This window comes from Chelonia mydas, chromosome 9 (assembly GCF_015237465.2).
Source record: "Chelonia mydas isolate rCheMyd1 chromosome 9, rCheMyd1.pri.v2, whole genome shotgun sequence".
Lineage (NCBI taxonomy): Eukaryota > Metazoa > Chordata > Testudines > Cheloniidae > Chelonia > Chelonia mydas.
In genome coordinates this window covers 63755913-63882980 of record NC_057855.1, presented here as the reverse complement: position 1 = coordinate 63882980, position 127068 = coordinate 63755913, and the positions used below count along the sequence as shown (strand labels likewise).

General features: G+C 49.6%; 6 protein-coding genes and 1 long non-coding RNA gene across 9 annotated transcripts; 2 read left to right on the top strand and 5 right to left on the bottom strand.

Moving 5' to 3' along the window:
• Nucleotides 1-6846: 6846 nt before the first annotated feature.
• DRP2 (dystrophin related protein 2) lies at nucleotides 6847-56404 on the top strand. Of its 3 annotated transcripts, XM_007063920.3 has the most exons (24): nucleotides 11435-11821; nucleotides 24746-24899; nucleotides 34048-34181; nucleotides 35243-35399; nucleotides 36497-36617; nucleotides 40399-40667; nucleotides 41276-41422; nucleotides 41946-42024; nucleotides 43613-43673; nucleotides 44604-44665; nucleotides 45102-45176; nucleotides 45795-45996; nucleotides 46338-46423; nucleotides 46873-47030; nucleotides 47349-47515; nucleotides 48616-48727; nucleotides 49274-49410; nucleotides 49814-49879; nucleotides 50981-51046; nucleotides 51338-51481; nucleotides 52397-52634; nucleotides 52866-52986; nucleotides 53441-53527; nucleotides 54407-56404. In XM_007063920.3, the coding sequence occupies exons 2-24, from the start codon at nucleotides 24792-24794 to the stop codon at nucleotides 54424-54426; spliced, it is 2817 nt and encodes a 938-aa protein (XP_007063982.2). In that variant the 5' UTR covers nucleotides 11435-11821; nucleotides 24746-24791; the 3' UTR covers nucleotides 54427-56404. The 3 variants fall into 3 exon arrangements, with proteins under 3 accessions (XP_043378146.1, XP_007063982.2, XP_037764637.1); XM_043522211.1 differs by lacking the exons at nucleotides 11435-11821; nucleotides 54407-56404 and adding an exon at nucleotides 6847-6970 and having other exon boundaries at nucleotides 53441-53577; XM_037908709.2 differs by lacking the exon at nucleotides 54407-56404 and having other exon boundaries at nucleotides 53441-53577.
• Nucleotides 56373-59035, bottom strand: LOC122461632. Its single transcript, XR_006283651.1, has 3 exons — nucleotides 58844-59035; nucleotides 58002-58189; nucleotides 56373-57828 (listed from the first exon to the last, which is right to left on the bottom strand). It is a non-coding gene; the product is annotated as an uncharacterized LOC122461632 (long non-coding RNA).
• Nucleotides 59036-63664: 4629 nt separating this feature from the next.
• LOC102936669 lies at nucleotides 63665-70087 on the bottom strand. The gene is given in 7 exon segments (XM_037909773.2): nucleotides 63665-63830; nucleotides 63833-65115; nucleotides 66184-66325; nucleotides 67039-67215; nucleotides 67454-67642; nucleotides 68228-68407; nucleotides 69379-70087. Coding segments are annotated over 7 exon segments (2088 nt in total). The 5' UTR covers nucleotides 69475-70087; the 3' UTR covers nucleotides 63665-63809.
• Nucleotides 70088-70222: 135 nt separating this feature from the next.
• On the bottom strand, nucleotides 70223-81916 carry TAF7L (TATA-box binding protein associated factor 7 like). The gene is given in 16 exon segments (XM_037909777.2): nucleotides 70223-70990; nucleotides 71981-72040; nucleotides 72425-72496; nucleotides 72498-72537; nucleotides 72649-72746; nucleotides 72749-72870; nucleotides 74113-74229; nucleotides 74716-74766; nucleotides 74769-74787; nucleotides 75987-76045; nucleotides 76337-76463; nucleotides 76869-77002; nucleotides 77880-77958; nucleotides 78913-78986; nucleotides 81145-81195; nucleotides 81781-81916. Coding segments are annotated over 15 exon segments (1110 nt in total). The 5' UTR covers nucleotides 81158-81195; nucleotides 81781-81916; the 3' UTR covers nucleotides 70223-70945.
• Nucleotides 81914-95885, top strand: LOC102944976 (magnesium transporter NIPA2). Its single transcript, XM_037909774.2, has 6 exons — nucleotides 81914-82070; nucleotides 90787-90934; nucleotides 91950-92006; nucleotides 92757-92847; nucleotides 92985-93145; nucleotides 94725-95885. The coding sequence occupies exons 2-6, from the start codon at nucleotides 90796-90798 to the stop codon at nucleotides 95351-95353; spliced, it is 1077 nt and encodes a 358-aa protein (XP_037765702.1). The 5' UTR covers nucleotides 81914-82070; nucleotides 90787-90795; the 3' UTR covers nucleotides 95354-95885.
• A 1745-nt stretch (nucleotides 95886-97630) lies between these two features.
• Nucleotides 97631-100631, bottom strand: TIMM8A (translocase of inner mitochondrial membrane 8A). The gene is given in 3 exon segments (XM_007072807.4): nucleotides 97631-98603; nucleotides 100300-100464; nucleotides 100467-100631. Coding segments are annotated over 3 exon segments (459 nt in total). The 5' UTR covers nucleotides 100599-100631; the 3' UTR covers nucleotides 97631-98441.
• Nucleotides 100632-101877: 1246 nt separating this feature from the next.
• On the bottom strand, nucleotides 101878-125711 carry BTK (Bruton tyrosine kinase). The gene is given in 22 exon segments (XM_037908950.2): nucleotides 101878-102370; nucleotides 102733-102890; nucleotides 103043-103161; nucleotides 103549-103613; nucleotides 105746-105962; nucleotides 106311-106482; nucleotides 106774-106851; nucleotides 108059-108186; nucleotides 108358-108440; nucleotides 109327-109381; nucleotides 110179-110241; nucleotides 110833-111014; nucleotides 111719-111783; nucleotides 111951-112079; nucleotides 115030-115111; nucleotides 116384-116452; nucleotides 117408-117457; nucleotides 117460-117499; nucleotides 118151-118161; nucleotides 118362-118548; nucleotides 125175-125239; nucleotides 125637-125711. Coding segments are annotated over 22 exon segments (2109 nt in total). The 5' UTR covers nucleotides 125656-125711; the 3' UTR covers nucleotides 101878-102298.
• Between the last annotated feature and the right edge of the window lie 1357 nt (nucleotides 125712-127068).

Genomic DNA, 127068 nt, shown 5'->3' with positions numbered 1-127068 from the left:
TTAACACCAATTATCATTTTTGGAGAGTTGGACTATCTGTCACTAAAGAGCTTGGAGTTGTCTATAAGCTCCTCTAAGAGTCCACCAGGCAACAATAATAGCTAACCATCCCCGCATACAGAGTCACACAGTATTCTCCCACTTGATGGTAGCTAGATTCCTTAAAAGTCTCTTATGTACTTCCCTCCGCTCCTCCACACCCAGATAGGGAGCAGCGTTCCTCTACTAGAGCGTCCTTTAACAATTAGATTCGGTATTGCCAAAGGAACTGAGGGACAGTTGGCCTGGATTTGCTTTTTATGCCCTTTGGTGGGGGCCCATGAGGGCGAGGGCACAGGCACAGCCCCAAGAGATACCGCTGGCCAAAAGAATCTGAGCCCAAGTGTATGGGATGCATGCACACCAGGAGTGGAATCCATACAGACAACACATCTCTCAGAACCACAGTTACTGTGAAGTAAGTAAGTGAGTCTTTGAACTCTGCCTGGAGGTCAGGTCTGGAAACCATGGGGAAGAGGAAACAGTGCAAGATGAGAGTAGAAAAAGACTTGCTTGTCTGATTAATGCCATAGACAGGATTATCTTCAAAGATCACTGGCAATATCCAGCCTCCATGTAACCTTCCTGTTAGATGGGTAGAGCTAAACAAGCCTAGAAGAGGCGTTCTTTCATCCACTACAGGTGTGTGTGTGCTCTCATCCATGAAGGGAATGTGTACAGGTTCTAGCACAATAATGCATTTATCCTGGTACATGCTGACTACTCTAGCAATATTAGAGTTAACGGTTCCTGAGTACACGTGCGCCAGTATTTCCTTGGAGCACACCACCTAAGTGTTTAGTTTGGAAACTGAAGTTTCATCTCATCATGCCTTGAAACAGGACTATTTCCACCTTGCTAATCCTTAATTCTGTCCCCATGTGCATATGTGTTATGGTAGTATTTAAACACAAGAGCACACACTCTTTTCTCACTCAGTGCACAGGTTGGATGCCCAAAGGGCCAGAATGAATGTTGCATGGACAAATAACTTTGTTTCTTTGTCTAGGGATCTTTCACACTGTTCAGTGAGGTGCCCTGTATTGTATTGAGTAGCATGCTCATGAGTATTGAGTAGTAGCCCATTTGTGCAAAGCCATCCACAATGTCATGCACGTGGCCCAGAGTCACAGTCTTTCAGAGCAGGATGCGATTAATGGACCTGCACACTCCTGTCAACACAAGTCCAATGGTCGACTTTCCCACTCCGAACTGGTTAGCAACTGATCGGTAGCAGTCTGGAGTAGTCAGCTTCCACAGTGCAATTGCCGTGCGCTTGTCCAATGGCAGGGCAGCTCGCATTCTCGTGTCCTTGTGCCACAGGGCTGGGGTGAGCTCATCACACAGTCCCATGAATGTGGCTTTCCTCATCTGAAAGTTCTGCAGCTACTGCTCATCCCAGATGTGCATCACAATGTGATCCAACCACTCAGTGCTTGTTTCCCGAGCCCAAAAGTGGCGCTCCACTGTGGTCAGCACGTCTCTGAAGGCCACAAGCAATCTCGTGTTGTAGCTAGTACATGTGGCAAGATCAATGTTACATTCCTCTTGCCTTTGTAGTTTAAGGAATAACTCCACTGCCACTTGCGACATGTTGGTCAGAGCGAGCAGCATACTGGTTAACAGTTCGGGATCTGTTTCTGTAGACCGAAGACGCAGGGCATGCAGTACACAAACCACTGAAAGCCAAATGCAGACGGAAGCACAGAGATTACTGGGATGCAAAGCAATGCATCATGGGGCATTGGAACAGGACCCAGGATGCCCCACAACACCTCCATCTTCCCACAACTCTTAGTGGCAGAAGAGGAAGAAATGCTCTGTGGGATAGCTCCCCAGAGTGCAACGCTCCAAATACTCCTGCAAGTGCGAACATGCTATTGTGCAGGCAGCTGACAATGTGAACACACAACAGTGGTTTCCCTTCAGTGCTCTCTGAACGGTGCTGTAACTCTGCCAGTGTAGACATGCCCTCAGTCTTGGACTTTTTGCCTTAAGGCCTTCTATACAGTTTATCTTAGTAGTTAGTGTTAAGTACCTGTTAATAGTTTAGTTGTTAGTACTTAAGGTCCCTGTCTCTGGGTTTCAAGTCCTGCGAAGACTGTAGCAGGCCTATGCCTGTTAGTGACCCTCACAGCAGTTGTCTCAAGTACTTGGGAGAGGCACCCGTCAAAGATAAGTGCCGTATCTGTAAGAATTTTTGGCCCTGCATGCAAAAATAGTGCGATATTTGACTCCGGGCTCTCCTCATGGAGTGCGCCCTCTGTCCAGCATCCGAGCCATCTCGGCACAAGTCACTGAGCATCTCCACATTGGTAAAAAGTGCAACCCCAGCACTGGGCTCTGCACAGCACTGCTCCCCGTCACCGGTACCAAAAAAGAAGGCTTGAAAGCATAGCTCCCCGGTACCAGTGAAGAAAAGCCAGGTGGCAATGGGCAAAGGATCTACCTTGGGCTGTCCACTTACCCCAGAGCCCTGTAGTCAGCCTTCTCCAGTTGGGGCCATTAGCTCAATAAAAAGTCGTCCTCCGATTCCTGCAAGCGGTATTCGACCGACTTCCTTGCCAGCACCAATGCCAACACATGCTTCTCAGGTGTCAAAGGAGCACAGGCTGCCGCTAGCGCTGAAGGTGCCGCAATCTTCGGAGAAGCCTCCCCAAGAGGGAAAGCCAGCCGATAAGGCTCCCCAGGGAGCAGTGGAGCACCACAGATCCCCTGAGGCGAAGACATGCTCTCCACCGATGCACAGACGGAAGCCGGAACCTCCGTCCAGGTTGGCAGATGTTCACCATTGGTCACCAGCACCGCAGTCATGGTTACCATCGTTCTGACTCGGTTTTCTGAGAGGGAAGGCGCTGATCCCCTACTACTGGCACCAATCGCCGTCCCACAGGTCGTCGTCTTGTCACCGATCCCAGTTGCTGACGCCGTGGCAGTGTTCTCCTTCCCGCCTTCGGTCCCCCTGGCACCAACTTCAGTCTGCACACCGTAGGTACTTGTCCCCCCATGCAGGGTACCGGTCACTGTTATCGGTGGTCTCAAGGCAGACTCAGGTGTCTACAGCCCCTCCATGGGGGATCCGCCGGATCCGAGGGTTGCTTCAGCCCATTGCCTACAACCCAGCAGCGAGAATGGGCTATTGAGCTGGCAGTAGCAGCAGCAGCCGGGCAGTGGCCTTGTTGGAATGCATGGGGGGTTCCAGTCATGGCTATGCCCCCTTTGCTCCACTCGTCGGCCACTGTCTCAGAGCACCAGCTACCGGCACTGAGCCCGGTACCAGATAGGGATGTAAATATCTGTTTAAAAAGTTAACCGGTTAAATTATTAAAATTATATTGTTTAACCGGTTAACCATTAATGGAGGTCCCTCCAGCTGGCCTGGCGTGGGCTGGGACTGGGGTTCCTCCAGCAGCCCCGCCGGGGCTGGGGTCCCATCAGCCCAGCGTGGCCAGGGCTGCGGCTGCTCCGGTCTGGCGCAGTCGAGGTTGGGGTTGCTCCAGCTGGTATGCCTTTCCACCGGTGCCGTTAATCCACAGGGTCCTGGTGAAAGTCAAGCATGACCGAGCGAGCGTTATCCTCGTGGCCCCTGAATGGCCCCGTCAGCACTGGTTTGGCATGCTGTTGGACCTTTTGGCAGCTGCCTCTCTTCCCCCACCTCTTCATGCAGACTTGCTGTCACAGAACCATGGCAACCTGCTACATCTGAACCTGGCGGTGCTGCATCTGACGGCTTGGCTCCTGCATGGATGAGTGTGGAAGAACAGGTGTGCTCGGCCTGTGTTCAACAGGTTTTGCTGGGCAGCAGACAACCCTCAACCAGGGCAACCTACCTAGCAGAGTGGAGACGGTTCACATGTTGGGCTTCGGAGTGTTGCCTGCAGGCCTTGCTGCAAGATGTCTTGGATTACTTGCTGCATCTCGAGCCCCAAGGGTTGTCTTTCTCTTCCCTCAAGGTCCACCTGGCAGCCATCTCATCGTTGAATCCCCTGCTCCAGGGCAGGTCTCTCTTCGCCCATCCTATGACGGTAAGGTTTTTAAAGGGTCCGGACATCCAGGACCCTGTCCCTCCTTGGGACTTGAGCCTCGTGCTGTCCAGGCTCATGGGTTCTCCCTTTGAGCCTTTGGCTACCTGCTCCCTCCTGCTGCTGTCCTGGAAGGTCTCTTTCCTGGTCGCTATAACCTCGTCCCAGAGGCTGTCTGAAATCAGGGCGTTCACTTCGGATCTGCCCTATACGGTATTCTTCAAGGACAAGGTCCAGCTGCGCCCTCACCCGGCGTTTCTGCTCAAGGTCGTCTCCCAGTTTCATAGTGGCCAGGAAATAAACTTACCAGTCTTCTGTCCAAAGCCTCATGGGATGGATGAGGAGTGAAGACTTCACACTTGGACGTCAGGAGAGTGCTGGCATTCTACATAGAACAAAGGCATTCCACAAATCGACGCAGTTGTTCATGGCAGTGGCAGACAGGATGAAAGGTCGAGCAGTATCTGTTCAGAGAATCTCGTCTTGGATCACGAGCCTGCATTCGTTACTGCTATGAGCTGGCAAAGGTGCCCCCGCCGGCGATTGTGACAGATTACATAACTACGGTGCACAGGCGTCATCATCAGCCTTCCTGGTGTAGGTGCCGATCCAGGAAATCTGTCTGGCTGCAACCTGGTCGTCAGTCCACATGTTCGCATCACACTACACACTGACCCAGCAAGCTCAAGACAATGCTGCCTTTGGCAGAGCAGTGCTCCAAACTGCAAGACGGTAAAGTCCAATGGAATTGATGTGAGCAAACACTCGAAGAAGAAGAAGAAGAAGAAGAAGAAGAAGAAACTGTTACCCACCGTTTCATAACTGTTCTTCTAGATGTGTTGCTCATGTCCATTCCATTATCCGCCCTCCCACCTCTCTGAACTGAGTGGGCGTAGGGCCAGCAGTGCCTGATATATCAGAACATGAGCATGGCACTCAAAGGGGCACCACAGCTGGCCCTATGGATACCGCTAAGGCAAAAATCTCCAATGGCCGCGGACACCTACAATGGAATGGACATGAGCAACACATCTTGAAGAACAACAGATACGAAAAGTTGGGTAACCGTTTTTTCCCTCCTTCATTTCTTCTGCTGATTATGATTTGCCCACCAGTCCCATAATTTTGATGTGTTATTTCTCTGACTCCACTCCAGCTATACCCCACACGGCACTTCAGAAGGGGCGTACTTGGCTAACGTTGCCATTGCCAGAGTCATACAGGTGTGATGTTCTTCTGTCGCTGTTCTACAAAGACTCCGAATTGTGGGAGGCTTCTCCTTATTTTCAGTTTCATGTTCATGCTCCTGGTCAGTTCCCCCTGACTATTTTAAGTTCAGGTCAACTCAGCAACTGCTCCTTGAGGGAACTGCATACACCCTGCTTAATTTTAAAAGTGTAGATTTTTGGCTACAAAATACTTTGGGAAACTAAATTTGAGATTTAGTTTGTTCTTGAACCTCATCTTTTGCACAGCTTTCATTCACCAGCAAAGCATGTACTTTTCTCATGCTACTTGAGTTCCCCTGCTCAGGATAATGTGTGCGTATGCAGTGCGGTGCCAGCCCAGCAGATTACCCGAAGTTTGGAGAGTGTACACTGCCATCTGATCCAGTGCAGACTGCTTTATCTCCCCACTCTCTCCCCCATGAATACATACCAACATCATGCTCCAGAATGTAAGAAGTATACAGATGCCATTACCATTGCTTTCCCTTCAAAGAAGGAGGTCCTCCTTGTGTTTAATGTGAGAAGTTCATTATGTCACAAGCAGGATAGATCAGCAGCTGTTTAGCTCTATACTGCATTCTGCTGCTTTCTAGTTAACCAGTTTTGAAACTTCCAAAGAGTGAAGCCTTTCACTTTAAGGAAACCACTATGTAGATCTTCTTAGTGTATATGCAACATGGCTCAGGTGGCACTAAACCAGGATTCGTCACCGAATTTAGTCCACTGGTTGAATCATTAGCTTGCCCAGGCCAAGTACTGATGGGGAGTGTGACATGAAGGCTGATCCATCCCCCCACTATGAAGGTATTGGACTGGATTTCAAGTTACAAGGTCAGATCTTCAGCTGATATTTATTGCCATAGCTCTACTGACTTCAATGGAGTTATACTGATTTATACCAGCTGAGCATCTGGTCCACAATTTGAAGGCCAAGAGCCACTAAGCCCTCCAATGCCAGGCATATTGACCCGAACATAATGCATCTGGAAATGTAGATGCCTAAGGGTATCAGGCTGAACTGTTTTCTGAAGCCATTTTTCTGCAAATTAAAATTTTCTTTTGTGGGGAGAAGCTTCTATTTGTGCATTGTCTTAATTCAGTGGGGTCTCATTCCTTAGCCAGTGCTGTCCTCTCAGATCCACTTGGCCTGTTCTGAAAGAGTTCACAGCTTCAACCCATTTTCTGCTGGAATGAAGAAACCGGTTCCTCTGTGTTCCTGCTTTCTATTCTCTTGTTGGCCTACTTCCGTGTGCTTGCATTTTGCATTCCTAATGCTATGAATAAATGAGGACCCAAGGATTTAGAAGGTGGTACAGCTGTAGCCACTCAGAAAATTGAACCTCTGAGGGTTGGATAGCAGCTCTAACAACTGCCAATGTGTATGCTCGTGAAGTCTTCTAATGGCATGTAACTGGTACCAAAGGACAACGATTAATGCTTACTTCAGTACCCCTATCAATTGAGTTTAACCCCTAGCACTTACTTTAACCACCATCTCCTGCTGCCTTTGTCTGAGTTAATGCTCCATTATAAACCCCAGTGCTAGGCAATAACCTCCTGGGCACTGTGACAAAATGATTTATTGCTAATCTTGGGCCCACAGAACAGAAGAAATGAAGATGGTTAATTATGGGCTCGGGCCAGCTGATCAAGTGTCCACACAAAAACCTTGCTACCCAGGTGAGCTGCTTATTTCTGTGGTGAGGCAGTTCCTGAGCAGGAGGAGTAAGGTGGGTTCTATCTGCTTTTCAGCCATGGGAGGCACCTGGTCTGTAAAGAACAAAGAGCAGCAGTAAGTTTGCTCTTTATGATGGTTATTCTGAAAGGTAGACCAGAGTCCTGGTGCATTTTTTCTGTCCAGAAAAGCTCGGCTCAGAGCCTGCAACACCTAGTTCTCTTTTAATGCAGTGATTTTTACTCTGTAGTTTCTAGCTGGGTAGGCTGATGGGGAAGGAAAGTGGTTTGTCTTCAGTCACGCGATCAGCAGCTGGTTTACGGAAGATTAGAACCCAGGTTCTTCCCAGTGGTTTACTCCATGCCCTAGACATTGTGGCTTCTTAATATCTGGCTGTCTGAAACCATTTACTTATATACTAAAATCGGCGAAGTTCTCGAGACACTTACTGGTCACTGGTGCTGGTTTGTGCTACCAGACTTTATTTTAGAGAATCGTAAAGGGAATGGTGGTGTGGTTCCAGCTAAGGATTATCCAGGAACTCTACAGACAGTTATGTTACACAATTTCTGAGTAACAGCCCAATCCTGCAATCAGTTATACATGTGGGTAATTCCATTGACTTCAGTGCGACCACTGTGAAAAAGTTAAGCACATGCATAAGCAATGACAGGATTTTGCTCAAGGTACTGGACTGGGCCTTGAGAGACTTGGGTCTGGTTCCTTACTCTGTGACAGACTTCCTAATCTGTGACCTTGGACAAGTGGTTTAATTTCTCTGTGCCTCAGTTTCCCCAACTGTAAAGTGGGGGTGGTACTTTCCTGCCTCATAGGGGTATTGTGAGTAATAGGGATGTCTATGCTGCATTTTAAAACCCATGGCAGAGAGTCTTGGAGCCCAGGTTCTACAGGTTTGGGCTCCTGCTACAGCGCTAAAGACAGCTGCTTTGAAGCCAACCTCCTTCCCTGGGCTTAGACCAAGCTCCAGCCCGAGCAACAATGTCTGTGCTGCTGTTTTTAGCACCATAGCACAAGCCCCACTAGCCTGAGTCTGTAGACCTGTGCTCTCAGATTCACTGCCGCGGATTTTCAAAGGCAGTGTAGATGTACCCTTAGTGGCTCAGGGTAAAATTTCCAAAGGTGCCTAAGTACCATTTTCAGAAGTGACTCAGGAGCCTAAGTCTCACTGACGGTCAATGGATCTTAAGCTCCTAAGTCACTGAAGTGCTTTTTGCCAATTTTACCCTCGAGGTCTAATACACTTGAGATCCTCGCCTAGAAGGTGCTATATATGTGTAGAGTTAGAATTTTCCTTATTTTTTTTTTCATGTGTAAGTTGCGCTGTCACTCAGTTCAACCTACTTCTCCCCACCAGCTAGACTTGTAGCAGGCCCTGGATATGATCTCACCAGGAAGAGGCTGATCTCTAGAGAGGGGGCCGGGAGAAAGCCTCAAGACTTTCTGGGGCTGCAATGTGGTACATTGTGCATGCATCACTAAGCAGTTTCCTTTCTCTTAGGGCACCTCTGTTCTGTGTCTAACTGAATTTCCAGCAGCTCCTGTGTGATGGCTCTCCTCCTCCTGTGTACAAAACCCAGTAAATAGGGAGGGAGATGGAAAGGCACAGCATAAACATATTGACAGCCTTTGAAGAACAAAAAAGAGCCATGAAAGCTGTCTGTGCTCCATTCCCTCCACCCTGCTACCATTGTCTCCTCTCTCAATCCCTGATTTTTTCTTTTTCTATTTCTCTTTGCCCCCTCCTTTTCCTGTTGCACTCCTTCTCTCTCCCCCTCCGCACCCCACTCTGCAGTCTTGGATGCTATATGCCCTGAAGGGATTTTTCCTCCTCCTCTGTAATCTTTCTCATTTCCGCTTATTCAGTAAGGACCCTTTGAGTTGTTACGCAGGGGCAATCATAAAGGGAGCCAGTCTGATTTCTGAGCATGTGTAATCTGTCTGTCTGTATTTGTTCCGCCCAAGCAGAATGCCACTAGAAAGAACTCCACTGTTTTTTTTCCCCCCAAACAACTTAATGCAAAATGTTGTCAGGATAAAATCAGTGCTGAGGTATTCTCCTTATGGTTATTCGTGCTGGGGATGGAGGGAGAGGAATTTACTTGATATCAGTTATTTAAACAAAGTAGCAACAATCTAGTGGGCAACAAGTCTTCGATTCTCTTTAGTTCAAAGTCAGAACCGCCAGTTCTATTTTCATTCCTTGCCCTGGAACAAGGGACTTTTTGTCCTCTCCTACTTGCAAAGAAGACGTGTTTGATACTGTACTGGAACATCACGCAGGTTCCGATCCTTAGATGTGAAAAGTACACCATTCTCCGCTATCCCTCTGCATTGTGCTGAGCTACTCTGTGCCCAGTTACTCATGCTGTGGTGAATGCTTGGAGAGGAGCACCTCCTGCATCAAAATAGTATGCAAATTTCTCGATGCCAAATAGGGATGATGTTGACACAATGTTTTTACATGCATCCTGCATCAAAAATCACTCAGACCCAATTTCAGGCACATGAATATGTTCCATTGGGAACAGCCCTCTGCACTTCTTCTGCCATTGACCCATATTGTGTTCCTTGGATCCTTCATGTTCCCTGAATTCTCCTTTTTCAGGGTACCAGTTAGTAGCAATTATGATGTGCACACTTTGTTCACTGGGAACTGTGCTAAGACCTATCAAATTTGTTTCACAGAATATTGTAATAGTTCTGCCACCCTCAACCTGGACCAGATTTAAACTGGTGATTTAAAGGCGAAAGGCTTCATATCCCGTTACCATCCCCATTTCCTCCACACAGTGGGACTAAGGGCTTGTCTACACTTAATGCTACAGCGGCACAACAGTGTACACACAATCTACCTCCCTGAAACATGGCAGCTAGGTTGACAGAAGAATTCTTCCATCAACCTAATGCTGTCCACCCGGGGACTTAGGTCAGGTTAACAATGCTGCTAGAGATATGGATTTTTCATACCTCTGACTGATGTAGCTAAACCGACCTAATTTTGTTGTGTAAACCAGGCCTAAAAGGCAACTAGTTCTATTCCTGGGGTCCTAAAGGTGTTGAGGCACCAGCTTGACCTCCCCTCCCCTTAACTCCTGCAAACCCCTCTGTAAACACCACATGGACCTGGTGTTGAGTGGATTAGGGGCATAGCTGCTTTATGAAACAGTGTCCCCTGGCAAACAGACAGGAAAAATTCCTTGTTGTAGCTGTGTTGATCCCAGATATGAGCGAGACAAGGTGGGTGAGGTCATATCTCTTACTGGACTAATTTCTGTTGGTGAATGAGACAAGCTTTCAAGCTATTCAAGGCTCTTTTTCAGGTCTGGGAAAGGTATTCAGAGTGTCACAGCTAAATACAAAACTGTACAGGTTATTTAACGTACGGATTGTTGCAGACCATTTAAGATGAAGTGGACACTTAACATCTCTGCAGTCATAGGACAAAGGAGAGTAAGTGGGTTTCACAGATTGTTGTAATGAGTCATATAAAATCAGTATCTCTGCTGAGATCATGATTTTTAGAGTCTTGGCAGAGTTATGAATTTAAGCTCCCAAGCTTTCCTTTTGAATGTGTCATGTAGGCTTCCTTTGAGGATGAGGACAGGTCAGATATGGAGTGATCACTTTGTGAAAAGTGTTTGCCTACAGGTCTCTTATAATTTTTCTGAGAGTTCATTCGAGAGCATAGTGATTGTCTGTCTGGTTTCACCCTTGTAGTTATTGGTGGGGCATTTGATGCACTGGCTGAGGTACACCACATGTTGTGCTTGGCATGTGTAGGACCCCTGAATCTCAAAAGGTGTGTTGTGGGGAGCACTGATCATCGTAGCAGTGGAGATAAAAATTATTAAATAATAGTATAGTGCTTTGAGATCCTTGAGTGGAAAGTGGCAAAAAAATGCAAAGTGTAACTATAGCTATTTATTTGTTACATATGGGCACAAATCCAAATCCCAGGTCTGAATGTGGTTTCAAAGCCAAGTTAGTGCTCAAGCCCTCTGTTTCTAAGGGGCTGAATCCAAACACTGCCAAACGTGGCAAAGTCTGGGTTGGGATTTCATACCCCAAGTTGGGATTGCTGGACTCATCTAGTTATTTTCCTTTTGCAAGAGAAACAGAAAGTGGGCCTAAAACACAATGATTTTTCCCCTTTGACTTTAAAATAACCACATTTTTACTGAAATTATTAAATTTGTGTAAGAGTAAAGAATGCCTGGGTTTTTATTTAAGCTGCTTTATTTCTTAACTGAGAACTTGTCTAGCAATTTCCAGCACACACATGGACATATGTATCCTAAAACAAGAGCTGCCACACCACCCCAGAAATGCTGTTGATAGACATCAGCAGGCTGCATGGGGTGTGTGTGTGAATCCAGCAGACTGTCAGGTCTCCAGAAGTCAGGCTGTACTGCCTTTGTGTGTCTGTATTTCTCTCTCTCTACCTCTGTGTGTATTTTGTCTCCTCCTCCTTCCGTGTGCGTCTCTCTTCCTTTGTATCTCCCCGCTTCTATTCCTTCTTTTGATCTCTAGCCAAGGAACCTCCAAAATTCCAGGCACTTCACAGAACTGCCCTTGGTGCGTTCCTGCATTGCCCAGTCAAGGATATCTCTGCCTGAGGTTGGAGAGATGCTGTTACTCCTGGTGATCTGATTGCATAGCAACACAGAAGCCCAGGGTGGTGGAGGAGGAGAGACAGAGAGCATGCACACAGCAGCACTGAGCCTCAGCATGCATCCCAGTCACAGGGACTTCTTTGCTGATTCACAGAGGCAGCCCCAGCCCCTGCCACTGAAGCCCGGCTGCTGCCTTCATTTCAGACCTGACGGAATCGGAAGGTAGGCCGCAGATAAATGGTTTTCTACCCAGCTCCTGGCTCTGCACGGAGAGGGAAATTACCATTGTACTCTATGGTTAGCCTCAGCATTGTGCTGTGCGTGTGCGCGTCCATCTGACCATGCACAGTATACTGTGTATGTATGTCTGGGGAAACTTGCATGGAAAGATAGGGGGTGGGGGAGAGATGGGCAGCCAGGACTTTGTTCCACAGGAAAGAGCTCAGGGAATGGTAAGTAGATGCAGATTCTTGAGAAAAACAGCAATAGCAAGCTTTGCAATTATCTCCAGCTTTGATTCTTTTTAAATCAGAGGTTTATTTACACCGAAAGATGCTTTATGCCAAGCTGAAGGGCTGCTCGGATCAGGGCCTGGTAGCCTTCCAGCATTCTCCTTAAAAGACTAGCCTGCAGGGCAAAGCCGAGCCTAAAGCTCTTTTCAAGTAGTGAGCTGGGATCAGATGAGAAGCAATAGGGACTATGGTCCCAGCTCTGGCCTTTCATTCACTTCCTTGTTCGGTCTTGCCGCTGCTTTTATATTATTCCCTCTCCCCCCCTGCTCTTATAACCCTTCCCACTTTTTCTCCTGCTCCCCTCTTCTCCCACTGAGGACCCATATTACAACTACCATTCTTCTGCTTGAGGAGAGCTAGCCAGGATTACTTCCAGAAACCATCAGTTCTACTCCATAATAGTCTAGAGAGGACATGGGCCACTTCCTGCTCTCCAAAGCTGAGCACTCTGCTTCTACCTCCTTCCCAGTCTCAGCAGCCAAGACCTGGGTATTGCATAGCACTGCAACATATTTACTAGTGCCCCAACCCAGCCCTGTTTCCAGTTACCTCCTGTTTCTTCTCACCTACTCCCTTGGTATGGCAAGCATGTAGTACTGGCAGTGGGTTTACTAACAGGGCTCTGGCAGGCCTCCTTGCCAAGAAGCATGCGTGGCATTGCTAGAGTGGTGGAGAGCTGTTGAATTGCCCTTGGGTTTTTAAATGTTGTGTTGGAAGTTGGGGAAAGCCACTTTTGACAATTTGTGGTTTGGTTTTTTTTAATTTAAAAAACAAATGAAACCTTTAGAAAGTCTGTGTCCTCCCTGTGTCCCAAGACTGGGTCCTTCACATCTTGGTTCCTTCCTCCTCCACTAGCTAATCTCTCTTGAGCAGCTAGAATTTGCTCTTCAGTTAGTCTTTGTGTTACCCCACTGGGAGGATCCTTTCCCTGAATATACAGTTCAAAGCCTTGGGGGTCCTGATCCCCCAAGGGGATTCATTCCCTGGCAGACCTGTTCTGTGCGTTCACCCCTAATGCCTTGGGGATCTCATTTCGCACTGGTGCATGGCAACACCTGACATTTCCAGGTGGTGAGTGTTCCTTTTCCTGGTAGTGCATGTTACACCACACAAGTCCCTGGTGATGCACCCGTGTGCAGTGCCCAGACAGGAAAGGGCTGTGTTATAAAGCCATGCAATTTTGAACTGCCTCTTATCCAGTGACCTGTGCTCACTGACACTTAAAGGTGTTGTGTGTTGAGTAATAGAAGGCTTTGTCCTGGTTTTATTTAACCAGAAAAAGATGAGGATAGTCTCTTTCCAGGTCACAACCTGGGACATATAAATCACACATATAATTAAACACTGTGTAAAGTAGAGATGATTAAATATAACCAGGGACACAGCTGATCAGAGGGCAGGACAAGAGGCAATGGGTTCAAACTACAGCATAGCGGATTTAGATTAAATCTCAAGAAAAACTTCCTAGCTGTAAGAATAGTAGGACAAGGGAACAGACATCTCAGGAGGTTGTAGAAGCTCCTTCACTGGAGGTTTTCAAAAGGAGGCTGGATAGCCATCTGTCTTAGATGGTTTAGACCCAACAAATCCTGCATTTTGGCAGGGGGTTAGACTAGATGACCCTTGCGGTCCCTTCTAACCCTATGGCTCTATGATTCTGTGATCAGACTGGAATACGTCTTTAAAATTATATTTGACCATCAAGCAAGGCTAGGCAAAATGTGATGCTTAAGGAGTTAAGTGGGTTCCAGTAAAACAAAAGGTCCAAGTTCTCTAAATTGCCAGTGAATTTCAGACTATAATGATATTTTAAAGAATACTGCATACAAGGCCTCTGTTTCAGGCTCGGTGGCTAATGCTAAAAGCACATAGATGCTATTGTAAATCTTGTGTAACAAGACATACCTAGTAAAACGAATCCACTCCTCAAATGGCCGGATTGGAGTGCTTAAGAGTAGACTGTAAATTGCTCAGAGCCCCCTTTCTTTCCATGTCCTATAAAACAAGAACAAGATAGCACTTATACATTCGGGGGAGGGGGAATTACTTCAGACAGCATACACTCCACCTACAAAATTCACAGCCTCCCGAGGCTGGAGAACTACATGCTGTGGTTGGATGTCTGAGAGAGCTTGGGTGATTGTGGGCCAGCAATAGTCAATGCACAAAAATGTGTATTAATGCAACATTGAGAATGAGAGATCAAGCACCAGGAAGTTAACTTGGCTACATGGCACGCCTGGCAAATTCTCTGTATTATTACTAACCATTTATATAGCACAATAAATGGATGGTGCATATTTCAGAACCGAGTGTAAGATTCATTCCTCCCCTTAAAGAGCAGGGAAAGAAGAGTACAGAGTGTCTGAAAGACAAAGAAAAGATTCAGGACAGTAGTTTATTTAGGGAGAAGCAGCATGGTTCCATGGCTAGAGATGTGTACTGGGACTCTACAGATCAGAGTTCAATTCTTGATGCTACCACAGACTTCTTTGGTGACTTAACCTCTGCTTCACTTCCCCCATCTGTAAAATTGAGATAATGCTTCCTTTTCCTGTCCTATCTACCTAGAGTGTGAGTTCTTCGGGGCAGGGACTTTCTCTGTCTAGCACAATGGGGCCACATGATCACAGTTGGGTCTGCTAAGTGCTACTGTAATAAATATAATTACTATGAAATAGAGGAGGGTGAGAAGAGATTGGTGAGGAGAATGAAGTAGGAAAGATAAGCTTAGTCAAAATGGGCTTTAATGAGGGAGCAGTTTGGCAAACTATTTCAAGCATAGGGGGAGGCATACGAAAGAAGTAGCATTTAACCTCCTCCTAAATAATATGCTATGGGTTTCATGTAGCCAGACAAAGAGGCTACATGGTGAGTGTATGTGTGTGCAGCATGGCCTAGTTAACGTTGCTGTAGAACACTAACTTCAGCATTCCTTGACTTTTGTATGTGCAATTTCTCAGCTTGAGTGCTGTATTAACAGAACAGATCGTATTTTTTTCCACGTTGAGGGGAGAGAGATTCTGCTTCTTAAGGAGGACCCTCTCCTTAGCGTTTTCCATATACACACCTAGATCCACCACACTGGCCCCCTTCCCTGGCCTGTGGCCTCAGGGCCTGATCTTGCAAGGTGCCGAGTGCTGTGAGTTACACTGATGTCAGGCCCTTTATTTCCCCATGGGATCAGGGTCCAAGTTTCATTCGTTAGATGACCCAGCACATCTAATGTGGCACTGGGGTGATACCAGTTGCGTTAGAGGTTTCATTTTACTTTAATGGGGGTAGGTGTGGCCTTTACACATTAAATGTTTCAGTACATTTAATGCAGGGGACCTAGATGCTTAGTTCAGTGCGGGGAAAAGGAGTTTTCTCCTGCCTAAAGAGGGAGAGAAAGGAGCTACAAGTTCCTAACAGCTAATTGTCCCAGGACATGCCTGGTGCTAGGCCTGGCCACATCCCATGTTTAATCATTGGCAGCACCTCTTCTTTTTTTCCCCATGGGTTGAGGTTCCTGTATAGGGTGTTGTCTCTGGTCTTTTCTTTCCTCCCGAGGAACAAGCAGAGGTGTGCCTGTGACATGGGGCACACAGGGTGGTTCTAGAGAGAAGACCAAAGACACCCACTCCAGGAAGGAGCTCTTCCTTACTTGCAGACCAGTTCCTAGGCAGCGGTATCTCCTCTTCTTCTGCCATCAGTCCCTGACTCCGATGTCTCAGGAAGGAGTCCTGGTTCCCAGGAACAAGCACTTACTCCATGTCCAGTAGACAACTTTTTATTCTGGAACAATACGGATTAGTGCAGTATTGCGAGTCCAGCTGTCTCAGCTCGTTCAGGATCCTGTTAAGGTGTAACTAAAACTGCAATGAAAGCTTCTCTGCTACTTATGCATAAACATATCATTTGAACTTTGAAATATCCTAAACCGTCCTTCCTTCCCCTTCTGAGTACTCAGTTATTCTTCCACTGTGCAGTAAATTAGCCAACAAAAAAGTCATTAACCATTCTAGCAATGGAGAAAGTATGTATTTGTATTTCCATTGCTACAACTAGATAATAGCTAAGAAACCTTAGCTCAAACATTCACCAGATAAATGGTTCCCTTTAAGCCAAGACCCCAAATTGAAAGTTTGAGTCTCAAAGGAACATTTTTGACGAAGTTAGTGATTGGAAATGGGGGGTTGTGATAGGAAAAATTTTTTAGCCTTTCCTGCAAGCTACGCTGTGAAGATATTGTGTGTTCAGTACATGAAACAACTCACATAGAGTCTGAAGTCCAAAGTTTGGATCCAGTCCAAACTTCCCCAAAGGTTGAAGGTTGCTTAATCTAGTTGGCTATAGAGCTAGGAACCAGCTACACAATTTGTCTTGAGATGAGAACTTCTCTGAAATTTGAGGGGGTTCGGCTTAGGCTCATTTCTAAAAATAAGGGCAATCAAATTGTATGCTTCTGGGGTCAGGTGTGTGGTTTGTAGATGAATGGTCATCTTTGTCTCAGACATGAGGTGGGATTGTTGCCGGAGGCAGGATGCCAAAAGAGATGGAGCAAAGGTCTGACTTCATTCAGCAAATCTACCTAAATGCTGCCACTTGAGCAAATCAACAAATGCTGCTGAAATGGGCTTCTGAATAGAAGCAATTCTGTCGACTAGATTCCCCAGTGAAGCAATAATCCATATTCTAGAGTTTGAAGCAGAACTGGTTTAGCAATGGCTGTTAGTTTCTTTTGTCAGACTGCTTTTCAGCCAGTACAATAGGCCAATCTTGCCTTTACTGATTTTGAAACAGGTGCAGCTTGATCAGCAAGAGGAAAAATCTGTGGGGGGTATGTGTGTGTGTGTGTGTGTGTGTTTTTAAACAACCACCCAGTTTATCTTGAAACCACCTTAACGCTGCATCATTCTGGCATTTAAAAGTAATGCCAAGACCTGCATGTTATTTATTTCTCAGCAAAGTGATTATTGTGATCTGAAATATGACTGATCGCTGAAGGTGTAATAACGCTTTGAAGTCCTGGTGCAGCTTCATGAAATGCGTAACACTATTGTCTGCACATAGTTTATACTTACTGTACTGCAAACTGGGGAAAGATTGGCCAGTTTCTGCTGGGGCACTCATTACTAGGGAAACGACCATCAGTGTTATGGGGGAGGCCTGCACCATTGGAGAAAAGTCCAGCCTATGTTACGTGGGGGTGAGTGCCCCAGGAAAAGGGCCAGTTGTCATTTCAGGGTTTGTACTACTGGGGAAAGGCTTTCACAGACATGAGTGCAAGGCAGTTCTTACCAGCCCCTGTTCACACAGGCTTCAGCATATTTCCCTTCCTCTTCAGAAAGGCACACAGGGGAACCCACTCATCTCACACCCAGATGGGTTCAACGGTGCAGCTGTCAGGCCTGTGTGCCACTGCAGATCCAGAGGGAATGCTTCATGGACAGGGTCTGATTAGGAGGTGGAGGCTGGAGATGTATGGGAAACCCTAGTCATACACCCACAGTGTGTCTCCTCGTCCTCCACCTATCACCAGTAGCATAGGCTGCTTCCTCACTCTGCGCCCCTCTGGTGGGGGGCAGAGCCCACAGAATGATTGATTAGTGCTGCTCCGAATAGCATTAATATGGGTCGTTTTTACATAGTGCCCCAGAAATAATCGGGGCGGGGGGGGGGGGGGGGTAAACCAAAGGCCTAGATGTCTTAGCACTCCCCAGTGCGTGCACACCTGCACAAACACAATGGGGTCAGCCATTCTGCACTCAGTAATGTGCCTGCAGGTCCAGGGTCCTGACCTCTGCTTCATCTCCAAGGATGTGCCGTTAATCACTTCACTGCACACAGAGGGCCAGTGTAGATTCCCTGGGGTGAGATAAACAGCTGCTGATGGGTAAGTATTTATCTCTCTCTTCCACCCATGGGGGTGTAGCTCTAAGAAGCACTCTCCCCACAGGACTATGCCATGGAGAAAAGAAGGTTTCAGAGTAGCAGCCGTGTTAGTCTGTATTCGCAAAAAGAAAAGGAGTACTAGTGGCACCTTAGAGACTAACCAATTTATTTGAGCATAAGCTTTCGTGAGCTACAGCCCACTTCATCGGATGCATTTATATTTAAAATATAAGATATATAAAATATAAATCTCCTCATTCTATTTTCCACTGAATGCATCCGATGAAGTGAGCTGTAGCTCACGAAAGCTTATGCTCAAATAAATTGGTTAGTCTCTAAGGTGCCACTAGTACTCCTTTTCTTTTTGGAGAAAAGAAGGATTCCCAGCTGATGCAAGGCTGCAGCATTTCACAGCATGGGAGTGTTCCCTATAGTAGATTAGCTGATCTGTCTAGTCTAGTTTAAATATCCTGAGTGATGGGCCTTCCACCCTTCCCTTGGGACCCTATTCTACAGCTTCTGAGAGCTCACTGTCAACCTGATAGTCAGCCTAAATTTTGCTTCTTCATTTCACTTCCAGTGATTCCCCTCCTTGATGTTAACAGCCTTTGAATATCTGAAACTGCTCTATCCTTGTGGAGTGGCCACTTAGCCAGGCTGTTATAATGGTCATCCTTTAAAACACTTCAGTAACAGGTTCCCAAAGTCCATGGAGCTCTTGCTGGTGGGCAGTGGAGAGCTTGTTGGTCAGATGGTGCCACCTGTCCACCCCCAGGACTCTCTTGGCATTCTCATCACTCCCACAGAGTATCTGTTTCTTTGTCCCTAGCTGGATGTCGAGTGGCTATTTGCTACATGCTAGAATTCCATGCTAGGCTTTGTTGCTGACATGTCACAGGGATTGTGAGTTGTAGAATTCTTGTTTTGTTTTAAGGTCTCTGTGGGGAGAGTGATGCAGAATCTACCTGTCTCTCGCCGGGCATGCTATTAGTGGTGGCAAAGGCATCCAACTAGCAGGGCTGTTGCTTGTATTTCCAGTCCTGTCTGATCTGTGCCTACTGAGTTGGAAAGGCTTTGTTCCATTATGGTGTTGCATAGGGCGTTGTGAGGCTCTCTGTTTGACCCATGTCACTCGTGAGGGATCTCCACACAGCACTCCCCTTTTTTGCATCAGAAATCCAGCTTCTGTAGAGAGTGGGCTGGCCTCCTGCCATTCTCTCTCAGTACAGCTGCTAGGGAACATGGAATCCATGCATGTCCTACAGCCCCAGAATTATCCCCTGACCTCTCTTCAAAGGAGTGGCTGTCCTGTGCAGAAAGGCTGATCCAAAAGCAAGGTGTGGGAGCTGATGGCAGGCATGGGAAGCCATGGTGCACTGCATACTCCACAGAGGGTTGGAGAGGAGTGTGCAGCCCCTAAAACTATAGCCACATTGCACCCCACAGGAGCAGCTACTTAAGCAGTGGTCCAAGGTGGGCGGACTGGCCAGAACATAACGCTGTAACTGTATTGTACTGTGTAGTAGAGACTAATTAAGGAAAAGAGAGCCAGACCCCTGGTACTACAGCCAGACTGAATGCATTATGGACTCTTTCATCAGTGGTATGACCCTGATTTTCCAGTCATATCATTGTGTGCACCACTGATTAATCTGTTTGTACATGAAGAGGATATCCAGGGCCTCAGACTTTCAGCCCCATTTTCAGCTGTGGTGCCTGGCCCGGCCCATCGAGAGATGAATTAGGGGGCCCAGGAGAAGACCATTCCCTTTTAGGAGTTTGTGGGGAGTGTGTACAGGGAGATGTGGAAGAATCTGATCTTAGCAATTCTGATACATAAGGCAGAAGTCATCCATTGTTTCACTGGAGTTACACCAGGGGGTAATTTGGCCCATGGGGCTCAGGGAACTCAGGATCCTGGAACTCTAGCCATAAATGCATCAAATTAATAATTTCCTCCAGGGCTGAGGAGGGGAGTCACTGCAATGTGCAATATCTGACATTCATGCAGACGGGAAGGGAAGGTTAGGGGGCAGGATCGGGGGATTATCAGCATACTGAAGAGCTCAGTACAGGCTGCTCTGTGGGAGATGGAGCCAGAAACTGCTAAAGGGTTAAAATAAATCATAATAGGATGAGCTGTTCTCTTAGTGTGTGTGACTGGGGAGGGGAGAGAGTGCGAGAGCACGAGCAAACGGAATAGAGACCTGCAACCAGAGAGACAGACACAGCTGTGGCCGGGGGACTTGCTCCTCGCCTGCCTGCCCAGTGCTATCAGAGGCTTTGCAGAATGTACTGCCTGCTTCTGTCTGACGAGAACCCATCAGAAAATTTCTCCATGGCTCAGAGTGGGGCCATGTGTGACAGCCACCCACCCCAAGGGAGGCAGCCAGGCTTTCTTCCAGCTGCCTCACTTCTCCTTTCTCACAGACCCCTTTTGAAACAGCCCTTTTTATGGCTTTAAAGTGAAGGCTGGTGGCTGGAGCTGTATTAGAATTCCCTGGGGAAACCCAGCTTTTAGGTGGTAGACCTGGGAGAGGGGCAGAATCCCTCAACACTGCAGCGGGCATATGCAATACTAAGCCACCCTTCCCCGCTTGTCCGTACATTTCACCTTTTGGCGTGCCCCACATGACGTTCAGATTTGTTGTATGTTTAGCCCCAAGACCAATCCCCTCTGTTTGTGCTCAACTGGTCTGTTCCTCTCATGACACTGGTGCTGTTTTGAGGTTAGAGTTGTGATTTTTGTGTGCTTTGCCTAGAGATTTCCATGGGAAAATCATTTAATTTCAGAATATGAACGAGAGGCTGCTAGACAACTCTCTGACACCACATTCTACAGGCCATTACCCACTGAGGGTTACCAAAAGAAACGACACCATCTGCTCAAGAAACTCCCTAAAGAAGCACAGGAACAAATCTACACTGACACACCCCTAGAGCCCCGACCAGGGGTATTCTATCTGCTACCCAAAATCCATAAACCTGGACGCCCCATCATCTCAGGCATTGGCACCTTGACAGCAGGATTATCTGGCTATGTAGACTCTCTCCTCAGGCCCTACGCTACCAGCACTCCCAGCTATCTTTGAGACACCAATGACTTCCTGAGAAAACTACAATCCTTTGGCGATCTTCCAGAAAACCCCATCCTGGCCGCTATGGATGTAGAAGCCCTCTACACGAACAGTCCACACAAAGCTGGACTACAAGCCATCAGGAATAGCATCCCCGATACTTTCACGGCAAACCTGGTGGCTGAACTTTGTGACTTTGTCCTCACCCACAACTATTTCAGATTTGGGGACAATTTATACCTTCAAGTCAGCGGGACTGCTATGGGTACCTGCATGGCCCCACAGTATGCCAACGTTTTTATGGCTGACTTAGAACAACGCCTCCTCAGCTCTCGTCCCCTACCGCCCCTACTCTACTTGCGCTATATTGATGACATCCTCATCATCTGGACCCATGGGAGGAGGCCTGTCATAACCATAGGGGTAGCCTAAATTCCTTCTTCCCTGTAAGGGGTTAAGAAGCTCAAGTAACCTGATTGGCACCTGACCAAAGGAACCAATGGGGACAAAAGATACTTTCAAATCTGGTGTGGGGGAGAGGTTTTGTTTTGGGTTATTTGTTTCTGTGGCCATTCGCTCTTGGGACTAAGAGGGACCGGACATCAATCCATGTTCTCCAAATCTTTCTCAACAAGTCTCTCATATTTCAAACTTGTAAGTAACAGCCAGGCAAGGTGTACTAGTTTACCTTTGTTTTCTCAACTTGTGAATTTTCCCTTTGCTAGAGGGAGGTTTATCCCTGTTTTGTTGTAACTTAGAAACTAAGGCTAGAGGTGGTTCCTCTGTGCTCTTTGAATTTTCTGCTACTCTGTAAGGTTAACTACCAGCCTAAGTTTACAGAGGTGATTCTTTTACCTTTTTCTCTTTAAATAAAATCCTTCTTTTTAAGAATCTGACTGAGTTTTCCACTGTTCTAAGACCCAGGGGTCTGGGTCTGTAGTCCCTTTGTAACCAATTGGTGAGGATACATGCTCAAATCTTCCCCAGGAAAGGGGGTGTAGGCTTAGGGGAATAGGACTCCAAGTGGTCCTTTCCCTGATTGTTTGTTAAATCACTTGGTGGTGGCAGCAATCCCAAGGCAAGAAAGGAATCTGTGCCTTGGGGAAGTTTTAACCTAAGCTGGTAAGAATAAGCTTAGGGGGTCTTTCATGCGGGTCCCCACATCTGTACCCCAGAGTTCAGAGTGGGGAAGGAACCCTGACAAGGCCCTTGAGGAATTCCACCAGGATTTCAACAATTTCCACCCCACCATCAACCTCAGCCTGGACCAGTCCACACAAGAGGTCCACTTCCTAGACACTACAGTGCTAATAAGTGATGGTCACATGAACACCACCCTATACTGGAAACCTACTGGCAGCTATACTTACCTACATGCCTCCAGCTTTCATTCAGACCACATCACACAATCCATTGTCTACAGCCACGCTCTAAGATACAACCGCATTTGCTCCAATCCCTCAGACAGAGACAAACACCTACAGGATCTCTATCAAGCGTTCTTAAAACTACAATACCCACCTGGTGAAGTGAAGAAACAGATTGACAGATCCAGAAGGGTGCCAAGAAGTCACCTACTACAAGACAGGCCCAACAAAGAAAGTAACAGAACGCCACTAGCCGTCACCTACAGCCCCCAACTAAAACCTCTCCAACGCATCATCAAGGATCTACAACCTATCCTGAAGGACAATCCCTCACTCTCACAGACCTTGGGAAACAGACCAGTCCTTGCTTACAGACAGCCCCCCAACCTGAAGCAAATACTCACCAGCAACTACACACCACACAACAGAACCACTAACCCAGGAACCTATCCTTGCAACAAAGCCCGTTGCCAACTGTGTCCACATATCTATTCGGGGACACCATCATAGGGCCTAATAACATCAGCCATAATATCAGAGGCTCGTTCACCTGCACATCTACCAATATGATCTATGCCATCATGTGCCAGCAATGCCCCTCTGCCATGTACATTAGCCAAACCGGACAGTCTCTACGTAAAAGAATAAATGGATACAAATCTGACATCAGGAATTATAACATTCAAAAACCAGTCGGAGAACACTTCAATCTCCCTGGTCACTCAATAACAGATCTAAAAGTGGCAATTCTTCAACAAAAAAATTTCAAAAACAGACTTCGACGTGAAACTGCAGAACTGGAATTAATTTGCAAACTGGACACCATCACATTAGGCCTGAATAGAGACTGGGAGTCTGAATAAAGACTGGTTGGGTCTTTACAAAACCTAAACCTAATTTCCCCCATCCTAATTTCCTCCTACTGTTACTCATACCTTCTTGTCAACTGTTTGAAATGGGCCATTCTCATTAACACTACAAAAGTTATTTTTCCTCCCTTGGTATGCTGCTGTTAATTGAATTGTCTCATTAGATTCACCTCACACTTGGTAAGGCAACTCCCATCTTTTCATGTATTTATACCTGCTCCTGTATTTTCCACTCCATGCATCTGATGAAGTGGGTTCTAGCCCACGAAAGCTTATGCCCAAATAAATTTGTTAGTCTCTAAGGTGCCACAAGGACTCCTCGTTGTTTTTGCTGATACAGACTAACATGGCTACCACTTTGAAATCATTTAATTTTGGTGTCTCTTAGCATCCCCGTAAAACTGGGCAAATTAGTGTTGTGAGCATTGATTTATGTTTGTAAAGCATGTTGAACTCCTCATAGAAAAAGTGCCATGGAAGGGCAAATGCTGATGATACAACCTGTGGGCTTTTCAAATTGTCTGCCTTGATCTATTCCCCCTTAGTAATGGCCCCAAACCCTGTGGTATCACAAATATAAGCTGTAGTATTTTGGACCTGACTGTAGAATGTTGTTCTCCCTAAAATAAGGGCTCCTAGTTTCACAGCTGCTTTGCTGCCTAAACTGAAATGCAGAAGCAGCACAATGGCCAGAAGAAAAGAGTGAGGTTAGTGGAATATGTGAGAGACCAGAGTTAACCATTACGAATGCCTTTTTCTTGGAGCAGTAATGACCCCATGATGGGTTATATATATTGTCTGTCTGTCTCTGTGTCTAGAGCTCTAGACGTATGGCTTTACAATCAATTTTCCTTCCAAACACAGGATGTATTTATTATTCCTGTCCCTCTGAAATCTTTGAGGGTAAATGGCAACAGTGCTTAGTGCCCATGACAGTTCTGGTTCCTCCCCCTTTCCCGCTAAGCTCTATAGCTCTCTGTCTCACTTGTCATAGTCCAAAGAAAAGACATTTTTGCATGCTGTAGTATAATCTGTGGAATTCACAGCCACAGGGTTTTGTTAAGGCAAATTGCTTACAAAAAGGATTTGATGTTTATATGAGCAAGAAAATAGCATCTTCAGTGACACTAACTCTATGATAAAAATGACAAGGCCTTTCAGTCTTCATGCTTAAGGGCAGAAACTGATCTGGCAGGTGGGGTCAGGAAGAATTTTCCCTCCATGGTTCAGTATTGTACAGTGAGTGCATTGTGGAGGATATATGCCTTCCTGAGAAGCATCTAGGACTGGCCACTGTTGGACACAGATTTCTGGGCTAGGTAGACCTTTGGTTTGTCCTCTTATGGCAAGGCCTGTGTGTCTAGTTTTCTCCCTGCAGCTCAGCCAGCTCTCCTGAACAGTGAGACCTGAGAGCTGATCCAGTGGATTTCACACTGTGTTTCAGGTGCCTTTGCCCAGAGAAGTCTCCATCCCCATGAGCCTTCGTTCTGATGCAGCCAATGGTCATGCAGGGATGCTCCTACACCCTCCCACGATGTCATGAGTGGCATATAGCAGACCAGTCACATCATAGCAGCACCACCCACTCACAATCTCAGGTAAGCCCTGAGGTAAGTGAGGACATGAGATACCGGGAGGAAGCACGAGCAGAAGAACGCGAGAGGAGAGGGCTCGTGCCTCATACTGGGAAAGAGGGACGATCAGCGAGTTATCTTAAGTGCCTATACACGAATGCAAGAAGCCTGGGAAACAAGCAGGGAGAGGAATTGGGGAGGAATAGCTCAGTGGTTTGAGCTTTGGCCTGCTAAACCCAGGGTTGTGAGTTTAATCCTTGAGGGGGCCATTTGGGATCTGGGGCAAAAATTGGGGATTCGTCCTGCTTTGAGCAGGGGGTTGGACTAGATGACCTCCTGAGGTCCCTTCCAACCCTGATATTCTATGATTCTATGAACTGGAAGTCCTGGCACCGTCAAGTAATTATAATGTGATTGGAATAACAGAGACTTGGTGGGATAACTCACATGACTGGAGTACTGTCATGGATGGATATAAACTGTTCAGGAAGGACAGGCAGGGCAGAAAAGGTGCGGGAGTTGCATTGTATGTAAGGGAGCAGTATGACTGCTCAGAGCTCCGGTATGAAACTGCAGGAAAAACCTGAGAGTCTCTGGATTAAGTTTAGAAGTGTGAGCAACAAGGGTGATGTCGTGGTGGGAGTCTACTATAGACCACCAGACCAGGGGGATGAGGTGGACGAGGCTTTCTTCCAGCAACTAATGGAAGTTACTAGATCGCAGGCCCTGGTTCTCTTGGGAGACTTCAATCACCCTGATATCTGCTGGGAGAGCAATACAGAGGTGCACAGACAATCCAGGAAGTTTTTGGAAAGTGTAGGGGACAATTTCCTGGTTCCTCCAGGAGGAGCCAAGTAGCGGCAGAGCTCTTCTTGACCTGCTGCTCACAAACTGGGAAGAATTAGTAGGGGAAGGAAAAGTGGATGGGAACCTGGGAAGCAGTGACCATGAGATGGTTGAGTTCAGGATCCTGACATAAGGAAGAAAGGAGAGCAGCAGAATACAGATCCTGGACTTCAGAAAAGCAGACTTTGACTCCCTCAGGGAACTGATGGGCAGGATCTCCTGGGAGAATAATATGAGCGGCAAAGGAGTCCAAGAGAGCTGGCTGTATTTTAAAGAATCATTATTGAGGTTACAGGGACAAACCATCCCAATGTGTAGAAAGAAATAAACATGGCAGGCAACCAGCTTGGCTTAACAGTGAAATCCTTGCTGATCTTAAACACAAAAAAGAAGCATACAAGAAGTGGAAGATTGGACAAATGACCAGGGAAGAGTATAAAAATATTGCTCAGGCATGCAGGAGTGAAATCAGGAAGGCCAAATCACACTTGGAGTTGCAGCTAGCAAGAGATGTTAAGAGTAACAAGAAGGGTTTCCTCAGGTATGTTAGCAACAAGAAGAAAGTCAAGGAAAGTGTGGGTCCCTTACTGAATAAGGGAGGCAACCTAGTGACAGAGGATGTGGAAAAAGCTAATGTAGTCAACGCTTTTTTTTCCTCTGTCTTCACGAACAAGGTCAGCTCCCAGACTGCTGCACTGGGCAGCACAGCATGGGGAGGAGGTGACCAGCCCTCTGTGGAGAAAGAAGTGGTTTGGGACTATTTAGAAAAGCTGGACGAGCACAAGTCCCTGGGGCCAGATGCGTTGCATCCGAGAGTGCTAAAGGAGTTGGCGGATGTGATTGCAGAGCCATTGGCCATTATCTTTGAAAACTCATGGCGATCGGGGGAAGTACCGGACGACTGGAAAAAGGCTAATGTAGTGCCCATCTTTAAAAAAGGGAAGAAGGAGGATCCTGGGAACTACAGACCAGTCAGCCTCACCTCAGTCCCTGGAAAAATCATGGAGCAGGTCCTCAAGGAATCAATTCTGAAGCACTTAGATGAGAGGAAAGTGATTAGGAACAGTCAGCATGGATTCACCGAGGGCAAGTCATGCCTGACTAATTTAATTGCCTTCTATGACGAGATAATTGGCTCTGTGGATGAGGGGAAAGCAGTAGACGTGTTATTCCTTGACTTTAGCAAAGCTTTTGACACGGTCTCCCACAGTATTCTTGCCAGCAAGTTAAAGAAATATGGGCTGGATGAAAGGACTATAAGGTGGATAGAAAGCTGGCTAGATTGTTGGGCTCAACGGGTAGTGATCAATGGCTCCATGTCTAGTTGGCAGCTGGTATCAAGTGGAGTGCCCCAAGGGTCGGTCCAGGGGCCGGTTTTGTTCAATATCTTCATTAATGATCTGGAGGATGGCATGGATTGCACCCTCAGCAAGTTTGCAGATGACACTAAACTGGGAGGAGAGGTAGATATGCTGGAGGGTAGGGATAGGATACAGAGGTCCCTAGACAAATTAGAGGACTGAGCCAAAAGAAATCTGATCAGGTTCAACAAGGACAAGTGCAGAGTCCTGCACTTAGGACGGAAGAATTCCATGCACCGCTACAGACTGGGGACCAAATGGCTAAGCAGCAGTTCTGTAGAAAAGGACCTAGGGGTTACAGTGGACGAGAAGTTGGATATGAGTCAACAGTGTGCCCTTGTTGCCAAGAAGGCCAATGGCATTTTGGGATGTATAAGTAGGGGCATTGCCAGCAGATTGAGGGACTTGATCGTTTCCCTCTATTCGACATTGGTGAGGCCTCATCTGGAGTACTGTGTCCAGTTTTGGGCCCCACACTACAAGAAGGATGTGAAAAAATTGGAAAACGTCCAGCAGAGGGGCAACAAAAATGATTAGGGGACTGCAACACATGACTTATGAGGAGAGGCTGAGGGAACTGGGATTGTTTAGTCTGCGGAAGAGAAGAATGAAGGGGGATTTGATAGCCGCTTTCAGCTACCTGAAAGGGGGTTCCAAACAGGATGGCTCTAGACTGTTCTCGGTAGTAGCAGATGACAGAACAAGGAGTAATGGTCTCAAGTTGCAGTGGGGGAGGTTTATGTTGGATATTAGGAAAAACTTTTTCACTAGGAGGGTGAAGCACTGGAATGTGTTACCTAGGGAGGTGGTGGAATCTCCTTCCTTGGAGGTTTTTAAGGTCAGGCTTGACAAAGCCCTGGCTGGGATGATTTAGTTGGGCATTGGTCCTGCTTTGAGCAGGGGGTTGGACTAGATGACCTCCTAAGGTCCCTTCCAACCCTGATATTCTATGATTCTAAGAGTGCCAGGGCTCATTAACGATCACACTTTTTCTCTTTCAATTCAGAGTTTTGGTGACAGTTGCCAAACTTCTATATTTATAGCAAAGTGTCACCTCCTACATTCCTGTTAGTGGTGGGGATGTTATTTCCTCCATCTCCCCCAGCTTCTACTTAGCATGTTCTACTCATATAGCACTTTCCAGATGCACAGTGCTTCACAAACAAGAGATGGGCTTGAGTGACAATGTGCAGTGTTGGGATCAGTTCTGGGTTTCAAACCTCCACCACCAAAAATCGTGTGTGGAGATGTGTGGGTGGGTGGGGCTGAGGGGGTCTCTGTTGTCATCTCTCGTGATCTGATGGTTAGTCTCGCAATATTTGTTTTTCTTGAAGTCCCAGCTCCTGGATGCATGTGACTTGAGGGGCAGGAGGAATTCAGCTATCATTTTTTAAAAAAGGAAGTTTCTGCAGAGAAGAGGTGGAAAATGTGACCCTGGTGCTAAAGGCTCAGAAGGCAAAGAAAAAAAATCCAACTGTTTTTAAGTCTCATGATTTTTAAGCTGATCTCATGATTCTTTGGGGCCTGCCTTATGATTTTTGAACACTTGGGGCTGGCAATATTGGTGGGATTGCAGAATCTATTTCCCTTCGGCCCTTTTGGAAATCCCAGGTCTTTGGTTAGGAGCAGGCCTGTGCTATTCTTGGCTGGATGGGCTGGGGCCAGTAGCCATCCTAAGGGGGTTTCTGACCTGCATGGCCTGCGTGTCCCTCAGATACTGCGTCAGTGCTCACTGGATGTGTGTTTGCCTGGCACTTCTTGTGCTGAATGTAGCCAAGGCTGGCAGTTTGTCCTGCCTGCAAAAGGGGAACGAGCCAGTTAATCCAAGACCCCAGCCGATGGCGGAGAAGGCACAGAAGAGCCTGCATTGCTTGTCTGATCTGGAGGTTCAGCAGAGGCTCTTCAGGGCTCTTTCCCTTCCGCCCTTCACTGCCCCTTTCCATTCCCTCTCCCTCTGGCTGAAGAGTGCTGGACCAGCTCCCTGTGGAAACAGCAGTGCTGATCTGAGGGAAGCAAGCCCCCTTTGGCCTCAGCACTCCTCTTCTACAGCAGAGGTTCTTAAACATTTTCTTTCTGAGGCTGCCCCCCAACATGATATAAAAACTCCACAGCCCACTTGTGCCACCATAACTGGTTTTCTGCCTATAAAAGCCAGGGCTGGCATTAGGGGGTAGCAAGCAGGGCAATTGCCTGGGGCCCCATGCCAGAGGGGCTCCCACGAAGTTACATTGCTCAGGCTTCAGCCCCAGCTGACGAGGCTCAGGGACCTGGGCTTCAGCCCCACGCAGTGGGCCTTCGGCTTTCTGCCCTGGGCCCCAGCGAGTCTAATGCTGGCCCTGCTTGCAGGCCCCCCTGAAACCTGCTCGAGGCCCCCTAGAGGGCCCTGGACCCCTGGTTGAGAACTACTGTTCTACAGCACACCCAGGTGTTTTTTGCTGGCTCCAAGGAGTTCAGGATGGCTGAGTCTGGGGCTGGATCCCAGCACCGTGTGTTGCCGTTGCACTGGCTGCCCCAGCATGGAGATCTGCAGCTCAGGGGAGAGAAGCTGGGGGAAGTGTGAGAAACCGGCATCTGTCTGTCTGAGCCAGTTCCCAGGCTGGAAGCGGGGCTCACAGATGAGCCCGTGACTTTTCCCTGCTGGTTCTGAGTCAGTGTTTATGGGGAGGGGGTGGCTGTTATGTAGCTATTACCAGGAGTGTGTAAGGGGGTTAATAAACGACCCAGCAGATTCAACAAGGAGCAGAGGGTTGGAGGGAGAGCAGAGTGAGCTGAGCAGCAACCTCCACTGCCTCCTGCCTGCCATGAACATGCTGAGGAGCTATCCGTGGGTCGGGCTGACTCTCCGTGGGGGTACAGGAGTGGAAGAGGGAATAAGCAGGGAAACAGACAGAGGCAAGGGCAACCTCAGGGACACTTGCAGCAATCAGCAGCTGCACTGGAGAGAGGGTGTGTGAGGGGCACTCATTGCTCTGGGCTTATAATCACCCACCCAAAGCCTCTCCTGACTTCTGTGCTGCACAGGGCTAGAGTATTTAACTCCACATGCAGGCAGAGTGCCAAGCCACTGGCTTGCTCTGCTTGCAGGGCAGCGATCTTAATAGCAGCTCTGCCTTCCACCCTCCAAATACCGTGCACTGTCTGCCCCCTTCCTGGGACGGGCCTTACTCAGGGTTGCTGGCGTCGCTATTGTCTTGGCTTCAGAGTCCAGGGATCCCACTGTGTTGGTGAAAACTGAAGAGCGTGTTGGTGTGAGAGCCCCCTGATTGCAAAGGGCAGCCCAGCACAGAGGGAGGGAGGAGGGGACAAATGGGTAGAGATGGCAGGCATGCAGAGAGAGAGAGAGAGAGAATGAGAGAGACCAATGGGAAGAGGGAGAGATACAGGGAGCTTTTTCATAGTGTTCCTGTAGGTGGAACTGAGCATGGAAACAATGCCGAGCTGCAGAAACTCCAGAGAACTCTGTGGGAGACAGATGGGAACGGGGACGAAATCCTTTTGGCAAAAACAAGATGTTTTCCCTTGGTGCAGATGGGTGTGAGCCAAGCCCAGGAATGTTGATGTTGACATGTGAGGGAGTCCGGCCCAGGGAGTCCCAGCTGTGAAGGAGGGGAGCGCTGAATCTGCAGAGGGGCTTCCCCTTCTCACCCCTTCTGTCCCTAAGGCAGGCCCTGGCCATCACTGTGATGCACACCTCTGCTGGGGCTCACCCAGGTGAGCTCATGGCTTGTCCAGGAGGTGTGGGCCAGGGCAGATGCTTCTCCACTGAGGCTCTTGACAGGGTTTCTGGTAGCAATAGGGAACCCCTGTGGCTCTTTCAGTGTAACCTCCCGCCCTCCTTCTCGTATAATGGAGTTTGAGGAGTTTCTGTTTCCACCTCCCATGCTCCCCCCGCACCCTGTCCTCTCCCACCATAATGGGACTCAGACAGAGCCCCCAGGTGCGCCCCGGGTCTGTCTAGGGGACTAAAAGCTTGCATTGACTATTCCTTCAGGAATTTGTCTATTGACGAACAAACACTGAGACCCCAGCACTCCATTTGCAGTAACCAGAGGACCTGAGGGCTGCTGCACCATTGCCTTTGCTATTACCCAGGGGCCTCGGCCCCGGCCCTGTACAGTGCCACCTTTGCTATTACCCGGGGTGGCCCTGCCCAGCGCTGTGTTCTCTTATATGTGCAGTGATTTCTTTGAACGTGGCTAGCTGTGGTACCTTCTCCCCCATCAGTGCCTGTCACACACACGTGTGCACAGGGTGACTCCTGGTGACACCCTGCCCTCCCTCACACACAGACAGCTGCCGTGGTACCCGTGGGGGTTAAGGCAGGTTGGAGGGAGCTGGAATTCCACCCGGACAAAGCTGTGATTCACTGGCAGAGCGGCTGCTGCCGCCGCCTCCCTCCAGATTCCTGGGGGGTCAGTAAACAGGGCAGCAGCTCCTCTCAGCCCCCCCATCCTGCTCCTTGCCCGCCCTCTGGTCCCTTCCACCCTTCTTCTCTTCCCTGTGGTGCTGCTTGCCTTTCTCCTGCTGCTGTCTGCCTGGTGCTGGGTGATGGCACTGGGAAGAGAGGGGGACAATGTTCTCTCCTGTGCAGCTGGTGAGCAGCCACACCATGGATCCCTGGCTCTGCACAGGTAGGGGACGCGCTCCACAGCCTCTGTGTGTGTGTGCCTGCACACACATCTAAAAATACAGCTGTTCACATGCATCTGACGTCTGGAGGGAGAAGGATCCAACCGGCCTGCCACCTCGGCAGCTGCAGCCAGTGGAACTGGTCCTCGATGTGGAAGCGCTGCTTTCCCCCACTCACCTGCAGGGGTTTTGTTCTGGGGGAGCAGGCGTTGCACACCTGGCCAGTGCATGGCTGCTTTCCCTCTGGCTCATCTACAGGACATAATCGGTGAGTGGCAGGCATCATGGACTTTTACCCTTTTCCTAAACTAGGCTGGAGAGGATCACGCTTCCCGTGGAGTTATATCCACGCAGTTCCGTTTACCCCTCAGAGGGAGAAAGGCCATTGGCCCTGATCCTTTTGCAATCTCCCTGGGGACAGAGGAGGTGGCTATGGCCACGCAGGGCTAACCTACTTTGGCAGCGTGAGTATTTGCACAAGAAATGTATTGACTTTCAGTATACAGGCAGCGTTAGTGTGAATGATTTATGATATTCATGTCTAGGATTCCTCTGTACTCTGTGTTTGATGATTTTCGGGATGCTCTCTGGAATGACATGGCAGATCAGGGGCACAAAATTAAACGTGCTTTGGGTGAAACATAAAACATGCTTCTGCCCCCACTGTGATCATTAAGTACCTCCCAGTTCTTTTCTGGGGAGTAGAGAAGTGATAGCCCTAGTGACCTGGCAAAACCCCCTTTGGATAGATTATAAAGCCAGAAGGGACCATTGTGATCATGACCTACTGTGTCACTGCCCTGAATTAATTTCTTGTCTGTTCTGCCTGGTCCTGTCTTTCCTTCTGTGCCATTAGCATATGGTCCCCTCCTCGCTCAAAACTGTTACAGGGTAGCTGTGCTCTTTCAAACAACTGCCACTCCCCTCAGAGATGGCTGCACTCCAGTTGAGTGAAGTGATTCCTGTACTGATCATTTGGAAAGCACTTTGGGTGGAAAGGTACTAATGCATGTTAATTGTTATCACTTCTGAGCCCTGTCAACAAATTAGAACTGGAGGGAAAGGTTGTGATTTCCCAAGCAAAACACAGCAACTTCCCACCTGTGAAATTGGTAAATGTTTGTGTGTTTTGACAACAGGCAGCAAGCTGCCATTGTGGTCACACACCAGCCCTCCACCCATGCACCCCAAACACACAATGGTGAGAGTGTTTGTGTTTGTGTTGCACTTAGATCATGCCTCCCTCTGATTGTTTGTTGGTGTGTCTGGCAAGTAGGATAGTCTTTGCTGTTGTCACGGGACGGAGCAGTCTAGCGATCAGAACTCTGGAGTGGGAGCCAGGAGACTAGGTTCATCTCATAACTCTGCAACTGACTCACTGTGCAGATCATTTCCCTGCCATGGCCCACTTTCCCCCCAGTCTGTGTCGATAATGCTTCCCTTCCTCCCAAGGGATTGAGGCTACATTCCTCATTGTAAAGCGCTTTGAGATCCTTGGATTTAAAGCACGCTGAATGCAAAGACATATAGTGTGATCTCCTTTCTTCAGATGACTGGAATTCTGAGTCTCTCCCTAATTTTCACACGCATGCGCTCTCTTCCTTCTGGAGTGGGTGCAGAGAAGCTGCAGAGTCTCTGGAAGTTGGGCCCCTGGACTGCCAGAGAATGTTCTCACCTGCAATCTTCTACAGGTGAAGCAGGTGGGAGCTTATAGTCTGTTTTTTGTGGTAGCTCAGGCTGCACAACCAGGGCCATTAATATTGTAACAAATCCGTGATCACCTACACCTTCCTGGTTGTCACTGTGCTGCACACTGGGGCTGCTCAGAACTTAATGGCAGCAGCAGGAACAGAATTTGAAGCCTGTACCTCTTTGGTGCTCCAAAAGCACAAATTCTAGCCACTTAAGATGAAGGGGAATATCCATGTAGAGTGGTGTGGAGTCTATACCACACAGCTGAGCAACTCTGACTCAATCCAGCAAAAAAAAAAAAAAACCAAAAACAACACACACACACACACACAGAGCACAAGAGTAAAAACCCTGCATCCCCTTGCAGTGTTGTAGATGCTGATCATTGTATAATATGTCACACTGATAGAACATCCTTCAAGTGTTTTAAATCCTTAACAAAATCTCAAGATCTTTTGTGATGCAGGCCAGCATTTCAATCCCTTTGTACAGATGGAGAAGCTGGTACATTAATGTTAAGGGTTGTGCCCAAGAACACACAGTGAGTCAGTGGCAGAGGTGAGAGCAGCAGTCAGTCATGTGCTCTAGCCACTAGACATCCTGTGTCTGGACACAGTGTGTCAGGTGTTTGTGTTTCCACCTAGGTTAAAGCAGCAGAAGATGGTGAAGGAGCGCCCTGTGTAACCCAGCAAGCTTCCAGCAGTGCCTTCAGGCCCCAGGCACCTCTGGAGATGAATCTTTGTTGGAATGAAATCAAAAAGAAATCCCACAGCCTTCGGTAGGACTCCCCATGTGAAGTGAGCTTGCTGGTCTTTGCCCCGGGATTGCCTGCTGGAGATCTTGTTCAGTTCATTTGCCACCCAAGTTCACCGTGACCTTGGAGCAGTTTTCCCTCTTGGCCTCTAAAGCAGAGACAAATCTCTGAGTCACTGACTCTTTTTTCCTCTGCTTGAAATGTGTTTTCATTTGCCCTTGCTTGTGCTCTCACTCCTTCTTTCCCCTTATTTCCTCCTGTCCCTTTATCTCTTCTTCCCCATCCATTCCTGCTTTCTCTCTGCCCCTCTCTCCAGTCCTCAAGCAGGGGTGTGTGTGTGTGTTCTTATTGTCCAAGATAAGGACTCAGGAACCCATTCCCTTCACATCACCTTCCTCTGTGGCCTGCCCCTTCCCTCCAGACCCCTCTAGGAGCATGTGCCTTTCTGCAGCCTTCTGTAGTTGCAGATCCACCGCGAGCATCACTGAGAGTTCAGTTGGGGCATATTAATTGTGCTTTGCCTTAACACACACATCCTGTAAATGGTCCAGGTGGCTACAATGTATAGCCAAGTCTCTGCCAATATAGGCATAGCTGGAGTTCAGGCTGTTTATACACACAAGTCCAGGCAGGTTCTTCTGCTCTCCCCCACTACACAGTTGGAGATCAGAAACAGCTTAAGGGAGTCCTCTCACCTGCCCCTGCTAACACCAGCAAATACTTCTAATGCTGAGCCTCTGGAAATCTCCCATGGAGGGGATCCTCTACTGCGTGTGAGGCCAGGGCATCATCCATGTGCATGCTCACCTGGGACAGGCTGAGGGAGCTCCTCCCTCCTGACACCAGTGCAGGATATAGCCATTCTTTAGTCACTGGACAGGGAAAGTTTTCCCTTAGCCTGGCTGCCTCTCCTCAGGGCAGAAGGCACACACTGTGTGAGATTGGGCTGTGCCCTCTGAGCCGCAGGCTGCAGGGGCCCAGTGCACTGTCCACTCTTCCCTTTTTGAAAAGTGGTGAATTCCCATTGGGCCTCATCCTTTTTGTCTGCTCTCTATAACTGTTGTGTTCCCATCCATCTGGTGCAGGGCTCGTCTGGAGGCCTTTTCAGACCACAGTGGGAAGCTGCAGCTCCCCCTCCAGGAGATCATAGACTGGCTGGGTCAGAAGGATGAAGAGCTGTCTGCACAGCTGCCGCTCCGGGGAGATGTACTCTTGGTACAGCAGGAAAAAGAGACGCACGCGGTATGTTTCCAGATACACACTCCCTAGAGCCCTATCCTCACTCACCAGCTAGGATGAGCTCCCGCCCCAGGTTCCTTGGCATGGAACCTGGATACCTGACCTGGCCTCTCTGCCCACAACTGTACCTGCAGGTTCCCCTGTGACTTATGTTTGGGGCCAGTATGCTGGCTGTCACTTGCACCTTTCCCCTTCCCTTATGAGGTGGATCCAACGTTCTGAAAAGCTCCGGCTTGTATTTTCCCCAGTGAATAATAGATAGGATCAGTCCAGTTTAGAAAGTGAAGAGGCATTTAGTGTAAATGACAGAAAGTAAATCTGCATTACAGATTTAAAGTTAAATCTATGAAGAGATCACAGAACTGGATGCTGAGCCTCAGGCACTGATTATTTCCTGTTTCCCAACTGGCTGCAATATCCGAGCTCTCAAACAGACAGATGCCTTTCTTTTGCCACACTCATGGGGATCCTGACGCTTGCTTGCTGGGATCCGAGAGACCAGTTTGGGTCATCTGTCTGACTTAGCTCTCTAGCTGACACAATGACGGGGATGTGAGAATCCTTGTTGTGTTACAGCACATAGCAGTTCTGATTAACCAATGTCATCCCGTCTGATTCAGGAGAATCATAGAACTGAAAGGGACCTCGAGAAGTCATCTAGTCCCGGCCCCTGCACTTGTGACAGGACTAAGTATTTAAAATATTTACAAAGGACCGTTTCCTTCTCCCTGGACCTACGATGCAAACTGGCCATGATCAGAATGCCTCTCCTTTAATAATTCATGGCCCAGAACGCCCCAGTAGTTCCCTATTTCAGAGACACTGTTGATCTACAGATCTCACCAAATCTCTCTCCTCCTTCCGTGTGGTGGGATCTTCCTTCAATCCCAGGGCTGTTTATCCATTAACTTTCCTTTGTATGCTAAAGATGTTCATGTACCATCTTCTGAGGCGGAGCTTCTTTAACATGTCAGGTACGTGCTGGTAGTTCGCTTGTGCACTGGAGCGACTAATTCACTGCACAGTTCTTGGTTGAGGAAGGAGCCTTTCAATTCTCTAACTCAGCCTTTGTTTTGTCATGCTGTGCCTCCCCACTGCAGGCTTTCATGGAAGAGGTGAAGTCTCGGGGCCCATATATTTATTCCGTCCTGGAGTCGGCGCAGGCCTTCCTTTCCCAGCACCCGTTCGAGGAATTAGAGGAACCCAATTCTGAAAGTAAAGGTTTGTGGAGCCTCTCACTCTCATCCCCCTCCTTGTCGTCATGTCAGCATGGCCTAGCTCTCAGATCCTGCATGCTATCGTTCTGAGAGAGGAGATGGGCAGGGGGCAATGTGGCATTGTGTACCGCAGTGCAGCATGAATGAACTGAACGGGCAGTCCTATAGCACAGTGTTACCTGGCACTGGCACTCCATGTGTCACCATAGGTATGCCTGCACTGCCATCGTAGGGGTGATCGCAGCACCTGTCCACATACTTGCTTTGATCTCCCTAGCTTGGGTAGCAATAGCAGCAAAGCTGCAGCAGCGCGAACTTTGGCGTAGGCTCTATGAGCCCGCCTGGGACCTTAGATCATTACTGGGCTGGCTAGCCTGCACTGAAGCACATCACTGCTATGGATACTGAAGTTAGCTCAAATAAAGCTAGCCTTGGGTATGTCTGCATGTGCTGCCATCACATCTCCGAGGACAGCGTGGACATATCCTATGTCATGCTACTTTGTGGCGGGGTGAGGCACACAGCAAGCACGGGGTGTGATGGAGCACAGTGTGTGGCTCGTCCTAGAGAGATGCAACATGGTACACGAGGGCATTGAACAGTGATTTAATTAGCATGCCTGCAAAATGAACTCTTGTCCCAGCCCTTCAACTGAGCCACACCCCTTATGTGAAGCCATGGCCTCTTCCCTCCAGAGGTGGTGGAGAGCTCTCCCTTTTCTTGGTGACTCTGAGGGGTTTCCTCTCTTCCTCCAGCCCCACCCACAATGGCTGGGAAGGAAGAAGCGCTCTGCCAATCGCTGCTCCTCTCTTGGCCGGGGGACAGGGTACAAATCCACTCCCAGCATTTGTGTGGGGTCCTGGCAGCTCCTGTGCTTTCCCCGCTGATAGGGAGGAGGAGTGAAGTGATCTGGCCTGGCCAATAATAGGGCCCCTTTGCTGAGCGCTGGGCTCCCTACACTGATTGGCACTCAGCTCTGCCCCTGACCTGCTTTGTGACCTTGGGTAAATCATTTAATCTCTCTCTGCGCCAGTTTCCCCATCTGTGTAACAGGGATAACGCTCCGCTCACATTAATGGGCCCAGGCAAAGCTGCCTGTAACTTGAGGGGCTGTCTCTGCCTGGGGAAGGAATTCAGGAGTTGTGCTTTAAAGGCAATAGGGCCATCTTGACTCCTTCAGCGGAGTACTCACCTTGGTACCACAGGTGAAGCTACTGGTGGGCGCAGTCCTTCAAAGGTCCTTTGTCAGACCGGCAGCTCCTGGCTGGGATGTAGCAGCGCTGGCTGCGGGGTCACTGTGTCCAATGGAATGTGCATGCTGTACCCTGATACTCTGTTAGGCAAGCTCCTTGGAAAATAGCTTAGCCTCATGGGCCAAAGCCATCACTTGTGAGTGCCGGCCATGATCAGACGGATGTTGGTAAGCAGGAAGCTTGTGATGGCAGCGGGAGAGGCTGAGCTGTATTGCTGAAAGAGGAATGAATCTGAGGAGGGAAGGCAACCTGGGTGAAAGTGATCTGAATGATAGATTTCATGATTCTAAGGAAAGCCAGGAGTGAGAGCACCAGAATAAGGATGATGGATTTAAAAAAAGCAGAACCCAGAGACGTGGTAGGTAAAGTCCCTTGGGAAGAAAATCTAAGGGATAAAGAAGTTCAGGAGAGCTGCCTGGCAGTTTCTCAAGGAGATAATATTAAAAGCACAACTGCAAACAATCCTGATAGGAAGAAAGTTAGGAAGAATAGTAAGAGACTAATATGGCTCCATCAGAAGCTCTTTAATGACCTGAACATCAAAAAAGAATCCTACAAAAAGTGGAAACAAGGACAAATTGTAAGGATGAATACAAAATAATAGCACAAGTGTATAGGGACAAAATCAGCAAGGCTAAGGCACAAAGTGAGTTACAACTAGGAAGGAACATAAAAGACAACAAGAACAGGTTCTTTAAATACACTAGTAGCAAGAGAAAGATGAAGGAAAGTGGAGGTCCTCTACTTAGCCGGGAAGGAGAACTAGTAACTGACATCAAGGAAGATGAGGTGTTTAATGCCTATTTTGCTTCAATCTTCACTAAAAAGGTTAATGGTGACTAGATAGTCAACATAACTAATATTAACAACAAGTAGAAAAGAACACAACCCAAAATGGAGAAAGAACAGATTATAGAATATTTAGATGAATGCATCTAGTTTAAGTCACCAGAGCCTGATGAAATCCATCCTAGGGTGCTGAAGCAATCTCAGAACTGTTAACAATTATTGCGGAGAATTCATGGAGGACAGGAGAGGTCCCAGAGGATTGGAGAAGGGCAAACATAGTACCTATCTTTAAAAACAAACAAACGAACAAAGAGGACCTGGCAAATTACTGACCAGTCAGTCTAACTTTGATACAGGGAAAAGGTACTGGAACAAATTATTAAACAATCATATTGTAAGTACCTAGAGTAGGATAAGATTATAAGGAATAGCTAGATTAATTTGTCAGGAACAAATCATGCCAAACCAATTTAATTTCCTTCTTTGACAGGGTTATTTTTACCTAGGGGATGCGGGGAAGCAGTAGATGTGATATATCTTGATTTTAGTAAGGGTTTTGAAACGGTCCCACATGACATTCTCATAAGCAAACTAGGAAAATGTGGGCTACATGAAAATACTATAAGGTGTGTGCACAAGTGGTTGAAACACCGTATGCACAGAATAGTTATCAATGATTCACTCTCAATCTGGGAGGGGTGTATCTAGTGGGGTATTGCAGGGGTCAGTCCTGGTCTAGTACTAGACAATACTTTCATGACTTGGATAATGGAATGGAGAATATGCTTATAAAATTTGTGGATGACACCAAGCTGGGAGGGGTCACAAGCACTTTGGAGAACAGGATTAGAATTCAAAACTATCTTGACAAATTGAAAAATTGGTCTGAAATCAACAAGATGAAATTCAAAAAAGACCAGGGTAAGGTACTGCATTTAGGAAGGAAAAATCAAATGCCCAGCTACAAAATGGGAGATAACTGGCTAGATGGTAGTACTGCTGAATATGAATCAGCAAGGTGATGTAGTTGCTAAAAAGGCTAACGGGGTGTATTAACAGGAGTGTCGTACTGGGAGGTAATTGTCCTGCTCTATGCGGGACTGGTGAGGCCTCAGCTGGATACTGTGTCCAGTTCTGGGAAATTGGAGGAAAGGTTAATAAAACTGGGCATGTTTAGTCTTTGGATAAGAAGACTGAGGGGGGACCTGATGGCAGTTTCCAAATATGTTAAGGGCTATTCTAAAGAGGATGGTGATCAATTGTTCTGCATGTCCATTGAAGGTACAACAAAAAGTAATGGGCTTAATCCGAAGCAAGGGAGGTTTAGGTTAGATATTAGGAAAAGCTTTTGAACTCCAAGGGTGGTTAAGCTCTGGAATAGGCTTCCAGGGGAAGTTGTGGAATCCCCATCACTGGGGGCTTTTGGGAAGGAGGTTGGACAAACATCTGTCAGGGCTGGTCTAGGTTTACTTGGCCCTGCCTTAGCGCTGGGGGCTGGACTTGATGATCTGTCGAGGTCCCTTCTAGCCCTGCATTTCTATGATTCTATGACATGTACTGAAATTGTCCTCTTTTTCCTCTCTCCCTTCTCTCTGTCCTTTGTTCTTCCTCTTCCCAATTCTCCCTGGCTTCTCCTCTCTTTCTCATCTTTCTTCCTCTTGTCACCCCACCCTTGCACTGGCTGTCCCTGCTGTGGCTGGGATCTCCTGGTTGTTCACTGTGGCCCTTCTGCTTTTCTCATAGATGTCTCTCCAAGGCAGAGGATCCAGAACATCAGCCGTTTTGTCTGGAAGCAGGCGAATGTGGCCAGTGAGCTGTGGGAGAAGCTCACTGCCCGCTGTGTTGACCAGCACCGTCACATTGAACGGACACTGGAGCAGTTGCTGGAGGTCAAGGGAGCCATGGAGGAGCTTAGCACAACACTGGACCAGGCCGAGAGTGTGCGAGAAACCTGGGAGCCCATTGGGGACCTCTTTATCGATGCCTTACCAGAGCACATCCAGGCAACCAAGGTACATCTCACCCTTTCTCTGTCCCTAAGGGAGACCAGTTGTGTCTCTCCAGGATCTCCTCCAGTAAGACAGCATCATGCAGTCTGATACAGTCACTATCCAAATAGGACTGTGCCAAAATCCTGTCTGGACACCGATAAAACCAGAGGGACCAGTTCATCGCTAGTGGTGACTCCACTGACTGATAGGGCAAATTTGGCTTGTGATGTCTGGAGGGATAGATAATCCTGAGGTCTTCTCCAGTGGAGCATATTCCCCTCACTGTACCCTGCTCAAACCAGGCACTCTCTGGATAGGACTCTTCTTCTTGTTGGCTACTAGTTGGGATCTGATTAGTATCCCAAGCAAGGGGACTCAATTCCATCGTAGTGCTAGTGTGTGCATCTTCAGTCTGGCTTGCTGGGTTCCTTCTGCTGCTCTAGCTGTCTCAGAAAAGGAGGGTTAAGCAATGATTCCCACCCACCCACACTCTCCCAGGCAATGCCAGCTGCTGGTGTACCCAGGCCAGCATCAGAGCATTGCTAGTGATGTTACAATGAAAGAGTAAGGTGAGTGGCTTTTCTCTCTGTCCCACTTTGTGTCTCTTCTCTTTGGGATGGGGGCTCTAGCTGTTTAAAGAGGAGCTCTCCCCCATGAAGGACGGGGTGAAGCTAGTTAATGACCTCGCACACCAGCTTGCTATCTCAGATGTGCATCTGTCCATGGAGAACTCCCGGGCTCTGGAGCAGATCAACACCCGATGGAAACAACTGCAGGTAGGAAGGGGCAATGTGGGGGCAAAGTAGGGAAGTTGGGTGCCTTGTGAACAGTAGTTTGACATTATGCGGAAGGGGCTGTCAGAGTGCAACAAGGGTAACAGAGATCTGGGGTCATAGGTCTGAATGAGCCTTTTCTGAGAGAGACGGAGATAGCAGGCCATTGGGACAGGGAGGTGGTGAGTCTGCAGTGGGATTCTGGAGAACAGAAGCAACATGAGGGACAAGGCACAACGGAGGCTCATAGGGGCAGGTTCTCCGCTGGCGTAAATGGGTGCAGCTCAGGTGACTTCAGTGGAGCCATAGTGCAGATCTGGCCTGTGGGGACTGAGAATTAGCTAGGCGAAGGAGTGGGCAGGAGGGTTTGGTTGTTGGGGGATAGGAATCCAGGAAGGTGGTGGATGTGCGGGAGGGGTGGTGCATTGCAGTGCCATGTTAGTACATGTGCAATGCCTCCTGGCCTGTCTAAAAGCTGAAGTCCTGGGGAAGTTCACTTTTAAGTTCCAGTTTCCCCTTCTCCCAGGCCTCGGTTAATGAACGCCTGAAGCAGCTCCAGGATGCCCATCGGGACTTTGGACCAGGTTCCCAGCACTTCCTCTCCAGTACGTGAGCAGATCCTCCCAGTGTCCTCACCATCAGATACTCCCCGGGCTGGAGAAGCTCAGCACTGTGTCTATTGCTTTGTACAGATTCACACCTGCCTGCCTTTCTTACTGCCTTGGCCACACAAGATTTCCCCCAGAGACATATTCCCCTTGGCCTAGCTCTGCCAGGGCAACCTCAATAACCAGCTTGAAAGAGGCACTATCGAGTGGCAGTTCCTAAGTGACACATGGCATTACTCAAGGTTGATAGCACCATGACACCGACGGGGTACAGGATTTAGGTGCTTGTCTATATGGGGACACTCAGGAAAAATACGACAAATCCAGTAAAGTGTGAAGTCATTTGGCTTCAGTGAGAGTGCTTTAAACCCATGTGGATGCTCCTGTTTGGAAGTAAAGTGGTCTTTGTTCCCTGAATCTTAACCCTCTCTGGAGACAAGCCCTTATGCAGGAGACAGCTCTCCAGGCTATTATGATCCGTATTTGCTAACCACGTGTGCCAGTCAGGTGGAGTGGTGCCCCATTCAATGACACAGACATGGTGACATGAGCCTGAAGCAGCTCCCAGTTGGCACTTGGGGCTGTGCCAAACTCAGTAATCCTGTGACTCCACAGGGCTCGATGACAGATGGCAGCAAAAAGTCAGCTCCCATAGTCCACAGTGGTGGGTAGGGCGGTGAGAATGCGCCTGTTATTTTCCATTGTAAAGCAGGATGCTATTCTCACGTCACTGAGCTGGCTCTGTCAGGAGGCTGTCTTGGCACCATGGCGAACCCTGCAGTGGAAAGCACTTAGGACAACATTTCCAAACCTGGGTATCTGATGTTAGGCTCCTACATAAAAATGGCTTGATTCTCTGCGGTGTTGAGCACCCAGAGCTCCCAATGACATCACTGGGGTTAGTGGGTGCTCGGCTCCTCTGCAGAGCAGGTCACTTGGCCTGGGTGCCTGCACATGGATTTAGGAGCCAGGTTTAGAAGCACTGACCTTGGTAGTGTACTTATAAAGTGCCCGTGTGGAGGTGAGCTGTTTGGTGGTGGTGCTGGAGGTGAAAGGGTTTCCTTTCCCCGGACAATGACTGGTGCTGCAGGCAACCAATGCAGTTATGGTAGGGCTCCTGTCCATTCTGATCTTTCTGCTCCAGAAAAACAGGCCTCTCCTGAACTGACGGAGATCTCTAATGAGAGTCAGAGAAGCAGGTGTCTCTCACACTGTGGCCCAGCCATTAGAGGGTAGCAACACACCCTCCAGCACCCAAATCCAGTGCAGTACACCCACCCACACTGATGCAAATTAGGGTCTCAAGGATGGACCTTGTGAGGAAGGATTTCACTGACCAGGGACCACTGCCTGGGGCAATGGCAGTGTCCCAGTGGCAGGGTCCTGTCCATAGCCAACTGTGAGGAGTGGGGCGAGGCTGGGGGCACAGAGATGGTTACTCCATTTCTGCATTCACAGTACAAGGAGTGCTGCGTCCCTAGCCTCACCTCATCTCTGCTCTCAAGAACAGCACTCGGTAGGCTGCGATCTCTCATCAGAGAGGAGTTTGACTGAGAGGCACGTCTGTATCTGTCTCTTTTTGCAGCCTCTGTCCAGGTTCCCTGGGAACGAGCAATTTCACCCAATAAAGTGCCGTACTACATCAAGTAAGTGTACAGTCAGAGGCTGGAAGAGTGGCTGGTCTCTCTGTCTCACTTTCCGGGGCGCTCTGTCTGTCTTCCATCCCCTGTGTGACTTTCCCATTCACCTACGTGGTCTTGATGGGGCAAAACACAAATTCTGTCCATTCCAGGATCTCATGCGGTGAGCTCACCGCCTTCCAATCACACCAGACACAGCCCAAGTGGTCCTTTCTCCCCTGGACAGAGATCCTCCCTGGGCAGTCTCTGGTGTAAGTAGGAACCTAGGTGGGTCCCCACATTCAGCTGTGGTTGGGGCAAGAGATGTGTTCCCTTGCAGGATTCCCAGCTCTGGGGACTCTCATTAGGTTTTGCAGAGGGGACATTTGCAGATATTAGAGGGGGGTGTTAGTGTGTGTGGGGGGGGGGCGTAGTTTGGCAAGTGCTGTTTTTAGGCACCCCCTAATGGCTGTTAGCAGGCGTTGGGGCACTGGAGAGTAGTGGGTGCATGTTGTAGGAGGAAGGACCCTAGCAGTCAGCCCATAAGAGGTGGGGCTGGAGGCGAAATTAACAGTGATGTTAGAACAAACTCATCACACCTGATTCCACCGGGGTGGACCCCCTGCCACCAAAATGCACCCCTGCCTGTGTGCACTGGGAATCCCCTTGGTATTATCACTGCCCCTTCCTCCGCCCCCCGGAAGAGAGCATGTGGGATCTCTGTGCACCATTATGCTGAGATGGGAGGACGGGACCGTCAGGTGATGGGCAGAGGCCTGCAGGCATCTGCTGCCTGGTTTGGGACCAGAGGGAGCTCCGATCTGGGAAGTGCAGCACAGACTTTGGGGACCCTTTGCAATAAAAAGGGGGTAATGGCTGGCTGCAGCCGTCTGCCTGTTCACATGTCTGCCCGTTAATTTACAGGTTTAGTGATTTGGTTACCTTCTTTTTTTTCAGCCACCAGGCTCAGACGACATGCTGGGACCACCCCAAGATGACCGAGTTATACCAAGCGCTAGGTAAGAACCACTCTAGGCACCTCCCTTGGGGACCCCACTGCATGAGCCCATGGAGAGCACTGATTCACACAGCCTCTCCTTTCCATGCCCTTTATACGACAGGACTCAGAGCAATCCCCCAGTGCACCCTGACAAGTGGCAGAACTCCCCCTGCTTAGCTCCCCTCAATATAATGGATCCAGAGTCTCGCAGAGACCTGGTGTGATTCTGTGCTGTCTTCTGTCACGCTCGCTCCTCCTCACCTTCTGTCCCTGACGGAGGATTGATCCTTTTGTTTGTTAGAATTGGCACAACATCCTTTGGCTTGGGTTCTGTGCTAATTCAAAGGACACTTTCCCCTGCAAAGTCTGTGACTGGTGAGTGCTCCTTTCCCTGCCGCTGAGAATGAAGATGCACAGGCCACAGTTATATTCAATTCTTTCATGTTGTTTTGCAGCCGATTTGAACAACATCAAATTCTCTGCATATCGGACAGCCATGAAGCTGCGCCGTGTCCAGAAAGCTCTGCGGTGTGAGTACCAGACACCGTCCTTGCCTCTCCTGCCCTCCTGCTCTGGGGAGCCTTTCAGTGCTTACAAGGAGAGGTTGGAGTGCAGCAACTGATTGGGTTTGGGGTTGGTTCGATGAGACTGTCAACTCTCTCTGATCAAGTTCGACAATTATGTTAATGGTAGGGTCAGTCCTACCCTCATGTCAGAGCCCCTGTGATTCTTTTGGCTTTTCAGTCCCATTTTCCTCTGCTTTCACATCGTTTTCTCTGCTATGTTGCTGTGGAAGGCCAACACAAAGAGGGGAAACTGACTCGCTGGGCAGTGAGACGCTACACAAAGTGCTCTCCAATGGCCAGAGTAAACACATGGAAAAAAATAGTGAGACACTGCTTCCCTGTAATCTTTCAGTGACTGGGATCTTAGCTGTTACCTGTAACCACAGTAGGGGAAAGAATGCCAGACAGAAAGGTGGCTTTTAAATAGATGGTGGCTCTTTGATGATGTATTTTTGTAGTGTTGGGGACTGATGTCTTCAGAGAAGGTGTCCATACCTCTCCTCTTCATTCTGATCTGTAATGTTTCCTTTCCCTGTTCCCTGCTCCTCCAATCCCTCACTTCTCTGCCCCTGGCCTGCTCAGTGGACCTGGTGACTCTGGACACAGCCTTGGAAATCTTTAATGAGCACGAGCTACAGCCCAGCGATCGCGTGATGGACGTGGTGGAGGTCATCCACTGCCTGACTGCCCTCTATGAGCGGCTGGAGGAGGAGAGGGGCATTCTGGTCAACGTGCCGCTCTGCGTGGACATGAGTCTCAACTGGCTGCTCAACGTTTTCGATAGGTACCTGCTCCCAGCTTCCCTGACCCCTTTCAAAGCCATAAAGCTGGCGCTGCTGGAGCCGGCGCACTGCCTGGGCACTGCGTGGAGGGGAACCTCACTTCTGGAGCTTGGGTGGGTGCAGCCAGGCCAGTGCTGCAAGGAAGCTCACGCTGCCATGGGCTGGGGCCCCGCTGGCATAGGCAGGGCACTCCTGGGAAGAAGTTGGCATTGCAGTGGGCCAGCTGGCATTGCTGGGAGGAAGCTCATGCTGTTGAACTCCCAGCAGGCACTGACTGGGCTCTGTTAAGAAAACGACCTTCGCAGAACAGAGGGGCTCAGCGTTGTGCCTCTCTGTTTTTCAGCGGTCGCAGCGGGAAGATGCGAGTGCTGTCCTTCAAGACTGGCATGGCGTGTCTGTGTGGCACAGAGGTGAAGGAGAAATTCCAGTGTGAGTCACCACCCAGGGTCCGTGGAATAACTAGGTCAGAGCAGGAGTGGGAGGCTTCTGGGCTTAGTGAAGTTTCTGAGCAAGGAGGCCTGCCTGATGGGAGCCTCCTACCATGATTAATCTCTGCATTACGACTCCCCCTCTTTCTCTGAATCCCATACGTCCTAGATTAGTAGGCTGGGACTGCAATGCTGCAGTGCAAATATAGACACACTCGGGTGAACTCCTCAGCTCAGCTGTGGCAAAGGGTCAGTCTCGGGATCAAAGCTCCAAGCCTTGCTTCATCTCCGTCCTCTCGCTTCCCTTCCTCTTGCCCAAATAAAGCTGCATCCCCAGCCGTGGGGTGGGGGGTAGGCACGCACCTGTACAACTGTAGTGGGAGTGTCTTTGCTGTTGGTCTCTCACCCTTGTTCTCTTGATTGCTGTGGTGCTGGGCCATCTCCCGGCAGATCTCTTTGGCCAGGTGGCGAATCCCGGCGGTCTGTGCGACCAGCGGCACCTCAGTATCCTGCTGCATGAGGCCATTCAGGTTCCGCGCCAGTTGGGAGAGGTGGCGGCGTTTGGGGGCAGCAATGTGGAGCCCAGTGTCCGCAGCTGCTTCCGCTTCGTAAGTAACGTCAGTGGCGATGCATCCTTCTGCCTTTTCCCTTCCTGTGAGGGGTCCATCCAGTGGGCAGGGAGGCAGTGGCAGCAGCTCTGGGAACGGCTCCGGGGGAGATCAGTGTCGGAGCTACCTCCTGTGACGTACATGCCTTTTCTGAAGTGGGTATGGTACCAGCTCAGCAGGGAGAGGGACAGAGATGCGGGGATGGAACAGGAGCCACCCCGGGTATTGGCTAGCAGAGATCTCTGCCTCGCTCCGTGCTTGGAGCCATGATGGTGTTTCACAGCGTGATCTGCTCCTATCTCTCTCCTCTTTCCTTAGAGTAATGGGAAGCCTGTGATCGAGGTCGTCCAGTTCCTGGAATGGGCCAACCTGGAGCCACAGTCCATGGTGTGGCTGGCTGTCCTGCACAGAGTGACCATTGCTGAGCAGGTGAAGCACCAAACCAAGTGCTCTGTCTGCAAACAGTGTCCCATCAAAGGCTTCAGGTATGAAGAGCAACTGTGTGTGCAGTCCCTGCAGCCAGTTTAGGAGCAAGGGGAACTCTGCAGGAGCCAGTGATAGTGGGGTTACACTGGGATGAATCTTACCCAAGTGCTAGACAAACCCACTCCTGGCAGAGACCTCATCTCCCAGCCTCAGGGGAGAGTGGGTGAGGGTGGGGACCCTGCGTGGAATGGGACCTCAGCCCGGTCTCCTGGAGGCGGTCTGCTGGACCCTGGCTCAGGGTGGGTGTGACAGAAAGCTGACCCAGCTGTCAAGTTCGTGACCTCTGTGAAATGACTTGATAGACGTTTATCCCCTGGACGGAGACCATCACAAAGCACCAACTGCAGGTACTTATGGGACCCTTAGCTGGCTACCTCAGCAGGGAGACTGAGCTGCTTTCCCATGCCAGTAGGGCAGAGGCCTGTCAGCAGATCCGAGGGAAGCTTGCGCTGCCCAGGCCATGCCTGATGTGCGGATAGCAGCCGCCAACCCAGGGCCACAGTTACACCAAACATGTTAAAATAAAAAGGGTGTGCTGGGGCCATGGGGCTGGGGTGGGGTCCCCACCCTCACCCACTCTCCTCTGAGGCTGGGAGATGAGGTCTCTGCCAGGAGCGGGTTTGTCTAGCACTTGGGCAGGCTGTGGCCATTCTGGAGGCGTTACTGGTGGGCCCCCACCAGCAGGGGCAGGTCAACAGCTGGGCCCTGTGCTGAAAAGGCCATTTGCCCTAGACTTGCAGTAGGTTTTAGATGTGACCTCTGACCTCCATGTCAATAATTTGGGCATTCATATCAGCAGTGCCTCAGACAGGTACTGCCACAAATATCAAATGGAGAGACCCTCTGTCCCTGCAGGAAGAGAGGGAGGGAGCTGGCTGGCTTCTGGGGACAGTGAATGGGTCAGCGCCTCTGAGCCGTGCTTTAGGTTCAGTGATGTACAAGAAAAACCAGAGCTGCCGTAATCTGTGAGGAGCACACGGTGTGAGCCAGACACGCTACCGCAGAGCGGTCCCCTGCTGAGAGCCCCTGGGGGCGGGAGGCTTGGAGACAAAGCATCAAAGATTGGTGCCGTCTCCCTAACTGCACTTCATCTTCCCAGGTACCGCAGCCTGAAGCAGTTCAACGTGGATATCTGTCAGACCTGCTTCCTGACCGGACGAGCCAGCAAAGGGAACAAGCTCCACTATCCCATCATGGAGTACTATACCCCGGTACGGAGCTGGGGTGCCCGCTGTCGTGCTGGGAGAGCTGAGCACTCGCTGTCTCACGTGGCTAGGGAGCCAAGGGCAGCCAGCATAGGGTATTGCAGGAAACTCTTCATTCAGTGCTGTACCCCCCTCCTGCTGCGGGTAGCCTTGTGCAGTGCCAGAAATGGCTTAGCCGATGTTTTGTTCAGCTCTGCCTGTGCGTGACGGAAGCTGCCTACACAAGTGCATTTTGCTGATTACAAAGCTGTCACGGTAAACACAGGCTCTACCCCTCCAGCCCGTTCATGCAAAGTGCAGAGACAGTCCCCGATACTGTGCATGTTGGCATGGCCTTGCACTGTGATATGACAAGCCACACTCCTGATTCCATGTGCAGCTGTTTGCTCGTGCTCTTCCCTGCTCGTTGCACAATTCTTGCATGCATCTTTGGCCTGTGCTCTGGAAACTCTCCCCCTCTGCCCTGTTTGAGGCTGGGCTTGAGGGATTTCTTTCCTCTGGATGCCCCCACCCCTTACTCACTAAAGCCTCGGTGTGTCTGTTTCTCTGCAGACCACCTCTAGTGAGAACATGAGGGACTTTGCTACGACTCTAAAAAACAAGTTCCGGTCCAAGCAGTACTTCAGCAAGCATCCACAGAGAGGCTACCTGCCCGTCCAGTCTGTGCTGGAAGCTGACTTCAGTGAGACGTGAGTGCTACTGTCGCACCAACCAGCCCTGTCTGATACTCCTCCCCCGCCCCCCCAGATACACACAGATGGGGACCTGCCAGTTGCAGGGGAGGGGGGCAGAAATTCAAATGGAAATGATCCCACTGCAGGGATCAGAGGGTGAAGGTGGCTCAGGTTTCACTCTAGAGGCTGGATTGGTGTCTAGGCCTTGGAAGAAGACCTGGAATTCCCATCGCTCTCCCTTGATGGAGGGTTTGGTGGAGATGCTGCTTCCAGCCTCCTGTTTAACCTCACGGGAGTGATGCTTCTCCAAACTGTCCCTGGCACTTCTAGACCCAAATGGGACCGGGGTAGCTTCTCATAGTCAGAGGTCAGAGTAAGGAACCACAGAGCCTCACTGACCTGTGTGTGTCTCTTCCAGACCAGCCTCCTCCCCGATGTTACCACATGCCGATACCCACTCCCGGATCGAACACTTCGCCAGCAGGTACCACATGCTGGTGCAGGCTGCCCAATGAGGTCTCCTATCCGCCTTGTGTGCAGCCTTCACTCTGCAATTTGCAGGGTGAAGTAACCCCAACAATCCAAGTCTCCCTACCTCCTCCACACACGCCTCTGCTGGGGCTTTCCAGGCGACACTGACTAAAATCACTTCACAGGCAGGGATCGTGGCTAAAATTGGCTCAGGTTAGTTCCAAAACATGGAGCCCTGGTCCTGGGAGGGGAAGAAGGGTAGTGACGCAGCTGCAGGGCCCCCCTTTGGAGTGGGATGCCCAGATGGGCTAATCTGGGCTGGGATGCGACCATTCTGTTTCTACGGAACCTTTATTTTCATTCATGAATTTTGTATTTAAAGAAGAGGCCTACTGAGCTGCCATGCTTCCCCTAAGAGACAAGCCAGACCACTGTCCAAGCCAGTTACACCCTCACCAACCCCCTTGTGGTTTTTGTTCCCAGCCACCTGCCTCAGGTCATCCCATGAGACTTCATGGGCCCCACTGCTGTAGCTTCCCAATCCATAAAGCATTGTTCCACCCAACACCCCTGTGAGACAGGGCAGTGCTATTGTCCCCATTACCCAGGTGTGGAACTGAGCACAGAGATGAGGGCCCTGATCCACACAGGTATTTAGTCTTCAGTTGCACTTAAATCAGTGATTTAGAAGCATAAACACCTGTGTGGATCTGGGCCTAAGTGCCTAGGGCAAGGCCACACCGGGGCTCTGTGATGAAGCTGGGAATTGACCCTGGGTCTCCCAGACCAGTGCCCTAATACTGCCCCACCCTCCAGGTAGGATTGAAGTCCATATGCTACATGGAACAGCAGCTTGGTTGTGATGAGCCCTGGGTGGCCTCCACATGGAGGGCTCATCTCTCTCAGGACAATCTACCCATGTTTACAGTTTTTTTCTATGAAGGACAAAAATGTTTAGAACAAAAAAAAGTGACAGGGACACTGGGGGCAGAACAGCTGAGAAGACGTCCAGTCTAGTCGTCTGCAGGAGACCCCGGGAACTGTGGTGTATAGAACATACAGACACATCCACTGGTTCTCCTGGGCACGTATGAACACAGTTTTGTTTCCCCAGGCTCGCGGAGATGGAAAGCCAGAACTGTTCCTTGTTTAATGACAGCTTGTCCCCAGACGATAGCCTGTGAGTTGATGCATCTCTCTATATTTTGAGTGTATTTCTCTGCAAAGCTTGCATGGGGAGATATACTGAGGCTGGCTGTCTGGGGCATGTGAGAAGCTCCTCCTCTATTATCTGTCCTGCCCTATCTGTGGTGCATAGTCACCCTCTGTACCCAGGAGTTCGATTCCCCTGCTCTAAGCAATACAGAACCAGCCTCTCTTGTACAAAAACCCCTCCGTACAGCTGTTCCTTCCACTCGCGCTCCCATCGCTCAAGTTCCCTCACCGATCTCCTCCTGGTGTTTTGTGACAGGGATGAGGATCAGTACCTGTTGCGTCACTCCAGCCCAATCACAGACAGAGAGCTGGTGTGCAGCCCAAAGGTCGAGGACAGCCTAAACACAGAGGATAAGGGGGAGCTGGAGAGAATCCTGGCCCACTTAGAGGATGAGAACAGGTATGTGTGTGGCCAAAAGCCATGGCTAGAAGGTGAGACTGGGGTTGGTTCAAAGGGGAAAGGAGCCAGAGAAACACTGTCTTAGCCGGCTCACCAAGGGCTGGACGAGCAGGCAGGAGTTCAGAGAGGAGCGATGGAAACAATTGCAGGGGCTGGGGGGAATGACTGATGGAAGGGGATGGATACAGCACAATATGTCTAGCTTGACTGAGATGTGAGAACTGTCTGCAGGTGTTGGGAGGGGACGGGACACATCACAGAGCTGCATTGTTTAGCTCCAGTAAGTATAACTTGGAGTAATGGGGTGAAGTGGAGGAAGGGGACATGTAGGCTCACTAGTAATCAAACTTCTGGAGAGCAAGTGGTATTAAAGTGGCACAGTCTCCCGTGGGAAGTGGCAGGAGCCCTGTTATCTGAGACATGTAAAGCAAGACTGGAAAATATTCTGCAGGGAGCAGCTTTGTTCTGACCTAGGTACTAGCTGAACAAGCCATTGTAGGTCTCTTCTGTCTCCCATTTCTTTGATTTATCACCATTGCTGGGCAGCTATGGCCCAAGTACTGAGGAGCCATCTGCCAGGCGCAGAGCTAGGTTCAGAGGGAGGCTTATTTCCCAGAGCTGAGCTGTTTGTTTCCCACAAGTTTAGTTCATTGCTGACGTGTTTAAGAAACTGTTGGGAACTGGTACAGAACGAGGGGCAGGTATCGACTTGGTGCCAGGCAGAGAATTCAGGGGATGCTGAATCCTGAGCCCTCAGACAAACGTGGTGGTAAGGAATCAGCCCAGTGGGGCTTTCTTGGTGGCGGGTTGTCCATCCTGTGCCCACAGTTGCTGCTGGGGGCCAGTTCAGGGATTCCAGTCTTCTCCCCAGAGCTGGTGGAGTCACTGCTTGGATTCTGACTGTCCCTTCTGCAGGATCCTCCAAAGAGAGCTGAGACGTCTGAAATGGCAGCACGATGAAGCAGTGGAGTCCCCCACTGTGGCAGAAGGGTCTCCGGAATCAGCCCAAGAGCCACACAATGATGAGCTCCTGGCTGAAGCAAGGATCCTTCGGCAACACAAGAGCCGCCTGGAGACCCGAATGCAGATCCTGGAGGACCATAACAAGCAGCTGGAATCCCAGCTGCATCGCCTCAGAGAGTTGCTACTGCAGGTACCTCACAGGGATCAGATGGAGAGCATGGTGCAGAGTCCAGTATCTGAGAAGGCTTTGGTATGATGGGGCTGGGAGAGGAGCTGCAATACTGCGGGCAGGGAGGCTGATGTGGGCGGCAGGTTCTGGTAATGGATGTGCAGAAGGTTGCAGGCCAACGACAAGGAAGGAGGAACGTGGAACCAGGGAGCATCAGAAAACTTTTTTATGATGTCTCCTTTCTCTTTCCAGCCACCGACTGATTTGGACGTCAATGGCTCTGTGGCCTCTTCCTTGGCTTCCTCGCCCCATCCGTCGGAGGGAAGTCAGCCCAGGGAGAAGGAGCACAACACTCCTGAAACCGAAGCTGCAGGTGAGGCTCTGGAGTTGGATGTTAGATCTCTTGTGCCCCTTGCCAGCCCCGGTCACCTGCCTGGGGCCTCATCCCCATTCCCTGTGACATGCCAAGATATGGGTGGGTCATTGTGCTACAAGAAAGGCCCATTCATCTGCTGATCAAAGTGGAGAGCTGGAGTGTCCAGTGCACTCAGTCGCTCTGCTGTCACCAGCCCGTCACCTTCCTGGTCTGCCCTGCTATGAAACACAGATCTTTGCTTTCTAGGTTCTCCAGCCCTCTGTGTTATGAGCCGCCATGCACTGCCTAGCCCCATGAACAGGGCATCTGTCTGCAGTGCTGCCAGTCCCTGCCCTGTCTCCTGATCACACTGTCCTGCCTTGTGGATCTAGCCTACCTGGTATCCGTAAGGAGTTAAATCTCTGAAAAATGCCTATAATCACAGCTTTGCTTTTTCTCTACCCCTCCCCAGATGAGGTGGAGACGAGGGCACGGGATGTCAGTCTGTGTTTGGAGGACATCATGGAGAAACTGAGGAGTGCCTTCCCCAACTCCCAAGGTACTGGAGTGAAATCCCCTTCACTGGTTTCTTACTCCTCTCTAAAATGAGTGTCTTGCTTGGCTCAAAGGAAGCCCTAGCCCTCGTTCAGCCAATCCTGCAACAATTGGGTCCCAGCAGTCACGCACTGCCAAAGAGCTGCTTGGACTTGTGGTGGCATAGATTTCAGGGAGGAGGAGAAGGAATTCCCCCTAACTGTGGAAAAGCTCTGCAACTGCTAAGAACTGCAGCCTTTGGCCCAGGAGAGTGCAACCAGACATAGGGGCAGCCTTCTGCCCTGGAGAGAGACATCAGTCACGGGAGCCCTGTGCTCCAGATGGTTTCCACTGCTGCTGAAAAGGAACATACCTGACTCCATCAGGTTCCTGGTATCGCTAAATCTGATCACCTTGAACCAACTCCCCTCTCTCCATCCCAGCCTGGAGCCACTACCCATCACCATAATGAGGCGGCAAAGACCAGACCCCTTCACATATCTGAAGAAATCACTCATGTCCTCCTAGATACTCAGAAAAAGCCGATTCTCAGCTGGGAATGTTTAGTAGCTGGTGTTACTCTGAATGGCCCACTCTCTTCTCACAACACCGGCATGGTCTTTGGATAGGGCTTGGGATTTAGCACCTCTAACACTGGGCTATTGCTTGAGCAATGCCTCTTTAATAGCTACTGGACATGGCTGCTCTTTTAATCTCGTGTTATAGCTCCATAATCCTTCATGTGAACCTCCTTTCCTGCTCCAGTACAACAGACCAGGGGTTCCTGTGTGTGTGCTGGGGAGAACTTTCTGGCGAATCTCCCTCCACTCAGTTTATTGATGTGATAGTTCTAACCAAGGTGGCTTCCAAATTCCATCTCATGACCTCTTGACTTTTTTTTCAGGTGTGACCTCCCGTATCTAACACCTCCTGCGGGTAAGAGGCTTTGTCTAACCAGCTTCTTGGTTGCTTTCCTCCCACACCTCTCACCCTCTCACTCCTCCTGGGATGGGCTTCCCTCAGACCCCCTTGGGGGCACTCCAGTGGAGTGGCCTCCATGAAGTCCACCAACGTCACAAGATCTCAGGGGAACGGCTACTGGCCACGTGGGAATGTGACTGCAGGATCTGTGGAGTGCTGGCTGGAGCCATCCTGAATGAGGACCAGCCAGTTCCGACCCAAGTGTTCTGGGGTCTGGTTTTAAGGAACTCTATAAAGCATTCAAAAGAAACCCAGGAACTGAAACCCTGAGATGGTATTGAACATGAAACACAGGCAGAGACTTCCCCCTCCCTCGCTGGTCACAAACTGTCGCCCTCCTTGTAAGGAAAGGTAAGGTAAGGAAATCGCCTACAGGGGATGGCAGAGCCCAGCCCAGCCTTGACTCACTTCAGCTGTGTGGGCTGCTTCTGCTCCCAGACAGCCTCCTGCTGGGTGCCAGGCAGCCTAATGCTCCCGCAGCAACTGGACAGTAAACAGCCTCCGAGTATCTATTTTAATACCTTTTTTGTTAACTGCCAAAGGCTGCGAGTCTGACTAACTGAACTCTGTCAATTGCCTGGTACCCCGGGATCTCCAGGTCCAGGCTGGGGGTGCTTGCCTAGTGGGAACAGTGCAGGGAGGGCGAAGCGGGGAAGGGAGGAGTTAATAATACAGCTTCAGCCCAGCTAGTAGCCTTATCTGGAGAGGAGCTTTATAACAGAGAGCCTTAGCGTTTAATTTACCATATATATATATATATATATATATATATATATATATATATATATATATATATATATATATAAAAATGTACTTAAATACTATCATGGACTCACTCACGCATTAAATTCTAATACCTTGTTCAGTGATAATTTCCGCCTCACTCATTGGGTCTATTCTAGCATCTGCTTTTGAGAGGACAGTACCTTCTGTGCTATCATTTACTCTTACAACTCCCCATCAGAGGCATGGTTTGTGCTGCCCCTGGCCTAGAAACTCCCCCTAGGTGATCTCAGTGCAGTGGGATTGACTAGTGGCACTAGGATGCGAATCCAGGGTTCATTTCCCTTCCGAGCTGTCTGTCACTGTAACACCGGGGTCAGGGCTGGAACAACCTCCCCTCCCATAGTTATAATAAGGGGCCCCAGCTCCTCCCAGGATGGAAAATTAAACTAAATAAAACAGGTGGCCCCGATCTATCAGCTGAATCCCGACACATTGGCAATGGGGGATTATCCCAGCAACAAAGACGTGTGTCTAGTGGGTTCTTCGTATTCATCTCTCCTGAGGCCGTTAGAGACTTTAGCTCTGGTCCCCTGGCTGCTCACCGACTTTGTTATGCCCATTTGGCAATTCCATCCCATGCGGCAGGCTCTCCTCCATTTCATAGAATCACAGAATATCAGGGTTGGAAGGGACCTCAGGAGGTCATCTAGTCCAACTGCTTGCTCAAAGCAGGACCAATCCCCAATTAAATCATCCCAGCCAGGGCTTTGTCAAGCCTGACCTTAAAAACTTCTAAGGAAGGAGATTCCACCACCTCCCTAGGTAACGCATTCCAGTGTTTTACCATTTCTACGTCTGGTAGGTAAATGTGCTCCTTTTCTTCTAGGGTGTTGCAAGAGAAATGGGCAGGCTCACATCTCTTGGTGACACTTAGCCATTGTGATGTATCAGGACATGATGTTGTGAGGCAGTGGCACCGGCCAGAGCCATATCAGGAAGGAGATGGAGCTGTGCTCTGGTGAGCTCCATCATGCTTCTAAAAATCTCTCCCTCTTCATCTGGAGCTAGGGCCCCTAGACCATTTGCTGCAACCCAGGAAGCTGTTTGGTTTGGGAGCCCAGAGGGTACAACTGGGGTCTCTCCTTAAATGAGGGAACTATTTGGCATGGGGTGTGTGTGTGTGTGTGTGTGTACAAAACTTGTGTTGCAAGCATGCAGGATTGTGTTGTCTTGTAGCATAGCAATGTGTTCTCTGGAACACTTGGATCTGGAAGGCTCCAGAAAGTTGTCTGTCTGGGACAAAGTGTTATGGATGAGAAGACCGCAGAGCTGGGGGGCTGCAACATGTTCTCCAGTGGGGAAAGGTACCCTGGGAATGGGGTGGAATGTTCTATCTTGGTGGGGAGGGGCTGTGAGGTGCAAGGCAATAAGGTTGCAGTGTAATAGAGGCATAATAGGAAGTTTTATGAAGAACAGCGTGGAATGTCGTATGCAGACTACGTGTGTTAGGGTTGCTACATTCTCCAAAGGTGATGACATTAGGCATATTATATGGGGAGCTCATCACAGAACTCCACAGTCAAAATAACCTATGTTGTGGGGATCTGACTGCTGCAGCTGTGCATTGGAAAAGTTCTGGTTTGCTTTGTTGTTTGCTCTTGTGTATTGAAGGTGCTGAGAAGACTGTGGTGTTAGGACTGCAGTAGTGTATTGTGGCCTGGTAGAGTGGCTGCAGTGGGGTGGGTATAAGGTGCTTTAGAGTGCTGTGTTAGGTTTGAGGGAGTGCTCTGGTGTCTTGGAGGTTCTGTGTGATACTGACTTTGTGGTGGTATATTGTGTAATGTTGTGGATCTTGTTTGGTGCAGCATGTTGTGGATTATGAGGCTTGCTGTAGTACATTGTGCATAGGAGTTCCTGTGATCTGTGATGTTGTGTAGTAAAAGGTCCTGTGGATTTTGGTGTCTCTTCATAGCCCAGTGAATTGCTGTCCTGTGAGGTATATTGGAAGCACTGTAGATTGCTAGGATTGCTATAGCATGCTGTTTACTGGTGGCGCTGTGGATTGCGGTATTAAGCTTACTGTAGCATGTAGGGCAGTAGGGTTAATGTGTACTGAGTAGCCAAATGTGGTGACTTGTCCTGTGTTAGGGCAGCTGTAGAAGGCTGTGGATTGTGTGTGAGGAGCAACACAATGTTCTCTCAGTGCTGCCGCAATGGAAATTGCTGTGGCCCATTCTCTGCCAGGAATGTCGTCAGTGGGAGCACTGGAGCCACTCATGCGTGGGGATTGACCAGTCTAGTGGAGGAGCACGTGTCTCTGCAGAAACAGTCTTGCAAGTTCTGTGTTTGGGACCAGTGCAGAAGGCTCAGGCTGGGTAATGCTGCCGGAAGCTGGGGAGAGCTCTCATGGATGGGACTGCCTGAGACACAGACCCTGACAAAGTGAGAGCACCCTCTGTAGTTGCTGTTCCCCAGAGGAATTGCTGCTGGCTTTGCCCTTGGGAATCTCACCAACCCACATCAGGCTCCGTGCTGGTCCCCCTGGCTCCAGTCCATCAGGGAGGAGCAGCTTTGGATTCATCCAGACCAAACTGTTGCACTTCTCCCTCTAGGCAGAGGCTAGGAGAAAAGGAGAGGAAACCGCAATTGCACCCTCTCTAGCCTAGTCAGGCCCTAAGGGAGAGGAGCAAGTCAGACAGGTGGTGTTCACCTCATCTGCTTTACCACCATGCTTCACAGGCACAAACCACTTAGCCCTAGTGCTAGGAGAGCCGGGAAGGGTTTGTTCCTACCATGGCCTGTGGCTTCCAAGGGTGCCTGCCACATAGAGACCCAGGCGGAGTGCCCTGCTGCAGTGATGATTGGAACTACCCGTTATCAGCTGTGGGATGGGGCAGGAGATGGCTCCCTCTGCTAGCAAACTGGAGAAGGGCTAGCAGGGATATCGTTTTGCCTGTGGAAGGGTGAGACTGGGAAGTGGCTAAGAATGAGAGAGAAAGGCAAGATTCAGGCAAAGGCACCTCTAAAAGCACGGTCAGGAGTCGTTGCTTTTCCCTGCATGAAATCTCCCTTCTGAGGAGCAGAGGCCAGGGCCTGCTCATCTCCCCAACTGGTTTAGAGCAGTGGCTGGCATGATCAGTGACAGAGTTTAAGGCCAGAAGGGACCACTACCTCCTGTTTATCACAAGCCACCAACTCCCCAGCCCCCGCATACAAAACCCAGCAACTGGAATTAGGCCAAGTATCACAGGACACTAAACTATGACATGCCACAGGCAGAGGACAGAAGGACTGAGGTGCACCAGTGCCCGAGGCCCCTGGACTGTAAGGGAAATGATTAAACGAGACCCCCAGATAATCCTGGCAAGTGACCCATGCCCTCATGCTACAGAGGAAGATGGAAACACCCCAAAGGCACTGCCCATCTGAGCGCCTGGGTTAGTGTCTTAGTGTTCCATCTGAACACAAAACGATTGATAGTTATTGACAGTGCAATAAGCCCAGAGAGTGGGACCCCCTGCAGCTGAAGGGTCCCACTGCTTTACTAGACCCTCAACCCTGGGTGCTCCTTGGAGTCCCCTGTGCTCTGCCCTTGTTGAATACAAGTGTTCCTGGGCATTCCCCAGTCTCAGACCTATCTACAGCATTCTCCCTCTTCCCCTGCCCAGGCTTGGCTCCCCATCTCACGATGGCTCTGCGGCACTCCAGAGCTTTCTTTGCTGTGAGTGCTAATCTAGGCCCTGATTAAAACCACCTGATACACTAATGTAATTAGTGGGGGTTTTAGCTATAAAATGACAGGCCTCCATTTTCTCTTGTACCTCCTCTGAGCTCCTTCCCTTAATCACTGAGGCCTAGATCCTCAAAGGTATTTGGGCACCTAATTCCCATGTGTTAGGTGCCTAAATACCTTTGAGGCTCAGACCTGATTGCTTTGCCCTCTTTTGCTTTGGAAAGGGCAGCTGTAGAGAATCAGAGATCTCTCCCTGAGCTAGCTCTGCACTGTAAGTAAATATACAGCCAAGGCCAACCGGCCAAACCTCTAGGACGTTTTCTTTATAAGCAAAGATTGTATTGTGCATAAGTGAGTTCAGGATTTCTGTTAAAGCTGGGAAGGGAACAAATTAGTTAACTCTGGGTACTGTTTGCTGTGGTGCTGTCCTCACTGGCTTCTCTCTATTTCTGCTTTAGAAAAAGAGAATAAATTTGTATTTATATTGATACTTTAGCTGGTGCTTTGGCCTTGTTATTTCTGTTGTTTCCCCTCCCTCTCTCCCTGGGAAGCTGCCATTCTGGGCTTCCCTGTCTGCATCCCACTGCTAAGTGCCAGAGTATGGAAAGCAACTTCCCTCGGGACTGGAGTATGTTACTGCACAATCATCCATCCCCTCCTTTCTCTGCTCCCTTTATTGCAAGAACCTGGCACAGGATGCTCGGATGAGTGACCCACTGCTCAGATTCTTGTGGGTGGCTATGGTCCTACTCCAGACCAAATTTGCTAAGCTTACAAGTGGTGGTTTTCCTCTTTGCCAGTGCCACAAACTCACCCTGGAATCTGGAAGCAGAGCTCGCTTCTTCTTTGGCTCATGCATCATTGCCAGGACTAATGGCTCAGCAATGGGAACTTCATTAACAATTCTGTATATGAAATGAGGCCAGACCAGAATCCAGCTCCCTCTCCCAGGGCACTGCTGGCTCTGCAGGTGTGAATGTTTGTCATTAGCAGCAAGTAGTTAAGAGTCTGGATACACAAAGGGGCCACTACATAAAGGAGGTGCCTGTTTTTCCAGGCTGTTCTCTGATTATAGCTCAACTCTGTTCATGCATCCGCTGAAGTGAGCTGTAGCTCACAAAAGCTTGTGCTCAAATAAATTTGTTAGTCTCTAAGGTGCCATAGGTCCTCCTTTTCTTTTTGCGGATACAGACTAACACGGCTGCTACTCTGAAATCTGTTGACAAAATCTGCTCAATTTTTAAAAATAGCTAAAACCCATGGCTCTAGTTCTAAAGTCCCACGTTCCTAGCTTAGACGATTTTTCTTTGCCTGTTGTGTGGAAGAAGCTTACAAACGGGATCCCAAGTGCACGAGACAGGAAACCCTGGAAAGAGATTTCTCCTCCTCCTGCCAAACCCTCTCTGTCTCCCCACTCCAAAACACACTTTGGGCACTAGTGACTCCAGGATGGTATTTGTTTTACCTAGCCTTCTACTCTTTCAGCCACGAAACTGGCTTTTCAGTTGCCTTTAGCCTAACAGGTCCAGGCATATTGTCCTGAGAATCTCAACGTTCTTTACAAGCACTCCTGATTATGCCTCAACACCCCAAATGAGGGAATTAAGGCATAGATGAGCTGAAGGGCTTGCCCAAGGTCAGAGACAGGCTGACAGAACTCCTGGATTCTAGTCCTAGCACTAACTCCCAGTCTATCCCTCCCTCCCTTTTAATTTATAAGGGGCAGAAGCCAGGTCTCTGCTACTAATGGTGGAACAGCATGAGCTCTCAGCAGGCCTGGTTGTACTTCTACAGGGGCCTCCCCTGTTCCCTTCCCCAAGGCTCCTCCCATGGTCAGTTCAGTCACAGCATTTGGGAGCCCCCTCCCACCATATGAAAAAGGGGGAGCTGAACTGGGTCCTGACCTGCTGGTGCTGAACTCCAGTGCATACGGAGCTCTGGGCAGATCAGAGGCCTATAGACACTAATAACTTCCCCATCCTGCTTCCCACTCTGAATCCAGCCTCTGGTCCCATGGATTACACCAGTAAATGGGGATAATTTCCCCCCTTCTTGCCTGCTGCTCCCTATACACTCCTCCCCCACAACTCTGCCCTAAAGGCAAAGTGAAAACAGTGAGCTCCACCCCTTTCAGACAGGTTTCAGAGTGGTAGCCGTGTTAGTCTGTATCAGCAAAAGAATGAGGAGTCCTTGTGGCACCTTAGAGACTAACATATTTATCTGAGCACAAGCTTTGGTGGGCTAAAACCCACTTCATCGGATACATGCAGTGGAAAAATACAGTAGGAAGATAGATAGATATATAGATATATATATACACAGAGAGAGAGAGAGAACATGAAACAATGGGTATTGCCATACCAACTATAACGAGAGTGATCAGTCAAGAATTATAACATTCAAAAACCAGTCGGAGAACACTTCAATCTCCCTGGTCACTCGGTTACAGACCTAAAAGTCGCAATAATACAACAAAAAAACTTCAAAAACAGACTCCAATGAGAAACTGCTGAATTGGAATTAATCTGCAAACTGGACACCATTAAATTAGGCTTGAATAAAGACTGGGAGTGGATGGGTCATTACTGTTAGCCGATGGCCAGGGATGTTTGGTGAGGTGCCAGCTATGCCCGTTTATACCATCCGTGACTTTAACTGCTAGAGCTCAGAGCTCCTTCGCAGTGGGCAGCCAGGATTGACTGACAGGTGCCCCAAGAGTTTGCCCCGTGGAGGCGGCACAACTCAACGCTAGGCTCTTAGTACTCTCACCTAATGGCCAGGCTTTATAGCCAAAACGGCTGAGGTTCTTTAATTGTGTTGGCTGCTTTACAGTAAACCAGAGAAACAAGTCAGGCTTATGCACAATGGTTACCAAAATTTATTAAACTAGATTCTAATCATGTGGTTACAAAAATTGCTAGTGCCTACTTAGTTAAATGTAGAGATGTTACACACACAAACAAGTTACAAAAACTGAAGCCACAATCCCAAAGAAAGAAAACAAAGTATAGAGCTCTATTTCAAAATATGTGTACACTAAAGATAGGAGATCAGGTGTGGGTGCTTCTTACCCTCCTTGCATCTCTCGATTCCAGCGGTGCCAAGCCAGGATCGGTCACTCAATTCCGCGGAAAGACGAATAAGGGACAAGGCTTAGGGACCCTCTTAGCTGCAGAAGCCTTGGGAGGCTGTCACTTATCTGACCAGCAGATAGATAGTGAAAAGCACTCAAAAATCATGGTGCTGTAGGTCCCCTACTTATACCTCTGTACTCCTTTATTCTCTTTCTCCTTTCTATGCTAAATTGGGGCTGGTCTGTCGGGGTGACGCCAGCTCTCGCAAGAGTAGTTCACACTTGCAAGGGAGAAACAATAAGTTTCGACTACTGGACACTTCTTTTATCAGGGTAAATATTTTCCCACCTAGGATGTTGGTGTGTGTGCATCATGCTGTTTTAGTAAGGGCTAAGAGCCATGTCTGTCACAGGGCCTCTGCCTGCTGTGAGCCTAATCGTTGTATACGTTCCCAGAGGCACATTGTAGCAGCACACCTGTGCTTCTCACAGCTTCAAAGGCTGTGCTGGAGTGCCCTGGTGTTTTGGCTCCCGTGTGTTTCCAGCAATGCTGGTCTGAGGGGGGGGGGGGGGCTGGCTGTCTGGCTACAATTACACAAAGTAAAACTATTTCCCCATGCTTATTTCCCGCCCCCCCCCGTTACTCAAACCTTCTTCTCAACTGTTGGAAATGGGCCATCCTGATTATCACTACAAAAGGTTTTTTTTCTCCTGCTGATAATAGCTCACCTTAACTGATCGCTCTCGTTATAGTTGGTATGGCAACCCATATTGTTTCATTGTGTGTGTGTGTGTGTGTGTTTTCCTACTGTATTTTCCACTGCATGAATCTGATGAAGTGGGTTTAGCCCACAAAAGGTTATGCTCAAATAAATGTGTTAGTCTTTAAGGTGCCACAAGTACTCCTGTTCTTTTTTCCCTTTCAGACAGTGAGCTCTGGGGGGCGGATGGCCTTGCTCCTGTCTGTGTTTTAATAAATAACCCCCTCCTGGGGCTGGTTGGGAGGCTGGGACAAAGGGGAGATCCATGCAGGGAAAGTAAAGCTTTTCAGGGGCCAGCAGTGTTCTTGGTCTCCGGGGCAGCCTAGGAGCCTGCTGGCTCAGAGACACCAATCATAGCTGGGAAAGAATCCTACCAGAGCCTTGCCAGGAACACACTTTATTTCTCAGGGAGCAAGCTCAGCAGCAGGAAGCATTACAGGGGTTAGCACTGCTGACTCAGCACAGGGTGAGCACAGGCTCAAACACGGAGCACAGGGCAGGCTGGGAGAGCAGGTGCATGAGGTGTCGGGCCGATTTATGAAGCAGCAGGTCGAGTCTAACTACTCGCAGAGCAACCCAGCTGGACCTGCTAGTCCCTCACATCTCAGCCTGGCCCTGGGCCCCCTGTATAGCACTTCCCTCCCTGGGCTCTCTGCTGTCCTGCACTACACTGATAGTGGCTGGGACCCTTTGCCCACCTCTCTTTGCCTGCCTAGGCAGCCCTCGTGAGCAGCAGCATTGTCCCTCAGCGCTGACCTCCCTCCAGTGTGTTAGCAAGGAAGCAACTTGTACTTCTCAACATTCATCTCAAAGCAGCCTGCTGTTCTCTGCGCCAGGCCCAACCCCTTCCCCCGAGCTCTGCCCTGCTGCTTTCATGCTGGAGCATCCTTCTGCTCTCCCTCCCCATTCTTCATCTGCCTCTGAGCTCCTTTCTCTGGCTCCTGCCCCATGACTCTCCCTGGCATTCTCTTCTCCAAGGCCTCTCTCTAGTGGTCCCTTCTGGCCTTGAATGCTATGAGACCCTGCCGCACAATCACCTTGGCTTGTTCTTTCCGTCTCTGCTCTGGAAAATCCTTCTCCAAGGCCTGTCTCCTCTGTCCCCAAGTTTCCTTGGCCTCTCCCTGCTCCATCAACCCCAGAATTCCCTTGGTCTGTTCCTTCCCCTAGCTCTTCCCTCTCTGCTTCTATGTTCCCTTCTCCCGATCCTGTCTCCTCCATCCCGCCATCGACCCTAGAATTCCCTTGGTCTGTTCCTTCCCCTGGCTCTTCCTTCTCTGCTTCTATGTTCCCTTCTCCCGATCCTGTCTCCTCCATCCCGCCATCGACCCCAGAATTCCCTTGGTCTGGTCCTTTCCCTGGCTCTTCCCTCTCTGCTTCTATGTTCCCTTCTCCCGATCCTGTCTCCTCCATCCCGCCATCGACCCCAGAATTCCCTTGGTCTGTTCCTTCCCCTGGCTCTTCCTTCTCTGCTTCTATGTTCCCTTCTCCCAATCCTGTCTCCTCCATCCCGCCATCGACCCCAGAATTCCCTTGGTCTGTTCCTTCCCCTGGCTCTTCCCTCTCTGCTTCTATGTTCCCTTCTCCCAATCCTGTCTCCTCCATCCCGCCATCGACCCCAGAATTCCCTTGGTCTGTTCCTTCCCCTGGCTCTTCCTTCTCTGCTTCTATGTTCCCTTCTCCCGATCCTGTCTCCTCCATCCCACCATCGACCCCAGAATTCCCTTGGTCTGTTCCTTCCCCTGGCTCTTCCCTCTCTGCTTCTATGTTCCCTTCTCCCGATCCTGTCTCCTCCATCCCGCCATCGACCCCAGAATTCCCTTGGTCTGGTCCTTTCCCTGGTTCTTCCCTCTCTGCTCTGGCACTCTCTTCCCCAAGTCCTGTCTCTGCCCCAGACTCTCCCAGGGCTTGTTCCCTCTTTGCCTGTGTGTTCTCTTCTCCAAGTCCTGTCTCTCTGGTACCCGCCTCTGCTCCAGAAATCCTTTGGTCTTGTTCTTCCTCCCTAGCTGTGGAGCTCTCTGTTCCCAGTCCTGTCTCCTCTCTATTTTCCCCAGAATCTCCTCCCTCCTGCCTGCCAACTCCAGCATTCCCATCTCCTCCCCACTGCCCCTTCCCTTCTGTTGCCCCTTTGAGCTGAGGCTGCTGGAAGAGGCCCTGGTATCTCTGCCGATCTTCCACATGTTTTTCTCTCATCCTCTCCCCCAACAGCCTCAGCTCTTTCTTCACAGCTGCTGCCAGTGACGGGTCCAGTTGAGCCACCCTCAGGAAGTCTTCTCGCGCCGCCTCCTCATTCCAGACAGCAGCATGGGCCTTTGCGCGCTTGAAGTAAGCCTTCACGTTCTCTGTCAAGTGCAGAGAAGCATGGGGTTATTTCCTTTCCTCTCTCACCCTGCTCGGCCATCACGTGCCACTGTCTTGCCTGCAGAAGAGGGCTACAGGAGCCACCTGCTGCAGGTGCTGAGTGTCCCAAAGGGGCTGTACCAGAGCAAAGATCTAGGCCCCGCTCCCTCCTACAGCAATCGCAGCAGGGCGTTGTAGTACTACACCGCTCTACAGCTTGGCTCCCATTGAATTCACTGCTACACAGTAGGATTCCAATGTAGGAACTGCCAGAGCACCCATTTAGTCCTGTGTCAGTGTCTGGCCAGTACGGCTGCTTCCCAGGAAGGTGCAAGAAAGCTCGGAGGGGACAAGTAAAGCATAGCTTGCCCACTGGGGGGTGTTTCTTAGTAGCCCCTGTCAACCGCCAGTTTGCTCATGGCCTGAAGCGTGAAGGTTTCATAGCCTAACTGGAGATGTTCTCATCGTCCAAGTCTGGCTTCTGTAATCTTACTAAGCTCTAGGCCTGCGGATCTAGTGGCAGTGAGTGGCACAGGATGTTACACCTGGTGTGACAATATTCCCTTTCCACGACAGAGTTCTCACAAGGGGAAAGCAGCAGATGAGAGAGATTGGAAAACACCCAGTGACCAACCCAAACTCTCAGCCAGAGTGAAGGCTATCAGCCTATTCCTGAGTCTGCCACTCTGCACTAGCATGTCTGCTTGCATCACTGACTCTGCCTTCTATGGACCTAGTTCAAGCTGTGCTCCGGCTGGGTTTGAATTCCATGGAAAGCAATACTCCTCCAGTTAGCAGGTCCGCCCCTGAAACGCTTTCTGGACGTAAATGTAAGTGCTGGAGGAAGGGAGCAGAAGCCATCGAAGGGAGCAGCTGAAAACAAACTCTCAGGGGACTGGCAGCAGGGAGGAAGCCCCTAGGGGACTGGCAGCAGGGAGGAAGCCCCTAGGGGACTGGCAGCAGGGAGGAAGCCCCTGCGTGACAGGAGCGCTGGGTGCAGAGTCTCATGAGAACAAGAGCCCCTCTCTGGGAGCTTAGTGGAAGGTTGGACAGGCCAGTGGGACAATTACCATTGTTCTTCTGGAGGAGGTCGGTGGTGTGCTCTAAGACCTCATAGTACTCCCCCAGCTCCAGCTGACACTGGCAGTAATTCAGCACAAGGGGCGTGATGAGTTTCTCCAGGCTCAACCAATCTTCAGCCCAGGGCTTCTCCTGTTCACAAAACCAGCAACGTGCAGCGTGAAAACACTAGACCCCTCTGCCTGGGCAGAGAACTCTCAAAGGGACAGAGCGCCTGTAGCCAGGAAAGAGACAGAGTGCGTCCTGTGGGGGCTTTGCAGGCAAGCTGTGGTAAATGGAGGGCAGTAGCTACCCTTGAAGTGAAACAGTCAGCATGGAGCGTGCTTGCTGGGAGCACCCCAGTGCATGCATGACCTTAAGCCATCTGGCTGAGTATGCCGTTCAAAGAGCCGCTGCTGGAGCTCTCTGGCTCCTCTCCTTGCTGGAGGCCACAGCCCAGAAGTGGCCTTTCCCAGCTACTTGCTTTCATTTAGTTTGCAGGACTTTGTACCCTGAAAACATCACCACGAAGGCCTAGGAGTGCAGGTTCTCCCAGCCGCAGGGATCCCCGGTGCGAGCACAGCGACAGGCAGGTGTGACTGTTGTTGTCTTAGGAATCATATTGGCTGCTGATGGGGGGCACTGCAGCCAGCTCACTGCTGCATGCCGGGCCTGTGTAGACGGTACGGGCTCAGCAGAGGAGGGAAGTGGTGCTAGGCATGACGTAACAATGCTGTGGGGTTGGGCACAAGAAGCCAGAGCAGGAGGTGGCTGTCCCTGCTCCAGCTGAGTGCTGACCCGCCGCCCAACCCAGCCGCCCCCACCCCGCCCCATTTGCGGTGTCCAGCGGGCGGGGTGGCTCTCACCTTGGCCTGGACGTTCCGCAGGCAGATGACTGCTTCCTGATACTTCGCCGCTGCTTCCTGGTACCTCTTGAGCAGGACCAGCCGGTTGCCCTCACTGTGCAACACGGGCACCGCCGACAGCTTCTCCTCTTTGTTCATGGCCCAGGTATCCCGTTTATAGGACGAGGGATCGTCCACCTGGTGTGTGTGGGCGGGGAACAGACCTTCACACTGCTGGCCATGTACGCTCCTCAGACCACACCCAGGAGAGCTGGACCCAGGAGAGCTGGGCCCAGGGCTCCCCTCTGCCCCAGAGGGACTACCAGCCCAGGCTGTGCCACGCTGAGCATTGCCACTTAGAACAGGCTGCTGTGGTCTGTCCTGACTCTGCTCTCGCTCACCCCAATTGCCTTTCCTCCCCCGACCCGGGCCTTACTTTGAAAAGCTCCATGATGAAGATGAGAGGCTGGGGGTCCCTCTGCAGCTCATCCAGGTCCGCATAGCCCGTGCTGTGGTAGTCGAACATGTTCCCCATCCCACAGCGGTGCTTCTGCCCCTCCAAGGGGTCCTTGCCCTCCGCAATCCTCCTCATGCCCTTGGAGACCAGCGCGTACATGCCTGTGTGCTGAAACATGGGGGGTGGGGGGGAGGCGGTGCCTTGGTTCAAGCACATGTACAAAACATTCCCCCTAGCCTGGAGGCCAGTGAGAGCAGATGCGGTGAGATGGTAATAGGAGGCACTTGCTCTCAGCAGGGAGGAAGTGGGGTTAAACCCCCTGCTTAAGGCCTGGGACCTGGCATCTGGGTTAGGTATTCAGACAGCAGGGCCAGGAATACTGTAAAAGCAGCCGCCTGCTACAGCAGAAATAAATGGCTCCTCTCCCTACAGGGCTGAGCTGGGGCTTTTCAGTCTGTCCTAGAGTTAGAACCTGCACCCACTAAACCTCAGGAATAAAAGGACTTGGTGAGGGAAGACATGCTGCTGGACTGAGCAGCCCAGTGCTCCAGCTCCCAGTGGGGGCAGGACGTGTGTGTATGCCAGCGCCCGAGCGATCCTGCCCAGAATGTACCTGTGGGCTGTGCACACGTCTAAGTGTTGGTACCTGTGTGTGTTTTGGTGTCAACGCGTTGAGCATGCACTGTGTGTGTGTGTGTGTGTATATCAGTGTCTGAAATCTCGGTGTTCCCAGCCAGAGGGGGTGTCACTCACAATAGCATCACACCAGAACTCCGCCACTTCTCCGATCCTCATGGAGGTTAGCAAGGTCTCCCACACCTCAATTTTGAACAGCTTCCCCACGATGATCTCCATGGGGATGCCAGCCTGCCGACTGTCGTCTATCACCGTGCGCTCAAAATCGTCTTTTAGCGTCTGAAAGTGGAATGTGAGCTGCACCAAAGAGAGACAAGTGCAGAGTGGGTCAGCTGCAAGCGTGACAGTGTGGGATCAGGTCACTGGAGTAGTAAGTAGCCTTCTCTCCCTCCCCTCTCCACCCTGAATCTTGGCTCCATCCCACCCTTGGGTCACTGAGAAGGGGTGACCATGACCCCAGCTTAGTGTTAGTTCACTCAGCTGCTCTCATGGGGTGAAGGGATAGGCCTCAGAGGCACTCCACCATCTGCTGTTTATTCATATTATATACAGCTGCTCTCTGCCAATACCCCTTTTTAATCCCACTCAAATAGGGCTCCAGTAGAGTGAACTTCCTCACAGCAGTGCCCTGCAAATATAGCATGCAAACTTCATAGCAGGGTTATTGCAAGCGAACCACAAAGAAACCCTTAGGTCCCACTGCTAGAGGCTTAGAACGCTGGCTATATGTACACACACACAAATGGCACCACATTACTCCCATTATCTGCTCCCTACATATATCCCTTAGCTGTGGATGTCACTGGCAAGCGCCTTTGTTTCTTCTGTCTGCTGTGCTAACGTGGCTCCAGAAGCCTGAGCTGGATTACAGCGTACAAAGCTGTCAGCTGGATTCCGGTGGCAGAACCTATTAGTGCTGTTGATGAAGGAGGCAGACAGAACACAGCTGGAATCTCAACGCCTGCAGCTCTGGCAGTTAAAAAAACCTGCCACCAGGTAAACTCAGCTAATTTGATCTGGACTCAATGAGAAAAGAAATCAGCTGTTTTTATTTTTAGAGTCACTTCTGACTATGGGTGCTTTTAAATGAGACACACATGCACAGAGGATTTCAGTAATAAGGGCTCTGAGTCACCATCTACAGCCGGAGAGCCTGGGAGGCAGCTGCTGGGGAACCCAATACTGGCTGTCATTCGAGGGCATGGGCTAACATCTGACCTGCTCTATCCCTGCTCAGCCAGTTTGAGATGCTTGTTGCGGGTAGTTACCTTGCTCCCATCTTTGAATTGCGGCAGCTCCCCACGGCCTCCATGTAAAATCTTTTTCTTGACTCCTTCCATGTTAAGCAGGTACATTTCATCCATGCTGAAGCTGTTGGTAGATCTCCCTCCTCCCCTCTTCGGTTGCTGGTCACACCCACTGTTGTTCTCTCTCTTCCTGGACCTGAGTGTTTCTTCGTTTCTTGTCCGTTGGGATGAGTTTTCTTCCTCCTGTGGCTCATCTAACAGTCTTTAGCTACTGCATCCTGGCTTAAAGCTGCCCACCCTCAATGAGGCAGAGACTGCACTGCCCCCTGAAGCCTTTTCTCCCTGGACTTCCCCTCGGTGGAGTTCTGCCCTTCAGGAGCAGAGAGAACTGTGCTGTACGGTAACCACCTTAAAGAGCCAGAGTGGCCCTGTTGTCTGCTATACTTCCTTACCCCTCTGTCTTCCCCTGTGGTACAGAAGACCCTCCCACCCAACACTCTGTGATGCATTCTGACAACTGCTGACTGGACTGCCTTTCTAATCCCCTGCCAGGTTAATCTAGGATTGGTCTCCCTAATCTACCGGGGATTAGAGAAAGCTCCCACCTCACAAGGGCTCTACCCAGTATGGGGTGGGAATCCCCCATACTGACAGCACAGTAGCAGCTTCCCACTTTTCCCTTGGGAGGGTCCCTCTTGTACCTAGCTCGCCCTCTGAGTGAGAAGGCAAGGCTGCTGCAGTACCCCACCACATTTACATTGACAAGCTCCAGGGAGCTCTACTGCCATCAGTCTCCAGCTGGCAAAGGGACAGTGCCAGTCACAGCACAACTCTGAGGAAATGAGCATTACAGGACAGAGCAGGGTTGGAAACACACACACTTTATTCATTCTAGTTTTGTTTAAGCAGATGTTCCCCAAGCATGGGCACAAACTCCCACCACTGCAGACCCCTGTCAGAAAGTCTGTTAAGGAAGCAGATGTCTCCCTCAGAGAATGCTGGTTTGCGTTTCAGATGATAGCAACAACCAGGTGATGCCCTGACCTGGTTCTACTCCTCCAGGCCTGCGCAGTGCATGGGGGGGTTAATTCCTGCCCTTTGCTCAGCACAGCTTTCTGGCACCATGAGCTAAGGTGACCCAGAGCGACAGTGCTGTGGATTAGCCTGTTGGGAAGCAAAGTGTCTTTGAAGGAGTGTTCCAAGGTATGAATGATTTCCACTTAAAGAAAGATGGGTCAAACTAGTCAAGGAACTACCTCCCCCAGTGGTGGCAACTAAACCACTACCCATGTGTTTCTGCTGCTCTCAGAGGACCAACTCCAGATTAGTGCCTTTTTTTCTTCAAAGGTTAATGGTTTGGGCTACACTGTCCAGCACAAGGAACATCAGCCAGCAGCTCTAGAAACAGTGTCCAGGAGAATATAGAGTTCCAACATTAACAGGAGTAGGCTTATAGGGCAGTGAGGGTCGTGCCAGTAACGTCAGGTCTTCAGCACAGAGGATGGCTCTAGAACCCATGGGTGAAGCATCCATCTCAGCATTATGCCCACTTGGCGGGTACAGCTTCTGCCCTGATCAAAAGCCCTCCTCACTTCTCCATAAGGGATTCCAGTTGTTCTTGCAGAGAGGTGAGCTGTGGAGAGAAGGTTGGAGGGGGAAGAAGTGAAGCATTAGAGATATTACATGTTTAAAACTTCTTAGATATCTCTCTCATACCAAAGGGGGTAATAATCTCTTCTTTCTATTCAAAGGGATCCCCAAAACTTTTTACAAACTATAGGTCTCTATAAAGACACCTACTTGTAACTGCCTGAACAGAAATACCCATGTCTAAACGAGGTGCAGAATGAGCATGAGTCTCCTAATTCTGCCCCCAAATGGCATGTTAGATAACCAGTTACATGCACAAACATCTGATTTGCTTACACAACTGGAGTAGCTGTATGCACATATTCGGAGCATGTTTTTAAAAATCAGACTCAGATGTATGAACTGCCTTGTTCACAGCTGAAATGCAGCCACTTCTTGCATGTAACGCTGCAGCTGTCTACAGCAAACAATATTACGCAGCCAGTAAGGGTCGGCGGGGGACGGACGGGACGATAGTATCCAACTGAAACTGCAAGAAGAGATGCAAAGCAGCAGAATATAGTTACCCAGCTTGGTAATTTGCCAAGTGACCAGAGCTACGCCTGCTCTTCAGAAAGTGCTACTGTATCTTTAATGGACACACGTCATCAGGGTTTTCATTTTACATCTCACTCTCAATATGGCACCCTCAGCCTCAAAGCACCCTCTGGAACAACGCGGCTTGGCTCACTAGTGTTCCGGAGAGACAACCACCTACGGAATCACCATTTCCAGCAGCTCCGCTGGCCGTAGGCATTCTACCATGTGGATGCTGATTAGGTACAGCCCTGCTTAGCTTGTGGCAGCTGATGAGATCACAGCCTGAGGTGGTGTGGTGCAGGGCTCAGAGAGCTCTATACATTAAACTACTGGACAAGCGTGCAACGTGTTGCTTCCTAATGCTGAGAATCACTCAGCATCACCCCACAACACTGCACACTCGTTGCTTTCTTCTACAGGAATGTGGAGGAGACAGTAACAGAGGCTTCCTCACCTGCTGCTTCTCTCGGTCTTCCTGCTGTTTGAATTCATCCAGCACAGCCTGGAGACGGGTCTGGAAGAAAGACACAAGCAAGAACATAACTGTTGGTGCTTCTCGATAGCGGCCGTTTACGTAAAGAGAACAAATCTGCAGCCAGCAAATCTGACAGGCAGAAGAGGTAAAGGGAACATAGCATGGATTGCAGGACCGTTTTTCTTCTGCACAGTTCCATGGTTTGCTCTGCAATCAGTCTCAGGTCATCCATGGATGACAGGCTGGAACGTATTCCTATAGCCACTTTCATCTTAAATTCCACATGGCAAGGCCGTTGGCTGCTCCGGGACAATAGAGTTAGATGCCTTCTGGTTCCATGCCTTCACTGCCTCAGCTGAGCTGAACAGGACCCAGAAAGAATGCATGGTTGGGCTAGAAAGACAGATGGTGGACAGCACTCACCTTGAGGGCAAGATTCTCTACTTTCATGATGAGATCTTCCTGGCGCTTTCTCCGTTCCTGGGTCTCCTGGAGGTTTACCCTTCAGGTTATCAATCTGCTTTTGGATCCCATGGCTAAGGGAGACAGCAGAAATTATCCACACCATAGTCTGAATTATAGCACTAGCAGAGCAATGTGCCATCCCCCATGGCACCAAGCCTTTCAGGGTACTGCCCATCCTCGGCACCAACCCACCACTGCCTAAGACTGCTCCACCTATCTGGTTTGTTCCCTCGTTTCTCCTGCTGCTGCCATCAGATTCATTTAGTTTGTCCTGAAGGTTGCCCTCTCCAAGTCTTCTTCTGTGTCCATGATATTCAAATCTTCATCATCATGATGATCTCTCTCATCTTCATCTTCGCTGCTGCTGCTGATGTCATTAAATATCTCCCGCAACTCATCATGTTCTAGGGGTGTGAAACAAGGAGAAAAACACTGAGTTGATGAACTCCCATCAGGTTCTGGTGTGTCCTCAACTCTCCCTGAAAGGCACTGCACATCCCTATGGCTGTCAGGCAGTTTTCTGTATTCAGTGTCTATTGCAACAGGGTTGGGCCAGATGGCTACAGGAGAGTGATAGAAGGCAGATATATTAGCCCCAGATTAAGCAGGTCCCTTTTCCCTGGGTAAGGAAACAGGGGCAGTTCCAGAACAATCCCGAACTTGCTGGAATCATTAAGGCAGGCAGACTAATTAGGACACCTGGAGCCAATTAAGAAGCTGCTAGAATCAATTAAGACAGGCAGGCTAATCAGGGCACCTGGTTTAAAAAGGACCTCACTTCAGTCAGTGAGGGGTGTGCAAGGAGCTGAGAGTGAGAGTGCGTGCTGCTGGAGTTCTGAGGAGTACAAACGCTATCTGGCATCAGCAGGAAGGTCCTGTGGTGAGGATAAAGAAGGTGTTGGGAGGAGGCCATGGGGAAGTAGCCCAGGGAGTTGTAGCTGTCACACAGCTGTTACAAGAAACACAGTAGACAGCTGTGATCCACAGGGCCCTGGGCTGGAACCCAGAGTAGAGGGCGGGCCCAGGGCCCCCCATCCCCCTCTCCCCTATTGGATATAAGAGGAATTGACCTGGACTGTGGGTCCCACCAGAGGGGAAGGTCCTGGCCTGTCCCCCCGACCCATTAGGTGGATCAGCAGAGACTGCAGGGATTGTTCTCCTTCCTTTTTCCCCCTGCTGGCCCAGTGATGAGGTTAGCTGACTGTGAACGGCAGGTTTGAGCCACTAGCAAAAGGGGCCGTGGCCAAACTGAGGGCTGCCGTGAATCTCCAAGGCGAGCAAATCTGCCAATAAGCGCAGGACCCACCAAAGCAGAAGTGGAACTTTGTCACGCTTATCTAAACACGCCTATCATCCTTAACCTTCTTTATGGGATCCAATAGACTATAAGTAGATTAATTCAAAACCCAGAAAATACTGATTTTCTCTCTTCTGCCATGTTCACTAGAATGGCAAATGCATATCTGCTTGAGCAAACTATTATTGTCCTGTTCTCTCATAAAAATGAACACAACCTCAGCATCCAACTCTGCTCATACAGTAAAGTACCACTCATGTGTAACTACCCCATAGAGACCAAAACCAGGTGACCCTGCCTCCTGGCAGCAAAATGACGTTACTAAAAGCATAAGCCTTCGTCAATATACCCGATGAGCCATGGCCCTGCTTGTGTCCAGACATCCCAGGAGAGGAGATGTCCAAGCCGGTGAGTGAACCATGGTTGTCTGCTTCCTTTGTTTCATCTTCAGCAATAACTTCCCAGCCTGAGAGCAGATACAGAAGAGTCAAGGAAAAACCAGAAGAATGACAGAAGGTGGTACCAGCAAGAGCCCACTGACAGCAAGGTGCTAGAAGATTCTCCAGCTGACACTACACCAGGGATGACTCCAGTCTCTCTTGGTATGCCTCTCTAATTCTGCACTGTGTTGGCAGGGTCATGCAGGCTTATTTCTGTGAAGGCCTGTCTTCTGGAGATGATGCAGCCAGTTACCCCAGCGTCAGGAGTAGCAGATGCACGTGTATGGACATGCCCACAAGGAGGGCTGACAAATGCCAGAGAGAGGTCCTTGAGGAGAAGCAGCAGGTTTTGAATAGGGTAAAAGCTCAAGCTATAACTTCAGTGTCTGTCACATGCTCATGTCCTGCCTGCTGCTACCCATGTGTATTGTGAGATTAACTTAACTTCTCTCTCCTCTGAGCCTCCCTCAGCCAGTCTCCTGCTCTGCAGAGTTAATCAGAAGAAAGGATACGGACACTGACAGCTTCAGCATCTGTACTCAGCAGACGCTTCACCTCCTTTCCACGTCTGGAGACTCAATGTACTGGGCCAGAGAGGGGAAAGAGAGAAGAGACAGTGTTAAACACCCCTGGACAGACAGTTCTCCAATTCAGAGATATCTTGGCTGTTGGCCGCCTCCCACACCCCATCCCAGCCCCTTATTTTAAGGCTCTTTTATCTTACTCTTTTACTTTAGACTTTGAGCTCACTCATCCCACCGGAAGACTCTCCCGTGCCACTACCTGCCTTTCAGGACAGTGTTCCATCTTCCTCACCTTTGCCTCAAAGCTCCTGGATGAGCTGAATCGTCTCACTGCCCTGACTTCGGCTCCATTCTCACACTCCCAACACCACCTCTGAATAAAAGCCAGCCTGACTGTATGGCATATAAGAACTCCCCAAGGCTGAATTCATTTATGAATCCTCAGTAAAAGGCCTCCTCATTACACCCCCAGGTTTGAAAGTCAACTGCTGAATCACAACAAGGTTTCACTTTTTATGATTATTAAATTTGTTGGGAACACTGGCAAGTGCTGCTGCACTTCTCCTAGGGGAAAGTCTCAGACTTAATGTTACATTGAAATATTGCTCCATTGTGTCAAAGTGAAGTGGAAAGCAGAGAGCAACTAATTCTCCCAGTCTGTACCACAATGGGCAGCCACTTAGTATAGCCTTCATTTCCCCTCCATTACTGGGGGCTTCTGCACAAAGACAGGATTGGAAGGGTTCGTCTGCTCCTACTTCCCTTCTGAAGTCATGATTTTCTGGGTGCTGCATTGTAGCTGGTTGCTCTGAAAATGTTTGGGCCCCACCCAGAGGACTGGGATTTCAGGTGAGGAAAGAGGAGGAGCAGATAAACACTCTTGTGTCCATGCAGATATTTCTAGTAATTCAGAAGGAGAGACACACTGTATACAAAATGGACACACAGAATTGATCCACTCCTGCACAGTGAGATTTCCCCACCCCAGGACATCTTTCAAAATTCAGCCAGGAGATTGCCAAGAAAATGTTAAAATGTCCTAGCTGCCTTCCCCCATGCTCCATCCGAGTGAGGTGTGAAGCAAAGTTAATGAAGCAAAGTTAATAAAGCCCATGTTATAAGAATTCATAGTGCAAAGACAGATTGTTAAGCACCTGACCCACCTAGGCACAGTACTAATGTCTTCTGCTGTCCCCCACCTTTGGGCATCATTCCTCTGACACCATAGGTGCCACCATGGATGAGGAGATGCAACTCACCTTCTTCTTAGCTGTTTTCCTGAACCGCCTCTTCCTTACATTCTTCAGAGGAAGAGTAACTGGAACAAAGGAAACAGGCTTTGTGTCAGGCATGTGATCTCAGGGGAAAGTCTCATGCATGACAGACTCACTGCATCTGAGTACAGGAAACTCCCACTTCAGGATGTGAGAGATCCAGAAGCATTTTGGTGGGCTGAGGGCAAGGTTCTCAACTATACAGCTGAGCGAGGAGCCCTGGTAGACTACCCCTGTGTTGTCCAGGATGGAGGAGCAGGCCGGGGGGCGGTGAGCCGTGGGACCCAGGGGTCAGGCCAGCGTAAGATAGGTAAAGCACCCTGTACTCTACTCACTGCCATGGTTCCAGATGAATTTCTTCTCTCTGTCCTTGTCCTTTTTCTTGTTTGCCTTGGGGTCAGTACTCACAGTTGGCTCTTCCAGAGGAGGATAGAGATCACCGTCCACAGTACACACAAGCATCTGAAGCCCAGAACACAAAGGAGCTGATTATAATGTGAGAGCAGAGCTACTCAATTAAATTAAAGGCTGGTATATTTACAACATGTACAAGAAAATGCTACTCCCTGCAGCATGTAATCAGCTTCTGGGATTCACTGGCATAGCTGACAAAACCACCTTTTCTGGATGGATCAGTTTATGACCAACCTCCTCTTCAGTTAGAAGGGTGCAGAAGTCAGGAAAGCAATTGCCAACTACTATGCTGCGGTGGGACATTTTACACCACAGCTGCTCCACTCACATTCTGAGGATGTGGAAATTAGCAGTGGGGTACCATAAGTTGCACTGCCATAATGTAATGGGTCAGACTTTGTCTGAAGGGAGCAAGCACAGGACACCAGAATAAATATAATGGGCAGCCCATACCTGACAAATATCCGCTGTCTTATAGAATGTTTTCTTATCTATGGTTTTTAAGCTCTCGGTGATGCAGGGCAGGTCCACCAGCTTGGCAGCTAATGGGACGCGATCTACACGGACAATCCCATGACGCCCATCCGCTGCAGAAAAAACCAAGGGACAAATTAATGCAGTGGCCAACCCAGTAAATGGCTAACCCCTTATGCTGCATTCCTGGGCCAAACACTTTAAAACTCCTGAGTGAACTGGAGGTGCACAGAACTGTCTGGCATTTTCCTGTGAAATCTATGATGCTCTTAGCAGCAAGATAACTACAGACAGACTCACAGAAAATACCTTTGAAGGAGAGGAAGGAACAGTGGGGTATGCTCTATAGCTATGGCTCTACTAACAGCTAGAGGCAGAGCTTTCTTGCCTTTGAATCCTCCAGGGCAGGACTGGGAATTTGCTGATGGAGTTGAGGTAGAAAGAAGATTCTTGGGATTTCCTCCAGGGCCAGTGACTTATGCCCGTGTTGGTAAGATGGCTCTACCCATGTGATTAGTACACTGCATGAATCCATAGTATTTTACTTTCAGAAACACAAATATTCACATCACAATCTCTGGCAAACAGTGAGATGCCCATTAAGTGAGGTGCAGAGAAAAGAGAAAGGCAGCTCAGGCCAATCACATTAAAGAAGAGCTGGTCTATGTATACCCTCTTTATTGAGGCTGTTGGCCAAGCAGGTTTTCACAGGATGTGAAGCTTGTCCAGTTGGGGAGTATGCAGCTTTCATCTACTTCACTAAGATGAACTTCTCCTCTGGTTCTTGGTTAGATGCTAGGCACATTTTCACCAGAAATCAGACACCCACATTGCTCAGTGCACCCTTCTCAACATGTCTGCATGATCCCCAGGGAAGCCCTGATATCTCTTCCCACTCTGGGCTCTGCAAGTCAAGTCACACTCTTTCAAAGCCTACAGTACTCCCTCCTGAGCTGAGAGATTAAAGGCAGCTGATCTTGGCTTACTCACGGTGTAATTCGATAGTAAGTCTATCCTTCAGGTTGACACTTCCAGATTGTACTGCCCTCCTCACAGTGGAGGCATATTCCTGAGAAAAAGCAGTTGAATGAGACAGGACTAGACCTATGTGTGTTACCTGATAGAATGGCTAAAGAGATAATCTGCTTTCAAACCCAATTTTAATCAGTACTTTCATCTAAACACAGAAACCCACTGAAAAGCACCATTAAACACAGGAAGAAAGCAGCATTTCTCCTAGAAGTGTGCATTAACCTCATGGCTCTGCTATTCCCAATGTACCTCACAACTAGCAACCTAATGTAACTTGGGAAAGATTCTATCGCTGGTTTAAGGTCCCTTCTTTTTATGCTACCCCATGTTTTTATGAACTGCTCATGTCTATTTTATTTATGGTGTGTGACAGACCCTTTCAGCAGAACTCAGATGCCCACTCTTAGAGCTCCTCTACAATGCCCTTGTGGATAACCAGAGGGGCTCCATCAGGGTCAAGGGGAGATGCCTCATCAGCGTGTTATTTGAAGAAGCTTCTTCCCAGATTAAGCATTTATTGAATGAGATTAACTGCACCAAAAGTGAATGATAGAACTGATCACTGGCAACGAGGACCAACTGAACTATCACTTGTAAATGCTTGGCCTTGATCTGCTTCACAACACCATAGTTTCTCCAAGCAGCAGTGCACCCGGATGCATCTCACAGGCATAGTCATGAACAGGAATGGGTAGAAGGCTGGTTTATGAGGGATCATTTAAGATAGCTACATTACAAACAGGCAGGGTTCAGTAAAAATAGCCCATCTGCCTCAATATTTCAGACAGGGTCTGTAGAATTCCTATTGCTTTCACCCATCTCTTTAAACCCTTTCTACCCTGAGTTGCTGCTCTACACCTTCCAAACTGGGGCTGGACTGGATGGGTGCCTTGGGAACTTGGCGATTTTTGCAGAGCGATGGTAGTCTTGTGTGGGAATGCTCCTCCCACTTTGTCCTCATTAGTCTGGCCCAGATCTAAGGGTCTCTTACCGGAGGCAGCCGCAGAATAAACTGGCTTTCCAGCTCATGGGGAGCGTCGTCCTTGTTCTTACTCATCTTTAGTTCTTGAAGTCAGAAAACAAAAAGTCAGAGTCAGAAAACAAAATAAAACACAACGTCACCAAGATGTTTGTTCAGTCTGTTTCGACCTCCCACAGTTGATGGCTACTAAGCATTTATAAATAAAGTGGATATTCTCCCTGTTATATTACTAGGAACTGTACGTGCCGGCCGCTGAGATGCAGACCGATGGGACAGACACTTAACTCAGAAACTCCTTAACTGACAAAGCTAAAGAATTTCTGCTGCTGGTCCCCAGTGTTTACATTCTGTCACCAAATTTCTGTAGGCTCTCCCTTGTATGAATCAAAAGAAAGTACAAAATAGTCCTGATCACAAGGATGCATTTGGGACGCGATATAAGAATTTATGCCTACACACACACACACAGCAAGGAAGAGCTTAAGTGAGAGACAAGAGCTGAAAAGAGCAAGAGCAGTTTCTGTGACCACATGGGATTCATTTCTGAAATTATTTAGGGTACGATTTTCTAAAACACTCAGTGTTGGCCTAACTGCTCCTATTGATATCAGTGTACAGCTCTCAGTTACTTCAATAGGAACAGAGTGAGGCCAACACTTTGCACTTTTTAGCATCCCACCCTTAAATTCTATCAAATAAGGTTCTGCTCCTAAAAAGTACATGATCAATATTCTGTTTTCATGACAGCAACTTTAATATAACATTACAAAGGGGGAGAGAGTGGATGTCTCTATCAGTTATGTATCTGATGTTACAATTACCTGTGAACAGAAGAACACAGAGGTGAAATCATGCATTGACTGAAGTATCTGGTATACTGGTCTAATAGGTCTGCACAGCTAGGTGAGAAACTCAGAGTACTATTTCCTGTCCTGCTGTCTTGCTCCTAGAATGGTGGTGCTTAGTGCTCAGCCACATATAGCACAAGCCTCCTGTAACAATATTCAACCCCAAGAGCTCCAGCAACATGAAGGGCATCCTGCCCACTTTTACTTGCTAAAAGATGCCATTAACACAGTAAGACAATATCATCATCTTCAGGTCACAATAAGAGACAATGGAGAACTTGTAGGAAGAAAGACACACTTTTGATTCTGCTCCATTAAGTTTATCACATGCACTAAAGATATGTTTTCATTATACTCAGAACTTCTCTGAAAGGAGGACATTCCAGGTGTGTAACTCTCAAGCAGAAGCCCAGGAAGAGGCACCTGAGGGAGGCAGCATTCTGTGCATGTGAATCTAACACAGAAGCACAAGAACCCTGCACTCCACATTAGAAACTTTGTGTTTAAATATCAGGAGTCCTGGACAATGGGAATATCTCCTTAACGAAGCACCAATGGTGAATCCATAGCTAAGGGCTTGTCTACACTGGGGGGGGGGGGGGAAGGGAGAGGAGGAAATGGAGCAGGGTGTTTCAACAGGTGGTGATCAATGCATTGGTGGTCGATTTAGCAGTCTAGTGAAGACCTGCTAAATCAACCGCTGATCGCTCTCCCATCTACTCCTGTACTCCACCTCCGAAGGAGAAGCGCAAGGGAAATCGACGTGGAACGTCTCCAGTTGACATTGCATAGTGTGGACCCCACAGTAAGTAGATCTAAGTATGTCGGCTTCCGCTATGTTATTCACATAGCTGAGATTGCGTAACTTAGATCAATCTCCCCCCGTAGTGTAGACAAGGCCCATGGCTGCATCAGGATTTTCCTTGGGGGCCTTAGAAGTCATATATACATGGAGCGTATGTTGTTTGTTCTACAGATTCGATTTCAGCCCCAACAGCTTGCTGTTCTCCTTTTGATACTTTCAAAGAGTCAAAGGGAACACAGTGAACTTATAAGGTTATGTCTACGGTACCACGGTAAGTCGACCTACGCTATGCAACTCCAGCTACGTGAATAACATAGCTAGAGTTGACATACCTTAGGTCAAGTTACTGCGAGGTCTATACCGCGGGAGGTTGACAGGAGAAATTCTTGTCGGGAGTAGAGTAAGGGGTCGATTGGAGAGCAATCTGCAGTCGATTTGGCGGGTCTTTACTAGACCTGCTAAATCGACCGCCGATGGATCGATCTCAGAGCCTTGATCTGCCCTGACTTTGGAGTATCCTTTTTCCAGAGAGGAAGCAGAGACAGAGAGACCCAGCACCAAGGAGACATAAGCAAACAAATTCATTACTTGTAGCTGTCATCTTGCCTCTTCTTGCTTCACACAAATGTTTATAAACACCTGTATCATTCAAAAGCCAAATACAAATGCCCAAAGGGAAAAAAAAGAAAAGAAAATCAGTTTTTTAAAAAATAAAATAAATGAAATAAAGTGATGGGGGTAGAATAAAAAAAGAACAAAATAAATTTAAAAACCGCATTTCTGAGTGAGAAGCGATTACCTGCTATTGCAAGAGCTGAGAGGGAAATACCAGTCCTGCCCCCCACCCCCCATTTCAGCAGCCCTGACAGGACCCTGCAAGCCTGTGGGCGGACCCCTCCGCCCACCCCCCATGTCAGGCAGCGGCCGGGGGCGGGGCCGTTCACACGGCGAGCGGGGACCAGACACAGGCTGTAATCGCGGTGCCTAGGGGCGGATCTGACATCTCCTGCGGCGCGTCCCCGGGCTCAGAGCGGGGCGAGCGGCTGGGTCCCAGGACACGAGCTCGGCGGTGTCCTTGTTCCAGCACCGGGGCAACTGCCGGGCAGGCGAAGCGATGGGGGGGGGCGGCACGGGCTGAGACGGTCCCGGAACCCGCGCGCAGCGGGGGCTCGCGACCCCGAAGGGCCTAGGCCGGGGCTGCGCGCCCGGCTCCCCGCTACTCACCGGGCCCCAAGCGAGGGCCCCTCGCAGCAGGGGCGGAAGGCAAAAGTGACGCGCTGCCCGCTAGGCGCCCTCCTTCCGGCACCGGTTCCGGAGGAAGGGTTTGGATGACTCACCGGAAGCGGAAGTGAAGGCGAGGCGCTCCCGCTCGGTGTCTCGTTCCCCGCGCGGGCTCCGGAGGAAGGGTTTGGATGACTCACCGGAAGCGGAAGTGAGGGGCGAGGCGCTCCCGCACTGGCTCCGGAGGAAGGGGTTGGCTGACGCTGCGGAAGCGGTGCAGGGAGCTGCAGCAGGTACCGGCGAGGAAGGGGCGGGGCTCTGTGCTTGCTGCCCGCGGTCGCGGTACCGTGGGCGAGTGGTGCTGCTCTGCGTTGACAGGGCCTGGGGCTGCTGCCCCCTTACAAGCTGCGGTGCGTCTCGGGGGTCCCGCTCCTGGGTTCCCGCGGTGTGGGGCGAGGCCCGCCTCGTGGACGGGGCTGTCAGCAGCGTATCACGCGCAGCGCTGCCTGCGCTCCCCCGACCGTGTGAGCCGCCCCCCCCTCCCGGGACAGTGCCCTGCACGCGGAGATTGATGCTCGCCGGGCGGGGTTCGGCACTCGCTCCGGAAAGGGGAGCCTGGTTCCCAGCGGGGAGCGGCACTTGGGGGTCGGTTGCAGTTGGGCTCTAAGGGTATGCCTGCACTACGAAATTAGGTCGAATTTGTAGTAGTCGATTTTTAGAAAGCGATTTTATACAGTCAATTGTGGACGTCCCCACTAAGCGCATCAAGTCAGCCGAGTGTGTCCTCACTACCGTGGTTAGCGTCGACTTTCGGAGCGTTGCACTGTGGGTGGCTATCCCACAGTTCCTGCGGTCTCCGCCGCCCATTGGAATTCTGGGTTGAGCTCCCAATGCCTGATGGGGCAAAAACATTGTCACAGGTGGTTTTGGGTACATATCGTCAGTCGCCCCTCCCTCCGTGAAAGCAATGGCAGACAATCGTTTCATGCCTTTTTTCCATGCAGGCGCCAAACTGCCTTCAGCAGACGGTGCAGTAGGACTGCTAACTGTCGTCATCGAACCACCGCTTCCGCTGCAACTCTGCTTTCCTGCTCTTGTCTGAATAGCAAATTTCTCCATGTTGTCTCTCATGGGCTCCTGCTTCCGCTGCAACTCTGCTCTCCTGCTCTTGCCTTGCCATAACATGGCAAGCGTACAGCCCGCTCAGCTGTTGTGTCCTGGCAGTAGACTGTGCAGTAGGTCTAGAAACCATTGTCACTGAACGACCGCTTCCACTGTCACTCTGCGCTCCTGCAGACGCCATACCACGGCAAGCATAGAGCCCGCTCCACTCACCGCTGCAGTTATGAGCATTTTAAACACCTCACGCATTATCATGCAGTATATGCAGAACCAGAACCTGCAAAAGCAGGCGAGGAGGCGATGGAAGCGCGGTGACAAGAGCGATGAGGACATGGACACAGACTTCTCTCAAAGCACGAGCCCCGGCAATTTGGCCATCCTGGTGGCAATGGAGCAGGCTCATTCCATGGAACGCCGATTCTGGGCCTGTGATTAAAGCACAGACTGGTGGGACCGCATAGGGTTGCAGGTCTGGGATGATTCTCAGTGGCTGCGAAACTTTCGCATGCGTAAGGGCACTTTCATAGAACTTGGTGACTTGCTTTCCCCTGCCCTGAAGCGCAAGAATACCAAGATGAGAGCAGCCCTCACAATTCACAAGCGAGTAGCGATAGCCCTCTAGAAGCTTGCAATGCCAGACAGCTACTAGTAAGTCGGGAATCAATTGGGAGTGAGCAAATCTACTGTGGGGGCTGCTGTGATCCAAGTAGCCAATGCAATCTCTGAGCTGCTGCTATCAAGGGTAGTGACTCTGGGAAATGTGCATGTCATAGTGGATGGCTTTGCTGCAATGGGATTCCCTAACTGTGGTGGGGTGGTAGACGGAACCCATATCCCTATCTTGGCACCGGAGCACCAAGGCAGCCAGTACATAAACCGAAAGGGGTACTTTTCAATGGTGCTGCAAGCACTGGTGGATCACAAGGGACGTTTCACCAACGTCAACGTGGGATGGCTGGGAAAGGTAAATGATGCTCTCATTTTCAGGAACGCTGGTCTGTATGAACAGCTGCAGCAAGGGATTTACTTTCCAGACCAGAAAATAACCGAAAAATGTTGGCATACTGTGAGGCCATGCGGGTACCCATAGCAGTGCCGCTGATTTGAAGGTATACATTGTCCCCAAATCTGAAACAGTTATGGGTGAGGAGAAAGTCACAAAATTCACCCACCAGGTTTGCCGTGACATTATCGGGGATACTGGTCCTGATGGCTTGTAGTCCATCTTTGTGTGGAATGTTGGTGTAGAGGGCTTCTACATCCATAGTGGCGAGGATGGTGTTTTCAGGAAGATCACCAATGGATTGTAGTTTCCTCAGGAAGTCAGTGGTGTCTCGAGGATAGCTGGAAGTGCTGGTACCATAGGGCCTGAGGAGGGAGTCTACATAGCCAGACAATCCTGGTGTCAGGGTGTCAATGTCTGAGGTGATGGGGCATCCAGGATTTCCAGGTTTATGGATCTTGGGTAGGAGACAGAATACCCCAGGTCGGGGTTCCAGGGGTGTGTCTGTGCGGATTTGTTCTTGTGCTTTTTCAGGGAGTTTCTTGAGCAAATGGTGTAGTTTGTTTTGGTAATCCTCAGTGGGATCAGAGGGTAATGGCTTGTAGAAAGTGGTGTTGGAGAACTGCCTAGCAGCCTCTTGTTCATATTCCGACCTATTCATAATGACGACAGCACCTCCTTTGTCAGCCTTTTTGATTATGATGTCAGAGTTGTTTCTGAGGGTGTGGATGGCATTGTGTTCTGCATGACTGAGGTTATGGGGCACGTGATGCTGCTTTTCCCCATTTCAGCCCGTGCACGTCGGCGGAAGCACTCTATGTAGAAGTCCAGTCTGTTGTTTCGACCTTCAGGAGGAGTCCACCCAGAATCCTTCTTTTTGTAGTCTTGGTAGGAAGGTCTCTGTGAGTTAGTATATTGTTCAGAGGTGGATGGGAAATATTCGTTGAGTCGGAGTCGTCGAAAATAGGATTCTAGGTCACCACAGAACTCCAACCCCTCAGACAGAGACAAACACCTACAAGATCTCTATCAAGCATTCTTACAACTACAATACCTGCTGAAGTGAAGAAACAGATTGACAGAGCCAGAAGTCACCTACTAAAGGACAGGCCCAACAAAGAAAATAACAGAACACCACTAGCCATCACCTTCAGCCCCCAACTAAAACCTCTCCAACGCATCATCAAGGATCTACAACCTATCCTGAAGGACGACCCATCACTCTCACAGATCTTGGGAGATAGGCCAGTCCTTGCTTACAGACAGCCCCCCAACCTGAAGCAAATACTCACCAGCAACCACACACCAGAACCACTAACCCAGGAACCTATCCTTGCAACAAAGCCCGTTGCCAACTGAGTCCACATATCTGTTCAGGGACACCATCTTACGGCCTAATCACATCAGCCACACTATCAGAGGCTCATTCATCTGCACATCTACCAATGTGATATATGTCATCATGTGCCAGCAATGCTCCTCTGCCATGTACATTGGTCAAATTGGACAGTCTCTATGTAAAAGAATAAATGGACAAAAATCAGATATCAAGAATTATAATATTCAAAAACCAGTCGGAGAACTCTTCAATCTCTTTGGTCACTCGCTACAGACCTAAAAGTGGCAATTCTTCAACAAAAGAACTTCAAAAACAGACTCCAACAAGAGACTGCTGAATTGGAATTAATTTGCAAACTGGATACAATTAACTTAGGCTTGAATAGAGACTGGGAGTGGAGGGGTCATTACACAAAGTGAAAAGGAGTACTTGTGGCACCTTAGAGACTAACCAATTTATTTGAGCATGAGCTTTCGTGAGCTACAGCTCACTTCATCGGATGCATACTGTGGAAACTGCAGAAGACATTATATACACAGAGACCATGAAACAATACCTCCTCCCACCCCACTCTCCTGCTGGTAATAGCTTATCTAAAGTGATCATCAAGTTGGGCCATTTCCAGCACAAATCCAGGTTTTCTCACCCTCCGCCACCCCACACACAAACTCACTCTCCTGCTGGTAACAGCCCATCCAAAGTGACCACTCTCTTCACAATGTGTATGATAATCAAGGTGGGCCATTTCCAGCACAAATCCAGGTTCTCTCACCCCCTCACCCCCCCTCCAAAAACCACACACACAGACTCACTCTCCTGCTGGTAATAGCCTATCCAAAGTGACCACTCTCCTTACAACGTGCATGAAAATCAAGGTGGGCCATTTCCAGCACAAATACAGGTTTTCTCACCCCCCCCCCTTCCCAAAAAACACACACACACAAACTCACTCTCCTGCTGGTAATAGCTTATCCAAGGTGACCACTCTCCCTACAATGTGCATGATAATCAAGGTGGGCCATTTCCAGCACAAATCCAGGTTTTCTCACCCCCCCCCCGCCCCCCCCCCCCCACACAAACTCACTCTCCTGCTGGCAATAGCTCATCCAAACTGACCACTCTCCCCACAATGTGCATGACAATCAAGGTGGGCCATTTCCAGCATAAATCCAAGTTTAACCAGAACGTCTGGGGGGCGGGGGTAGGAAAAAACAAGGGGAAATAGCCTATTTCCCCTTGTTTTTTCCTACCCCCCCCCCCCCCGACGTTCTGGTTAAACTTGGATTTATGCTGGAAATGGCCCACCTTGATTGTCATGCACATTGTGGGGAGAGTGGTCACTTTGGATAAGCTATTACCAGCAGGAGAATGAGTTTGTGTGTGTGTGTTTTTTGGGAAGGGGTGAGGGGGTGAGAGAACCTGGATTTGTGCTGGAAATGGCCCACCTTGATTATCATACACATTGTGAAGAGAGTGGTCACTTTGGATGGGCTATTACCAGCAGGAGAGTGAGTTTGTGTGGGGGGGGCGGAGGGTGAGAAAACCTGGATTTGTGCTGGAAATGGCCCAACTTGATGATCACTTTAGATAAGCTATTACCAGCAGGAGAGTGGGGTGGGAGGAGGTATTGTTTCATGGTCTCTGTGTATATAATGTCTTCTGCAGTTTCCACAGTATGCATCCGATGAAGTGAGCTGTAGCTCACGAAAGCTCATGCTCAAATAAATTGGTTAGTCTCTAAGGTGCCACAAGTACTCCTTTTCTTTTTGCAAATACAGACTAACACTGCTGTTACTCTGAAACATTACACAAAGTGAAACTATTTCCCCATGTTTATTTCCCCCCTCACCCCCCACTGTTCTTCAGACATTCTTGTCAACTGCTGGAAATGGCCCACCTTGATTATCACTACAAAAGGCTTTATCCCCCCGCTCTCCTGCTGGTAACAGCTCACCTTAAGTGATCACTCTCGTTACAGTGTGTATGGTAACACCCATTGTTTCATGTTCTCTATGTATATAAATCTCCCCACTGCATTTTCCACTGAATGCATCCGATGAAGTGAGCCGTAGCTCACAAAAGCTTATGCTCAAATAAATTTGTTAGTCTCTAAGGTGCCACAAGTACTCCTTTTCTTTATAGTTATCCTTGGGGACCCAGTCTACCCCTTAATGCCATGGCGCATGAAGCCGTACACAGGCAGCCTGGACAGTAGTCAGGAGCTGTTCAACTATAGGCTGAGCAAGTGCAGAATGGTGGTAGAATGTGCATTTGGATGTTTAAAAGCGTGCTGGCGCAGTTTACTGACTCGCTTAGACCTCAGTGAAACCAATATTCCCATTGTTATTACTACTTGCTGTGTTCTCCACAATATCTGTGACAGTAAGGGGGAGACGTTTATGGCGGGATGGGAAGTTGAGGCAAATTGCCTGGCCGCTGATTACGCGCAGCCAGACACCAGGGTGGTTAGAAGAGCACAGCAGGGCACCCTGTGCATCAGAGAAGCGTTGAAAACCAGTTTCATGGCTGACCAGGGTACTGTGTGACAGTTCTGTTTGTTTCTCCTTGATGAATACCCGCCCCCTTGGTTCACTCTACTTCCCTGTAAGCCAACCGCCCTCCCCTCCCACCTTTGATCACCGTTTGCAGAGGCAATAAAGTCATTGTTGTTTCAAATTCATGTATTCTTTATTAAGTCGTCACACAAATAGGGGGATAACTGCCAAGGTAGCTTGGGAGGGGTTGGGGAGGAGGAAAGCACCGGGTGGGGTAGAGGAGGAGGGATGGACAAGGCCACACTGCACTTCAAAACTTATTGAATTCCAGCCTTCTGTTGCTTAGGCAGTCCTCTGGGGTGGAGTGGGTGGGTGCCCGGAGGCCCCCTCCCCCACCACCACATTCTTGGGTGTCTGGGTGAGGAAGCTGTGGAACTTGGGGAGGAGGGCAGTTGATTACACAGGGGCTGCAGTGGCGGTCTGTGCCTTTCCTGCACCTCAACCATACCCCGGAGCATATCAGTTTGATCCTCCAGTAGCCTCAGCATTGCATCCTGCCTCCTTTCATCATGCTGCCATCACCTCTCATGTTGCTCCAGCTATCTATCCTCTCGCACATCCCTCCTGTCCTCGTGTTAATTTTGTGCTTTCCTGGACTCTGCCATAGTCTGCCTCCACACATTCTGCTGGGCTCTTTCAGTTTGGGTGGACTGCATGAGCTCAGAGAGCATTTCATCGTGAGTGCGTTTTTTTTTTGCCTTCTTATCTGCGCTAGCCTCTGGGACGGAGATGCTAGTAGCAGCGTTGAAACATTTGCAGCTGCAGGAGACAAAAAAGGGAGATTAAAATTGAAAAAGATACTTTGGCCATTTAAAAGGAGGGGCTGATGTTTTCAGGTTAACATGCAGCACTAACCCCTCCCCCCACCCAATTCTCTGGGATGATCGCTTCACCCCTCCCTCCACCGCGTGGTTAACAGCAGGGATGATTTCTTTTCAGCCACAGGCAAATAGCCCAGCAGGAACAGCGACCTCTGAATGTCCCTGAATAAAATTCCCCTATTTCAACCAGGTGACCATAAATGATATCACTCTCCTGAGGATAACACAGAGAGAGAAAGAACGGATGTCGCTTGAATGCCAGCAAACACCGGGACCACACGCTGCCATGCTTTCTTATGCAATGATTCTAGACTACGTGCTACTGGCCTGCTGTGGTAAAGTGTCCTACCATGGAGGATGCAATAAGGCTGCTCTCCCCAGAAACCTTTTGCAAAGGCTTTGGGAGTACCTCTAGGACAGCTTCATTGAGATGTCCCTGGAGGATTTCTGCCCCATCCCCACACAAGTTAACAGACTTTTCCAGTAGCTGTACTGGCCGCGAATGCATCCCAAGTCTTCAGGGCAAATTAGTCACGAAACACGCTTGCTTTTAAACCATGTATTATATTTACAAAGGTACCCTCACCAGAGCTGCCTTCTCTGCCTTCAAGGTCCGGGAGCCTGGGTTGGGAGGGTATTGGCTCCAGGGTGATAAACAGTCCCTGGCTGTCAGGGAGAATGGTTTCTCCGCTTGCCTGGTGTGCGCTATCTTCAACCTCCCCCTCCTCATCATCTTCCTCGTCCCCAAAATCATTCCTGTTGCGTGAGACTCCCCTCTTGCAGGAGTCCACGCACAGGGGTGGGGCAGTGTTAGGGGCATGCAGCTCATCATAGAAGCGGCATATCTGGGGCTCTGACCCTGAGTGGGCGTTTGCCTCTTGGGTTTTTTGGTAGGCTTGCCTGAGCTTCTTAAGTTTCACGTGGCACTGCTGTGGGTCCCTGTGATAGCCTCTGTCCTTCATGCCCTTGGAGATTTTTTTCAAATATTTTGACATTTTGGAACGGAGTTCTGATAGCACGGATTCATCTCCCCATACAGCGATCAGAGCCAGTACCTCCCGTTCAGTCCATGCTGGAGCTCTTTTGCGATTCTGGGACTCCGTTGTCACCTCTGCTGATGAGATCTGCACAGTCACCTGTGCTGATCAGCTTGCCACACTGGCCAAACAGGAAATTAAATTCAAAAGTTCGCGGGGCTTTTCCTGTCTACCTGGCCAGTACATCCGAGTTCAGAGCGCTGTCCGGAGCAGTCACAATGGAGCACTGTGGGATAGCTCCTGGAGGCCAATACCATCGAATTGCGTCCACACTAACCCAAATTCAACCCGGTGATGTTGATTTCAGCGCTAATCCCCTCGTTGGGGAGGAGTACAGAAATAAATTTTAAGAGCCCATTAAGTCGACAAAAATGGCTTCGTTGTGTGGATGGGTGCAGGGTTAAATCAATCTAACGCTGCTAAATTCGACCTAAACTTGTAGTGTAGACCAGGGCTAAGGGTTTCAGCCCGCAAGTTGGACAAGCAGGAGCTGCAGAGTCAGCTTCGGGCCCCTGTGCACCCTGAGGGTTCCTGGGTCGTGCCCAGGTTTATGATTATTACTGAGACACTGCAGGTACTACTGTCTTCTCAGGAGCAAAGTCTCTCCCCCCACCCCCCATGTAGATGTCCATTAGAACAGAGATTGACACTCCTCCACACCCCCACACACTCTGCTACTGGATGTAGCATTCATAGCACCAGTGCACATGCCTACAGAGCTAAGTAACCATACCATGCCATCCTTTTGCACTGCTGCTGGTGGTGGTGCTACCTTCAGAGCTGGGCAACTGGCCGGTAGCCACCACTCTCTGGCCACCCAGCTCTGAAAGCAAGGAAAAAGGTCATCATGCAACCCCCCTACAATAGCCTTGCCCCACCCCCTTTTCGGTCAGGACCCCCCGTTTGAGAAATGCTGCATTAGGAAATGGAAATGTCAATGGCCCTAGCACTTGAAGGTGTAGAGATAAGTAAGAGCCCCCCAGGAGCTGCCCTACAAAGTGTTTATTTCATGTACAGCAATCTTTCACATTCCAGGAGAACACCCTGCAACTGGGGTTTTCCTTAGATTTGTGTGGTGGACATACCCAAACCTCTTTTCTCTCTGAATTTGTGTTCTTCCTTCCTGATGCAGGGGGCTGTGATGGAGGGTGTGTCAGGTCGCTACGACTTCTATATCGGACTAGGCCTGGCTCTATCCTCAAGTATTTTTATCGGAGGAAGTTTTATCCTAAAGAAGAAAGGGCTTCTCAAGTTGGCCAGCAGGGGCTACATTAGGGCAGGTACCTTCCGTCTTTATTGCTGCAGTTGGCTGTACAAAGTTATGTTCCCGCCAAAGGCAATGTTCTTATTGTCCTAGTAGAACAATAAGAGAGTTTTCAGGGGCTCTCTACACACTTGGAAAAATTGAACTTCAAAAAGTTCTAATTGCTATTCAGCTGGATGATGTGAAAACATTTCTGGCTTTAATACAGCTCTTAATCACTTTAGGATCAGCCAGAAGGGACATATTATTTTGTTGATCTTGGAGCTGTTAATACGGTCGAAATCCTAGACTGCTGTAGTGGGTCTTGTAACCAGGTGTGGTCTAATATTGCACAGTATTGCGAGCAGAGAGCTGGAGAAATGCAGCATTCAAAATCTGTCGAGGGCTGGGACAAATGACAAGTATTTAAATGAACCGGGAAGAGAAATAGAAATACCTAATCTGGGCAGAGGGAACTGGATGCGCCATGGCACTATTTCAGCTCCAAGTCTGGCCCAGATCAGTAACCCAAAAACATTACTATCTAACAACTGCTTAATGGTGTACTATATCATGTGAGTTTGGTCTCAATCCAGTTCTTAGTAGACAAGTATTTGCTTCATAAAAACACTTACTTCAGCTGCTACCCTTGACGGTATCTTCACCAGAGATGGAATGAAGACCAAACTATCTCCTTGTGTTGTAGATGTGATCCTGGCATGGTTGGGCACATAGCTGAGGCAGACTGGAGGAAGCATGTGCTGCCACTGTCCATGCTGTACTTATTCTTGAGGATAAATTGGACTTCTGTCCCCAGGGATGGCTAGCCAGCACTCTTCACCAGCATCAAGCTCTTTTTTTAAAGACGCTAATATCATCTGGAAATTGGCTCCTTTACAGAGGAGGAAGAGGAGTGCTGGAGGATTATCCCACTTCTCAGAGGAAAATTCATTCCTTTCTTTATAAGCAAAAGAGATCCTGGTTATTTGTATAGCTTGTGCCATTGGAACCTCACCCTGGATTTTTGTTGTTGCTCTCACTTTCTTTCTCAGGACAAGGAGGTCATGCATACCTGAGGGAGTGGCTTTGGTGGGCAGGACTACTGTCCAGTAAGTACTTGCTGTGAAACTGAAGTATGAGCGAGAGACGTTGGTTGTCCAAGGTTTTTGATTGTTCACCTTTATCTTTGTCTTGTTCTCTTATTTCCTTTGTCATAATTGAGGCTCAGCTGCCTTGTTTTATCATTGAGCAGTTTGAAAGTGGTGTTACCTGTCTAAACAAACCATGTTGTATGCTCACATCTTACATATGTCTAAATTTCTCACTTAAGAGTTGAGTACTGAGTTAATCAGGTGATTGGGCCATTTTGGAAGTTCTCCTATCACCATGCAAAGCATTCTAGAGCATAGTTGGCTCCTTAGCTTCTGGTATTGCTGGGTAGTCAAGAGAGCTTCACGGCAATTCACAGACGTGATGCTAAGTAAAGACTGGAATATGTCGCAATGGACACCACTACAGGAAGGCAAAATTATACAAATATATGTTGAACGGTAAGGATGTTAGTATTTCTTTTCTGCACTGATGCTGGTTAGCAGTATATCCATATGTAAATAAGCTTTCTCCTTTGCCATTCACCTCTTTGTGTCGCTCAGTTCTTGTCTATACTGTCCATACAACGCTCAGCAGATGGACTGTGCTATTGCAGATAACAAATTATGGCATGATGATGGAATCAGCAAGTGATGATGGTGCCTCTGTACAGTGACTAACTGCACAACGGCTATGAGCTGACATGAGTTGTGCTGCATTTGCTCCCATGTTACGCTGCTCTCCTGTGACTGACTGGGTCTCTTTTGCAGTGGGAGTTGGAGAAGCAGCAAATTTTGCTGCATATGCCTTTGCCCCAGCAACACTAGTAACTCCATTGGGTGCATTAAGTGTTCTAGTCAGGTAAGCAACACGAGAACAAGCGGTACTTGTCCCTTTGCCCTTTACCACTGGAAGTAGCTGTCTACCCTCACCCTATCTTTTCCCTCAAATACTGCACCCTCTTGGTGTTTGTGTATCCTTTGCTTTCAATCCTACAGTGCAGTTTTGTCGTCCTACTTTCTGAATGAGCACCTGAATGTCCATGGAAAGATTGGATGCATCTTGAGTGTTCTGGGCTCCACAGTGATGGTAATCCATGCCCCACAGGGGGAGGAGGTATCCAGCCTGGAGTCAATGGCAGAGAAGCTTAAAAATCCAGGTATCCAAACAGAGGGCTTTGTTAATTTCTCCCCCCCCCCCTCCCCCCGCGTAAATGGCAGTGGAAGGTAGAATAACTTGTCTAGCCTGAGAAGAATTGAGTAAATAATCCTTCCAGGAGTAAATAATCCTTCCTGCACTGAAGTGATAGAAACGTGCCCATTGATCCATGATAGTTTATTAGTTTCCTTCTCTGTGATGGAAAAGATTAGATTGCTCATGTTTTTTGGAGAGTAAGAGTGAAAGCCTGTGCTACTGAGATGGATAAAGGCTAATTATCGTCAAATCTGACACAAGAGGTATGATGCCATAGGCGCCGACTTCTTCTGGTGCTGGTGGGTGCTCGGCCCTGCCCCCATTCCAACCCTTTCCCAAAGTGCCCGCCACAAGGAGTTGGCGCCTATGTATGATGCAAGTGTTTGCTATATTTGCATTTTATTTTAATAAAAAAGAAATGGCACTTCTCATCTTCAGGATGTTTTGTAAGATGGAGGTTAAGTGACTCTCCCAAGGCCACAGGAGTCTATGTCAAAGTGGGGATTAGCACTCCGGTACTTTTGGGTCCTAGGCCTGTGCTTAGACCACTATCCATGATCCTTGTGGTTATAATACAGCCCCTTTAATACCAAAGTGCTAAGCAAGAGTTACAAAGGAAGAATAACCACAAAACTAGTAGCAAAATCAACAGCAATGACAAGTAACTCTAATATAATGCTAGTGTAGAAAAGAGGATTGCCAATACATGAGGGGCAGCATTAGTGGGAGGAGGAGAAGAAAGGCCAGAGAAGAAACTTAAGGTGAAAATAAACAAGAGAAGCAAAGAGGGAAATAGAGAGTTGCAGGGAGGGGGAGCTTTGAGGAAAAAATCCCTCACAATATGAGAAAGGAAGTTGGAATCTAGGGAGTGATTTGGGCAATAGCATGATAGGAAAGAATGAGTGACAGTACAGAGAGGAAGCCTGCAGTGAGAAGGGAAGGGAGCAAATCGTGTCAACCCCTCCCCCCCCAACACCCACAGGCTCATGCTGCAGTTCATCACTGACACACTGTACTAATGCCCCAGAACACCTGCCCTGCAGCACCCCTTCCTATCTCAGGAGAGTCCTAATCCCAACCTGCACAGCTCTGCTAGTACCACTCTGGCCTGACTTGCAGCATTTTGATGTTCCAGTCCTGGGCTCCATGTAGCTCTGCCAATACTTTACAATCCCAATTTACAGCACCCCCTGGCATATTATTCCCTACCCCCAGCCAATTCTGCGTCTCTACCTCCACCCGGACCTGTAGTTTCCCTATTCCAGGCTTTCTTGTAACATAACAGAATCTGTTAATCATGCCAACTTGTGTGGTAGTCTTGTGACTCAGACCATAATGCACTAATGAATAGAGAGAGCCCTAAAATCTTTGACGTGTACCACTTCTTGTTTTGAACCCGTCACTAAGGTGAAAGGTGAGTATACTGACCCATGGGGGCACATGCCACCCTATCTTGCATCTTCACTCACTGTTCTGTAACATAAATGTACAATAGTGTTACCCACTCTAATGCAAATCCTAATAATTATTCCTTCTTATCAAAGGGTTTATAGCCTTTGCGGTGTGTGTGCTGGTGAGCTCCATTCTCCTTATCTTCGTGGCTGGGCCCCGTTATGGGCGGAGCAACGTTCTGGTGTATGTTTTGGTCTGCTCTGCCATTGGCTCGCTCTCAGTGTCCTGTGTCAAGGGCTTGGGCATCACACTGAAGGAGCTGTTTGCTGGGAAGCAGGTCCTGAAAGAACCGCTGGGCTGGATACTCCTGATTTGCCTGGTGATCTGCATCAGTGTCCAGATTAACTACCTGAACAAGGCCTTGGACATCTTCAATACGTCTGTGGTCACACCTATCTACTACGTCCTGTTTACCACAGCAGTCATGACTTGTTCCGCCATCCTATTCAAGGAGTGGCAACACATGGTCCTACACAACATAATTGGCACTATAAGTGGCTTTCTAACCATAGTCTCTGGCATTTTCCTTCTGCATGCATTCAGAGACATCCCCTTCACCCCAGACCTGCTGCCCCTCTTCCTGAAGCAAGGAAGGGCAGACCTGCATTCTTTTTGGAGGGGAGCAGACAAACACCAGTCATGTCTACATCAGCCTCTTCTGGGCCCAGAGGACATCCACAAGGGTTCTCAGAGTGTGGAGGAGGAAGGTGAAAGTGTATGACGACTCATGAACCTGTTGCCTGGGAAAGCCTTTGAACTTGTACCCAAGCGCTTTCTAGTCTCACTACTGAGCTCCCCTTGGTGAGTTTGCTAATCAGACTCCACCAGCTTCAGCTGCATTGTTGGGAATAAGTAAACGTCTGCTGCCTATTCTGTGAGAGTGTTCTGTGCTTCCACTGCTGGGGACCTGAAGGGCAAGTGAAGAGACCTAATTGCAATTTCCAGCTGTTACGAATAAAACCTGGAAAAGATTCCCACCAACACTATAACCACTAGACTTGAGTTCCCTTTGTAAGAACATGCTGCAGCTGCTATCAGGCCACAGGCTTATGTGGGAGGAGACCCAGCAGTAACCACACTAATCCTTACTGAATGGAAGGACCACTCAGTTTAGGTGGCCTTAAAACAAAGCTTTTTTTAATATTTAAAGATTGTTTACAAAACATTCTAGCCACGTGCTGAGATTCTTGTATGTTGTCACTGCCCCTAAAGCAACAAGGGGTAACGTGTGTTTTAAAATGATGTGCATAGCATGTTATTTCATAACCTCATCTGTACTTTGCTCTCAGGTGCCAGCTCTGCTCATGCAGAGGTTACTGACCCAAAGCTAGAAGCAGAACTAGATTCCCAAAACTGATGACTCTCTAATGTTGTAGCTGCCACTAAATGATGTGGTTTTTTGGATCAGATTTCATTATGGAGTGTGATCCCTTCACCGTGGCACTTACTTTGTTGGGTGGGAGGGATTATAAATCTGGTTTTGGTAATTCCTTAAAATGCATTTGCTCAGTTACCAAGAGTGCCCCATAAAGCATTGCAGCTGATTGCCACAGAAGCAGCATAGCGCATGTGAGAGACTAACTACAGGGACAGGTATGAAAGCCTGAAACTGTAACTGGAGGGAGAGTTCAAGAGTTTCTCACAGATTGCTTATTGTAAGGATGGTTGTGACTTGGCTACTGGTTTTAGTGCCTGAAAGAGGAGTATATTCTGTTCTCTCCTCTTTGCATTTGATCTCAGAAAAGTCCTACTGTTATTCTAAGGGTATATCTACTCTGCACAGTATAGATACTCCTGCTTGTGCTGGGGCTCTGAAACCTGGCAGGAGTAGGGGGTCTTGGAGCCCAGCAGGGAATGTCCATAATGCTATTTTTAGCCCCAGAGCCCAAGTCAGTTGACCCAGGCTCTGAAACTCAGTGTCTTGGGTTTTTCTTTGCAGCGTAGACATACTTTGTGGTGTGAATTTACATACAAGAATCAGAAAGCTGTTGTTTAGAGGTTAGCCCTGCCCTAGGATTGGCTGAAGAAAATAAGAGTTGACTGGTCTCATTGGCCCAGACGCTTGTTCTCTGGAGGATACCAGTTGTAGGAGATTGTAGTGGAAACTAGCCTATGCCTATAAACCAGCTCATATATCTAAATAGTGGCTCAGATCACTCTAGACAACTGCTACAAAAGATGAAGGGCAGCTATGGGACTTCTCCCCTGGGTAGGTAATACACAGACAACTTACATTGGTAAGCACTGTCACCTGATGAGGCATACTAAAGTACTGCTTTACCACCTTCCACTGCAGAACGCAGAAGTGGTAGTCACAACTATGCTCAGGAAACAGGCAGGAACATGATTTAGTAATTTATTTGGGGTTTCCAGAAAAGAGTAGTAGCACAACTATGCTTTTCAGTTGCTGGTTTTTCAGTAACCTGTGTAAGAGGAAATGGAAGGTCTCTTTCCTATGGGAAAAGTTGTTTGGTTCAGAAACCCCAACTAGAATCACTCCTCCTGGTGTTAGTCTCTACAAAGGCACAGAGGATCAGATGGTCATGAGAACAAATTACCTTCTGATGAGAGGTAGTCTGTTTGTATAGAGGTTTTTGCCTAAAGAAATCTGCACCATTTTATCTGCTTTGTGCATGAAGGAGACTTAACCCCTTTTCACAGTAGATTTACTCAGTGGTGGATTTCTTTACATTTTTTAGTTGGCAGAGGAGCTGATCCAGTCACAGAGGCCTTGAAACAGACCACTGTAAACAACAAATCAAGAGTTCACAATAAGATATACAGGCTTTCTAGTCAGAACAGATCCATTGTGTTTAACTGTAAGAATTACCCTGCATATTCTCTCCCTGCCCAAAAATTATTTTATGGTGAACAGAATGGAGGAGGCAAGGAATGTGCAGAGAGAGAGAGAGGGGCTGCACCCAATGGCAGAGGTGAAAGGTGGGTCTGACATCCACACCAGCCCTCCTACCTAAACACAAGAAGCTAATTTTAAAAATTGATCCAATGAATATTTATTCCAATGATCAGGAGAAAGCAGTTTATGGAACAAATCAATTTGAACAATGTTGCAATTCTAGTTGAAACAACTGTTACTTGGCCACAAAGTGAGGCTTAAAATCTCTTCCCAAAGCTACATCCTTGGGCAAGTTCTTCTCCCAAAGGATAAGCTATACTGGGGCAGTCCTGCAACTCAAGCGGTTGTCCTTCCCTAGCCATGCCTCACAAGCATGTAGAAGGCACAGATCAACTCAGCTGCAGTCTGGTTCTAAGACCAAGATTCACTAGTCTCAGGCGAGGGTTAATCATAAAAACGGATTGTGAATACAGGACCAGTTAAGGTGGTCCCCTTCCTAAGCTTCACTTAGTGTTTCATTCCCCACTGTCTCCAGTACTTGAATACTTCCTCCTAGATATCCCAGCGTGCTCCCCCAGTTAAACATTTTGGAGTTAGTGTGCTCGACCTAAGGAGTTCCGTCCACACAATCCCAGTGTGAAGCTTATGTATGAAAGGTAGTCAGTGGGAATGAGAACAGTACACCGTCAAGTAGAGTAGTAAATGTGCATCTGTTACAAGCTCTCTTGTCTAGCTGTGATTTTCACAAGATTGGCATTTTAAAGGACAAAACAAAAAACTGATCTCAGCTCATTCAGATGACAGGACACTCTAGAATCTGACAGAGGAAGGAGCCAACCTCCCCACAGCTTGTCTTCTATAGCTGTCCCATCAGCCGCTCTCCTTTTTCTCTCTCTCTCCCATTTGATGTGCAGTTCTTTTTATTAAGGAAACAGAGAAGTCCATGCCCTGTTCAGTCAGACAGGCTCTCTGAGAAGGCTGACTTGGATTTCTGTGTCTGCTCCAACCGGTTCAGAATAAACTGACTGGTATCTATGAAGCGCTCAACACAGTTCACAAAACAGGTCTCTGCCCGACTGTCCAGCTTGGGCCCAGGCTTGTCCATGCATTTCTCCTGCTCGAGACATGAAAAGAACCAGTCAGAAGAGGAGTCAAGAAAGGATCACCCACCTACTAAGTTAACACTTCCCAAAAGAAACGGTGGTTGTTTGGAACAGCAGATCCATCATAGGCAGTAGCTTTGGCAAGGGGGAGGTTCCTGTCTCTCTCCCACTTACTGCACACTTAGCATGCTTTGCCATAATGCTTATGGGCCCACTTTACAGCCAAACCTAAATAAGCTGACACCTAGAAGCCTGAGAACTAAGTCAATTAATAGGGTGAAATGTACGTGTGTTGTCAAATTTCCCTTAGGCTTTGTCTGCCCAATAGCATTAGGTCAGCGTAAGCATCTTACATCACCCTACCTCTGTAAGAGTCTATACTAAAATGCAGATCCCACCAGTGTACCTTGCTCACTCCAACTTAACTTCACCTCCGCAAGAGGCGTAGCACTTAAGTTGATGTAGTTAGGTCGATGCTGTGTCAGTGCAGACACTGTGTTGCTTACATGGACTGTTGTTGCCTTTCAAAAACCCTAAAATGCCCCATGCTGGCAGTTAAATCGATGCATGTGCTCCTGGTGAGGACATACACCTCTGACACAAGGAGCATAGTGTGGATGTGTAAAATCAGTTCAATTACTGAGGTGATTGTGAATCCACATAACTCTGTAGATGAGACTTTCCCTGAGTGTACACAGACACACCTGCCCCCTCTTAGCTTGCTCCTGCTGCTGCCTTGTCCATCGAGGTTTCCAGCTCCTCCTGTACACCTCCCTTCACAGAAAGCTGCACCTCTGCTCTCCTTGCATTTCCTACAAAGAGTGGCAGCACCAGCCATTTTGTACCTGGCTTCTCCCCTCCTTGGCAAGGGTCAGCAGTTACTAAAACACTACTAATTTGTCCAGAAATTCTGCCTACCCATGGCAAATAGCCGAGACTCTACTAGTTTGACACAGTACACCCAGTTTCCTCTTATCCTCATGTTCAGCACATATATGTTCCATTTACAAGTCAAGATGATTTCCCTAACAGCCTGAGAATACAGATCCCAATGCTGCTTCTGCTACTCTGTCTCACTACCAGGAGTAAAGATGCTGCAGTCTCTAGCTGACAGTTGTTTCTGGGGCTAGAGTCTAAGGGCAGCTCCCTGGCTCTATCCCAGGGGATAATTAGTTATATAGCCGCGTTCCCTCCTAAACACTGGTTTCAAGGACTCTCTGGATACACTACCCTAAAGGTCTCAGGGTAATGGGCCCCTCATCCCTGGGTTCACACCTGCAGTCTCCTTGTGATGTGATGGACTTTTGGATAAACGCTGAAATTTTGTCTTGCGTTTCCCTCTTCATCGCCCAGACGGGTTACCGGGACTGGACGTGCCTGCATATTCTCCAGTAACCGCCCCACCACGCCGTACTGGGGGGGTTCCTACCCCTCCCACACAGCGGGCCTCGTGTTGGTCCCTAGACCCCTCTACTCTCCCGGACGCGCTCAGTCAGCACAGCCCCAGAGGGAGGAAGGGGCTGGGGGACATATCGGCAAGGGCCGCACCTGCGAGATGCACGGGGGTCGGGGACCCAGATCACCCCCGAGCGGGGATGGGGAGAGTGATGGGCCCCCATTCCCTGGGGGAGGCGGGGAGCCTCTGGAGCTGCCTCCCGCTCCCTCCCTGCCGGAGACCTGCCCAGCCCGCTCGGCGCCGGCCCCTACCCAGCACAGCTCGGTCATCTGATGCACCAGCTGCTGGAAGCGCTGCTTCTGCGTCTCCACCTCGATGAAATGCTGCAGCTGCGGGTCGGTGGCGCCCAGGCCCGCGGGGGACGAGGCCTCCATGCCGGGCTCCAGGCACACACCTCGCCGCTGGGAGCGAGCGAGCGACCTTCACGTGTCTGCCAGCAGCTTGCCCAGAGGGGGATGAGCGCCTCACTACGCATGCTCAAGTGGGCAATCATCCGCACTGCGCATGCTCGGAGCGTCCCGCAATCTTCAGCAATGCGAATCCTCACCATTACCCCTAGACTTCCAGAGCGCACTCTCGTGACGTAGCCAGTGACGAACCAATCCCCGCGCGGCGGATGACCCAAGGCGCGCGCGTTCATTCACTAAGGGTGGGGGTTGGTGTTTAGAGCGAGTGTGGAGGGCGGGCTCAGCTTGGGGGTGGAAACAAAGCGCCTCTCTGCAGGTTGGGGGAGGGGAAGCTGCTGCTGCTGCTGCTGCTGCTGCCGCTGCCGCTGCCGGGCCGGGAGGGGCGGCGCGGCGCAGGGGAAGGTGTCCGCGGGCAGCAGCATCGGCCCCGCCTCAGGGTGCGGGCAGGCGCGCCCCAGCCAGCTCGTGGGGCCGGGGTAGAGTGACCAGGTGTCCCGATACCTGTGGCTTTTTCTTGTATAGGCGTTAGAGTTGCCGACCCTCCAGGATTGGCCTAGAATCGGCATTGGTCTCCCGGTGACTGCTGAAAGCAAGCCCAGAGAGCGTAATCGGATAGTTTAAGAAAATTAGGTTAGGTCATTTTCAGGGGAAAAAAATCTCCTGAAATAGCTTTAGTCACAGTTGGCAAACCTAAGAGGTGTCTATTACCCCCCCCCCCACACCCCGTCCCGATTTTTCACACTTGCTGTCTGGTCCCCCTACCTGCGGGAGACGCACCCCAGCCAGCCTGTGCATGTGGGGCTGCGTGGTGGGCCCTAGGGAGGCGTGCCTCAGCCAGCCCATGCCTGTGTGGCTGGGGGAGGGGGCTTGGGCCCAGGGCCCTGCGAGATGTGTCCTAGCCAGCCCATATCTGCAGGGTTGGGGGCTGGCCGGGCTGCAAGGCAGGTCACTCCGGCCGAGTTGCACCGCACAGTGGGTCGGCATAAGTTGCCTCGTCTCAGCCTCTGTGTGCATGTGTCCATGCTCCAATTTGTCTTTGGCCATCATACACAACCCCTTATGGCAATGCAGCAAAACCACCTCCCTGACTGACAGGGAGCCATGTAGTCCTACTGGGGATGATGCTGTGAAGGTGCAGATATTGTGCAACCTCTGTCAATCCTACCAGTCCTCCAACAGCTGCCCCATAATGCCTCATTGCCTACAACAGGGACCACTTTGGTCACAATTATGACCACCAGTGACACAGGTCATGGAGGCTGGAAGCCATCCCCCATCCCAGTATTTTTGAAATGCCTTTTCTTGATTGTCCAGTGGCAAGCACACCTAGTAGCACTCTCTTGTTGTGGGCCACTGCCTAGCCAACCATACCAGAGCTGCATGCTAGACAGGAGCTATTGGATCTCAGTGACCCAATTCCTCTCAATTTGTACTGTTTTATTTTACAAAAATCCCTAGTTCCTGCACCCCATGCAGGGGCCATTAGTACCTGGCTATTACCATTTATAATCCCTTCAGTCTCTGGGCTATAGCAAGAGCTCAGTGCAGCAGTGAAGTGCTGCTTTCAAGGATCCTTTCTCCAGGGAGGTTCCTGATCTGTAACTACAAGTGAGTTGATATTCTCTTTAGTATCAGGAGGGCTCCAACACAAGTAAGTTGTTGGATTGTGGGAGAAGCTAGGGTCCGATGCTGTTTGGTGGATCCAGATATTTTCTTCCTTTCTGGGTATGGCAGGCTCTTTTAGGACTCTTCCAATGCCTGTTAGGGCAGGTTTGTTAGTCACAGAAAAGATTAAATGGCAAAAATAAACACTCATAAATGACAGCTTAGTTCAAGTAGCAGTTCAAGGTTCATCATCTGCTATGTCGAGGATATTTCCCAAAAGGACTCTGAAGGTTGGTCGCTCCTCTGCTTTCTGAAACAAAAAAAAACGCAGAGGAAAATACTAGTGAAGTAGAAACCTATGATTAAATAAATACTGGAGCCTTGTCTATGCTAGGAGAGTTTTGCTGATGTAGATATACCAGTAATAACTGCATCTATACCGGAAGGATTTTGCTGATTTAGCCATGCTGGTAAAAAAAAAAATCATACCAAGTCAGCTATACTTTATAAATTATAAGTGTAAAGCAGGCCTGGGATAAAAATCCTCTTCCCCCCCAGGACCAGATGACATTTGCAGAGCAAGATTTGGTCCACTGGATGGAGTGACTATGGAGACTTGCAGATGGGTTGTGGTAGACACGAAGGATGTGTACTGGTGGGAATAAGGCCTACCTCATGCCAGCAGCTGTACATGATGGCATAGATTCTCTCCGAGGCCAGCTGAGGCCGATAGAGACGCAGTCCTTGGGTGACGTGGTCTGTTGTCTCACTGTTGTTAAACCTCTCGTAGGGCATCTTTCCCAGAGAGTAAATCTCCCACATCAGAACGCCTGTCAAACAGAAATGCACATGGACAGTTCATGGGGCAGAAAGGGATATAGGATCATATCTGAAGCAGTTTCCTAGAGGAGCTGATTCTCTCTGACTCCACTCAACCACTCTTTCCCTGTCAGCAACTTGAAATTTTGTCCTCCCAACTCACCAAAAGCCCAGACGTCAGACTTGCTGCTGAACTTGCTGTACAGAAGGACCTCTGGGGGAGACCACCGGACTGGAAATTTGGACCCCATGGAGCTTGTATATTCATCATCTAGTACATACCTGCAGTAGATACACATTTTATGTGATGTTGCTTCACATTTTTTTCCCCATTCATTCACTCTTTCATCTAATGAACCTCTCCTGCACCCAGTCAAGCCTGAAAGGAAATGGAGAGACAAGACAGAGACAGAGAGGGAGGAAAATACACATGGATGAGATGGATGGGGTGGAGGAGCGAGTGATAGAGAGGAAGAGACAGGAAGAAGGGAGAAAAAGCTTGGTGAGAGATTTGGATGAAGAGAGAATACAAGCAGAAATGGGAGAAAAGAAAAAAAAGGGTGAGAAGGAGGAGGAGAGTGAGAAAGGGATGAAGAAGATAAAAGAGATGCAGAGAAAAAGTGTGAAAGAGAAAGGAAGAGAGACACATGTGCATGCATGTACACTGACCTGGAAAGGCCAAAATCGGAGACTTTCACAATTCCTTGGTCATTCACCAAACAGTTGCGAGCAGCCTGAAGGCAGAGAGATGGGAAGAGTCATAGTATCAGCATTGAATATGGCATATGAAATACACAAAGCACACTTCCCTGAGGGGGAAATCACTGCAGCAGTGACCATCCCCCATAACAAGCAATGTGCCAGGCATAAAATGGCTTGCCTTGGTCTCTGGCTCAGAGGAAGGCACAGGTTGCGAAATCACAGCACCATGGCAGCTCATGTCATAGGGGAACGTGAACTAAGATTTCTCTAGGTCATGTTACTGACACCAGCCATGGGGAGGAGAGGACTGAGCTTAGCAGAAGTTGGCGTTTCTGACCCAAGACATGTCAGAAAGACTTGGCAGATACAGATGCACCACAGCTGACACCATTCCTGCGTCGCTACAAGGTAGATCAGGTTGGAGATTTTACGAGCAGCATTAACCCTACTCAGCATCTTCCCAGGTCCTTTAACTAACTCTCCACCATCAGGATTAGAACTGGAAATTCTGCTTACACGTTACCCAGCCAAATGGTTCATTTTAGCTCTTGTATTAAATTTTCAGCCTTCTGTCCCAAATATCTCTCAAGTGCTGAGGCCCTGACTTTTAAAGTTGTCTTCGGTTTTGCAATGCTAGTTTATGGATGCCAATGATTTTTCTCATTTTCACACTCACAGGTATTGCAGGTCTGTTACAATAGAGCTTTAACTACCTGATTTAACAGACATCTAGGTAATGTTAACTGCATCGGCAAATTGCAGACATAAAAAAGAGTCCTGCTTTTAAAAATGGGGTCCTGAGATTTGGCCTACATTTAAAAGTTAGGTTGACATAGCTAGACATAGTTACGTCAGTCCAGGGTGTGAAAAAAACACAACCCTAACCTAACTCCCAGTGCAGACACAACTCTGTTGATGGAAGAAGAATGCTTCTGTTGATGTAGCTAACTTTGGGAAGGTGGTGTCTCTACACTGACATCAAAACCTCCTCTGTCAGTGTAGGTTACATCTATACTAGGGGGTTACCCTGGCATAGCTAAGTAGACACAGCCTGAGTCTCTTCTTTTTTCTACTACATTTGACTCAAAGAGAACCCTGCCCATGATGCCTAAAGCAATGTCTACCACTGCCTGAGACCAGAGAGGTCCTCCAGTCCTACTTATTTGCTGAGAGCAGCAAGTGGGCAAAAATGTGGTTGAAAAATCTTGTGCTTCCTTCAGTCTCTCTACTAAACCGCAAGAGGAGCAGAGGCTTAGGAGGGCTGGACTGTACATATGGTACACACTACTCATATTCTGGGAGGGAAAGGAAGGTGAGAGAGATGCTTTGCAGAGAGAAGGCTGCATGGCTGCCTCTACATGCTCATGAACAAGCTGGGCTCAAATCAAACTGGTAAAATCAATGTAAAGGAATATGTCGAACTTGCTTCACTGACTTAGTTCCTTAGTTCCTCCAACCCAAAATCCTCTCCAGCAGTAGCTGAACTCTTCAAAGGATGCTAACCCCTGGGCTCTTCCTGCGAGAAAATTCTTTGCTGACCCCTGCAGCAATCTGCTGATTGTCGAGAACATGAGATTTGAAGTTGATTTCCCTCTCCATCTTTAATCTACCTAACTACAACTACAATCAGGCATTGAGTTGTCCAGCCCCAGGATATGACTGTAACCTCCCACATCAGTGACTCTCACAGGGTCATTACACCCTAAGTGAAGAATCATTTCCTGTTATTTGTTCTCAATTCACCGCCCATTAGGCTGTGTCTACACTGCCACTTTCAGCGCTAAAACTTTTGTCATTCAGGGGTGTGAAAACACCCCCCCGAGCGACAAAAGTTTTAGCGCTGAAAAGTGCCAATATAGATAGCGTTTTAGTGCTGGGGGGTCACGCTCCCGGCAATAAAGCTACCACCGCTCATTAGGGGTGGGGTTTTTTTATCGTTGGGAGAGCTCTCCCCCGGCGATAAAGTGCGTCTACGCTGCCCATGTCACAGTGCTGCCGTGGCCATGCTGTAACATGGGTAGTGTAGGCATACCCTAAATTTCACTGAGGAGAACTAGATTTTTTGGGTTGTGTCTGTAAGTTCAGCCAAGCCTTCTTCAATGACGCCCTATGACTCTCACAGCACTAGAGGTGTATCACTCATCATGTTCCTTACGGACCCTACCAGGTCTCGGTGCAGGAACTGCTTGGATTCCAGGTACTCCATGGCCTCACAGACATCCTTGCACATCTCCAGCAGCTCAGAGGGCTGGAACCGCCCCCTGGTTTCCCGCAGGTAGCTCAGGAGGCAACCCTTGGCCATGTACTCGGTGATAATAAAGATAGGGCGCTGCTTGGTGCAGACACCATACAGTTGCACCAGCTTCTCATGTGACAGGTTCCTGCATTGTAGGACAAGAAAATAAATTAAACTGCAGAAACTGGCTGGGGAGATGCTAGGAGCATGGAGACCGAGATCCTGGCAAGGGCAAGCATTCCAAGACTGGTATCTGCTAGCAAAATTGTGGGGGAAGAGCAGTACTAAATGGAGGTGGGAATGGCAGTGGCCTCTCATCGCAGAACAGGGCGGTTCTTCGAGGGCAGGGTTGGTGTCCATAGGTGGAGCAGTGCAGGGAATGACCAGGAGTGAATGAACCTGGAAGATGAATTCTGAGGATGTTGCAAGGCCAAATGAGACATCTCTGTAGTAAAGACCCCACAGGAAATGCACAGGATTTGTTGCCACTTACATCATGACTTTGGCTTCCTCAATGAACTCATCCTCTGACATGGAGCCCTCTCTGATCATCTTGATGGCCACATCATACTGGCCTTTCCATTTCCCATGCTTCACCACTCCAAACTGTCCAGTACCCAGCTCCTTCAGGAAAGTCAGGTCTTTCGGGTCAATCTCCCACGACCCTGTAACAAACAGCAGCATGGGCAATGATGTGGAAGTAACTCACCTGGACAAACATATGCATAAGAAGGGATGCTGTCAAGAAAGGTGCAGGCGCACTGATTGCAGGGACCCTCGCAGCCACCCCAACCCTAACCTGTCCTAGAAGGGAAGGACCCTGGTAGGGGATGTTCTAAGAGCTCTGGCAGGGGAGCAGCAAGTCACTGCAGGGAATGGTGCAGTAGCACTGAAGGCAGACACAAGCGGTAACGTGCAGTACCATCACACATGTATGAAAGAACAGCAGGCATTACCATAGCCCAGTCCTGCTGTGGAGGGGGCATTCTTTCGTTGTTGTTGAGACACAGGGTATTTCAGTCTGGAGATGAGCCCTGAAACACAGCAAAGAGGTTACAGTGTGAGGTACATCCCTGCTCTATGTACCTCCTGACGTTCCAGAAAAGACCATGCGTCTCCAGCATCCATGAGAAGACAAGGATATTCTTGCATCAGCACAAACCTACAGTCTTTGCTTTGAATCCCAGTGCTGCCTGTCCTGTTGTGCTTCCTGGGGCCCAGAGTGTCACAGCCTTCAGAAACAGGGGGTGCCACAGGGTGGCTGGCCCCTTTAAGGGCAGTCAGTCCAATCTTCCTGTCTTTAAGCCAAATGAGCCCACCTCAGGCCACCTGTAATTAGCTGCCAACCAGCCTCCTGTGCAGTCAATTGACTAGTGAGTCCCTAGGAGTTCAGCTGGAGAGTTGCAGGCTTACAGAGAAGGGCTGCTCCCAAGGAGAGGCGCACCTAGAGACACTAGCAAGGGAAGGTTGCTGCCTACTGAGTTCTCCCACCCCAGGGAAAAGGACTAAGGTAAAAAGAGGCCCCCCCGGGGGGGGGGAGGAGGAGGGCTGGTTGGATGTCACTGGCTACCGCTGGCCTGACTTGAGGAGCATAGCCCAACAAAGAGGGCAGTGGGTGTCCTGGGCCAAGAGGGAGAAGCCTGAGAGGAAGTCCTCTCAGCTCTAAGGAGGGCTGGGAAGACCCTGCCTCTAAGCAGGATCTCTTTTGCAGGATTCTCATTACACCAAATAAATCAGACTCCAGGAGAAAGGGAATACTGTTTCAAGCTCTGGATGTGAGCGGTTTATTTCTGAATCCAAGGAGAAGAGGAAGCATGCCAGCAGGGTCTTGGTGTGCCACAAGGGGGTGCTCTGGGACGGCACCCTGCTACTGGGAGCTAGACCAACCCCTGCATGCTTGTTCTGCGCACAGTAGTGCCGCTGAATGCAAAGCGGGAGTTTCATCCTGCCTTTTCTTGGACTGTTTCACCCTCCTCTGAATTGCTGCCCCCTCTTTGAGAGGTGGTTGCTTATCATGCCTGTAGGCTTCTGTTCTTCTAGGGACCCCAGCAATAGGGAGTGGGGAAATCATGCCATGAACTGTTTCTCCCTTGGGTCCTACTGCCAGAGGTCAGCTGGATAGGGGAGCCTTTAGCCCCTTCCGGTCCCATTGCTGGAGAGGGAGATGCAGAGCCTGTGTAGGGTATGGGACCCTGACAGGAGTCTGCTCTGCCCGTGTCCTCTTTCCCCTTGCGTACTCACCGGCAGAGTTGTGCTGATGGTACATGATGAGCTCCGGGATGGTGTTGAAGACGTGCTTTTCTGCCAGGTAATACTGCTTCTGGGGCGTGGAGCACACCACGTAATGGCGGATCACTCCTTGCAGGTCCCTGCAGAATCAATCACACTCCAAGTCAGTGACTGTGGGGTGGGGAGTGCTAGCTAGCGAGGGAGGTGGGCCTGGAAAGTGGGCATCAGAGTCGGGGGAAGCAACGGGACAGAAACAAGCTAGCTGCCATACTGTGCCTAATGAAAGGAAAACAGCCTCGGATGGTGCTTACCCGGAGGACTTGGCAAACACAGAGACTGTGTATTTTCCTGTCTTGCTGGTGGAATCTCGGACAATGTAGCCTCCTTCTTTCCCCTGAAACACAGAGAGAGGGGATTCAGCATGGAGGACAGGGCTGGATGTCTGTGAGGAGACAAGGGATAGAACCAGACAATTCAAAAACACCCCCCCCACACACACACACTCATACTCATTCCACGGGGGAGTGGGCAGGCAAGGGTTAAAGTGAACTGGGTCCTGAGGGGCTGGCTCACCGGAGGGGGGTGAAAAGAGGGCAGCATCTCCACAATCAAATGGGGAGCCCAGTACAGGCTCTCCCTCACCCTCAGGCTGGAGTAGATTGAGTTCATTTTGCTTTGTCTTCTGACTGGATTCTTGGCCTTGGCCATCCCACCCTGGGCTGGGCTGGGGCTAGTGGACTCTGCAAAGCAGCCCTCTGGGACCATCCATCTCTGCCTGATTGGCAGAGCCATTTCGCAACAGGCTCTACTTTGCCTCCTAGTGTTAGGAACATACCCCTGCCTAGCTTAAAGGAGGCAGCAGCTTTATAGTCTATGCACATCGGGCCAGATCCTTGGCTGCTGTAAAGTGACACAACCCCACAGACTTTGATGGAGCTACCGCAATCAACATCAGCTGGGGATCTGGCTCAGCCTCGAGATGGTGTTAATTCCTATTGAAATGGCACCACTAGCCAAGCCAGTGCCAGCACTTCTCTGATTTTTTCAGCTGGCATGACAGCGAGGCTCCACTGCTCCTAGACGAACACGACAGCTTTCCTGTGTATTGCTGGGGCTCAGAGGGCAAGACCCAGAGCAGGGAGAACATGCTGTGGAGGTGACCCATGGCTTTCCTTGCTGGAGGAATCGGTCTGGGCTCTGAGAAGAGCCCAGCAAGGACTGCAGTGGAGAAAGGCTCCCAGCAGAGCTAGGTTGCTTATTTTTGCTGAAGTCACAGTCACCTCTTGCTTCAACAGTTGCTCGGCTTGGCTCCGGGTTATGTTTTTTGAATACCACCTGGAACAAGAGAACATGGTCATGATCAGGAAGAGGCCCCTGGATAGGAGGCACTGTGGGGGCGGACACACAGCTCTGTGGTGACACAGAGGTAGGATGACCATACGTCCTGTTTTGGCCGAGACAGTTCCCTTTTTCAGCTCTGTCCCAGCTGTCCCTACTTTTTCACCAAAACTGTGCATTTGTCCTGGCAGCAAGGCAGAGCAGGAGAGCAGCAGCTGCTGCCTGGGGGGTCAGCTGAAGGCAGCGGTGCCTGCCAGCAGGAGAGCAGAGAAATTTGCTGCTGGCAGGCACTGCTGCTTTCAGAGCTGACCCCCCGGATGGCGCGGAGCTCAGGAGGTTAGCCCCAGCCCTGCTGCTGGTGGCGTGGGGCTCGGCCTGTCAGCCCCAGCCACAGACAGTGTGGGGAGGGCGGCTCTTGTGAGCCCTGTGTGGGGGGAGGGCCCTGAGGTGAGCCACAGGCTGTCCTGTTTTTAGTTTAAGAAATATGGTCACCCTATGCAGAGGGCCTGGCTGTGCAACAGGCAGTCACCGTTCTCCAGCCCCACATTCCAGTGCTGTATCCTCAAGCAGGCCTGTGACAAAAGCACAGTAGGAATGAAAGGGTCTGGGGCAGAACCAGCCCCCTACGCCCCCTGTGTGGGGCGGAGGGGGTGGGAGTGGCAGAGCCGGCACCCCCCACCCCATCTGTGGGGCAGAGGAGGCTCTGATGTTAAAAGCTGAACTCTACTACTTAATAAAGAGAGATCCCAATGAAGCCCGAATCCCCAGCTGGCCTCACGGCTTCTCATACTCACTCAAAAATCTCCAAGGAATTCTTGGCTTCAGTGACGTAGTTATTGGGAATGTAACCTTGCTTCCTACAGGAGAAGAGAGAACCCATAAGACTCTCCTTAGGGAGCGCAGGGAGACCCAGGATTCCTGCCCAGAAATCCTGGTGGAAAATGGCCATGGAGAGACTAAAGCCCACTGGGGCCAAAGAGTGTCTCTCTGTGGACTCCGGTGGGTTTTGGATCAGATCGGTACCAAGGGCATGCACAGCCAACCCATTGCAGTCCTCCTCCTTCCTCTGATCCAAGTGAATGAGCTGCCTCTCCCTCCCTGACGCTGGCACAGACTGTTAGCCTGCGCCATGGAGCTGCAGCAGGCCCAGGGTGACCCCACCCAGAGGGGTCTGTCCCCAGCACAGACTCTGCCAGCACGTGTCTGCAGGGCGCACAGGCTGCCTACATTTAGCTTTCAATCAGCAGGATGCTGGGAGAAGGGACAGTTCCCCATTGGCTCCTGCACCATTCTAAGGGAGGCACACCCATGTGTGGGGGAACGTAGTTGCGTGCAGGGGTACATGGGCGCACATGTGCTCTGAGGGTGCCCTCAGGAGGGGGGTAAGTGTGTACAGGATTGTGAGTGTACAGGTCCCTCCCCCACATTATCCATGCCAGGACTCTTACCCGTTCTTGTCCCGGGCTCTCCACCAGGGCAGGTTGCTCTCCTCCAGAATGAAGTACTCCTCTCCCTTCTGCAGCTGCAGGTCCTGGGCATTCATCGGCTGGTAGTCGTACAGTGCCACCACCTTCTTCAGCTCACTCGCAGTGCTGGGAGACGGCTCGGGGGGCAACGGCTTCATCATCATCTTTCCAGGGCGGGGGGAAACACAGAACACAGTGAGGGTCCAGCGTCCCGCCCCTCACCATGTGCAGTACAGAGCGCTGTTGTAGCGTTGGGTCCTTGATCATGCCACCCGGGGCCTGGCACTGCCTTCGCCCCACCTCAGCTCCCCCTGCATGTTTCTCCAGTGCACTCACCTGCACCCAGGAAGGGGTTAAACCAACATGTCCCCTCTTGGGGTCTCATTCATCAAGTCCTTACAAAATATGTACAGTTCCTCTGGCCTGTCCAGGCTCTAAGCGTTCCTTCGCTCAGGGCTTCAGCTCTCCCCAGGCTCCCAGTTCCCTCTCAGCAGGGAGGACTTGCCAATTCTACTGTGGCCCCAGGGCCTCTCTGGTGCAACCGTCCTCCAGGCCTTTTCCTTGCCCCCCTAGGCTCAAACTCCTTCCCTTGCCAAAGGGGCTCTACAGCCCTCCTCCTTGGGGTTCTGCTTGAGCTCTCTCAGGCTTCCCTAGCCTGCCAGCATCAGGAGCCTGCAACAGGAGAGCCTTCCTGCTGGCCTCTCTCTGGATGGAGCTAAGAGCTCAGCAGGCTGGCACACCTGGTGATCCTGGAACCACCTATTCTGAAATGCCTTGGAAAAGGGGTGGCTGGCCCCAGACCCCCACTGCTCTCCAAGGAGACAGACCACCCCATGACAAGTACCGACCCCAGCCACTCCTCTCATACCTGATCCTCCTCAGGGGTCGGGGGAAGAGGCTTCTTTGTCTTGCGATGAGACCCGGGCTTTAAACCTTTAAGATAAGAAATGAAGCAAAAGAAGCTGAAAAACTCATCAGGGTCAGCAAGTGGTGAGATGCTCGGAAGGTGGTCTGGACCTGCCTTCCAGAGACGGGGCGAGGAACCAAAGCACAGAGAAGAAGAATGGAGGACCAACTGGGGGTGGAAGGTGGTGTCTTACTTCCATTCCTGCTCTCCAGGACCTGGCAACCCATGGCGTTTTTGGCTGTCTGAGAGCAGCATAGGTACTGGCCGTCAATCCAGAAGCAGGGGTGGTATTTCTGCACCAGGTCGTTGTTGTAACGGATCACTGCAGCAGGAGAGAAAGCTTGTTTGTACAATGGGCGATGTCCCCTCCACAAGGGGTAAGAGCTTCACCTCCTAGGTGCTCCCAGAATACAATTAATAAACAATTAGATGAAAAGGATGGGAGGCTCCTTAGTAACTCACGTCAGCTCTTCACTCAATGCCCCCCTCTTGAATCACAGTCGCATCTAACTATCTCTTCTCTATCAAGGCTTTGCTCTCACACATAGTACTGGGACATCTGAGTGTCCTGGCTAGCCAAAGCCCATAACTCTCAGTTATCCAAAGGCTGGATCTGTCACCCAGGGTTTGACCGAAGCTGCAGAGTTCCTAGACAGAGCTGCAGAGTCTGTGGGAAACCAGCTGGCTTTTTATCACCAGGGGACCCCAAACACAGACATCAAAGCCTGCTGGCCCAATAACCCAATCCTCCATTACCTGAAACCTTCAGCCCTCCCCCAGGCCTTCAGGCAATGGGGATTGGCTTGTTTAGTGTTCAGTCATTTGTCCTCTCCTTTGGGTGCCTTTACCCTCTGACTGGTTTAGACAGGGGTGAGACAGGCCTGCTCTCCAGCAGGATGCACCTTGGCCTGCTGAGGTTTGGCAAGTCCTGGCTTTCCAGTGGTCCTGAAATCAGAGGCTCCAGTGGACAAGCCCGGACCAGACAAAGGGAATTGTGAGGTGGTTTTAGGACAGCTCTGTGACCATAGCACCTCGTACCCCCCAGTGTGCTTAGGGAGTTGGTGGTGGATCTGAGTGGGTGGCAACGCTAGTGATACTTCAGTAGCTGTGCTGGAAAGACAAGAGGGAGGAAGACATTAAAAACCATATGCTCAGCCCCAGTAAGCCTGCTTTGCATTGCCCCAGGAATAGAAACCAGACAGCTGGCTTCATTGTCCAGCTGTGGACTCTCCTTGTGCAGAAGGATCCTGCAGGGGAGGGAAGCCAGCACAGCACTGTCCTCAAAGCCCCTAGCTTCGGGGGATGGCTGAGAGAAATGAGTGTGGCTGGAACACCCTTGTACACCTGCAATCCCAGGCTGCTAGGACAACTCCTTTGGGGCTGTGACAGTCAGCACAGTTCAGGGCAGCCCTGAGGCTGCTCTATGATGTTCCTCAGTACCAGGCCTGTGTCCAGTGACCGGAGGGTCAGGGAACCATAAAAGGCATGCACATGCTGCAATTAAACACCCGCTGTTGGCCCATGTCAGCTGAGCCGGGCTCATGGAACTCAGGCTATGGGGCTGTTTAACTGTGGTGTAGATGTTTTGTCTCGGGCTAGAAAAGGGTCCCAGAGCGCAGGCTCCAGCCCAAATGTCTACACTGCATTAAACATCCACCTAGTTGACACGGGCAGCAAGGGTATTTAACTGCAGTGCTGACACACTTACAGCCATGTTTGTGGTTCCCCTTCCCTGAAAGGTTCCAGATGCCAAATGGCCAGGCCTGAGGTTCTTGGCCCCAGGCGTCCAGGCAGCAAGAGGCTGGGCTGGTGTGATGCCCATGCATTAAAAGATAAATGCACAGACAGGCTGGGAAGTTTCAGCGTTTTGCTCTGATGAGCCAAACATCCCAAGGGCGTGATTATGCAGGACAGCCTGTGAGCAGCTCCCCCGGGAGTCAATGAGAGCGGCTCATAGCCAGCTGCTGCACAATCGCACTGTGGGCCTGACTCCATGTAATTACATACTGCCTCCAGCAGGCCCCTTCCTCCTTTAGCCAAGAGCAAGGGAGAGGTGAAGTGGGCCCCCAGCTTGAACTCTGTAAAGCCGTCACTCTCCTTGCACAGCTGGCACTGCACTGGCCTGTTGCCTTTCCAAAGAAGTGCTGTGGGGAAAGCGACTATGGGTGGTTAATTCCTAAAGCTGCCCCTTTTCTCCCAAATGCGCCCACTCCAGTTCTGCAGCTGGAAACTCCTGTGTGCTGAGGAAGGTCAGCGCTGGATCTGGAGACACACCCAGGGCAGAGGAAGCTGCTACATTCTGTGTGGTGGCACTGGAAATGTCAATTTCACTCTCCTTGTGCGGGTCTTTCTTCCTCTGCCTGTTCGGGAGCCTCTCCTGATTCAGAGACACCCCCCCCCACCCCCCAGGACTAGGTACTAAATCAGCTGTTCTGTCCTCATTACTAGGTGTCAGATGCACTGATGTCCCTGCACGCAAGGTTCCATGACTGTCATGGCAAACTGTCACAGGTGGTTCTCCAGCACTATACTGCAGCACAGCACCACCCCTCACTGGAGAGACACCCATCCTCTCCCAGGAGCCAGGACCGGCCAGTCCACATGTTCTCTAGCAGCATCCCTGGGTTCCTGTCAATGTGTGGCACTTGATGGGCAACCAGCGCTCTGTTATTCTGGGCTGAGTTTGGCCTCTGAGGGCAGCGGCTGCTGAGGAGTGACGTTAAGGGCTGCAGGGTGGTGAGCTGAAGGCACAGCCATTGCAGGGGTATGGTTAATGGGGAGACCGGGGCATGCTGTCAGACAGAGTGGAAGCAAGGGGTAGGATCCAGGGCAGAGTAGTGTGAACACAGCACTGTCACCCAGCTGAAGAGCTGATCTGAGCTACAGGCTTTGCTACATGCCTGCTGTTTAAGAAGATGGGGGTTGTCATGCAATAACTGACTTCCCCGTTATCAGACTGACATCCTTCCGGCTTGCATGTGTGAACTTCCCTGTGTCATTTCAGACAGCTAATCTCCCCCCTCACACACAAGCCCACACCCACACACCCACACACACAGCTCCATCAGATTTCAGCTGGCCAGAAGTGTTACAGCCCTGCTGCACGGCATCATTGCAATATGGTCCCGGCTCAAATGAAATGATGATGATTCTAGCCCAAAGCTGATGTCATTGCCCCATCAGTAGCCACTAGGACTTGGGCGGAATACAGACACCTGCCTTGCCCCCTGCAAGATTTTTAAAAAGGTGTCATTGTAAAGCCAGAGACTCACCGTTCTTCAGCTGGTGGATCCAGCGTTTGCGTAACTCCTCTGTCGGGGAGAAGACGTAGAGGGGCCCTTCATCATATACCACCTGTGGGACAGACAGACTTATGCTCTCCAGAGCAGCCAGGGAATCTCTTTAGGGAGAAGGTGGGGACTGGGGCCTTTAACCTTTTGCTGCAGAGCATAATCCCTTTAATTTTGTTCTGGCCCCTTGGCTGTGCTTATGAGACTGTGACCAGGAGGTTATAAATAAGCCCCCTCCCCCAAGACTTTCCACTTCCTCCTTTGACTTTCAATATTTCAGGGGCTGCTTTGTTCACCAAACAGGACTCAGACAAGCAGAGAATGTGCAGGGATCTTATGGGGCCCAGTTGCAGATTATGACTGGATCAGAGATGGGCTAAGGAGCGGAAATGCATACAGAATTCAGTCCACAAAGAGCAAAATGTCTTTTAAGTCTCCAGAACTAGAATCCAGAAAACTGTGTCCATTTGTAGCTAACCAGCCAACCAAGGTATTGGAGATGGGCCTGAATCAAATTCGCAGATCTGAACACCCCCAGATCCAAACTCTGGAGCAGACTCCAGGTTCTCTTGTTGATAGAACCAAAACCCGGATCTGAAATTTGGGGAAGTTTGGATCTGGGATTCAAAAGGTGCATCTTAGGCCCCGATAGTCACCTGACTCAGACACCAATGTACCTACCACATTACAGCCAGCACAGTAAAACGGAGAGAAGTTACTGTATAAGCCAACACTATGTAATAGAAACTAAGGCTACGTCCACACTATGAGCTGGGATGTACGAGCTTGTTGCGCTAGAGTGAGTATAAATAGCGTTGCACAGTAGCACAGGTGGCAGCAGGCTGAGCTGTGCCAAGTACATACCCACCGGTTTCACATCAACATCTACTCTTTATTTGGTCCCCAACACCTCAGTGTCTGAGCACCTCCCAGTCCCTTAATGTATTTACCCTCACAACACCCCTGTGAGGTAGGGCAGTCCCATTATCCCCATTGTACAGATGGGAAGTTGAGGGACAGAGAGACTAAGGGCTTGTCTACACTTGACAGTTAATTCAGATTAAGGTTGGGTGCGAATGCAAAGCACAACAGCTATCCCAGATTAGCGCCCTGTGTGGGCACTCTGATTCTGGAGTACGAGCGCAGTGTTCCTGGTTAGCTTACCCCACTTTCAAAGTGGATTAAGCTCAGCACCCTGCGTGTGATCCCAGCACAGCAAAGCATAGGAACACTGGCCCTACCCCCCACCCCATCCCTGCTACCTTCTCCTCATGCAAAGCAAGCCCGAGCTCATTGCAGCCAGCCCCAGTGGGAGCTGAGGGGAAGAGTGACTCACCTGGAAGGGGAATGGGAACCGCTCTATGATCGAGATCTGCTCCATCTCATTATAATCCTCCCCCTTCCTCTACAAGAAACAGCCAGAGAAGGTGGATTTATAGTCTGGAGAATTGCTATCAGTGCCTGCAGTACCCAAGTGCCAGCCCCTTAGCTTGGATGTGCACAGTGTCTTGTTGGCTCCACGGATCGGTGCTGTATAATGAATTTGCTGTGTGCTCTATGGCTCTGGATATCAGGGCTTTTGTAATATGGGCAGCTCCCCGGTCTTTGGGATATTGAGATCTTAATCTGCTACAGCCTTTCGCCACCCTCTGGCATGGTCAGAGCACACAGAGCCGCATCCATTCTGCAACCTGCCCATCGTCCAGGCATCAAGGGATCTCAGAATGAGGCCTCTGTGCCATCATGGGAGCTAACAGAAGACAGACAAACCCAAAGCCTGCTCCCCTGCCTCTGCTACTCCAGGCATCAGGGCTGGGAGAGGCCCATGAGATTGGGAAAGCAGCCAGCAGTTACCCCCTACACCAGTACTTGCTTCTGGCGTATGCTCTACCTAACATGCCATCTGACATGACAGAGCAACAGGGCTAACAGCCATGCAGTGAGGGCCAGTGTACCCAGATGACTAGAGTGCAACCTCCAAATGCCCATCTGGAAATGGAGTGGGAAACCTCCCCCATGCCCTGAGGAACTGACTCAGGGAACCCCCCATCAATGCCCGAGGGGCCTGGAAAGTCCTTGCTCACTAATTCCCTAGGGCCTGCAGCCAGAAGAAGCTCCCACCTTAATTCCCCAGAGGATAACTGCAGCCAGTTCCTGGGGCTGGCCTAGCGACTCAACTACCGTTTCCAGCAAGAACTGGGGCAGGAATCTCTCCACAGGGACTGGCACACCCTGCAGGTATGGTGGGGAGAAGGGCTGCCGTCGGCCTGTCTCTTCTGCCAGGACAGCTGGGCTGGGAGGAAGCGCTGGGGATGGGAGGAGGGGGGCAATGTCAGCAATGGGACCGTGTCCTTTCTTACCGGCACCTGCCGCTCCAGGGGAGGATTATTCTCTGGAATCACCGTCTCCAACAGGTGATTTTCTCTATGTCCACAGACCCCTTCTTCCTGCCCTCGTCGCTGCAAAAGAGAACAAGGGGAAAGGAATTGCGGGGGGGAGGGAGAACTAGACCCCCCATGATCAGAATTCAGCACAGACACTGCGCCCAGACACCTACACGTAACTCCCACTGACTTCAGCATCCAGGGCAGGATTTAGCCCAGAGCCTAATACTCCTCTCCAGCAGTTCCTAAAGCCATCACAGGTACCAGCAGGTTCCCCTGGAGATCCTGGGATGCTGGGCTCTGAGCTGTATTGGCAGTCTCCTGAGAAAACTGCTCTAGGAATAATGCCTGGCAGGGCACATGCTTCTTTTACCCTGGTGAGCACGGAAGGCAGCTGTAAGCTCCTAGACTCTGTTGCAGCCCCATGGCACTAGAGAGGGATGTGAACTGCAAAAGTTTGGGTGTGGATCAGCATCTGGGATCCGAAGCTTTCCCAGAATTTAGGAGGAGGAGGAGGAGAGGGAGAGGGGTTTCGCATTTTACAGAGAGAAAGGGGCCAACCAGTAAGCTTGGAGTCTGATTTGCACCCAAGCTGGCTGCAGGGTTAATCTCTAGGCACCAGCCTGGCCTGTTACCCCAGACTCTGTCTCTGCCTGAACAAGATGTATTGACAGAGTTGGACATTCACAGTGACTAGATCAAACCTCAGACCCATACACTTCCCTTCCCCCTCACCTCTATTCCCTCTGAGCACCCTCCGCCCACTCCTGGCCCACTGCCACTGGGAGTCATTGCTTGACCCAGGGAAAGAGTGTTTCTGTGTCCTCCAGCAGGGGATCAGACCCTGGTGGGGCTAAGCCTTCTGCAGAGCCTCCCTTGCCCCATTAGCGATGTCCCCTGCTTTTCTCTAGGCCCTGGGACTCACCCCACGCTCGAAGTCATACTCATAGTAGGAAAGCTTGCTTTCTGTCAGGAGGAAGAGACGCTTCTTGAAGTTGAGAGGAGAGGTTTTCTTCTTCTGCTGCGAGCGCTTCAGGAAGATGCTTTCCAGGATAGTGGAGGCCATGCCTTCCTCCTCCTCCTCTTCTTCCTCCACACCACGCTCGCTGGGCTGCCGCTGCCAAAGCAAAGCAGAGACCAGCCAGTCAGTGAGCAGCCTACCAGATACTGCCAGATCATCATGCAGAGTTCTAGACCTTGCCCACAATCTAGTCCTGCAACTGTCATTGAAGTCAATGGGACATCGTGGATGCTGGTGCTCTGTTAGCTCACACTGTCACCTGGGGAAGGCAGAGCGAGATCCCAGACTGGCATTGTGCACCCACTTGGACTGGGATCTGAGCGAGCTGGAGATGTTAATTGCTGGATACATGGTCACAAAGACGCAAAGGGAAGGGGGAGTAATTTACACACTTGATCTTTATCTTTCAGTTTCCTGTTTTACTGCTGATTTTTTTTTGTTGTTGTTGCCGAGTCCCAATAATGACCAAGAAAGATATGATGGTATCTGAGCAGGTTTCAGCTCTGGTCAGATCCCTAATGCTGTTGCTGGGAACATCCTCAGGCTATCACAGGCTAACCTCCGACACGACGCTGGCTGGAAGAGGAGGGAAAGAAAGGAAAACCCCATCTGAAATCAGCCAGTGGAGACATAGCTGACTCTTATCAGTGATGTACAAGAAACCTCAAAAAGTGTGTGTGTGTGTGTGTGTGTGTGTGTGTGTTAGCAGGGGGGAATTCATTTGTGCTGTTTCTTTATGATTCAGATGTGGGTGATATTTCTGGGGAGTTACATGGCTGATTGCCATGTGATGATATCTTGGAGGTTTGCAGCTAGCATCTGGCTACTGAACAAAGAGGCCATAAAGCTACCCTAACTGAGTAGCTTCACCCCATCCTCCCCCACTATCCTTAGTATAGGGGATGCCGTAGGCATGTGCCTCGGGGAGTGGGCAAGGCTGGAGCGCTCTGGTGCTTCCAATTGACCTAACTTGGGATCTGTTACCAGCTGGCAGTTAGAATAGCCTCAAGGCTGCTGTAATTTACAACAGACCTGGTCCCTGACAGCCCTGGGGCCTGGAAGAATGCGGAAGTGATTGTCGGTTGGCCCTGGCCCCTTTATGAGGAAGAAGTTTGTGCAGCTGTGACTGGTCAGTCAAATGCCTCCCAACTGGGCTTAAAAGAGGGCAGCCTGGCCATAGGGAAGGAGTTAGGAAGAGCTGGAGTGAGCGGCCTGTGAAAGAGACAGGAAGCAGTAGGTGAGAACTGACAGAGGTAGAGAGGAGCAGTGGCAAGTGTTACTGGGAGAGAGCTACAGGAGACCTGGGAGACAGAACTACGGGTGAGGAGAGCTGGCCCAGAGAGCTGTGGAGGAGCACTGGCCCAGATTCTTCCTGCAGAGGCCCCTGGGCAGAGCTTGGTCAGGGCAAGCTGAGCCCAAATCGAGAGGTTTGATGCTGTAGGGCGGATCGCAGGAGAAGGGGAGAGAGGCAGAGAGGGCTGAGTGGAGCCCTGCAGGGAGCTCTCTTGCGGGAGAATAGACTTGGCTGTGATTGCACAGTCGTGGGACAGAATGACCTGGTGGTTGGCCTGGCGAGTGGGGCCCTGGAACAAGGGCAAAGGAACTGGGAACAGGCTGGACTGTCAGGTGGGTGACCTGGAAGTGATGGCCCTGGAAGGGGGAATGGGAAAACTGCTGTGTTTGTACCTGCTGTGCTTTGGGGTTTGGGGACAATGGTTTTGTCAGGATTACTGTACAGGCACACGTTATGCCCCGAGGTGGGCCTTTGAATTGGACATTGAGAAAGACAATATTCCTAGCTATGGCCAAATGGAAGGGAAACTGAGGCAGGTGTACTGGTTGTGTGCAGGCCTATGAAGCCACTGTTAGTGCAGGCCCTTTTCTGACCACAGCTTAGCTGGATCTGAGGCTCAGAACTTTGGTTCAAAAAAGCATCCGAAGCACCTTACATTGCATCATCCACTCCATCCATCCACAACAGCAGCAGAGCAATTCTCTTTAGTGTCCTGGTAGAAATGGGCCCAAATCAAAGCTCTAGATTCAAACCCCTTGCTGCATTTATAAGTACTAGAAATCCAAAATGGACCTGAACTTTGCAGCGTGGATCCAGGGGCTCTCCCTGGCGATACAAGTTAATCGTGTGCTCATGGGTTTGCAAATCATGCTCTACGTGGTCATATTTTAGAAATAAAACTATATAACTACTAGGGCTGTCAAGCGATTAAAAAAATTAATTGTGATTAATTGCACTGTTAAACAATAATAGAATACCATTTATTTAAATATGTTTGGATGTTTTCTACATTTTCAAATATATTGATTTCAGTTACAACACGGAATACCAAGTGTACAGTGCTCACTTTATATTTATTTTTGATTACAAGTACTTGCACAGTAAAAACACAAAAGAAATAGTATTTTTCAATTCACCTCATATAAGTACTGTCGTGCAATCTCTTTATCATGAAAGTTGAATTTACAAATGTAGAATTATGTTAAAAAAAACTGCATTCAAAAATAAAACAATGTAAAACTTTAGCACCTACACGTCCACTCAGACCTACTTCTTGTTCAGCTAATTGCTCAGACAAACAAGTTTGTTTACATTTGCAGGAGATAATGCTGCCTGCTTCTTGTTTACAGTGTCACCTGAAAGTGAGAACAGGAGTTCCCCTGGCACTGTTGTAGCTGGCGTCACAAGATATTTATGTGCCAGATACGTTAAAGATTCATATATCCCTTCATGCTTCAACCACCATTCCAGGGGACATGCGTCCATGCTGATAACAGGTTCTGTTCGATAACAATCCAAAGCAGTGTGGACCGATGTATGTTCATTTTCATTATCTGAGTCAGGTGCCAAAAGCAGAAGGTTGATTTTCTTTCTTGGTGGTTCAGGTTCTGTAGTTTCCTCATCGGAGTGTTGCTCTTTTAAGACTTTTGAAAGCATGCTCCACACCTCATCCCTCTCAGATTTTGGAAGGCACTTCAGATTCTTAAACCTTGGGTCGAGTCCTGTAGCTATCTTTCGAAATCTCACATTGGTACCTTCTTTGCGTTTTGTCAAATCTGCAGTGAAAGTGTTCTTAAAATGAATATGTGCTGGGTCATCATCTATAGAGACTGCTATAACATGAAATAAATGGCAGAATGCGGGTAAAACAGCACAGGGAACATACAATTCTCCTCCAAGGAGTTCAGTCACAAATTTAATTAATGCATTTTTTTTTAACGAGTGTCATCAGCATGGAAGCATGTCCTCTGGAATGGTAGCCAAAGCATGAAGTGGCAAACAAATGTTTAGCATATCTGGCACATAAATACCTTGTAATGCCAGCTTACAAAGTGCCATGCAAATGCCTGTTCTCACTTTCAGGTGACATTGTAAATAAGAAGAGGGCAGCATTATCTCCTGTAAATGTAAACAAACTTGTTTGTCTTAGCAATTGGCTGAACAAGAAGTAGGACTGAGCGGACTTTGTTTTGTTTTTGAGTGCAGTTATGTAACAAAAAAAATCTACATTTGTAAGTTGCACTTTCACCACACCGAGATTGCACTACAGTACTTGTATGAGGTGAATTGAATAATGCTATTTTTCTGTTTATCTTTTACAGTGTAAATATTTGTAATCAAGAATAATATACACTTTGATTTCAATTACAACACAAAATACAATATATACGAAAATGTAGAAAAACATCCAAAATATTTAATAAATTTCAATTGGTATTCTATTGTTTAACAGTGCAGTTAAAACTGTGATCAATCACGATAAATTTTTTTAATCATGATTAATTTTTTTGAGTTAATTGTGTCAGTTAACTGTGATTAATCCACAACCCTAATAACTACATACTTCCCACATATGGAATAGTTTGCAGCCTAGAAGCTATAACATTTGCGTGACTGTTGCCCTAGTATGGAAGGCCCCCAAAATGACCCCAAAAGCTGGCTAAGTCTAGCTGACAGCCTGGACAGTCACATATGGAAATCTCAGTTAGTTACTCTAAAATGCTGCTTGGCTATGCACATTTCAACATGCCCAAGACTTAGCCAGTTTAACATCATTAGCACTGGATGCCTGTGAGCCACATATGATGTCCATTTCACTTGATGTGAAAATCACTTCTGTTTTCCCTCTTGCAGAATGCTCCACACTAATGATAGCATGAGGATGCTCTAAATAATCCTTTTTAAAAAAAGGACACAGCTTTATTTTGTCTAATGCCTTTCCTGCGGTGCAAACTGTATCCCAGAGCACTTTGCAGGGCTCAGTAATTACAGAGATACATAATAATGAAAGGAGAGATGCTAATGGCAAGGGAGAAAAGCCCTGATCCAAAAATAGACTAAAATTGTTTTAAGCCACTGTTACAAGCAGCCCTCTTATAGGTGGGGCCATGGCCTATTAATTTGGAGGGAGAAGAGTCAGAAGTGATTTGCTGGAGAAACAGGCAATAATGAATGGTTCAGAGCAGGCCAGTGGAGAACTCCCCTTCCCTTCTCCCTCCTATAAGGGCAAGGAAGGCAACACATTCCATACAGATACAAAGGCAGACTTTTTTGCACAAGGGAAGCATTAACCTGTGAAACTCACTGCTGCAGGGTATTATAAAACTAATTCAGTAAGATTCTAAAACACAATTTATGATGCACAGGAGTAACATTTGCAGTTCCACTAGCTGTTCTGAAGTTACATGCTTACCAGTCCTCATGCTTTAAGGCTTAGTCCTGCTGCAACTGAAGTCAATGACAAAAAGCCCATCAAAGTCAATGGTACACAGCAGAGTCTAGTCCTTGGTGTAAAGGCTGGTCAAAAGTTGTCCAGAAGGAATTTTTCTTCCCACGTACAGCATTGCACAATTGAGCACATAGATACATTCAAATGGAGGGGGGAGGGTTGCCTTTATCTGAAACATCATGCAGAGGATACTGCCAGAGACAGGATCCGGTACCTCTACAGTTTGCCTGGTCTGTTGAGGCAGTTTCTACGTTCCAATTATTAAAGAGTAGAGCTGGTCATGCATTAGCAGCAAGACTAGCTGTTATAAAAAACCATCCTCCTTCCCCTTCTCCTGGCTCAAGAATCATTCACAACTCGATCTTGATTCCATTGTTCGGAAGCAGCCACAAAATGCTCAGGCTGCAAGTTGTTATTAATTAACGTCACAGAGTTGTGGGGCAGAAGAGACACCCCCAGATCACCCGGCTGACCTCCTGTATTACCCAGGCCACCAGCACCCATGCACTACATCCCACAACCAAAATTAGACCAAAAGTGTTGCAGCCCATGGGAGACTAAACTATGACATGTCCCAGGCAGAGAACAGGAGGGATTGAAGTACACCAATGCCTGAGCCCTCGTGAAGTGATGAAGTGAGATATGCCCAGATAATCCTGGCAAGTGACCTGCACCCACATGCTGCATGGGAAGGTGAAAACCCTCAAGGGCACTGCCAATTTTACCTGGGGAGAAATTCTTTCCCGCCCCCCACATATGGTGACCAGTTAGACCAGGGGTGGGCAAACTACACCCCGCAAGCTCCCGCTGGCGAGCGGCCTCGGCCCCGCTCCAGCTGGGGCGTTGGGTTGGGGGCCTCAGGCCGGGGTGCATGGTTGGGGCCGCATCATATGGCTCCCGGAGGCCACAGCATGGCCCCAATCCGGCTCCTACGCATTCCAATGGCCCCCTCTGGTGCTCCAATGGGAGCTGCAGGAGCGATGCCTGTGGACGGGACAGTGTGAAGACACCTAGCTGCGCCTCCTCATAGGAGCCGGAGAAGGTACATGCCACTGCTTCCGGGAGCTGCTTGAGGTAAGCGCTGCTCAGACCCTGCACCCCTGATCCTCTCCCCATGCCCCAACTCCCTGCCCAAGCCCTGATCCCCCTCCCACTCTCCAAACCCCTCAATTCCAGCCCAGAGCACCCTTCTGCACCCCAAACCTCTCATCCCGAGCCTCACCCCAGAGTCCACACCCCTAGTGGGAACCTGCACCCCTTCTCACACCCCTGCCCCAACCCTGATCCCCCTCCCACCCTCTGAACCCCTTGGTCCCAGCACAGAGCACCCTCCTACACCCCAAACTTCTCATCCCCAACTCCACCCCAGAGCTCACACCCCCAACCAGAGCCCTCACCCCCTCCCGCACCCCAAAGCAAATTTTGTGACCATTCATGGCCCACCATACAATTTCTATTCCCCGATGTGGTCCTTGGGCCAAAAAGTTTGCCCACCCCTGAGTTAGACCTATAGCTCGTGAGCAAGAACCAACCAGCCAAGCAGTTGTTAGTTATGTTTTGCTGTTTTCGTAAGCATGCTGTGATGTCTGGTACTTCAAATAAACTGGCATGGTCCCCACCTTGAAGATTCTGTCTGTCTGATATTTGTATGGCCCCTATCGCCGGCGTATCTGAATTTTACAGTTTCAGATTAGAGGCAAACCAACTGAGCTGACTGGGTAGGTGACTGAATAACAAACAGGGATTGCTGAATCACAGAGTTAATTCTGGTTATAATGACTTTTCATAGGAATAACCATTAGTATTCCAATGCCCAGAAGGCTTGGGATTTTCGGCCATGTCCTCAGATCCCTGGACCCTCACAAATCATGAGCGATCTGACCCGAGGAGTCACGCTGAGCTGGATCTGCCACGTCTGCCGCAAACAGAGTTGTCAAACTAGTTACCCCACTCTACTGACAAGAGTGAAAAAGGCTTTACCTTGGGACGTAGAACCCGAGCAATGGCTAGCATCCACGTCCCGGCAGGACAGCTCCTCAGTGTGTCTTCCAGGGAGAGCCCAGTGACAAAGGAAAGGAAGATAAATACCAAAGGTGGAGCAGGTTCTTGCACTCTATTCCTATGGCCCCACGGACAGTCCAGCCGCCTTCATCCTCGCTGAGATAACATCCAGCTTCTCCATTAACTAGGCATTGCTCCTCAGCCCAGGGCGTGTTTTCTAACCTATGTCTGGGCAGCACCCAGCTAGCACAACAGGAGCCCAACCTTGACTGGAACCTCTAGACAGTACCTCAGTGCAAATAATACATAATCGTAATATTAAACCCAGGTCACTACCCCAGGGGCTCTGCTCCCAGCCCACATTCCCATCTCCACTTCTAAAGGGTCCAGCCACTGCCCCTGGCTGTTCTGGGTGACTCCCCAGCACCATTTGCCACGTACCTCGCAGTAAGCTGTCCATTTCTATCGAAGTGAAAGCACAAGAGTGGGAGTGAGAGGATGGCTTCCCCTCTGCCTGGCTAATGTTACTTCCTGTAGATATGACACTTTGGTCAATTGTACTCTTACAAATGTGGTACAGCTGCATTTGCACATACAAAGTGTCAAACCCCAGAGCTCAGTGAGGCTGCGTGGTGTGGCTCAAATATGGTGTGGCACCAGGTTGCGGGGGAGGAGGAGAGAAGAGGAGCCTCCAAGGGTCATCTGGGCAGTGGTAGCTCATGGGATCTCTAAGGTAGGGCCCAAAGAGACGGGGCTGGTCTTTTCTCCCTTCAGAAAAGGGGGATGGAAGTGGCTCTGTGTGATTCTCTGATGGACCCAACTGTGTGTGTGCTTGGACTGTCACATGTGCTATCCACCAGATGCTTCATGCTTCTTGTGTCTGAATTTAGCACACCACTATGCAATGGATTCTGGGCTGTCTGGAGGCACACCACAGGGAGGCGCTGGAAATCCAAACCCAAGAAACAGCAGGGAGGGCACCCTGAGCTCATGGTTCTCGTGCCTCCTGGCTCCACTCCTCTCAAGCAGTGGAGCCCTACAGATGGATCTGTGCATGTACATTGCACCCTGGGTCCCTGGCCACCGTGAACCAATGAGATCTGTGCTTAATCTGTCATTGTTTGGGGGAGAGAAAGGGGGGTCCCCAAGTCCTGAGGCTTCCTGGGGAATTCCCCTGGAGCCCTACAGCAGAGAGAGAGCGAGATGAGCCCCTCCTTCCCCCAAACTTCCGCAATCTGTGTCCATCTTTCTGTCCTCTCACTCCACTTCCTTGCATCTGTTCATCCTACAGCAGGAAAATCTCCTCCCCCCCCAGCTCTGTGGTGAAAAAGAATGGGAACCTGACCCCCCAGCTGTATTCTCTCTGGCGGGGACCCTCTGCTGTTACAGTCTCTGATGTAAGGAACAACCCCGGGTGTAAAAGTGTGTCCCAGTGAGGCCACTATAGCTGGCCATCAGTGTAGCCTTGGGGAAGAGGAGAGGTTGAATGATAGCTGGAGCCTGGGACAGAGGACCACTGTACAGAAGTCAACACAGCAACTAAAGGGTTACTTCTTTTGTGATATATGCAAAAGTAGGAATGTGGGGTCCATGGCAATGGCTGGGTTTCTCTTGCCTAGCAGGGCCAGGGGAAAAAAAGCAAACGATGGTAGACCAGGATGCTGTTCTTAACTGTAGCTGAAATCAGGTGTGGAATTTGGCCCAATATATTGCTTCAACGAATGTTCTAATCTGCATCTGCGTACAATTAGTGTGGCGATAGAGCTAAGCAGAAGAGCCGTTTCACAGAGGCTGATCACAGGAAAATGTGGCAGCTGCTAAAATGCTGAGCCTGCTTTTTGGATTCCGTGTTCCTGGCAATCTAAGTTTGTTT

Excerpts from the sequence above, each read along its gene's own strand:
- LOC102944976 (XM_037909774.2), top strand. The coding sequence starts at position 90,796 with ATGGAGGGTGTGTCAGGTCGCTACGACTTCTATATCGGACTAGGCCTG. Across the intron at positions 92,007-92,756 it reads GTGGGCAGGACTACTGTCCA|TGGGAGTTGGAGAAGCAGCA; the intron begins GTAAGTACTTGC and ends TCTCTTTTGCAG. Across the intron at positions 93,146-94,724 it reads AGAGAAGCTTAAAAATCCAG|GGTTTATAGCCTTTGCGGTG; the intron begins GTATCCAAACAG and ends TTCTTATCAAAG.
- DRP2 (XM_043522211.1), top strand. The coding sequence starts at position 24,792 with ATGCAGCCAATGGTCATGCAGGGATGCTCCTACACCCTCCCACGATGT. Across the intron at positions 35,400-36,496 it reads AGGAAAAAGAGACGCACGCG|GCTTTCATGGAAGAGGTGAA; the intron begins GTATGTTTCCAG and ends TCCCCACTGCAG. Across the intron at positions 52,635-52,865 it reads TCAGAGAGTTGCTACTGCAG|CCACCGACTGATTTGGACGT; the intron begins GTACCTCACAGG and ends TTCTCTTTCCAG.